Genomic DNA, 144,179 nt, shown 5'->3' on the forward strand with positions numbered 1-144,179 from the left:
CATGTAACTTAATAGTGTGTAAAGGAGAGAGCTGGTTTTGGGTACTCTGTGATAGAGGAGTTCAAATGATATTCCTCTGAACTAGTTTGTCTCTGTCTGTCTGTCTGGCTGGCTGGCTCCATCTTTCATTTCACTTCCATTGGAATTGGTACTGTTCTTTAGACAGTTTCCACTCTAGTCCTGAGTTGCTATAACAGTTCTGGATCTTACATCTTCTCAGGAAAAAGTGAGTGTGTGTCCCTGGATGTCTCAGCAAAAGTCTCTCTAAATCTGACCAAATCTGACTATCTGCCTAAATTGTGCTCACTCCAGAGCCATTACTGCAGCCTGGGAAATGCGAGGCTCTCAATGGCCAGGACTGAGTAATATGGTCACCCTTGGAAATGGAGTTGTAGACTTCTCCCTCAGATGTGCATACACTTAAAAAGGAGAGTAGTCTCCAACCCTCAGCAAAAGAAATCTGGGATAATTGCTAGAAGTTTAGTAGGTACTAAACAGCAAAAAACTTAGTCACCATATACCATTCCACTGTCTTTGTCCATTTTTGTGCTACTATCACAGAATATGTGAGACTGGGTAATTTATAAAGAAAAGTAATTTATTTCTTAGACTTCTAGAGGCTAGGAAATCCGAGATTGAAGGACTAGCATCTATCAAGGGCTTCTTGTTTCCTTATCCTGTGGCTGAAGGTGAAAGGGGGGAGGAAAGAGAAGAGGAGAAAGAAATGGAGGCCAACCTGCCATTTTATAAGGAATCTATTCCCACAATAACAGCATACCCGATCCATGAGAGTGTATCTCTCATGGCCTAATCAACTCTTATAGGCCCAACCTCTTGATTCTGTTGCAATAACAATTAAATTCCAACATGACTTTGGGAATGAACATTTACTTTTATTAGTGCATGTTTGCAGTATATAATGAACACATTCATCACGTGGGATTTGTACATGTACGTAACAAATCTCAATTCTTTTTTTATCGCTTTCCCCTCCCCTCCCTCCAAGCCTTTTCCCCCTTCCCATTTACATAAACTCTATTTCCATTTTTTTCTCTTCAATTCTCTTTTTCCTTAAAATTCCTTTTCCCTTTCTTCCCTCCCCCACCCCATCTCTTACTCTGGGAAGAGACATTTAAATCATAGCACCCACTGAGATGTGAGCCTTAGATTGGGTTCTCTGGAGACCGATTTTGAGATGAGTGAGTGCAGAGTTTACTGAGAAATTCCCTTAGGAAATACACCTGAAAGAAAGTGAGGAAGACAGGGTAGACAAAGGGAGTCTCTTACCTATATCACATGGAGCTCTGACACTGAGTAGTTCTTCAGCACTGTCCCAAGACAAGAAGAGGGTGCCTACCCTTTATATCTATGTATCACGCAGTAATTGGCTATGGGCCACCTACTGTGAGAGTGCCTAACCTCTGTGTGGAAATTCCTTGAAGGCAAAGGCGTTTCTTAGTGAGAGACATAGATGTAAACTGTCAGGAGCCAATGGTTTGTGATAGCTATATTGCCCCCAAGCAAAGATATTGGTGTCCACTCTGCATGCTCTCTACCATTGCTAAAATCTTAGTGAGGTCACTCCATGTGAACTCTTCTTAATTCATCTACCCACTCATTTGGTTCTTCCTACATAGCCAAAAATAGTGTTTCCCTCTCCTGTCTCCTCCTAGCACCCACTGGATCTATAGCAAGTCTGTCTTGCTGGCCCATTAGAAGATAACTTTTTCTTAAATATCTCCTCATGATTTCCTCAACTTGGGAATTGAGAAAAGTGAGGAACTCTCAGCAGGTGTAGGTGAATTCTTCTAGAGTACTGTTGAAATTATCTAGCATTAAGGAGAGGTAAATTAAAATAATCCTCAGCTGGAATGGCTGAAATTGGTGCCTTCTATGAATCCAGTTCAGGTGATACCCTAATCTTCTGGCTTGTTCTGAAAAGAGTCTTGTTGAGTGTAGGTGATTCATTTTTCAAGATGAGCATTAATCCATTATCTCATACCAGGTACATAACTCTTAAACCAGAGAATGATGTGAGACAATGAGTGTGTTCTGCTATGGCTCTGGGAGGTGGGCTGTAATAGAAAATCGGTGTCTCTTCCTTGTCATTTGTACCTAATTAATAATATTATATTCTCCTTCAGTGTCTTGGGATAAGCTCAATTCATTTGCTCCTTGGGGTTATGAGAGGGAAAATTTGTGGGTTTTTTTAGTACCGGGGATCAAACTCGGGACCTTGCGCTTGTGAGGCAGGCGGCCAAACCACTGGGCTAAATCCCGGCCCTGCCCTTAATTCCTATAGTAACCTCAGAAGGCTTTTCTGACTTCTCATAAATAGCCAGTACAGGAACAAATGCTAACTAAATGAAAGTAAAGTGGGAAGCAGAATAGTTAATAGAATATAAAGAATTAGATTATGAGAGACTCCTGTTCTATTGAGAATCACCAAGTCACAAGGCAAAAATCTAATGAGAACTGAGATCTGCCCTTCTCTCAAAGGGAACAGTACCACCCAAGCTCAACCTCCCATGGTATCCTCCTCAGGAGAGCTGCAACAGCCCAGTAACATCAAGGTCTATAAACAGCTGGCTCCCCAAATTCAGATTGCCTGGCATCAAGCAGCCTGAGAGTCTATCACTGACCAAGGTTCCTCTTACACTTACATCATAAGAGGAGAGAGTAAGGGCCCAAGGGATCCCTGCAATAGAACCCTGAGTCACTCTTCAGGTCCAGCAAGGGTTGCCTCTCCCCAGGATTCAAGTAGCTACTTACCAGCAGCAGCAACCAACAATGAGCCCACATTATGGCAACATTTCTCAAGACGACCAGCAAGCCATTTTGGCAGACTGGTTACTTTGGATCCTTCCACAGGGGATGTGTGACTCTGGGGCAGGAATTCATTCTTTCCAGAACTGATTCATACTCTTGATAAGAGTTTTCCTTGCCTAGCAGCAGTTCTCCCACCAGCACCATCATTCATTTACAGAATGGTCATCCATTGACATGGTATCTCATACAATGTTGCCTAAGACCAAGGTAGATGCACTTGACTATGAGATCCACAGCTCTCATCATATGCTTCAATAATTCAGAAGCAGGCAGCCTAATGAAATGGGCTATTAAAGCCTCAGCTAACATTTTAGCTTTTAGAACATACCCTGTGGAGTTGGGGTCACACTAGATGTGGGTTCCATGAACAGCATTCTTGTCACCATAAGTGAGCCCAAATGAGACCAGAAGGAGAACTGCCAGAGCCCACCCCAAGTTCCTGGTCCACTATATAATTAGCCAATAAAATGATTAAGACAATTATGTTTTGAAATGGTTTGTTACATGATGATAGGTTAATGATACAACAAATACATCTGAAGTGGTATATAAAATGTGTCTGATACAGGTAAAGAGAATACATACTAAATTCTATCACATTCTAGAGACAGCTTTTAGGCTTTTCTCCACAAGACACACCAAGAGGTGGCAAAACCAGTTCTATGACTCTCAAACACTTCCTTCGGACTAAATAAGACTACAAGGGAGATGCTTATTACTTATCATCTTTGAAGGAGTGTTACAGATTTTTTCCTAGTGGGTAAGGGGAAGCCAAGTTAGGGGGCCTTTGAGAGGTGACTTAGAATTGTTGTGAAGATGCATCACACCACCCCCAGCTGCTTGGTTATTGAACTGTAGCTTTCTGTAGCTCAAACCTGGAGAGAGAGTTTTAGGGAAAACCTGCCATGTTTCCTTGGAGGTTGAAGACCTGCTTCAATACAGACACTGCTTCTGGCCTCTTAGAATTCTGAAGGCAGGAAGCTTGCTGGAGTAGCAACAACAGGGCATCATGTTTGTTGTTCAGGATTGCAAGGGTATATGAGTTTCCCATGGATCCGATGAGTGTCACAGAAGGAAATAAACTTTGAACCCATTGCCTATGCCCTGCTTAAGGCCCTGCAAATGGATGAGGGGATCTTGGCAGTAAGAAGCTGTGGGTATTCCATAAGAGGCAGGGACCGAGAAGTTAGAGGAGATTGAGTGCATTTCTAAGAACTGTGCAATGAAGAGAGCAGAGAGCTATGAAGCATCATGCTCATCCATGAGAGAGCCAATATTTGGACACCAGTTACACACAAGACACCCAGAACTAAGAGAGGACTTATAACATCACTGGAAAGAAAGAGACCGGGGGTCGAGGAAAGAGCATCACTTGTGTTCTGGGATGGGCAACTGAATCTTCCCAGTGTGAGTGGAGAAGAAACCAAAAAATGAATGTAGAGAGAAAGACCGATTTTAGGCATCTGCCAGGTCCACTGGGGACAAAGCCATCTTATGAAAGTTTCGGTGACACCAGCTCCATTCCCGTCGTCTTCAACCTTGGAGAAAAAGCTACAGTTAGCAAGATGGAGATGAAGTAGATACTTGAAGGACAGAAAGAGAAGCCCCTCCACTTCCTTAATTCCAAGCTTCTCATTGGTTGCAGGACTCAACTTGGAGAGAGTACAAGACATAACTTTAAGTCGAACTCTTGAGTTTTGTGAGAGCAGAACTTTGTGTAGCAGAGCTGCTGTATTTGTCTGCCTTTGTTATGTAGTGAGCAAAAGTCTCAGCGCCATACTACAATAAACATTTATTTGTCACTCATAGATTTATAAATGGCTGGGGCTGTTCTACTTGGCATGAAACTGTGATCTTGAAGCAGGTTTTCTACAAATATTTCAGCATGGTGGTCTTTATTATACAAGGTGTGTGGCAGAAGCGAATGCTACCCCCAATCACATTCAACTTCCACAATTAGTGCCTCTTGATGCTGGAGCTGCTCTGTTTCAATATGTGGGTCAAATTCAGCTCTAATTCACATGTCTCATTGTCTTCCCCAGTCTGGAGAGAGACTGGAAGCTCTACAGGGAGAGGGGCACTTCCTTCCCATAGCATCAATTGGATCATTTGCAGTTTCCTCAAATTGCAAATCCAGTGTCCTGAGACCTCTTTAGATACCAGCACCAGTAGCTGCTCCTCTCCAAGCTCTGAGGTTTGCTTTCACAAGGCCTTCCTCTAATAGTCTAAAATTGTAATAATCCCAGCATTTTCTGTTCATCCCCCTTGCTCTAGACATCTTATTTGCTTCCTACAGTTGCCACCTCTGTGATACATTGTATTCTTCTCTGGCATTTTCAGTTGTCTAATAACTCTTTATATTAAATTCTTCCTGTTAAAATGATCAGGGTGGTTTGTTTGTTGACATATTGACCGATTCACTGGACTACATCAGATGCCTTTGAAACGCCTCCCAAGAATTTCCTCTTTAATTTGCAGAGATGTGAAACAGTTTTGTGTGTGTGTGTGTGTGTGTGTGTGTGTGTGTGTGTGTGTGTCAGGGATGGGGGGGCCTGTTTTTAAAATGGCTTTATGCGTTTTCGTTAACACAGTTTGATGTATAATAAAACTATGAAGAAATATAGTCGTTTTAAATTTAAAAAGAATTTCCTCTTTGCTGGGGATATAGCTCAGTGGTAGAGCACTTGCCTAGCATGCACGAGGTCTTGGGTTCAATCATTAGCACAATGAAATAAAATTTCCACTTTGAGGTATTTTCATGATATCCTCTCTTCTCTGTACTCATTTCTATCAGAACTTACTATGATACACTGTCAATGTTTTTTTTCTCATCCATTTCCAACCCAGAGTAATAGCTCTCTGAGGTCAGAGCATATCTGTTTCCTCAGTACCTGGCACATAAATTCTGTTTGAATAAATAAATGAGGAAAAATAAATCAGAAAACGGAATTATTAGCATGAGATTTAGCACCAAAATGAAAGAAAAAGTTAGATGGTGATGTGAGAAACAAGGAGGGCTGTTACTGCCAGCTGTGAGTCCATCTCTAAATGCACGGGAATCTTTGGATAAATGACGTGAACCAACTACAGGATGAAGAAAGGGCGTCAGAGACTGCAATAATACTGTCACAAGGCGGACTGGGAGGAGCCAAGGGTTGGAAGATTCCCAGCAATGCAAAAGTGAGTTGACTGTTCGAGCTTCTGAGGAATGACCAACTCTTAAGGGACGCCTCTCACTCTGGCACCTGGTCCTGCCAAGCCCTTTACCAGTTTCACTCCCGGTTCCTCCACGCGACTTTAGAGGAAACAGGTAAAACCCGGAGAACAGGGTCCCACCTTAAGGGCCGTTCTGAGCATGCGTATTCCTGGCACTCTTGCGCAGGCGCAGTAACTTTGTTCTCGTAGCTAGTACTGCCCATTTCCGATATGGGGGAGCGTTTGCTCGGGCTAATTTATCACCTTTCTTGTGGTCCCCCGCCCTCCGGTTCCTGTGAGAGAAGCCTCGCGAGATTGCCTAAGGCAGTCCCCAGTGACGCCATCTTTGTCCCTGGCGATCTACGGCGCCCGACGGAAGTCCTAAAGCCGGCGGCAGCCCTAAAACCGGCAGCTAGCTTGCCAAACTCCCCTAGACCGGATCCAGGAACTACGAGGCGGTCCTCGGTGGGAGGGACGCGCAGAGAGAAGAGGGAGGGAAGGGGGCGGCGGCGGCGGCTCTCACCGGATCTGGGCTCCGCGCGGCGCGAACCCGAGGGGGGTCGGGCGGGGAAGCTGCGCCGGCCCGGACCCCCCCGCGGGAGAAGACGACTGGCGTGAGGGCGAGACGAGGCGGCGGCAGCGGACTGGGAACAGCGTCTACCGGGTGTGTCTGCGAGTAGGGAGGCCTGGCACCTGCCCGAGCCTGGGCGTCGTGGGTATCCCAGGTTCGTTCTGGTGACCCCACGTCCGGGTCGGTGTTTGTGTGCGCTTCTGCTGGTGTCCTGGGGACTCGGCTCGGCCCGGAGCCGGGGTGACCACCGGGAAGTGCGGGGCTGCTTGGCGGAGGTTTGCGCAGGGCCTGGCGCGCCCGCGCCCGCCCGGGACGCCCTGAGAGGCGGAGGGGAGAGGGAGTGGCTGGGGTGCGGATTTGTTGCTTGCTTGGCCTTCGCCCCTCGAGTGGAGGGGATGGTGCCTTTCCTCGCCTCTTCCTGGACATTGCGTGGAGTGAACCTTTCTGGACCGGCTTCACGCCCCGGCAAGGTGTTTGGAAATGAGAACTGTCAGCACTAAGGTTGAGTCGGTGGAGGATCTTGAGACAGCGGGGAAGGTTAGTAGTGATAGTAATTGTTGTAGAAGTGGTTTGCAAATAATTGTTGGCAGGTGTTGAGTAAGGAGAAAATATTGTCTGTGTTCCTTTAAAGATCACAGAAACAGTCCTCCGAGGCCCGAGAACGGATTAGAGTTATTCTCATTTGGAGCTGTATGGTTCAGCACCTTGTGCCTTCCCCTAAAGTACATAAAAGCAGAATGGGGGTGGTGGTGATGAATTGGGAGCAAGGTGAGGTATAAAGTAAACTAGCTGCCTGTAAAAATCAGAAGTTCGTATTATTGCTATGTTAAAATATAAAGCATTTTCTGTCTTTACTGAAACATAGCTTACTGAAATTCTTTAAGAAAATTTGCTGATTTTGGTCCAGACTGGGCTTTCCAGTTCAGTGTGTTCCTCAGTGATGTTTATATATCAGACAGTAATTTTAGCATGTATTTGCTTATGGTTCCTAAAGAGCAGATTGACAAATTGACCTTGCTTTGCACACTTTTTCGTTTTGGAAGGATAGGAGACTTTACTTTCTTTGCTTTAGAAACGATTTACAGTAGTATACAAAAACATTGTGAGAAAAATATATTTTGATCAAGAAAGGGCTTTTGAGATGAGAGTTTAATTTTGCACAGTGTTAAATTATGAAAGGCCATCGTCATCCATGGCGTTTGTGATGATGTCTTTTTATGAACACTGGAATAATGCAAGCATATACATGTACATAGTTTTACGTTAGTCTATGATATGGTTTTTACAACTTTAGGCATCTCCTCTCTCCCTGGCCCTCCAACTGGCTTTTCAGTCAAGGGAAAGTTAGACTTCAGTGAAGGTAAATGCTAAGTACCCTATGTGATGTCCATCTTTACATGTGACAGTCTATAATATATGTTCAATCACCCTGAATTTTCTTCCTTCTGTTTATTTGACACATTCTTCTCCTTAATTACAGGGCACACTGTAGGGTTTGTGTTGGCGCTATCATTGGGTATATTTAGGCCCTGGACTTGGTGGGTAAGGTGCATTTGCATTTAATCCTTACAGCTACCATGTGCTAAAGATAATTGTTATCTCTGTTGCACAGATAAAGACATTGTTAACCTCCCGTATTATGCTGTAACTTACACAGCCTATTAAGTTGTAGATATAGACCTCAAACTCCTATGTCTGATCCTAGAGCATGTGTTCTTTCTACCGTACTTTGCATAAGTTTATGTGCTGACTGTTATAAATTTTATGAAAATGAAATTTTTGTTACAAAGAAACCTTTTAGTTCTGTTGGTAATCTTGAGAGCTTTCAGTGTCCTTGACTCAGGATAATCACAAATTTTTTTCTTTTTGTATGTGTCCATTTTCCAGCCAGGGATAACATTTGAGCAGAATTCTGCTGATTTGTAAAGATTCCTGAGAGCCAATAGTGACTTCTCTGAAATTCAGACGTTTTCAGTAACTTTGCCTCCTGTTTCAGCATGCCCAAGACACTTGAAAAACAAATATTTTGTTTATTCTGATCCTGAATACTAATTCAAATGACATTACTAAAATAAAGTAGCAACTATGTGTAGGAGTTTGAATTAGCTTTACGGGAGCTTGGAGGTATGCACACACAAACCTCTACCTTCTCTAGCAAATGGGGTACTTGACAGCTGATTCTATTTTTCTTCTTAATGTAGCGGTTTTGAATTCAAGACGTGGTTTGTAGAAAATATGGCAGCTATTATGAGAACCAGCATAATCCCTTATGGGGCTAATGATTAAAAAACCTTCGAAATGGAATCCCAAGCAGGATCTGAGATGTTAGTGGAACAGCAGGAACATTTTGCAGGTTGTCACTTTTGTCTCCCATTGGTCTCTGCTGTGCTGTCACAAGCTCTTAGGTACTGTTGAACCTGCCTTCTTGGCTCTTACCTCTCTGCTCAAGAGAGAGGGCCCCATCTGGGTAGAGAGAGAGAGTTCATCTGGAAGAACAGCTGTAGAAATCGGGGGAAAAAGATACTAGTGGCGTTCATCTGCTAGCCAGGTCATTTAGTTAGGTTTACTTGTGTGATTGTCTCTGGCTGGAAATTTTAGAAAAGCTGTTATGCACTTTGAGATTCGCTGCTCGATCTTTTAAGAAGTAAATTGTTTGGGGGCCTTTAGAGAAGTATCCCTGTCTCATGGAAATGGGAAAAGAAAAAAAAAGGCTTGCATTTCTCAGTATGTGGTCAGCATGCATGTGTGTTAAATGGAGTGTGGGACTGTGGTTTAAATAATGCCTTGGAGTCTTGACAGGTAATCTTTGGTCTGAATGAGCAAGTTTTTAATTATAGTTATACTCCCAATAAAGAGTTAAATGTACTTTTTTTACTTGTGAAAGTAATTACTCATGGTATTTGTGCTATTAGGGTTAGAAGAAAAACCTGACAAATGATAATGTTACTGAATCCTTAACGAGTAAATAAAAAACCTTTCTGAAATGATTTATATTGTCACTATATACAGAAAAGACATCAGGAAATTGCCTTGTATTTATTAAGATCGTTATTTTCATACCTTCTGCATAATAAATCTCAATTTATTGCCATGGCCACAAATATTTGTCTAAAAATGGAGTGGACCTGACGAAATATTTGAAACTCTCCAACTGAATCCTAAATATTAAAGAACTTTTATTAGCGTTTAATTCATTGACAGCTCTGTTAATTTTTTTTGTCCAGCTCTCCAGCATCCTACTTCCTTCCCTGCTTAAAATTTCTCACTTTATTTTCCTCCCTTTCTTTCTGACGCAGGTACCTGGATCCTCCCCTTAGTTCTCATTTGACACTGAAGTTTTTGACAGGGATAGATGCTGGCAGAGAGGGCACCAAAACTTCTCTAAGTCCATTCCCTTTCTCCAGATTTCTGTGCAGCAAGAGTTCAAGAGGGGTGTGAATATGATCACTTAACCCACCCCACCCTTTATTGAAAAAGAGAATGAGAATTACCAGAGTGAAGGAGGCACTGTCCAGACATCTGCTATGGTTTTTCTTCTTCCCTCTCCTTAAGCATTAATAAGAAAAGTTTGTAAAAGCCCTTGTGCTGTCAGAGCAGGCACTGTTCCCTCTTCTTCTTCCTCACCCCACTCCACTGACATACTTTTTCCTTTCAACTGCCATCCCACCCTTCTTTTCTTCCAAGTAGGTTTTGCCTTCCTCTTCCCCGTCGCCTCCCACCCCCATCTCTGCCTTTTTGACCTGGTTTTATGCTTTTCCTCCTGCTCTGCCTTGATGGGGGAGGTTGAAGCTGTGGTCCTAGGGAAGCTCACACCCCCAGATAGAGAAGAGAAGATTTTTTCCATTTCCAGGACTCAATGGGGTAGGGATGGATAGTTACTTCCTAAGATGGCATGCTAAATGGGTTTTCCCATAGAAACATTGCCTGCAAGGGTTTGTGTTTTGTTAATACTTCTGTAACCTTATGGATGTTCAGGCTTTTGTGGGCTGGATTGGAAATCTAGTACACTGATTATTGTTTCTGTGAAAGCCAGGACCTGAAGTTTATGGGTGATTTTAAAAACCAGCTTGTGTTCCAGAAGTTGTTAGAGGTCGCTTCCTTTTTTAAAAAAAATTAGTGAGATGGTAGGTAGCTCATCGTTAGCTGTTTGAAATTAAGTTGTTATGTGGATCAAATGGCTTGCCTGGGAAATAAACTGACAGGCTCTTTTTTTTTTGGTACTAGGGATCGAACTCTGGACCTTGTGCTTGCGAGGCAGGAGGCAGGTGGCGGAACTACTGAGCTGAATCCCCGGCCCAGGCTTTTTACATGATCAATGAAGAATTTCCATATTTAGGCATATGTTTTGAAGTGCAATTTAAGTTCAGCCCATTTCAGCTTAATGTTCGTTGTTAATGCAGATCTTAGTGTTGTTGAAAGAACAGAGTTTTAGCTTATAAAAAGAATATCTTGTTCCCACAATTTCTTGCTGATGTTTTGAAACTTTTCAAAGGTATTGGACCTTTTGCAGTTATTTTATCCTAATTTACTTAGTGGTAAATATGGACAGTATGTTTGTTTTACCTGAATATTTGAACATAAAGTTATGAATTTGTTGACTGTCACCCCTGTGGTGTTAATACAATTAAGTGAAAGATTTAAAAGTGACAAAAACAAAGCCAAATTTATTTTAAATTTGTTCTCCATAAATGTGCTTAATCTTAGCTTGGTTGAAGGAAATATTCCTAATAAAAGGCAAGGTGGATAGTTTTTTCTTCTAACCGCTGTTTGTTTGAAAAATGCATTTGAGTAAGCACCCTCTGTTCATTGTAAGAGTTTACCGAATTCTTTACATACAGTATGGTGATTAAAAATGAGACATCTAAGGATAAAATGCTCAAATGTTCCAATCTTCTGACATTAACTAGCTGTCTGTTCTTGGGCAAATTGCTTAATCTCTGACCTGCTTCCTCGTTTTTTGAAATAGGGATAATGTAGTATCTACCTCATGTGAGCATTGAGTGAGCTAGAGGATGGATTGTATTTAAAATATGCCTAGCAATGGTAAATGCCTCAAAAGAGTTGTTATTATTACATTGCCATTGTCATTACCACTGTTACTACTTTAGTTACCTTGTGAGATGATACCCTTCTTTCCTGGTGGTTGTTTCCAGCTTGGTAGTAATTTCTTTCCTTTTTTTATTTTGTTTTTTGAGACAGAGTCTCCCTATTTAGTTCAGGCTGGCTTTGAATTCGCTTGTAGCCCAGGCTGGCCTCTAACTTGTGATTCTCCTGCTTCAGTGTTGAATTACAGGCATGTGCCACCATGCCCAGTTCTTGCTAGTAATTTTTTAAAGCAAAGCTTATTGAGGTGGCCAAGGAGAATAGTATATTAACTGCTAGATATATCCGCAGTTGGCCATGGTGAAATAAGTCTGTAGAATATTAAGCTAATTTATTAAGGTAGCACTATTCCTATCATGTTAGGTATAAAGAACTATATCTCTTTGATGTGAGCAAAACTGAGTTGAGTAACTGTGCCTCTATTAAAATTTAATGGTCTTGGCATTAGGCTAGAGTCTGTGTAGAGGGAGCCTCAGTTTCTAAATACTAGTCTATAAAGATTTTAAATTCTCTTTTATAATCATTTTCCTGCAGTGAAAATTTTGCATATGGTTTTCCCAGGCCAACCCAACATATCTGAATTTGAATACTGATAGTACTATAAAAATGAACTTCTATGTATAACAGTGTCTCAGCAAGAATGCGCACTGAGTGCATCAAGTCCTAAAAGATGATTGCAGTCTTGCAGATGAATTTTCTGCATAGTCTTGGCAGGGATTCCCATATCTTAGGAAGGAAGAAAGTTTTCTTGTCTGGGGAGGCTGAGAATATTGGGGGCTAGTCTCTAAGAGGCAGGCATTTTTTTCCTGCCTTAGGTTCTCAAAGAGCTATCCTGTAGAGTACAGTGGTTAAGAGATGGACTGTGTGCCCAGAGTGCTTGCCTTCAAATCTCTGTTCCATTTCCAACAGAACTTCTCATCTGTAAAATGTAGGTAAAAGTCTTGCTTTCCCTACAGGTTTCCTAGGAGGATTAAAAGTGTGAATATGTATGAAGCACTTAAAACAGCCCCTGGCCCATAGGTGAGTGCATAAGAAATGTTATATATTTATTTTTATTAAGCTTCACAGTTTTAGAACCCCTGGAACACTCTTTTCTACTTGGTTGTCCACTGCCTACACCTGTTGTACTTAAATGGGATTCTTCTTTTCACTTTCCACTAAGGAATTGGTTCAGATTTTTTCTTACCATTCCTTCCTTTCTTTGCTTTTCTTTTCTGGTTTTTTTTTTTTTTGAGGCTCTTTTGGGGCTGATTTCGTTTTATAATATTGGAAAAAAAGGTAGCATTTCAAGAGTCTTTTCTGTGAACCTGCGTCACCTGCAATCTGGGCCTTGTGTGGACAGAGATAAATTACTTGAATATAGATACTGACTGGATATTTAATTGGGTCCAAATGTGTTTGGCAGTTTTTGCTAAGTCATTTCTTTTTAAGTAAGCTTTACTTTGAAATGATTTAGAATTAATGATTCTGGTATGTTATTGTTACCTGAACTGCACATTTTATTCAGTATTTTCACTGCCTTAGTTACTTTTCTCATTGCTGAGACAAAATACCTGACACCCAAAGTTAAAGGAGGAAAGGTATATTTAGCTCAAAGTTTGCAGAGGGTTCAGTTCATAGTTGGCTGGCTCCGAGATAGCATGGCCATCACAGAGGAGAAACAGTTCATGGCAGGCAGACGGCAGCACAGTGGTGAAAAAGCAAAGCAGCAAGTGATGACAGCACCCCTCTGTCCCTTATATTCTCTCCAGGCTACCCACCCTTAGGACAGGTAGCACTCACATTCAGGGAGGGCCTTCCCATTATCCACTCCCAGAACTATGTCAAACCAATCAGTGGACCAGTTTAGTAATCACACACCCTTGATCCCAGCATCACACACTTAATCCCAGCATTACACACTCTAGATCCAGCCACCTTTGAAAAGCCCCACCTATGACTGCATGAGGCTTTGGGAGGGCATCTAGATATAACCCATAACAATCACTATCCTGCTAATGTATTTTTTCTGTCCCAGGCTGTCATGTTACATTTAGTCACCAAGTATTTCTCTTTATTTCTGTTTATATTATTGTGATCTCCAGTTCTTTGGTGAATACATTTCTGTGGCTATATATTTGTTTTCTGATTTACTTTTCAGTTTTCTGTAGGTCCTTGAAAGCCAGATGTTTCCTTTGGGGGTGGCAAGGGCAGGCACTCATCTTGGCATTGAACTTTATAGTTTGAAATAAAAAGAGACTCCTAGGATAGTGGAAAAAATCTTATGGTTTTGAGGTTGAGACTAAAACATTTCTCTAATTTAAAATCTTTTCACAGGACTAAATGGGTTATTTTATGTACTATTCACTGTTGAGGGATTTAACTTCAAAATGAAAAGTCATTCTTTTGATATGTTAAACATAATTCTTTGGATATAGAAATGATTTAGTATTAATTGGAGAGAGGTTTTTAGGTCTCAAAATTGATTTACTAAGAAACTAGTATTAAGTTAGTATAATAATTGAATGTCAGTAATTTAGTACATTTGTTTATATGAGCTTCAAAATAAAACCTTGGTTCCATATTGTGGCTCTGATGGATTTTTAAAAGTCATTTTCTGGGATACCATATGGAGTGGGTGCATTGTTATTCTAAATTATCACACATCCCTTAAATTGGATGTCAAAGTCTTCATTTAGTGTAAACAGAATGTTATCTGTTAGGCTGCACATCATGAAATTTACTTTTAGAGAGTCTTATCTTTTCTGCCACAGAAATAACTTTTGGCTATTAGTCATGGATGGCAAAGATATTAATTTAGAGTTGTTTGGTTGAAAATATTTCGGTTGAACGTGGTGTGCATTGAGGGACACTGCCAATAAACAAACTCTCCTGGTGGTTGGAAATCCCCTGGAACTTAGAAAATTGGAAGGGGGTGAACCTAATTAAATAACTTTGTTTATACTTATTTAGAGCTTTTTATGACTTTGGACAAATCATCCAACTTCAAAGGAACTTGGTTTCTTTATTTGTAAAATTGGAGGGTTTGACTAGATGTGTCAATCTCTTCATTAGTTAATTTCTAAGATTTAAAAGCTGCCTCGTTTAACAAAAACTTGTAAGATCAAGTTGCTTGTCTTAGAGCTTTATGAATCAACACTTGTCACTAAATCTAGATGTGTCAATTTCTCCTATTGAATTCAAATAATTTCAGACCACTGTTACTTCAAGTTTGAGAGTCATTACTTGGTTTGGCATCTCCATGAATATTTTTTGGTAATTAGCCTATCGCTTTTTAAAATAGTTACTTGATTTTTGTGCATTGATCTGAAGCAATGCACTTCAGACATTTTGCTCTCATATTACCTAAACAATTTTGAAAAATGCACTCCTCCACACTTAAAAAAAACCAAAAAGCCTTTTACTGAGCTTTAACATAAAATACACATTATTAGTAGTGAACAATCTGGTGAATTTTCACCAACTGAGCATATGTGTGTACCAGCAACTATTTCAAGAAACTGAATATCATCAGCACCTGAGAAGTCCTGTTCACCACCCTGTCACACAGCCATTTTTCTTTAACACCGCAGATTAGTTATGCTTCCTTTTGTACTTTATGTAAATGGAATCCTACTCAGCTCTTTTATGTCTTTTGGGTCTGACTTCTGTGCAAAATAGTGAATGAGATCTATCTGTTAAGTGTGTAGTTGTAGATTATTCATTCTCATTACTGTACATCATTACATGAGTGTATCACTATTCACACACACACACACAGTTGATGGATATGGTTGAAGTAGCTCTCAGTTTTTGGAGAATGTCTTTGTGACCGTGGAATAAAGATTTCTTAAACAAGACTTACCAATGATAATTATTTGTCTTAGTGTTCAAATTGGAAGAGTGGGAGAACCGGTTTATTGAAATATGAGCATTCAGAAAGTTTTAAACTATATTAACATATAACTATTATATATATAGTTATATATTAATATATAACTATATATATTAATATGTAACTATATATTAGTATATATAGTTAAAAACTTTTACTCTGTAAATCTCAGGGAGAGTCAGTATTTGTAGTTAAATCTTCCAGGTAGATGTTTGTGCTCTCATAACTATTTTGGGTAGAATTCCTTCAAAAATGTGCCATGTACTTCCTTGCCTCTTTTGACTTGCTGATTTGTAAGAGTTCTTTATTATATGCTGGAAATGAGCCTTTACACGTTGCAAACACATTCTCTCCTTGTGTGGCATGCTGTTTAATTTTTAATGTGTCTTTTTATAAACTACAAAAATGTAGTCAGTATTTTCTTGTATGTTTTAACTAGATAATCAGGTTCAGTTTAAAATAGCCTTTCTTATCCCATGGTCTTGAGGATATTTTATCTCATCTTCCAGAAGCCTGAAATTGATTTTTTTTGTCTGTAACTAGCGAGGTAGGGGACAACATTACTTTGTTTTCCTTGTATTTTTTTTGTAAACGGATAATGTAATTGTCCCAGCATACTGTCCTTTTCTTACTATTGTGAAGAATCAAATGTCCCTATCTGTTTCTGTTCTCTCTGTTCTGTTCCAGTGGTCTGTCCTCGTTCTGATACCATGTTGTCTTGTTTATTAATAGCTTTATTATAAGGCTTGATAGTAGAACAAGTTCTTCCACCACCTCCTTTGAGAACACCGTGGCTATCCTTGGCCCTTTGCATATTTATATGAATTTTAGTATCATCTTTTCATTTTCCACACACAAACACATAAAAATCCGTTGTTTGAAATTGAGTGGGATCTATAGAGCAGTTTGGGGAGAATTAGCATGTGAATATGATACACTACTGCATTTATTTAGGCCCTCATTAATTTTTCTTACTGTTTATAAATTTCTTCAGAGAGCCACTTATAACTTTTGAGTTTTATTCCTAGATATTTGATGTTTTTTGACGTTAAAAAAAACTTACAGACTTTTTTGTTTACTTCTGTTTTTATGTTGACCTTGTATATAGCATTCATGCTAAACTTCTGTTACTTTTGCTAGTTATCTTTAGACTATATATTCCATCTTATCTGCAAATGAAGAAAATTTAGTTAGTTTTTTTTGAGACAGGGTCTCACTGTGTATTTCAGACTGGTCTTGAACTCACTATGTAGCCCAGACTGGCCTTGAATTCATGGTGATCCTCCTGCCTCAGCCTCCTGAGTGCTGGGATTACAGGCATGTGTCACCACACACCCAGCTTCAAGAAAATTTGTTTCTTCCCTCCAAATCATTAATACTTTGTGTGTGTGTGTCTGGGGGGTTATTGGGGATTTGGACCCAGGGCCTCACACTGAGCTACCTCCCCAGCCCTTTTTGATTTTTTATTTTTGAGACAGGGTTTCACAAAGTCTCTAAATTGCCAGGATAGGCTCAAACTTGGAATCCTCCTGCCTCAGCCTCCCAGAGTGCTTGGATTATGGTCACGTACCACACAACCAGCCCAAATGCTTATACTTTTATTTGATTCTTTTCTTACTGCACTGTCTAGTACTTTTATTATAACATTGAATAGAAGTAGTATTAGAGGGCATCATTCTTGTTCCCTTCCTGAGAGGAAAACTTCCAACATTTCTCCACAAAATAATATGTTTGTTTTAATGTTTTCCTAGATATTACAAGATTAAGGAAGTTTTATTCTGTTCTTACTTTGCTAAGAACATAGCATAAATGGATATTGAATTTTATAATATGCCTTTCCTAATGTTAAAATAATCATGTGATTTTGTTCCTCATCAAATTATATCGATTTCCTGTTGCTAAATCAATTTTACATTCTTTTATTTTACTTTGGAACTTTAGATCTCTTTCACTAGTGAGATTGGCCTCTTTTTTCGTCTGACTTTGTCAAGTTTTTTGTTTGTTTCTTTTTTGCTTTTTGTTTTTTTCCCTTCAAGATGGTCTCACTGTGTGGTTCAGGCTGGCCTTGAACTCACTGTGTAGCCCAGGCTGGCCTAGAACTCAGGGCAGTCCTCCTGCCTCAGCCTCCTGAGTGCTGGGATTACAGGTGTGCTCCCCATGCCAGGTCCTCATCAAGTTTTGGTAACCTTATATACTTGTCATTAATTCTCTGGAAAAATTTATGTTAAAATTGATTTTAAACCCAGTGTAGTGTTACAAGCCTGAAATCTCAGCATTCTGTGAGGCTGAGGCTGAAGGATCAAAAGTTCGTGGGCTGGGGATTTAGCTCAGTGGTTCTGCCGCCTGCCTCTCAAGCACAGGGTCCTGAGTTCGATCCCCAGTACCCAAAAACAAAACAAAACAAAAGTTCGTGCTCAGTTTGGGGAACATAGGAACTTAGCAAGACCTTGTCTCAAAACAAAACAAAAAAATTTATAGAAGGGCGCTGGGGATGTAGCTTAGTGCAAAGGCCCTGGTTTTGGTTCCCAATACTGTGTGGTGGCTGGAAGGGTTGTTTTTATTTCTTTAAATGCATGATAGAATTCAGCATTGAAGAGTTTTCTTTGTGGGAAAACTTTTAACTACAGGTTCAGTTTTTTAAAACAATATTCTTCAGTCTTTTCTCTTCTTAGACCAATTTTGGTAAATTACAGTGGTACCTCAGTGCAGGAACACTACTGTTTGCAAACCGTTTAATTCACAAACAGAAGCATTTGGCAAAATTTTGTTTTTGTTTGCAAGCTGCATTGGGTGACAAACACGACCACAACCATTTTTCCCACACAAACACAAATGTGGCCATCTTTTCCAAAATATTACAACAAACTAGGTTCGTGAACTGAGGGACCACTGTATATTGGTAAAAATATTTGTCTATTTCATTTTAATTTTTAAATGTATTGGTATTATATTTAGACCCTTATCACTTATCACTTAATGTCAGCAGAATCCTTATTTTTATTTTTATAATTCATCCTTCTTAAATGTCCAGTTCAGTAGTTTTTGCTATAACATTTGCATCACACCAAAAACAGTCACTGCATCAATTAGCCATCATTCTCATCTGTTCCCCTCCTGCTCAGCCTTAGGCAGCCACAGATCTTTTGGTATCTATAGATTTGCCTATTCTGAAAATTTCATATAAATGGTATCATACAATATGTAGTCTTTTGTGACTGGGCCTCTTTCACTTAGCAGAATGTTTTCAAGGTTCATCTTCATTGCAGCATGCATCAATACTCCCTGTATTTTTATTGACAAATCATATTCTGTTCACATATACCATGTTTTGTTTCTTCATCAGTTCATGGACATTTAGAGTTGTTTTCCTTTTTGATTATTATGAATAATGCTACCATGAACATTTGTGTACAAATTTTTGATCAAAAATTTGTTTTCATTTCTCTTGGGCCTCTAAATTTTTTTTTAATTTTGTTTTATTGGTACATTTTAGGTATACAATATAATGAAATTCATCTTTGGAAATTTGCACCTTTACGTAATCTCTCTTGGTTCTTATTTTTACCCCTTCCCCTGCCCTCCCTTCAACCCCTCAATCCCTCCCTATTTACAAAGACTTTGTTTCCATTTTTTTCATTTTCTCATATTAATTCCATTCCCTTCTTTCCTTTCCCCTACCCTCCCACTTCCCCCTCCCTTTTTGCCCCTTTTCTTCCTAGTTCACATTATCTGTTATACCTTTTAGTCCTTATTTACACTTTCAGTTTTTCACACTAGAGAAACTGTTTGGTACTTACACATGTGTGTCCTATTGATTTCACTTAAGAGTATCACCTCAATGTGCATCCATTTGGCTATAAATGTCTCTCATTTCTCATTTTTTATGGCTGAGTAGTACTCCATTTTATTTTAAAAAACACATTTTCTTTATCCAGTCTCCAGTTGATGGGCAATTGGGCTGCTTCCAAGTTTTAGCTATTACAAATTGTGCTGCTGTGAACATGGATGCACATATATCACTGTGGTATGACTCTTTTAATTCTTTGGGGAAGATACCCAGCAGGAGAATAGCTGGGTCAAATAGGACTTCCAGTCCTAGTTCTTTGAGGTATCTCCATACTGATTTCCACGGTGGTTGCCCCAGTCGACACTCCCACCAGCAGTGGAGCAGGGTTCCTCTTCCCGCACAACCCCACCAGCATTTGTTACTGGTTGATTTCATGATAGCAGCCATTCTTTCTGGGGTGAAGTGGAATCTCAGCATTGTTTTCATTTGCATCTCTCGAATGACCAGTGATGTTGAACATTTTTTCATATGTTTATCTGCTGCTTTTACTTCTTTGTGTGAGAAATGTCTGTTCATTTCAGATGCCCATTTTTGGACTGGGTTTTTTAATTTGGGAGGTCGGATTTTTTTAAGTTCTTTATAGATTCTAGATAGTTGACCTTTATCTGAGGAACAGCAGGTGAAGATTTTTTCCCACATTGTGGGTTGTCTCTTCACACTGCTGGTGGTTTCTCTTGCTGTGCAGAAGCCTTTTAATAAGAAGAGATCCCACTTGTTGATTGTTTGTGCTAGTTCACGGGCAACTGAGGTTTTGTTCATAAAATCTTTTTCTACACCGATGTCTTCATGAGTTCTACCTAACATCTGTTCCAGCCGGTTCAGGGTTTCTGTTTTAATATTTAGATCTTTAATGCATTTCGATTTTAGTTTAGTGCATGGTGAGAGATATAGGTCTAGTTTTAATCTTTGGCAAGTTGAAAGCCAGTTTCTCCAGCACCACTGATTAAAGAGGCTATCTTTCTTCCAGTGAGGGTTTTTGGCTCTTTTATCGAAGATGAGGTGGCTGAATGTGTCTGGAGTTGTTTCTGCATCTTCTAATCTGTTCCACTGGTCCTCAGGTCTGTTTCTTTGCCAGTACCATGCTGTTTTTATCACAGTAGCTTTGTAGTATAGTTTCAAGTTGGAGGTTGTTATACCCCTTTCCATGTCTTTGTTGCGTAGAATTGCTTTTGCTATTCTGGATGTCCTCTTATTCCAAATGAATTTTTGGATTGTTTTCTCAAGGTCCGTGAAGTATGCTGCTGAAATTTCAATTGGGATCTATATAGCAGTTTTGAAAGTATGGCCATTTTCACTATGTTGATTCTTCCTACCCAGGAGCAAGGGATGTCTTTCCATTTTCTGCTATCATTGTCATTCTCTCTTTTCAGAGTGCTATAGTTTTCAGAGAAGAAGTCTTTGATTTTTTTTGTTAGGTTGATTCCTAGGTATTTCAGTTTTTTGGATGCTATTGTGAAAGGAATTGTTTGACCTATTTCTGTCTCAGTAAGTCTGTTGTTTGTGTAGAGGAAAGCTACTGATTTTTGTGTGTTAATCTTGTATCCAGCTACTCTACTGAATTTGGTTATTAAGTCTCTAAGACTTTTGGTGGCATTCTTGGGGTCTTCAATATAGAGTATCATGTCATCTGCAAATAATGACAATTTGACTTCTTCATTTCCTATCTTTATTCCTTTTATTTCTTTCTCTTGTCTAATTGCCATGGCTAATGTTTCCCAAACTATATTGAACAGGAGTTGTGATAGTGGACATCCTTGTCTTGTTCCTGAATTTAGTGTGAAGGATTTCAGTTTTTGACCATTTAGTATGATATTGGCTGTTGGGTTTTCAGAGATGGTTTTTATCAGATTGAGGTAGAGACTGTCTATTCCACTTTTTTGTCGGGTTTTTATCATAAATGCATGTTGGATTTTGTCAAATGCTTTTTCTGCATCTATTGAGATGGTCATATGGTTTTTGTCCTTGGCTCTGTTGATATAGTGTATTACATTGATTGATTTGCATATGTTGAACCACCCCTGCATCCCTTGGATGAATCCCACTTGGTCAGGGTGTATGATCTTCTTGATGATCTAATGCATTCTGTTTGCCAGTGTCTTATTAAGGATTTTTGCATCTATGTTCATCAGTGAGATTGTAACTTGATATATGTATCTTTTTTTCCCCTCTCTTTTTAATGAATAATTTTACTAGAGACTTAGTAGTTGTAAGTGGTTTTTCCAAAAACTTTCACCTTTGTTGATTCTCCCTTTTATACAGATATTTTTCTAATTTGTTAATATCTGTTTTTATACATATTTTCTTTTCTTTAGGAATTATTTTGTTTTTCTTTCTCTAACTTCTTGAGATGGGTAGATGGATATTAATTTCCAACTTTATTTCCTTCCTAACCTGCATTTAAAAGTACACATTTGTTCCATTTTACTCATGTCCTGTAATTTTTGATATGTAATATTTTCATTATTAATTTCACAATATTTTCTCATTTCCATTGTGATTTCTTTTTTGATCCATGAGTTGTTTTAAAGTATATTTCTTAATTTCCAGCAATTATAATTTTCTATGTATTTTTTGTAATTGCTTTGTGGCTTTATCACTTTTTCTTAGAGAACATATTTTTAGTGATTGAAATCTTAGTTTCTTGAGACCTAATTTTTGGCTGAGCATGTGGTCAGTTTTTGTAAATATGTTAGCATTTGTAAGCATATATTCTACAACTTTTAGATACATCATTCTCTGTATGCCCATTGATCAAGTTTGTTTCTTGTGTCATATTTCTGTACCTACTGATTTTGGTATCCTGCTTGTATTTCAGCTGTTAAGAGAGAGATTGCAAAAATAAGCCAGTATGATACTGATTTGATATATGGTATATCTATTTCTCTTAGTAATTCTGTGAACTTTTGCTTTAAATATAATTTGAGGCCATGCTATCAGTTGCATGCAAATTTTTCTGATGAATTAAACCTTTTATTATTATGGAGTGAGTTTTAAACTTTAGTGATGTTTGTCTATTTTATCTGAAACTAATATAGCTATGCCATCTTCATTTTGGGTGTTTACATGATGTGTATCTTTTTATTTTAAACTTTATTCTTATGTTCTCATTGAGTCTCTTGAAAACAGCATACACTTGCCAGTCTTTTTGTTAATCTAGTCTGGTAATCATTTTCTTTTGGAATAATCTATTTACATTTAATTTTAATTTAATATAATTACTGTTATTTGCAGATTTATAGCATTGCATTTTTCCCTTAGCTGTTTCTTTTCCTTACTCCCTTTTTCTCATCATTTGATTTATTTTTATATCAAATCATTAACATATTATTAGTTCAGATATATTAGTATGTGTATTATTTGTTCAAATATCACATACTCATTTGTCATTCTTTTTATGATTACCTTAGTTTCCACAATGTATTTTTTACTTATTAAAGCAAGCACGTTGTTACAAGATGCTTTTACCTTCCTCCTAGTTGAAGCAAGTACATTAAAATACTTTACCTACCTCCTGGCACACATCCTGTTGTTGTCCTGTAATTTGATCTTCTCTATATGTTTTAATCTCCACAAGAAATTTTTAAAAACTAATTTTATAGGTACATTTTAGATATACATAATGATCACATTCATCATAGGGAATTTGTACCTGTACATGGTATATCTTGATTCCTCCCCCCCATTTTCCTCCCTTCAACCCTTCTTCCTCTCCTTATTTACGAAAGCTTTGTTCCCAAATTTTTCTTTTGTCCTTTTTTTCTTTTCCTTTCCTTTCTCCCTTCCTCTGGGTAGTTCCCCTTCCCATTTGAACATTTTCTTCTATTTCACGATATCTATTATACATTTTGAACCTTATTTACACTTTCAGTTTCTCACACCAGAGAAACCATGTAGTCTTTAAACATGTTTCTGATTTATTTCACTTAAGAGTATGGTCTCAAGGTACATCCATTTAGCTAGAAAGGTCTCAAGTTTATCCTTCTTTATGGCAGAATAGTACTCCATTTTATTTTTAAAAGACCACATCTCCTTTATCTATTCATTGGTTGTCAGTGTTCCTTTAGATTTTTTTCACATGCTTATTTACACTTTTATGGTTCTTCTCTATTTTATTCTGCATCTGAGATATTCTATCTTGTGTTTTCTTTTGCCTTAAGATTTCTTAATGAGTGTCCCTGGATATAAACTCTGTTTTTATTTGTTTGACAGTGTATTTAAGTTATATTCTTGAAGAATATTTTCTCTGCACTGCAATACTGAGTTGGCAGCATTTGCTCCTTCAAGAAACATAATCTTTGAGCTTTTATTTTTCTGGTTGAGAATTAAACTATCAGTCTACTTTTTTGATTCTTTTAAAGTATTACCCCCTGAGAATGCTTTAAAATTTCCCTTTGTTAATTTTCAGCTAGGAATTCATTGAGAATGGTAAGTCGGTTTGACATCTTTTATCATTTTTGGAAATTTTTCAGACATGCAAATATTGGGTCTGCCTCATTCTGGATTCTTTCAGGATTCCAATTTATGGTTGGATATTAGACCATTTCACTGGTTCGTTGTCTATTGCATTCATCAGCTGTTAAATCTGTTCTATGAATTAATTTTAATTTTTGCATTTTTAGTAACAGAATTAGTCTATTTCTTTTAAAAATCTGTAGTCGTGTGTTGTATAACAATCTGTCTGTAATCGACTGCATATATGACAGAGGTCCTATAGATTATATTACCTAGCAATGCCATAGCCATCTTACTTTGCACACTCTATGATGTTTGCACACTGATGTGTTTCCCAAAACATATCTTTATAGAGTGGACCCTTGACTTACAAACTCAGTTCAAGAGGGCTGGTTGTAACTCAAGTTGGTCAATTGAAGGCTCAGGCTCCTCTACACAGCCTTCAAAGTCTCTCTCCTGTATACAGGCAGATCCCGGTGTCCTTAGAGAGACATTGGCCCAAGATTTCTCAACCTCACACAGGAAAGGATGTTGCCATGTTCTTTCCAGAACTCTTTAAGGGTTAAATCTGTATCTGAGACCATCTGGAAGCACAAGCGGCTGACATTTGTGTCATAATTCAAGACTTTGTAAGTTGAAACTAAAATTCTCATCATAACCCAAGTTATTCGTATGTCAGAACAGTTATAACTCGAGAGTCCTCTCTAATTGAGTGATACATACCCATACTTTGTCACTTTTTATGGTTTGTAGTTTGTTGCTGAGATTTTAAAGTTTGGCTTTTCATTTCTTGAACATGGTAAGCATAATTTAAAACCTATGCCAGATAATTCCAATACTTGGAGTCCCTGTGAGCCTTTTTTTGTTGTTTCTGTGGCTTTTGTTCATTTTCTCTTTTCTCCTTGTGTGCCTAGTTTTCTTTAATTGTATGCTAGACACTGTATGTGAAAATTTATTTGAGAAAGTGTTTGAGACCCAAGACAATATATTTCAGAAAAGGGGAGAGAGGGGGAGGGGGAGGGGGAATATGAATGTGTGTGTGTTGTATGTGTCTGCTTGAGAAAATCCAAGACTACTTAAATCTCCACTTTTGAGATTTTCCTTGATCAACCAGATGTTTCAAGGCCACATTGCATTCAGTGTATGGACTAATTTCTGGTTTACCCCAGTTTCTAAGGTGTAGCCCTTCAGGGTCCCAGTCTGAAGGTGGAGAAAGAGGCTTTTTTTCCTTTTTGCCCCTTTTGGCTATTAGGCTGTCAGATATGGTTTAACCTCTAGTTGCTTCTTCTGAATTGCTGGACTCTCCTCTCTGAATTCCAGTTCCTTAGTGGATCTCAAAACACTATCCTGTTAGCTCTTTGACCCGTTCAAGACCGTCATTTCTTCTATTTTGTCTAACTCTGTTACTTGTCTGCAGTGAGAGTTGATGTAAATTACCTGATGTTCTGTAATCAAGTATGGATGGCTTCTTGTTGGGTCTTCACGCGCAAGATTTACTTACAAATGCCAGGGACTTAGTCACTTTTATCTAAACTTCAGACTTGTTCCCTAGTTCTACATAAACTTTGTTTTAAATTGCTGTACTCACTTATATAATTATGTCTTTTTTAATAAGGTTATTCTTTCCTTGCTTTTTCTCCCTCTCTCCCCTCCCTCCTTTCCTCACTCCCTCCCTTCCCCACTCCTTCTCTGTCTGTATAAATGTAAGTAAATGATTTCCTGACTACTAGCAACATTTTGATTCTCTTCAACATTGGCCATTTTCTACACTTGACAGTGGATAATTTTATTGTTTACATTTCAGCTAAGCATAGTGTTCATGACTCTCAGAATATGAAATTTCACTTAATTGCTATTTAAATTTGTATCCATATTATCAACTAAAATTTTTCCCTCTCATAGAAAGTGATACTTTCCTAGTTACTCTTTTACTATCATGACTTATGTCTCACTGTACCTGTCTCGGTATATGTGTATGTGGATATAATACACATCTGCTCTTGCGAAACAGAAAAAAAGAGGTAGGTCTGACATTTTGAAGTTTGCCACCATATGAGAGCTCTCAACCTAATGAATAAATGTGGTGCGTTGCCAATGACAAACTTTTTCTTCTATGTAAATTAATTCCCATGGTAGACTTTTTGGTAACTGTGGGATAATTAGGTCTGGTATTAAGCAGAGGATTAAGAAACAGGGCCTCGGAGAAGTTAAGCAACTTGCCAGTGATCCCACAGCTGGTGGATGATGTGTGTTGTCTGTTATTATAATACATTTTATTTCAACTGTTACAGCTTATATGTGTTCACTGACTTCCCAGTTTTATCATTTTATGTTTTCTCCTTTCTGTAAACCATATATCATGACTCGATGACTCATATGCTAAGGTTAGAAGCAATTGGGAGATTATTTTTCATATCCCATCCTCACTGTCTCACACCTCACCCATTTCTAGAATATGGTCCCACTGGCTCTGAAATCTGCAGCACTCTGCCCTGTTGGAAAGATTGACGTGTCACTAGTCCTTTTTCGTCCCTACGTGTGTAGTCCCTTTCCTCTTTAGACATGCCTCTATTTTTTCAGTTCTAAAAAAGTTGCTTTTCTTCGCTCTTTCTTGTCACTCTGTGGTTAAACTCAAACTTCCCTACCCTTCTGACTCCTTGGATATCTTCTGTAAGGCTTCTTTATTTTGCTTCTTGAAATGCTTCCAATGACATTCTAGCAAAAATCTTGTTTGCTCTATTCTTTGCAGTCTTAGGGAGGACAAAAGCTGAGCTGCCCCATCCCCTTTCCTAGCTGTAAAGTCAGCACTCCTGTACTTGCTCATATCTTATTCTCAGCATCCTTGCTACTCCTTTGTATCATAGCCTTGAACGGTTATCTTACATTAGGTCCGTGGAAATAAATGGCCCTATTTATTTGTAGCATTTTCAGTCATGTCGTGTTCAGTCACTGTGTGTTTTAGGGTGTGAAGATAATATCTCCTCAAATTTGGTATTACTCCATTTTTACCTGAGACCTGTTTTTTTTTTTTTATCTTCATCTAAAAAATCTTTTTTGGAAAGTTCATACATTAAGTTTTCCCTTGTCCCACCCATAAATCTGTTATGCTCTAACATGTTCATAGAACTGTTGACTTACAGGAAAATCTTTTGAATTTCCTCTTTGAAGACATTTGCATTTTCCTTTTTATTTTTATTTTATGGATGTATTTTGGTTTTTTGAGACAGGATCTTGCTCTGTAATTCAGGCTGGCCTTGAACTCACTGTGTAGCCCAACTCAAAGGAATCCTCCTGCCTCAGCCTCTAGAATGCTGGGATTACAGGCATTGCCACCATACCCAGCTATGTCTTTTTATTTTTTGATACTGCATTTTTTCTGTTGACTATTTTTATTCAATAGACTTATTTTACTGAACTCATCTTTCCTTTCTTAGAACTTCGTTCTCATCAGGATACAGAGTGTACTTTTCACCAGTTCAAGAGAAGCTTCTGGATTGAATGTGGGCTTCATACTTCTGTGCTTTATCACTTTTCTTTTCTTTCCTTTCCTTTCCTTTCCTTTCCCTTCCCCTTCCCCTTCCCCTTCCCTTTCCCTTTCCTATGGTACTGGAGATGGAACCCAGGGCCTTGTGCTGCTGGGTCAATACGCTACCACTGAACTACATCCCTAGCCTTTCTGTCTGCTTTTTTTTAAGTCTGCAAAATAATTAAAATAACCTTTGAAGTACAGTGGACCCTCAGGTTACAACCGGCTTGACAGAGGAACAACTTGGGTTAATTAGGTTAATGGAAGGTTCATCTGCCTCTTGTTATCTATAGTGTTTACCCAGGTAAACATCCAGATCTCAGCTGTATTGTCTTACAACCAACTTGAGTTACAACCCACCCTCGGGAACTGATCAAGTTCATAAGTCAAGGGTCCACTGTATTAGTTTGAACATATTACCTTTTGTCTTCAAGTCAACTCCTAGTTGATAAAATAATATTTTGTTTATTTATTTATTTGTTGGTACTTGGGATTGAACCCCCAGGGCCTTTGCACTGAGCAACATCCCAGTTCTTTTTTATTTTTTATTTTGAGACAGGGTCTTGTTCAGTCACTAAGTTGCCCAGATAGGGGTCAAACTTGTGATCTTCCTGCCTCATCCTCCCAGAGTGCTGGGATTATATAGGCTCGTATCACCATGGCTGGCAATTATTTTATTTTTAATTTTATTTGTTAGCATTTCCACCTGTATACAGATAAAAAATTCAGTGAACTTCTGATGCTATAGTATTAGCATTTTACCATACTTACTTCATCTTCTCCCTTCTCATTTTTTCCCAAGAATTTAAAGCATATACAAAACATAGTTGACCCCTAAATTAGCATGCCTCTAAAACAATACATTTTCTTACATAACTACCATGTCATTATAGACAACACACTTAATAATAATTCCTTAATAGCATAGATAATACTTAGTCCATGTTTACTTTTCCCCAGTTAAGTCTTTCTTAATTCACTTGTAATCTATAAGAGCCCCTTCTGCTTTTATTCATGCTCAGAATTGGCAGGGTATTAACTTGTTCTTTTTTCCTTTGTCTTTTTATTTTTGTTTTTTGAGACAGGGTCTTGCTATGTAGTTTAAGTTGGCCTTGAACTCACTGTCTAACCCAGGTTGGCCTCAAACTCACGGAGATCCTCCTGCCTCAGCCTCGTAGTGCTGGGATTATAGGTGTGCACCACCACCCCTGGCTACTTTGTATTTCATATGGGCTGGACATTAGATCTGTAGAGTTCATTAGGTTCAGAGTATATGCTTTTGGAGCGGTGGGCAAAAGTACTTGCTGTCGGTTCATATTACATTAGAAGCACATAATGTCTGGTCAGTTTAAGTACTGCTGTGATTCATCAGAGGGTTCTGGTGAACAGCTGGATATTTTCATGAAGGCTGACTTTTCACCTAGTGCTTTTTATCATTCATTGATTACTAGTATGTGAAATAGTTATTTAAAGGTTGCAAAATTACAGTTGTTCTAATTTGGTCACTTATCCCATCAGCTGAAATTTTTCTATATGGAAGAACTTTTTCCTCATTCACTAGGGCTGTTTGGTAAGGCTGTAATATCTAGCGAGTTCTTGAGTTTTAATATTCTTAATTGAGGAGCCAACAAGTATGCTTTTTTTTCTTTAACAAAAACTCTTTGTATTGTTTTATTAAGGTTTATGATAAATTAATTTTCTTTCTTCTTAATGAAGTTCAAGTCATTCCTGAATGGGGGATTAGTGATTTCATGGGCTAGAGTATTGGGAGGGTCTCCTAGTCCTGAGTGAGCTGTTCTCATTCTCTTGAGGCATAGGGTGGCAGAGAAACTAGGAAGACTGTATACCTCCTTCACTGCTGCAGGCTTGCTATGAAGGTGTGGTGCTTGCTTGAGGTGTGGGAATTTAAAAAGTCCTCTCCTTCACCAGAGACTTAATCATTCTCATTATGGAGTCATTTAAATTTTAAAGACCTATGGCCCTAAAAGGGCCCCAGCACAGTTTTGTAATCAAATTCATTACATTTTAATGACCAGTATATCTTGGGAAGCTGCAGGGACCCCTGATGGTTTGCCTGGGATCTGTAACTAAAGCTCTTCTTGCGAGCTTTTTCTGAAGCCAGAATCTCAGCAAAGCTTTTTGTGTCCTCTGCCTTTTGGAGCTCTGCCTTAGGCCAGAGGTGCCTGAGAGGGGAGCCTGGTGGCTCTGGGAGCAGAACTTTCTCTTAGCATTGATTCAACATAAAGTTCATTCACTGACATTTCATGTAGTAAAATGACTGCTTGCATTTTCATGACCTTTTATTTATATGCTGTATCACTTTCTCATACTGTCATCTTTAAAGTTTTCACAGTTTGAATCTTACTTTTTTGACCTTTGCTTTATTTTAGGACAGTGTCTTCAGCCTTCAAGTTGTCACCGTAAATTGTAGTGTGTCAAACTACACAAGGTGTCTTAGTTGAAATTTCAATTGAATAATTGGAGGTAAGAAGTGTATGTATATCTTTTTAAAAATGAGTCTATATCGCTCTTAACATGTTTCATGTTTATACCCCTTTCCATGTGTGAGTCCCTCCCCTTTGTGCACTCATGAGCAAGGGTTTTTAAAAAAAGATGTTCATGGATTTCATATGTTTAGATCCGTTCAGAAACGGCTACTGCTGGCTGTTAAGCAGTGAAAAGTACAATTTCTTTGGACAATTCATTTGCTCTGGAAACCTTATCAACACTGGAAGGCTAATTTGGCAGTTGATTTCGAGTAAAGGGGGGGCCAGTGTTGCCTAAGGCCCAGATCCCCACTGGTTGTAGCTGGTGGAGCTTAGAAGACCTGCCCCAGGAAATACCTAGGTGTGTGGATATGCAGAGCTTCCAGCTTCCTAGTTTGTATTGTAATTTTTAAGTTCTCAAATCTGTGTTCAACAGCTGACTTAAACATAAATTTAGTGTTATTATGAACAAATAAGGATATCATTTTTAAAAATGGTATCATAGGGCCAGGGATTTAGCTCAGTGCTTCTGCCGCCTGCCTCGCAAGCGCAAGGACCCGAGTTCGATCCCCGGTACCAAAAAAAAAAAAAAAAATGGTATCATAGGCATGATTCTTGCTTTGAGCCATTGGTTAGATCTGTGTCAAGGAAGATTATATAACAATATCAGCTTTGATTTCTAGATGATTACTATCTTGTGAAAATGTTCCTGCTCATTTTAACATCTGTTTCCTAGTATAATATACAGGATGTGTGTTATGAATTAAAATACAGGACAAAATATTAGGCTCATTTAATCAATTTTGTCTTTTTAAGCAAGTTTCCAGACCTCTCTAGCCTTCAGTTATCTTCTTGTGTAAAGTAAGTTTGTATTGGGGTTGGGCTTAGGGTTTCTCAGCGTCAGCACTAGTGACATCTTGGGCCAGGTGATTCTTTGTTGTGAGGGGCTGTCCTGTGCACTGTGCCTCTGCCCAGCAGATGTCAATAGCATGCCTCCCCAGTGTGACAACCCAAAATGGCTCCACATGTGGTCAGATGTCCTACACAGGGAAAAATTGCTCCAGATTGAGAACCACTGGGTTAGATGATGTGTTACACTTCCTTCCAGCTTTATAATTCTGTTTTTATTTCAAACAAAACAAAAGCTGTTCTTTGGAATCTGTCTTAAACGTTATCTCTTCCATGAAGCTTTCTTCACCTTTCCCTTTTTGTCCTACTGTAATTGTTTCTTTTTCTGACTATTTATTATAGAGCTTAACTCTATGCTATTATAACTGCCAGTGTATTTCTCACTTTAAGTGCATGGGCCTTCTGTATCTCTAACTTCAGATTTTATTAAATGAATGAACAGTGGATTTAGGAATATCATTAGCTTAAAAATTGGAGAATAAATCATACTAAGTAGCATTTTTGTTAATTTTTCAAATCCTACTGCTATGAAATATCCATAGAACATGAGTTTCTGAGTTAATGAAATCAGTTCCTCATTTAAAAAAATATTTTAGATATATTAGAAGACAGGAGGTTCCTATAAGTATGTGAAAGCTACATGAACATAGCAGGGGCTTTGGAGAAAAATTCACACAAAAATTCATATCACAAAGAAATAGACTTTGTCAGTATTTGAGACGTTTTTCAAATAATTCCGTTTTTATTAATCAGTTAAACTTTTTTTTTTACAATCAGAGAAAAATGAACAGGAAAGGTAATAAACGTTTTTCTTATGTAACCTAAAATGCCTCACAATATTCTAAGTCTGTATTTCTCAAACAACTCAGAGTAAGAAATACATTTTAATTATGGTCTAGTACATATGCACATACCTAAATAATTTTGGGGGGTTAGCATTTATTATTACTACATATGAAGAACTTTGATGTTTTTTCAAAACAGTATTAAGCAATAAAATGTGGAGATCTACCTCTAGCATATGTCGCTGTTAAGCTGTCCTAGCTTTGTTTTTAAATGACATAGGCATTGATGCAACAAAGATTTTAAAACACCCAACCAGAGCAAATTAGATTTCCAATTATTTTAAAGTCCTATATTTTGTCATTTATACTCATTTAGTATGCACAAGGCACTTGTTTGTTTCTTGTTCTTAAGATTTATATACATAAATCCTACAGGAGAATAAAAAGTTAACAAGTACTGTTAGTGGGAATAAACACACAGTAACTTATATAGGCAGAAAGGGAAAAAGCTGTACTGATAGGAGTTTGTGGTAGAAGGTTAATGTTTGGGGTAGATTTTGCGTTGTCCTATTAGACAGTGGAAAAAGCTTTTGCATACAGTAGAAATCACATTCAAGTAAGTGCACAGCATTTCCTGCTCATAATTGAAGTTCATTTCCTGGACAATATTCTAGAAGTAACTGAGAAATTAAAGAAGAAAAAGCATGGTAAAGTGCTGAAAATACATGATACAAATAAGGTATGTTATTTTAGCTCTACTGTGTTTGTAAAATGCAGTTTATTCAGGAGATTAATTAGAAACTTGTATGCATGATGGCTCTGATACATATTTGCCCTAAATTGTAATGTTAACATTGAATTACTAGGTTATTGAGAATGCTATTGCAGATAATCTGTAAATGATGCAGAGAGTGCTCATCTAGCAAAATAAGTGAGTAAGGTTACTATTCTCTATATAAATTGCTCTTCATGGAACACAAATGGTTTGTATAGTAGCATTTTTTTAATGTTATATACTATTTCAGCTATGCAGTTAGAAATTATGTGCCTGTATCATAGGCCGGGGCGTAATTGTTTCTTTTCTAAATAGAATGAGAGGTTCGAATGGTAAGTTACAACCAGGTATACCACACAAACCTTAAGAAAATAGTTAGTGGACTACATTTTTGTCTTTTTGAACTATGGCTTTCTTCTGTGGAATAATGTAGAATTTAGTTATTGTCTTAGTTACTTTCTCATCAGTGGTACACAATACCCAATACCCATTACTTAAAGGAGGGGGCATCTATTTTGGCTCATAGTTTAAAGGTCTCAGTCCATGTGTGATCTGCAAGTTCTAACAGTCAGCATGGTGGAAGAGCCTGACAGAGGAAGGCTGCGCATATCATTTCAGCCAGGAAGCAGAGAGAACAAAGGGGAGAGCCAGGGTGGGAGATGTGCCCTTCTATCCTCTTGCAGTCAGGCCCCATCTCCCAATAGCACACTCAGCCCACTGACCTCACCAGTGGATGAATCCATGGATGGGTATAGCACGCCCGTGATGCATTCACCTTCCAAAAGCCCTGCCTCTGAGCACAGGAGAATTTGGGAGGGCATTCTGTGTGCAAAGCCCAACAATTACATTAGAAGATATTTTTGATATAGAAGAAAAGATTCAGCTTAGAACTACCGGCTCTAAAATTGTGGGCTAGCATCCCATCTTCTGTTACTTTAGGGCACCAGAACTCAAATGGTTTATGTCACTTTCTGTACTGAGCTGGGAAGTTAGCAAAAGGATATCTATCTTTTAATTTTCTCTGATTTCTAAGACTACTGAAAAGAAAGTGCTTTCAGAGCTGGCGATGTGAATAAAAAACCTTTGTGCCAGGGTTCATAGACCGACCATATTGAGGTGTTTTTATTTTTCTAATTTTAAATAGACTTTATTTTTTTAGAACAGTTTTAATTTTACAGAAAAATTGAGACTATAGTACATAGTCTCCATATACCCTGCACTCAGCTTCACCTTTTATTAACAGTTTTTATTAGCATGCTATATTTGAATCATTAAAATTAACTGAAAGTCCATACTTTATTCAGATTTCCTTATTTTTTAACCTACTGTATTTTTTTCTGTTTCAGGATTTCATTCAGGAAACCATATCACATTTGGTTGTTGTATCTCCTTAGGCTTCTCCTGACTGTGACAATTTCTCAGATTTTCCTTGTTTTTGATGACTTTGACAGTTTTGAGGAGTACTTACCAGGTATTTTATAAAATATATCTCGATTGGAATTTGTCAGTTGCTTTTCTCATGGTTAGACTGGAGTTACTATGGATTTTTAAGGGGAAGACCACAAAGATAAAGTGCCATTTAACATTCTCATCGCATCATATCCAGAGTACATACATCAACATGACTTTCTGTTGATGTTGACCTTGATCACCTGGCTGGGAAAGTGTTTGCCCGGTTTTTCTTCGGTAAAGTTAATCTTTTAAAAAAATCCCTTTCTGTATTATGCTCTTTGGAAAAAAAGTCACAGTGTGTACTTTACACTTGAAAAGTGGGAAGATATGCTTTTTCTTGAGTGTAAATGATTTGCTTAAATTATTTGGAGTTCTTTGGCACAGGAGATTTGTCCTCCCCTCCCTCCATTTATTTAGCCATTACAGTGGTACCTTGATTCATGAACTTAATTCTTTCTATGATTCTAGTCACAAACAAAATTGGACGAGAACTGAATCAAATTTCCCCATAAGGTCAACATTGAACATAACTACTGAATTTGATTCAGTTCTCCTCCAGTTTGGTTTGTGACTAGAATCATTCGTGAACTAAGGTACCACTGTACTTTCTATCGTTTTAGGCTTGTGGATATTTATTTTATTCTTTGGGGGTTATAATCCAATACTATTTATTTTTGTGTTCCAATTTTTCCAGCTCTTGCCATTGGAAGTTCTTGCGGGGGGCTTCCATGTGGTTTTGATGTGTCCCTGTTGTCGTGGGATTTTTTTTTTTTTGAGTACTTCTGTACTCTCTGGCACCGCAAGATACTCCAGGCTCATTCTCTATTCTCTGACCTAGTTCTAGAATCAACCATTTCTCTATAGGGTCCTTGTTCCTTTTGTTAGAGAATGCTATTAGAAATCAAGATCTGAATGCTAGATGTGCGCATTGCTACTGAAGCGTTCCTTCTAGGCTCTCTTGGCTAGAGTTCTGTGTGCATACTGTTATATAATTGTGTGTATTATAAATATTTCTGTGTACAGGTTGCAGCTGAAAAACATTTGGGTGTGTTATATTTAAATTACATCTGAATCTGCTTATCTTTGTTTCTGGGGGTTGTATTTAACTTGAAAATGTTCTTGGTAATTATTTTAATGTAAATGTTACTTTGGTGTCATACATCTTTTGAGATTATAACAATATGAGATTGATACAGTGAATATGACAATTGCAAAATAGTTACCACAAGATCCCATAGGAAGATCGTTTTAGAAATTATTTGGAAGGCCCATTTAGGAGAAACAGCAATTATTGTTTTCTTATCTCTGCCTTGTTATTTGGCATCACCTTTATATGTATGCACAAAAAATTCTAAAATTGGAACTTTTACCTCTTCCAGTGAAAGGTCATTTTTATGCTCCAGTATCAGTCATTTCTTACTGCCATTTAACTTGAAAAATTCACAGCCTAGTTTAAATACTCTGTTTTAAAGGCAAGGTTTGCCTTAACCCGTCTTTAAGAGTTATACCATCATCAGAGCCCTACCAGATAGTACAGGAGAATAATGGTTAAGAGCATAGATATCTAGTTTGTATCCTAACCTTGCTATTTGTTAATTTAATATTGTGATGGCACACAATTTACCCACTCTGAGCCTCAAGTTTACTCATGTATAAAATGTAGATGACATTATTTTCTCTCTCTCATGGAATTATTATTTTGGGTACTTAGCACAGTGCCTAATACATACATATGGGTCTGTAAATATCTGAAATTAAAACCCCTAAAGCAGCAAGAAAATGGATGAAAGTTCCAAAATTTTATACTTGTATACATACTTGCTTTTGTTCAGCAGTTATTACTGGACCAGACTAATCAGAAAAGATTCTTTCATTTTTTAATCTTAAAAGTCCTCTCAAGACAAGGCAAATTTTTCTTCAAACCCTGGACATGCTCACCTCATGAATCTTAACATGGTAGTAGTGGTTCTCAGCTGAGATATTACTGCCCCTCTAGGGGGTGCTTGGTGCTACTTGGATTTCATGGTGGAAGGAGGGACAGGATGCTAAATAGCCTTCCTGTTTGGGGACAGTCTTACATAACCAAAAATTACTGTTCCCCAAATTACTGCAGTAGTAATATACCATTAGAGTAACCTGATACTTAGCACAGTTTGTTTATTTACTTATTTTTGTTTTTTTGAGACAGGGTCTGACTATGTAGTTCAGGCTGGCCTTGAACTCACGATGTAGCCCAGGCTGGCTTCAAACTTGTGATCCTCCTGCCTTAGCCTCCCAAGTGCTAGAATTACAGGCATGCATCGCCATGCCTAGCAACATAGAATCTTTCAGCCTCTCTGTAGAACACATTTCTGGTGTCACAAATCCATCAGGTATGTAAATGAGTGAGGCAAGGCCAGACCTCAGTATCTGGGATCCCAATGGAGTATAGGAAGTAGGCAGACTGAGGCAGATTTGGCCTTTCTGAAAGGGAAGTATAACCTCAGCTTCAGCCAGCTGTTACTTACAGTTGCTAGATGGTCTCTTTGTTCAAAGAAAAGCTAGATCTCTAAATTTTTATGTGAAGTCTTCCAATTTTATTTTTAAAAGCTCTGCCAAGGCTAAACTAGGGCTCTGTAGGCTAGATTTTGCCCACAGACCATTGGTTTGCAACCTCTGATATAATTATTTTAGGAAATGAGCTATAATTCTGGCAGAGGTAAAACACTATGAGCCATAATGCCACCAATCCTGTGTTTTTGCTGAGCTCAGAAAAGGTTGTGGGATACAAAGCACTTAAATGTCCACATCATTTTCTAGAGCGTTGAGGGTTGTGGCATCTGAGCCAAACTCTGGGGGAGCTTCCTCTCTGATTGGGAGGAGGAATTCTTTTGGGAGAAATCCTACCAGCTGCTTTTTTAAGAACAGACTCCACTGTTCCTGGTGGTGCAAGTACTCCTCAATTAGGAAGTAGATGCACAACTGAAGAAAACCCCAGGATGCCACTGCTAAGCATAGCATTTGGGCCCCCAGCTTTTGCCTTGCATTCACAAATTAGGAATCCCCACAAAGCTGACAGACAGTAAAAGCTCAACCCTGAAACTATCCCAGTTTATGTGGCCCCTGTGCTATGTGATGATCAGCAGGTTTATGTCTTCTTGAATGTAGGGTGACACATCTCCACAAGCCACAGCTGTGGCCATCTGGGCTTTAGTGGGAGTGTTTCATGGGTGTCCCAGGTGTCTGGTCATGTCTGGACATAGCCTGTACAGCTCAGATAGTGCTGAAGTTCTCTGCCTGGTTTAAAGGGTCAAATCATCGTTCGGTACTTTTAATGTTTTATAAAAAGCCAGCAGCCCTTGATTAAACAAAGTCAGTGTGTATCTTACATGTTAGTGCATACATTGCTGTCTATGGACAAGAATAGATTATGTGTTCAATCTACATTGTAACCAAAGCTGTGATATAAGACACTAAATAACAAAGTTTTCATTTTAGTTGCTTTCTCTGGGACTAAATACAGAAATAAAGTGGTATAAAATTTTTTAAAGGAAGCTGGCTTACTTTATTGGCTGGAATATTTTCTGTTTGTAAACAGTCTTACTGAACAAATGAGAAATCACTTTTTTAAAAAGTATTATAGCAGATAATCTTCAAGAAATTAAGTCTGAGTATTATATAGTGCTGTGAAATACTGTGAGTATCCATGTCAGTTAGTACTTATGTGAATGAGAAAGTTCCAACTAACATTAAGATTATGTATGTAATCCTTAAGATGAATATGCTTTTATCAGTTTAGATTCTTGTTGTGAAAAGTCAGTCTATTAATCATCTTTTCAAAAGGGAACTATCTTTGTGGGTATGTTCATTGTTGGCTTTGATTTGAAAGTTTCTTTAATGTATACTTTCAAAGGCAAGAAATTTTAACCATTAAAAAAAAGACAACTTCTTCCCTCTAGCACTACCTCTTGTGCGACCTAAAACAGCAAACTTATTTGTGCAAGGATTCTTTTCTCTCTTCTCAGCCCTCCAGCTCCTCACATACTTATAACTCCCTATTTGGATGCTAAACCTATGAGGGTTTACTGTCTTTTTTCCCCAGGCAGTGAAAGAAAGGTGCTTCTCATTGAGAATGTGTCCTTGATACCATTAGCATCAAGGTGACATAATGGAATGATCACACTTTGAAGGAGGCAGGCTTGGATTTGAGTCATGATTCTTCTTTTGAGTTCATTTTCTTACTTGTAAAACGGCGATTATTGCAGCTCCCTTTGAGGGTAGAGTTGTTTAGCGAATGGTAGCTAATAATAGTGATAAACAATAACGTTGTCCTGGAGGCTAACAAAAGCTAGCCAAGAGCTGGCAGTTCCAGAGAGCTCTGAAGTATATGGAGCCCATGCTCCTGACACCTGAAACTGTCAGTTCTTATTGGTTGTTGTCTTTTTTTCTAATAAAAACAGACAACTGTATTGTCCTTGTGTTTTAAACAGTTATAATTAAGGTTGGGAGATGAAAAAAAATTTTTTTGAAGCCACCAGGAAATCTCAAGTTAAGCCTTTAGGTGCTTCAGAAGCTCTTTAATTAAAGTTTTTGTGAAGTTGCCATGAGGTATTACAAATGTTGCCAGCCCCTCAGATATGGTGAGGTTGTTTCCTGGTAGGAAAGCTCTTATCATCTCTCTAAATACAGGCAGATTTGACTAAAGTCATTCTTAACCATTAAATTAGAATCCTTCTGGGCTGGGGATTTAGCTCAGTGGTTCTGCCGCCTGCCTCACAAGCAGAAGGACCTGAGTTCAATCCCCGGTACCAAAAAAAAAAAAAATTAGAATCCTTCTTTTTTTCATTTCACGTAATATTTGCTGAATATCTAGTCTGTGCTAGGTTCCGGGCTTAGTCATTTGGATACCCTCAAAGGAGATACAGGTTGAGTATCTTTTATCAGAATGGGTCCAGAAGTATTTCAGGGTTCAGAGTTTTACAGATCTTAGAATGTTTGCATAGACTTTACTGGTTTAGCATTCCTAAGTATAAAATCCTAAATACAAAATGTCCCAAAATATGAAAATTTTCAGTGTCAACATGACATTGAAAGAGTTTCAGGTTTTCAAATACTTTGGATTTTGGATTTCTGGATTGGAGATGCTCTACGTACTTTTAGTTAGAAATTTAACAGTTGTAATCTTAGCCAGTTACTTAAACAAAGATCCCAAAAGTTTAAAGCTGAACTGTCCAGTAAAGTAGTCATTCATGACAAGTGGCTACTGAGCACTGGAAATGTGGCCAGCCTGAATTGAGATGTGCTGTAAGTATAACATATATACTGAATTTCAAGGATATAGCTTTAAAAAATAATGTAAAATAGCAATGAGTTTTATTTATTTACTTATTTTGCAGTACTCAGGGTAGACCTCAGGACCTTCACACTGAGCTACATCCCCAGGTCCTTTATTTTAGACAGGGTTTTGGTAAGTCACCCATTTGTCCAGGCGGGGCCTGAAGTTGCAGTCCTTCTGCCTCAGTCTCTTAGAGGGGTAGTACTAAAAGAGTAGACTGCCACACCCAGCTACAGATTTTTATATTGATTACATTCTAAAACAATATTTTTATATACTGGGTTAAATATGTTCAAAATTAATTGTTTTTTACTCTTTTAATATGGTTATTAGAACATTTAAAACTATATATATATATATTATACATATTGCCTCGTATTTTTATTAGACAATACCGCCTTAGAGCTTCAGTATTTGGCAGGTTTATTTACCGAGCTAGGAGTCCTATAACTAGTGCAAATTTATAGATTGTCTCACTGAAAATGACAGGTAATATTTGTTTTAACAAAAAAGATGGATGGTTCAAATCTTGTTTCAGAAGAAAGTTAAATGAGCAGTAAAGGCTTTGAAATAATTTACATTTTAAATGAAAGCCAGAATCTAGCAGAATCTCTTAGCATGTCAGGTTTATTCCCCTTCATGGCAGAGTAGTATCCCATTATGTATAACTACATTTTATTTATCCATTCATCTGTTGATAGGCATATAGGCTGTTTCCAAGATTTAGCTATTATAAATTGTGTGGCTATAAACATGCGTATGCATGTGTCACTGTAATATGATGTCTTTAACTCTTTTGAGGACGTCATTCTTAAGTGAATGGGGCATCTTGAGATCATGATATTAAATGAAATAAGTTGGGCATATAAGCTTAAATATTGCATGGTTTCTCTTAGATGAGAAACTTGAAATGTAAATCAAGAGCAAAATAAAAGATAATAGGAAGTTAGGAGATATTTTTCAATTGAGAAGGGGAAGAAGATGGAAGGAAAGGAGATGGAAAAAAACAGAATTGAGAAAAGTGGAGATAGAGCATTTGCTAATGGGAAAGAGACCAAGAGATGGAAGGAGCATGCAGGGAGTGGAGGGATAATAAAAGAATTAAGATGTGTTAGTACACGTACCAGCTCCCCATGATAGCATACACTACAAATATGCACTAATAAAAATTTTAAGCACACAAATCTCTTAGCATATCAAATTTGGAATATTTTGAAAAGGGCAAACTGGGAAAATGTGTTCATTGACTTAGTAGCCTAAACGAGTTTTTTGCTGTAAGCATTTACAGATTGTCCTACATAGGTGAGCTTTGCTCCCCCAGTATTTGCAGAGGCAGGGAAGGTAGGGATAAGATTCATCTAAAATATTCATCCATAATTTTTCTTTGATTATGAGTAATGTTCTACCCCAGTGTGTCTTATTAGGGGAATTGGTTTAGCAGAGTAAAATTCATTAATCCTTTAACAGATATTTCACCAGACATTTGTCTTGAGTTCTGGAAATGCAGTAGTGAATGAGGCATAGATCTTTACCATGTTCAAGACAGGGCTGTAATTCGTACATCTTGCTGCCAAGCAGCTCTGAACCACTGGGAACGTTAATTTGGAAATAATTTCAAACTTACAAAAATGACATTATTACAAAGAATGTGGTATTCCCTTGAACTGGATTCTCCTCTTGCTAACATTTTTCCTTGTTTGCTTTGTGGTTTGTTCTTCCTCTCTATGCACATATGTATAGATATATAAGATGCATATCTATATTTTCTTAACCTATTTGAGAGTGAGTTGCATGCCCTTTACCCCTAAAAGCTTCATTGTCAAATATTCCTAAAACAAGGAATATTCTTGTATGCAACCACAGCACCATTATAGATCAGTAAACTTAGTAAGTGCGATACATTTAACAATGATAGAATACTTCTCATGTACCATCCACATTTCAGTTTTGTCAGGTGATCCATTAATTTTTTTTAAAATTAATTTTCTTAGTACATTTTAGATATACAATATAATGAAATTCATCATTAGAAATTTGCACCTTTACATAATCTCTCCTGGTTCTTATTTTTTCCCCATTTCCTGCCCTCCCTTCAACCCCTTCATCCCTCCCCATTTACAAAGATTTTGTTTCCATTTTTTCATTTTCTCATATTCCATTCATTTCTGTCCTTTCCCCTATCCGTCCCACTTCCCCTTCCCCTTTGCTCCTTTTCTTCCTATTTCACATTATCCTATTACACCTTTTAGTCCTTATTTACACTTTCAGTTTCTCACACTAGAGAAACTGTTACACATGTGTGTCCTAATTATTTCACTTAGGAGTATCGCCTTAATGTGCATCCATTTAGCTATAAATGTCTCTAATTTCTTATTTTTTATGGCTGAGTAGTACTACATTTTATTAAAAAAACACATTTTCTTTATCCAGTCTCCAGTTGATGGACAGTTGGGCTGCTTCCAAGTTTTAGCTATTACAAATTGTGCAGCTGTAAACATGGGTGCACATACAGCACTGTGGTATGATTCTTTTAATTCTTTGGGGAAGATACCCAGCAGGAGAATAGTGGGGTCAGATGAGACTTCCAGTCCTAGTTCTTTGAGGTATCTCCATACTGATTTCCACAGTGGTTGCCCCAGTCTACACTCCCACCAGCAGTGGAGCAGGGTTCCTCTTTCTGCACAGCCCCGCTAGCATTTATTATTGGTTGATTTCATGATACCAGCCTTTCTTTCTGGGGTGAAGTGGAATCTCAGCATTGTTTTCATTTGCATCGTTTTCATTTGCATCTCTAGAATGACCAGTGATGTTGAACATTTTTTCATATGTTTATCTGCTGCTTTTACTTCTTTGTGTGAGAAATGTCTGTTCATTTCAGATGCCCATTTTTGGATTGGGTCTTTAAATTTGGGAGGTCTGATTTTTTTAAGTTCTTTATAGATTCTAGATAGTAGACCTTTATCTGAGGAACAGCACGTGATTTTTTCCCACATTGTGGGTTGACTCTTCACACAGTTGGTGGTTTCTCTTGCTGTGCAGAAGCTTTTTAATAAGAAGAGATGCCACTTGTTGATTGTGCTAGTTCATGGGCAACTGAGGTTTTGTTCATAAAATCTTTTCCTACACCAATGTCTTCAAGAGTTCTACCTAACATCTGTTCCAGCCGGTTCAGGGTTTCTGTTTTAATATTTAGATCTTTAATGCATTTCGATTTTAGTTTAGTGCATGGTGAGAGATATAGGTCTAGTTTTAATCTTTGGCAAGTTGAAAGCCAGTTTCTCCAGCACCACTGATTAAAGAAGCTATCTTTCTTCCAGTGAGGGTTTTTGGCTCTTTTATTGAAGATGAGGTGGCTGAGTGTGTCTGGAGTTGTTTCTGCATCTTCTAATCTGTTCCACTGGTCCTCAGGTCTGTTTCTTTGCCAGTACCATGCTGTTTTTATCACAGTAGTTTTGCAGTATAGTTTCAAGTTGGGGGTTGTAGTACCCCCCTGCCATGTCTCTGTTGCCTGGAATTGCTTTTGCTATTCTGGGTCTCTTCTTATTCCAAATGAAGTTTTGGATTGTTTTCTCAAGGTCCGTGAAGTATGTTGCTGGAATTACAATTGGGATTGCATTGAATGTAGCAGTTTTGGAAGTATGGCCACTTTCACTATGTTGATTATTCCTACCCAGGAACAAGGGATGTCTTTCCATTTTCTGCTATCATCTTCAATCTCTCTTTTCAGAGTGCTATAATTTTCAGAGAAGAGGTCTTTGATTTTTTTCGTTAGGTTGATTCCTAGGTATTTCAGTTTTTTGGATGCTATTGTGAAAGGAATTGTTTGACCTATTTCTGTCTCAGTGAGTCTGTTGTTCGTTAGAGGAAAGCTATTGATTTTTGTGTGTTGACCTTGTATCTAGCTACTCTACTGAATTTGGTTATTAAGTCTCTAAGACTTTTGGTGGCATTCTTAGGGTCTTCTATATAGAGTATCATGTCATCTGCAAATAATGACAATTTGACTTCTTCATTTCCTATCTTTATTCCTTTTATTTCTTTCTCTTGTCTAATTGCCATGGCTAATGTTTCCCAAACTATATTGAACAGGAGTTGTGGTAGTGGACATCCTTGTCTTGTTCCTGAATTTAGTGTGAAGGATTTCAGTTTTTGACCATTTAGTATGATATTGGCTGTTGGGTTTTCAGAGATGGTTTTTATCAGATTGAGGTAGAGACTGTCTATTCCACTTTTTTGTCGGGTTTTTATCATAAATGCATGTTGGATTTTGTCAAATGCTTTTTCTGCATCTATTGAGATGATCATATGGTTTTTGTCCTTGGCTCTATTGATGTAGTGTATTACATTGATTTGTGTATGTTGAACCATCCTTGCATCCCTTGGATGAATCCCACTTGGTCAGGGTGTATGATCTTCTTGATGATCTGCATTCTGTTTGCCAGTATCTTATTAAGGATTTTTGCATCTATGTTCATTAGTGAGATTGGCATATAGTCCTTTTTTTTTTTGCTTGTGTCTTTCTTTGCTTTGGGGTCAAGGTGATGCTTGCTTCTAGGAATGAATTAGGGAGTATTGCTCCCCTTTAATTTCGTTGAAGAGTTTAAACAGTAGTGGCAGTAGTTCCTCTCTAAATGACTTGTAGAATTCAGTAGTGAACCCATCAGGGCCTGGGCTTTTCTTAGTTGGTTAGTTTTTAATTACATTTTCAATTTCATTGATTGATACTGGGTTGTGTAGAAATTTTAGGTCTTCTTAGTTCAACTTTGGTAATTCATACTTATCTAGGAGTCTGTCCATTTCTTCTGTTTTCCATGTTATTGGCATATAGATTCTCAAAGTAGGTATTGATGGTCCTCTGGATTTCTGCTGGGTTCATTGTAATTCCACCCTTTTCACATCTCATTGCATGGATTTGGGCCTTTTCTTTTCTTTTTCTGATAAGGTTGGCTAAGGGTTTGTTGATTTTGTTTATTCTTTTGAAGAACCAACTCTTGGCTTCATTGATTTTTTTTTTGGTATCATTCTCTTAGTCTCCATTACACTGATTTCTGCTCTGATCTTTATAATTTCCTCCCTTGTATGAACTTTGTGTCCGTCCTGCTCTTCTTTTTCTAGAAGCTTGAGGTTCACCATCAGGTTAATTGGGCTTGCTCTGTTTTCCTAATATGAGTATTCACTGCTATGAATTTCCCTCGTAAGACTGCTTTCATTGTGTCCCATAGATTCCGATATGTTGTATTGTCATTATCATTTAATTGTAGGTACTGTCTGATTTCTTCTTTAATTTCCGCTGAGACCCATTGGTTATTCAGAAGTGTGTTGTTCAATTTCCATGTGTTTATGAAATTCTTACGGTTTCTTTTGCTGTTGTTCTCTAATTTCATCCCACTGTGGTCTGATAATATACAGGGAATAACTTCAATTCCTTTGCACTTACTTAAACATGTTTTATGAGTGAGTATGTGGTCTGTTTTGAAGAACAACCCGTGTACAGCTGAAAAGAATGTGTATTCTGATTTTGGGTGAAACACTCTGTAAACATCTGTTAAGTTCATTTGTTTGAGTTTGCTTATTTTTTTGTCTAGTTGATCTATTTGTGACAGTGGGGTATTGAGTTCCCCCACTACTGTTGTATTAGTGATTATTTGATTTTTCATTTCTGTCAGTATTTGTTTCATATAGTTGGGCACACTAGTGCTTGGTGCATATATATATATATATATATATATATATATATTTATGATTGTCATCCCTTTCTCTTGGATTGTTCCCTTTACAACAATGTAGTGTCCTTCTTTGTGTCTCTTAATCAGTGTTGGTTTGAAATCCACTTGATCTGGAAAGAGGATAGTTACTCCTGCTTTTTTGGGGGTTCCCATCACATGGAGTACTGTTTTCCACCCTTCAACTTTCAATCTGAGTTTCTATTTTAATTAAGTGTATTTCTTGTATGCAGAATATTGTTGAATCTTTCTTCTTGACCCATTTTGCAAGTCTGTTTCTTTTGATTGATGAATTGAGACCATTAATATTGATGGTTATAACTGATATGTATTGACTTATCATTGTCATGACTTTTTCTTTTTGTTGGATTCTCCCCCTTTGAGTTTAATTTCTTGTCCCGCCTGTCAGATTCATTCTGCTGGGCTTCCTGGGGTTGTGATCCTTAATTGTCTTTTCCTAGGATATTGTCTGAAGTTTTTTGGAGTGCTGGTTTGGTATTCATGAAGTTCCTGAGGTGCTCTTTGTCATGAAAGTATCTTATTTCTCCATCAATTTTGAAAGATAGTTTTTCAGGGTACATCAGTCTGGGTTCGAGGCTGTTTTCCTTTAGGGCTTGAAATACATCACTCCAAGGTCTTCTTGCCTTGAGGGTTTGCATTGAGAAGTCTGCTGTGATTTTGATGGGCTTTCCTTTATATGTGATTTGTTTCTTTTCTCTAACTGCTTGTAGAACTTTGTTCTTCTGTTGGGTTTCTGGAATCATAACTATTATATGCCTATGTGTAGATTTTTTTTTGATCAAGGCTAGTTGGAGTCCTATGTGCTTCACTTATCTGTATGTCAAGTACTTTTCCCCTGCTTGTGAAGTTTTCTGCCATCACTTCTGTGAACAGTTTTTCTATGTCATCTGCACTCTCTCCTGTTTCTTCATTGACTCCAATCAGTCTTATGTTATTCTTCTTTGCATTTCCCAGCAGCTGCTGGATTGCTTTCTCATGGTCCCTTACAATTTTAAAGCAATTTTTCTTTTCCTGGTCACTAATTGCAATCTTTTCTTCTGTATCTGAAATTCTGTCCTCACATTGGCTCATTCTGCTGTATAGACTTTCAATGGAGTTTTTCATCTCCTGGAAATCTACTTGCATCTGTTTTATGGATTCCACTTGTTTCCTATGTTGGGATTCCATCATATTCCTCAGCTCCTCTACTTTTTTATCTTCTCTAGATTTATTAATCATGTCTTTCACTATGGGCACAATCTCTGCTGTTATCTGAGAGATTATTTCTGATTTCATTTTTTCCAGATCCTCTTTTGTTGCCAGTTCAGGGCATCTAAGTGATTGAGTATCAGATTGTTTCATCTGGTTTCCCTTTGGGGTTGCTTTAGGTGATCTGGGAATCTAGTTTTGAGACTTGTTTACATGTCTTCTCATTTCAGGGGTGGTTGTGTCCTGCTGGCGCCTGTGCAGCTCACATCCTCGGTGCTGGGGGCGGCTCTGCTCTTCGGCACTGGGGTCAGTGATATGACTGCCCGGAAGGCTCCTCCTAGGTGCTGGGGGCAGTGGTCCAGCTGCCTGGAAAGCTCATCTCCTCAGCGCTGGAGGCGGCTCTTCTCCAGTCAATTTCTTTTATAACATTCCCCCATTTGTATAGGATCTAATCTCGCATCGGGTGTTAAATGTAGTTATCATGGCACTTTTAATGTGAGAAGTTTTTCTAGCCTTTGTGTTTTATGACATTGACATTTTTTATATTTTCCTCCCCATCTTGTAAAAATAGAATTATTTCTCATTTTAGCTGTGTCTGTTTCTTTGAGTAGTTTTTTATATTTTCCTGACTGGAATACTATAAAGCAGTGTGTCCTCCTCTTGGTATCACACCTGAAGGTGAATGCTGTCCGTATAGCTTTCATTGATGTTCATTTTGATCACCCAGGCCAGATGTTGTTCAGTTAATCCACTAGACTATATAGTTTTTTCCCTTGCAACTAATAAGCTTGAGAGAGATACTTGTAAGACCATGCATATATCCTATACTCTTAATCTGAATTTCCCCTCAGTTTAGCATCCATTGATGAGACTTGCTTGAAGCGGTCTATACTGTGACAGCTACAAAATTATTTTTCCAGATGTAACACTCCCTGCCTGTTTACTGTTTGGATTTTTCTGTAGGCAAGGACCTGCCCTTCTCCATTTATGCAGGTGTGTATGATTGGTATGGACTTATGGATTCTTCTTTGCTATAAGCTTATAGTTCATTGTTGTCTTTATTATTTTAGTGTTCAAATGTCATAGGTTTGGCCATTGGGAGCCTCTTCAAGCTGACTTTTGGTCCTTATTACATGCTCCCATTACTTTTTGAGTACTTCTTCACTCTGACATAACACATTCTGCAGGAAGCTGGAGTTTTTTGTGAGAGATCTTTGAGTATGCAGGTTGTTTCAGTTTGGTATGTTCAGTGCTCTTGTGAGACTAAGCGTAGCCTGTGGAGGCAGCATAGTGCACAGGGGGATGTAAGTGGGAGCTTCCTCAGAGGTGTTGCCACCACTACTGACACATACAGGATCAGTAGGACTTGGTGGGGAGGAAGGAAAGAAAGTATCTCTGGCAGATGTACAATCATGGGCTAATGCCCTGAGAGAAAACAGCACAGGACAGCTATGCACAGGGCCATTCATGGTTCAGTTTGGTTGGATTATAGAGTGAAGGAGAATATGCTCAGATTTGCATCTTAAAAGCATTCAGGCCATGGTGTAGACAAAGGCTAAGACCAGACAAAGGTAGGAAGAATAGTAGGAAGTTGATGTTATGTTCTGAGAACACTATTCAGATGTGTCCCAAATAATAGTAATAAATGCTTCCTGATTTAGTTTGCCATTTAAATTTTGTTATAACCTTATGCTTCCATCTTTCAGCTGAAGCTTCTGGGGTATAAGGATTGGATATCTTTCTTCAGTACTAATAAATGGCTGAACCAGGGTGCACACTATGGTCTACTTGATTTCAGTTTAGTTGGTTTTATGAGACTTAAAAGTCGAGCATGACACCTTAGTTTCTAATTTTGTTAACTAAGTGAATAATCATAACACTCACAAACGGAACAGAAAACATTTGAGGAAGGATTGTAAGATGAATTCCTTTTGGGACATACTGACTTGTATCTTTGAACATATCCAGATGGTCCTGTGCATTAGACAATTGGCTCTGTGTGTCTGGAATCTGAGAACACAATGCTTAGATGTCAATTTTGGAATTATTAGTCTGTAAATGCTATTGTGATCCTGGGCAGAAGGATGTAGAATAGATGAAGAATAATTTTAGGACAAATACTAGGGCAAAGCCAACATTAAAATGACTAAAGAAGTGACTAAAAAGCTCATCACAGGCTAGTGTGATGTCAGAGGCTAAAAAAAAAAAGTGACATTGCCAAAAGGAAAGAGTGATCAGTAGTGTCAGATGTTAAGCAGTTAATTATCAACTAAAATATAAACCAGAAAATTCAATATTTTCCTTAAACAGATTTTACTTTTAGAATATTGTGTAGTTCTCCAAGTTGCAACAAGTAACGACATGAATTAAAGTTTTTTAACCTGTTTGCAAGAAATCGAAGATTTGGTATGGAGTGAGCCTGTCTTCTGTATGGTTTAGACATGTATCATATAGGTATGGTTTCCATGTGTCCTATGAAGGTGCAGATGCTTACTTTGAAGTTTTTTAAATATTTCACCATCTACTGAATGAACACAGGAATATTATGAGATTGCACGGTATATACTATATTTTTCTACTTTAAAAATAGAAATACAGATTAAGAAATGGATTGATTCATTGACCCTTGATGCTGGCACTTGATTTATGATGCATTTTTCTTTTAGGAGTTACCTATTTAAATAGGTGCTTTAGTAGTGCCAGGGAGACTGAGGGTCAGTATTATCTACTCAAATTGTACCCCCAATTCCTGTCATCTTAGTGCTTGTGCCACTGGCACCAGAATTAGGTGAAGGCTTAACTAGGCAAGTCTGGCTAATCATGCATCCGAGGAGCATTTTTAAAAACTAAAATCGTTACATTTTTGTTGGTTTCCTTAGACTTTAAATTCAAACCTTTTGGCTTTAAAGTACAGGGAGAATGTAAAGCCAACAGGACAAGTGTTCTTTGTGGTGTTACTGTCAAGTCCTTATTTCTTTGTTCCTTACATCAGAATGATTATTGTGCTTTGCAGGAGTGATGTGATCGCCCCAGGGCAGTGATGGCCAACCTTTTGGACACTTGAGTCCCCAAGCTGCAACCCCAAACCCACTTTTTTATTGCCAAGTGTCAACACTCCAATGAAACCTGAATACTGAGGTTTTAATTTAGAAAAGACAACTGTTTTCCAATGCTCGGCTGCTGCAGTGACTTGGCTTGGCTGCCGACAGAGGGCTCTGTGTGCCTGCTGCAGCACACATGCCATAGGTTTGCTACCACTGTCCTAGGCAAAACATGAGGGATTATGGATAAATAGGATTTCTCAAGGCTAGAAAAGTATGGTTGCTCAATAATACGCTATACTTTTAATCTGCTAATTTTTTTCTGGCATTGGAATGAAACTGAAAAGTTTTGGTTTTGTTTTGAGGGTTTTTTTGGGCTTTATTTTGAAGCCACTGATTGGTACATTATATCAGAAGAATCTTTGGCCAAGTTGAATTTGTCAATTTAACCTTGTAATTCGGTATACTTTTTTAAGTTTTGTGATTTTAATATATTGATAATTTCTGCTTGAATAAAGTAAAATATGTAATTAGGTTTAACCATAGTTTCTTTTTAGGTAGAAATGACTGTGGTATTGGAAGAGCATTACTTTTGGAAGTCCAGTTAACATCCATTTTCTAAGAGAAACTTGACCACCATTTGCTCTGGCATGGCGCAGAGCAGTCCACAGCTTGATATTCAGGTTCTCCATGATCTCCGACAACGTTTCCCTGAAATTCCAGAGGGCGTGGTGTCTCAGTGCATGTTACAGGTAAATTTCCTGTCATTCTTAGAGATATTATAGTTTTCCTTATTAGAGTTGGCTTTGTGTTGAGGTGACTAAAACTCAGTTACATTTTCAAATGTGTGGAGTACATTCAGAGCAGGATCTCTCACCCTTGGTACTGTTGACATTTAGGGCTGGATAATACATTGTGGTCGGGGTCTGCTTTGTGCCATGCTGGGATGTTTGGCAACTTTTCCGGCTTCTACCCATTACACACCAGGAGCATTAGTTGTTGTGACAAGGCCTCCCTCCAAAAAACCAGATGTTGCCAAATGTCCTGTATGAGGCAAAAATCTCTCCCTGTCAAGAACCACTGACATTTGGAAGAGAGTGAAGGCATGTAGCAAAAGGAAAATATTTTGTCTGTATATTACTTTGCGAAGTTTGGGGGGATTTTGGGGTTGTCATCAGTCTCCAAATCCTTAGAGTTGAAGTTGGTCTTGTTTTGATCTTTGGAGTTCTGAGACTTGAACCTAGGGTCTTCTGCATACTAGGCAAGAACTCTACCATCAGCTGTATTCCCAGCCTCTAGTGTTGAAATTTTGAATCTAAACATTATCATGTTAATGTCTTTAAGAGTTACACCTTTGAGCATATTTTTAAAGTCTGTAGATAATTTACTACCTTTTTTTTTTACTGTTTTCTAGTTGTTAATTCTTACTAATATCTGATTTTAAGTGTAAGCCCACTTTAGTTCAAAATATTCACTTTATCTTGTTTTACGCTGAAATAAATCTCCGACCTTTGAGATAGAATGTGTCTTCCCATCCAAGGAGCAACTAACAGAGACAGGTCCACTGCTCTCTGATATGTTTTGTGTCATCCTTCGCAAGATCAGTATTTGTGTTCACAGTAACTTACTGAACTGTGAGCTGCAGAAGATATACTCTAAACCTAGATGTTGGGAAAGTTAATGACAAAGACTCAGAGAATAATGATGGTAACAGAAGTGCTCCCTTTGTTTACAAACCCTTTGCAAGATCTAAGTGGTGTTTTCGTTACAGCTCGTCTGCACTTTCCTAGCCTGAATCTCCATTCTTTAGCCCATTCTGGTCTCTAGAGGAGCACAGGTGCTGCTCACTGGAGTGAAACCACTTCCTGGCAATCACTTTCCTCACTTATCCCAGGGCTCCGCCTAGCTCTGACCTTATTTTATTTGCCTTTTGATCACCAGCTTTTTTTATGGACACTTAATTAGACTGAAGGAGTGGAACTTTAAGTTCAGCACTGTGAACATTTGTTGATACAGGTGAACATTGTTTCACCTTTCCCTGTTTTCATCCTCTGAGATTAGTAGAGTATATTGGTATAGAGGTTTACTACCTGTTGACTCTGGATAGTTTCTCTGTTCCCATTAACATGTAGGAGATTCAGTATGGTGTATTTACAACAGGCCCTAAGGCCTTTCTGTGGGCTATCTTCCCTTAATTTAGGATTACTTTTTTAGGAGTATGACACTTTTGTCCCCAGTCCTTGTAAGAATGTTCATATATGTCATCTTAAAAATTCTGACCTCTTTGTACAATTAAACAGTTTTGGTTCCTTTAGCCATTTATTCTTTTCTTTTTTTTAAAATTTTATTTATTTTATTTTTTTATTAAAGTCTTTTATTGGTACATTGTAGGTATACAACACAATTACATTTCTCATTGGGAATTGTACCTTTACATAATGCATCCTGGTTCTTATTTTTTCCCCATTCCTAGCCCTCCCTTCACCCCCTCCACCCTTCCCTATTTACAAAGACTTTATTTCCATCTTTTCCATTTCTCATCATTTTTCCTTTCCCCAGCCCCTCCCACTACCCCTACCCCTTTGGACCTTTTCTTCCTATTTTACATTTTCGATTATTCATTCTAATCATTTAGCCATTTATTCTTGAGATTTAGCAAGTCAGATACCACATTTGATTCTATTCTATTTTTTATAATACTTCCATAAAGATAATACTTAGATATCTTGTATTTGTGATTTTAAAATTTTCTTCATAGAAAAATTTGACTTGTCACTGTAGACATGCATTTGATAGGTTGACAAATCAACTTTTTATCATTTTCAATTTGGATCCTTTTTGTGACCATACTAATTAAGCTTCCTTATTTTCATGTAGAAAATATGAAATGTCAAATCAGTAAAAATGTCAAATGGTAATGTGTCCTCTCCTATCCCATAGGTTTATAAACAACTTGAAGATACCTTAATTTTTCATATTTTCCCTCAAATATCTACCAGTAACACATTCTAGTTGGCAATCAATCTGAATCCTTTCAAATTTGCTTTTAATATCTTTCCCTTGTTCAGCATGATTTTTGGTCAGGATAAGAAAGTCAAACCTTTGAGTTCTAATTATTCTCTTCTTAAACTTCAACTGATACTTTTTATATTCATTTAAGATTTTAATATCAAAAGGTTTAAGGAAAATAATTACTTATGTGGTTTCAGTAAAGCCAATTCTTTAAATTCCCATGAATTCATTTTGCAAGGATTCACTTGACTGAATTTTTTTTTTACTTCCTAAAGCTCCAGTTTAGGAATGTCCTTTTGGTCAAACATCCTGTTCCTTGAAATTACTGTGTGGAAAGAGTATTGGGACTCAAGAGACCAGGAATCTAGAAGTAGCTCTCCAGTTAATTAGTTTAGTGCCTATTGTTGAGCCATGGAACTCTTCCCTTAGCTGTAGAAGCCAGTTGGAGCAGATGGACCCTAATAGTTATTCGGACTAAAATTAATACCATTGTATCTCCCGTTTTAGGTTTAACCTTATTTGATTCAGCAGAAGTGAAATGTTTCCTTTTATTTTTATATAAAATGTACTCTCTCTAAAGTAAATATATAATAATATATATGTGTGTGCATATCTGTATGTATATTTATGATCTACATAACAATAATTGAGAAACTTATGGATTGTTTCATAAAGCAGGAAGTAATTGTTTTACTCTAATATAAAATAGTTCAGAATTTTGTAATTTAATGGAAAATTGCCTTGTAATATCTTAAAGAGAACCATTTATTACTTTGATTACTATCAAGGAACTTCTAAAATGTCAGTTTGCTATTACTGTCTTTGTGTGTATAACTAAAAACATTCAAATCTTTCAGTGATTTTGAAAGTACACTAACTTACCTTTCAACAGGTAAGAACTTTTCAGACTGTTGGAGTCAGAATGAATTTCATTAAAACGGTCATGACCAGTTAATTACTGTTAACTCTGGCAAAATTATGGAGCCATAGTTCAAAATGTACAGTTGGTTTTTAATGATTTGTTTTGCTTAAATCTTTTGTAATAGTACAAGTTGAAGTTACTTAGAGAAAACTTGGGTAAATGAAAAGTGGAGGCTGCTTTATAATTTTTATTGTTTTAACCCTTCAGGAATTTTATTATAGTATTTTTCTCCTTTGGTAGTTTCAGTGCTTTTTGAAAACTAAAGCATGGTTATTTTCATGTTTATTAATATAACAATTAATGATGGATATTACTTATACTTATATATTGCAGCAATTGTGGTGAATCCAAGATTAGCCCAACATTTTAATTTGTTGAGATGCAACAAGTATAAAATGAGTCCTGGATTTGGAGTCAGAAAACTTGGGGTTGAGTCACAGTGTTCATTAGTAGGTACTTTATATTTCTGTAGCAGTAGCAGTAGTGGTAGTACTAGTAATGAGCTAAATGTTTGTAAAATAATGTGAATTGCTTGGGATCCCTTTTTCAGGATAAGATGACCATGAAGTTTTTTGTGGTTAAAAATACTGCTCTCTACTTACACTATGACAGTAGTCTTTGCATAACACTCTGGCAAAGTCTAACTTGCACTTTTAATATTTGTTAATTTTGCCACTTTTCTCCATTAGAATAACAACAATCTTGAAGCCTGTTGCCGAGCCCTCTCCCAGGAGAGCAGCAAATACTTATATATGGAATACCATAGCCCAGATGACAATAGGATGAATAGAAATCGCCTTTTGCATATTAACCTGGGTATCCATTCTCCTAGTAGCTACCACCCAGGAGATGGAGCTCAACTTAATGGTGGTCGAACACTGGTACATAGCTCAAGTGATGGACATATTGATCCACAGCATACAGCAGGTAAACAGCTGATATGTTTAGTTCAGGAACCACACTCAGCTCCAGCTGTTGTGGCTGCTACTCCCAACTACAATCCATTTTTTATGAATGAACAGAACCGAAGTGCAGCTACGCCACCTTCACAGCCACCTCAGCAGCCATCTTCCATGCAAACAGTAATGAATCCATCCGCTATGCAAGGGCCTTCACCACCACCGCCGCCACCTCCTTCATACATGCACATACCTCGGTATAATACAAATCCAATTACTGTTACAGTATCCCAAAACCTCCCTTCGGGACAGACTATACCAAGAGCTTTACAGATTCTTCCACAAATTCCAAGCAATCTCTATGGGTCTCCTGGTTCTATTTATATTAGACAGACATCTCAGAGTTCATCAGGAAGACAGACTCCTCAGAGCACGCCATGGCAGTCCTCACCACAGGGCCCAGTGCCTCATTATAGCCAACGTCCTTTACCTGTTTATCCACACCAACAGAACTATCAGCCTTCTCAGTATTCTCCAAAACAGCAGCAGATCCCTCAGTCTGCTTACCATTCACCACCTCCTTCACAGTGTCCTTCTCCCTTCAGCTCTCCGCAGCATCAAGTGCAGCCTTCCCAGTTGGGCCACCCAAGTTCCCACGTGTTTATGCCACCTAGTCCTTCAACTACTCCACCCCATCTATATCAGCAAGGACCTCCTAGCTATCAGAAACAGGGGAGTCACTCAGTAGCCTATCTCCCATACACAGCATCTAGCTTACCCAAAGGTTCCATGAAGAAGATAGAAATTACAGTTGAACCTTCTCAAAGACCTGGGACAGCAATTACTAGGAGTCCTTCACCCATCAGTAATCAACCATCTCCACGGAATCAGCACTCACTGTACACAGCCACCACACCACCTTCAAGTTCTCCTTCAAGAGGGATATCTAGTCAACCAAAACCTCCATTTAGTGTTAATCCCGTGTATATCACATATACACAGCCAACTGGACCTTCATGTGCTCCATCACCATCTCCTCGGGTGATACCAAACCCAACTACAGTTTTTAAAATTACTGTAGGCCGAGCAACGACTGAAAATCTTTTAAATTTAGTGGACCAAGAAGAGCGTTCTGCAGCACCAGAGCCCATTCAGCCCATTTCAGTGATACCAGGCTCTGGGGGAGAAAAAGGGAGCCATAAATACCAGAGGAGTTCTAGTTCTGGATCAGATGACTATGCCTATACACAAGGTAATTTTAACCCTTTTATGAAATTTAATCTTTGTGGTGAAGTGCAATCTCCTTTCAAAATGAAACACTTTATATTAGCTGTTTAGTATTTATTAAATGTTGGGTAAGTGCTTCAGAGCCATCTACAGACTTTAAAATGTGAAAGTGTAGGCATGATAACTATAACCTAGTAACGTTTTTTAGGGAGAACATGGGGAAAATATAGACTAGTAAATGGATATTGTCGAAAATACACACAGGTTGATACAGGGTGGATTAGAATTCATCAAATGAAAAGAATTTAAATCTTCTAATGAGGATGACCTGAAAGGCATAAATATCAGAAGTGGAATTAGTAGCTGGGTGTGTTAATGCATACCTGTAATCTCAACCACTTGGGAGGCTGAGGCAGGAGGATCACAAGTTTTCAAGGCTAGCCTGGGCAACTTAGCAAGGCCAACCCTGTCTCAAAATAAAAAGGACTGGGTATGTAGATCAACACTCCTTGGATTTAATCTCCAATACCACTTCCACCACAAAAAAAAAAGGAAGTAGTAATTAATACTGTTAGATTAGCTAATAGTAGACCTAAGAAAATATAAAGGTGAATGGAGATGTTTAAAAGTCTGTTCTGATTGTTGCAAGATATCTGAGAACTTAGTATTCTTTCAATATATAAGAAGGGAAGTGATTGTAATGATATTGAGCCTTTTAAGGCACAAAAGTGTAGTTAGAGAATTGTAGGCAAACTAAAGATGACAGGACAAGAGGGATGTATGCGTGATGTTACTTTTGGTAGCAGTTAAGAGCTGAATTAAAGCAAATATGGAGGCAGAGGAGCATTAGAAAGACAGTAAATGCCAGCCCTGAAATTTGATGGGTCTTTAATACATTAGCAATGCATATAAAAATTTTCCAGTCATTTGTTCATTGTTATTCAACTTTATCTGTAATGCTGTAGCCTTGCTGTTACATCAGCGAGCAAGGATGGAGAGGTTAGCAAAGCAGTTGAAACTTGAGAAAGACGAGCTAGAGCGGTTGAAGGCTGAAGTTAATGGTATGGAACATGACCTGATGCAGAGACGGCTCAGAAGAGTCAGCTGCACCACAGCGATCCCCACGGTAAGTTGCTGGGATGTGTTGATACGAAGATGGGGCCACTGGCTGTTGAGGCCATTTTGTTTTCTTTTACATTCTCTTCCTGCCAGAGTATTGTTTGTTTTCAAACAGTGAGTGCAAGACTTTTGTCAAAATTATTTGAGGTTTTATTTTTTCAGTGTACAAATTCCACAGGCTTACCAGTATTTTCAAAAAGTGACAATTATAATCGAAGTGTAGCATCATTTTTTATAAATTGCTTTCTGTCAAAATAGAAATGAAAATTTCACCTTAGCCAAAAGTTTTATAATTTTGCCATGTTTCATTTATTCTTGTATTTAAAATTATTTTCCTCAGTACTTTAATTCAAGTGAGATAAATATGAGTTTTGGAAAAGCGTTGACTATAGAATATTTTAAGGCAGAGCAGTTTCATTAAGTAATTGTAGAAACTGAGGTGAAGGTCTTAAAGGGGACTGCTACTGAAAATTTCAAAACATATCTTCTAAAATTTTGTGATTTCACAAGCTTATGATCCAACCTATCATTTCACCATTCATGTATTCAACAAGCATTTTCTGCATACACTTTTTGAATGTGGCACTGTGCTAAGTGCTTAGTGCATATGACAGCAACAAATAATTACAACACAGTGTGGTAAGTGCTGTATATGCTCGTGGGTAATGAGAGAACTCACACATTAACTGGTTTCTGAACCTAGTCAATGTACTTTTCTGCTCTTTCATATGATCCTCCTGAAATGCCCTTGTACAGCTCTGTGTGTATAAATCCTGTCATTCTTCAAGGCTCACCTAACCTCTACTTTCCCCATAGAGCCTACCCTCTCTAAATTCAGGCTAGTCTCTCTTCAGAAGTCACAGATTTAGAGAAGTGGATATATATATACGCGCCAGGCGTCTTGTGGTCAACATGAATGCAGCTCCTTTCTCAAAGAGCTGCTTTAATTGAAGTTTCTGGCTTCAGAGGGGATCTGTGAATTCCCTGAAATTATATTCAGTTTCATGTGTGTGATTATATGAAAGGTAGATCTATAGATTTCATCTGATTTTTATAGGGTTATTAGATTGAAGGAAAAAAAGGGTGAGAAACCACTGCCCTCCCTAAACAGTAGTACTGTATAGGCAGAGAGGAAAGGGGAAGGCATTTTTGAAGAGAGAAGAACATGAGGTAATAAAGGCTCAAAGTCACTTAATAAGCATGAGATTTCTTTTTTTGTTTTTTTTGTACTGGGGATCGAACCTCGGGACCTTGCACTTGCAAGGCAGGCACTGGAACCACTGAGCTAAATCCCCAGCCCAAGCATGAGATTTCTGATGAGCTTAGAGGTTAATGTACATACAGAATGGAGTTTAGACCTTGAACACTATGTCTAGATGTTTGAACTTTATTCTGCTGCTAACAGGGAACTTGTGAAATTTTTTGAGGAAGAGATTCTTGAGAATCAGGCATATTCTTTCCAACATTGACTACCTTGCTCAGTTTAGTCATTGTTGGGAGAGTTTTAGTTAAACACTTGGGAAACTGCAAAGCTATGTTTACCTAAAAATGATGTTAGTATAAATCAAATCTCAGCCTTATTTTTCCCACTTGAAATCTCAGTTGAATTCTGTGATTGAGGATAATATTGAATTATAGCCCAAATGGGAATCCACTTGTAGTGGTTGGGTACTTTATAGTCCTTTAGGTACCTGTAGAGCATGAAATTTTTGTTAAGCATAGAAGTCATTTTCTTTGAAGTAATTCTGTAAGCTTTGTGTAGTTACTACTTGTTGCATGATAATCCCTGATAAATAAAATCCTGTTTATTTTTAATTGGAAGTAGAAAACTCTCCCAATGTAGCATGGATTAGTGCTTGAAGAAAAGCACCCAGATTTTAGATTTTATTGATAGGTCAACGTTAGAAAGGAAAAAGGAAAAAATTGGTGAAACTGCTGTCTGGAACTATAATTTATTTTTAACTTTTTATTATAAAGAATTCCAAAGACACCAAGTAGGTAGACTAATATAATGAACCCTGTATAACTGTCTCCTAGCTTCAGAAATGGGTAGTTCATATGGGTGGTGAAAAGTTTAAGGGTGGTTGCTTTGTGTTTCTGCTGCCAGACTTAGAGAAAGAAAAGTAGAGGACAGTTGAGAGTATGTGGCTAAGGGACAACACATGGTGGTTAAGACAGTGAGTGTGCTTTTGAGTCAGGTGCAAATTTAAATGCTACTTCTGCTATTTGTGTCACTCATATCTCCTTATAAGTAATATTCACTATCTTATTTTCTTCTCTGTAAAATGTGTGTGGTAAAGTACTCGTCTTATGGGGTTTTCTTTAGAATTAGATATGTTAAGCAATTTACATGACATTTAACCAGTATTGTTCTCAATAAACACAAAATACTGGAAAATTTTTCTCGATATATACACAAATTTGAAGCATTTTGCAAAACTTTGATTTCTTTTTAACTTTAGGAAAAATGCATGACCTAAGAATATATATACATATTAATCAAGAAATAAATGATTTAGTCAGAGTCCACTTTTTGTTCATTGAGGCACATTTGAGGAACAATGACATAATGAAAAACAGGCTTGGAGTCTCAATAACTTTGGCACACACTGGTTATATATTTAACTTCTCTGCATTTGATTTTCCCTATGTATAAAAGGGAATTCTAACAAGTACATTATAATGATCCTGTCCACAAAATGTGACAGTGTATGTAATGTGCCTGGTGTGGAGGAGGTACTCAGAGACTGCTATCATTATCTTCATCTTATTAGGGATTAGGGATGTCCAGTCAAGAATTGACATTTTTGCTAATAAGCAAATACTGCTGCCTTCAAGTTTTCAAACAAATTAATTTCTTATCAAGCAGTATATAAATTGTTAAGTGCTTGTCTAATGAAATTGGAATGCGTATTAGTGACCAGCTATCTGTGCTGTTGCAGAAACTTTGAGTAGACAGAAGTGCCAAATGAATGATAGCATTTTTTTTAATCTGCTGTTTTCAAAGCATTGCACTAAGTACTGCAGAAGATGCCATCTTTTACAGAGTTATGTATATATCTGTGTAAGAGAAAAGGTAATATAAGACAGTAAATCTCAAGTGTTGACTAGGTAAATGGTAATGATGTAAGCACTTTCTGAGGTTGGAGATAGAAATTTTAGCCCTTTTGCTAATAGGGTCCAAAGATGAGACAGTTTCCTGGGGGAGAGGGAATTTTAAGTTTTACTTTGGAGGATAAATAAGATTTCAAGAAGCAGAGATCTTCCAATTGGCCTGTCCCCCATTCATCCTATTCTAATTGGCGTTTTGGACTACCCCACAGCTTTGAATTCCAAATGCATAATTGGTGCCAAGGAACCAAAGAGCATCAGTGGTCTTCAGTGTCTCTGTGAGACAACTAAAACAGTTGACTCAAGGTATTTCTGCCACCTTTTGAAGAGCTTAGAATTTTTCATTTTGAAATGTTAGATACAAATATCCTGTTATCTTACAAACAACTCATACATGGCAAATCTTTTCCTCCATGAAAACACAGTATACTTTTAACAAATGGCAGTAACTTTTCAAAAGTAGCTCCCCACCTCCATTTGAAAAAGGACATAGAAATCTTACAGATAAACCATGAGTTTCACTGGTTCTGCTGTCTTTGGAAACACGCCTGTTGAGAGGGGTTTTTGTTATATGCAAAGGTGTAGTACCTTATTGACTATTAAGTATAGTATGTATTTTTATACTTGTTACAAAGCTTCATTCTTCAGGGCCTCCATGGCTAAAACGTCTCTCTTCCCAAACCCCAAAATATGTAGAAATGATCAGCCTCTTCAGGTACTTGAATTTGCCACAAAGAATGGATTCTTTTCCATGTTTCTGGGATGATAGCATCACTTTTTGGGTACCTTAACTAATGCTTTATCTTTAATATAAATTAATACTCAAGTGCATGTTTTAAACTCTTTTAATACTGCCTGGTAAGCAAGGTGTATATATATATATATATATATATATATATTTATATATAACATGTATATATGAATTTAACATCAGTATAACAGTATATAACATTATATATTAATGTCACGCTTTGCCCATAGGAATGAGGAAAGAAAAGCAATTACTAATATATATTTCCAAGTGATTTTTGGTGTTGTTCCTCTAGCATTCCAAGGGACAGTGGCTCTTACTAATAAGCCTTTTATATCAATTATTTAAAACTTTTGATCCCAGTTAGTGGGCACTCCTACTTATTCTGATAATACCGCCTGACAGCATTTTTGTGAATTAAGATATCCATTCTGCTCATTTTTCTTCACTGTTAACACATTTAGCTTTTAGCCAAGTACATATTTTAAACAGAATAGGACTTTCTTTTGTCTTCCTATAGTAGCAGTTAGGATTTTTTATATAGGTGAAAACACCCTTTTAATATCTGGGCTGTGCTGAAAGCTTCAGTCCTCATAGCTCCAGAGTCTAATAAACGTTTTTAGTTTTTACTGTCCATATATGTAAATAGTAAGGAAATTAAGAATGGCGTGGGAAGTAAATGATTCCAGAAAACCTTACCTGAAGACAAGGACACTCCACATTTCAGTGGCTCCTGTGTGTTGCTGGAAAGGTTGAGGCAGGAGAAGGAAGTTCACTTGTTTCTGACATTTTCATTGACTAAATTAATTGCTTCCTTAAATGAAGAAATGAAAAAGATTATTATTTGCCTGAAAGAATTATTGATAGAGGAATAAGAGAATCCTCGTAAACTCAGTGCCTGATGTAAGCACTAATTAAAATTAGTACTATTGTAATTGTTACTAGGCAAGATTAAATCATGGGCATTGCTTAAAGGGTTGATTCTGAAAGTTTCCCTTACCGTGAAACCATAGAAATATTCAGTGTTCTGTGATTACGATGTCGCATGATAGAACACAGTCCAGTATTGTGGCCTGCCACTGCATGCAGCTTTTGTTTATATGTGGCCATTTTGATGTACCTACCCATTGTATGTGACTGTTCCTTTCAAAACATACACATAGAACTTCTTAAACATGCCCTCTTATGGACTAAGGCCTTATTCCTGGTAATAGCCAATCAGAACAATTAACATGATACGGAGTTCTTAAATGTTGGGCTTGATAATGACTTTCCCACAATTGCTATTTTGGGTCCTTTCTTAATAGCCTGAGGAAATGACAAGATTGAGAAGCATGAACAGACAACTCCAGATAAATGTTGACTGTACACTGAAAGAAGTTGACCTCCTTCAATCTAGAGGTATAGACTTGATTATTTGGTAAACCATAAGTAATAGTGTGGTATTTTAAGCTGCTTAAATAGCAATAATGGTGATTTTATAGATTTAAGAGACAGTTTTTATCTGTTACAAGATTACAATCCTGGTGATAAGCTTCCCTCTACCCTGTGGGTCATGGATCAGATTTGGGGGATCAAAAAATCGTTTTACTCTGGCAGTCTCATCATTAAGTTCCTATCACTTAGAATGTCCTATGTTACTTTGCATTTATCCTTTAGTCATTTACTGTGAATCTTTTATAAATCAATGGGTTTAATTCTAATGCAGTTTATATTATGTGATAGTAAACTAAAATATCTGTAAAAACAATAAGGATGCCAATTCAGAAAATTAGGCTTCTCAGTTTTAGGATTTTGGGTTTCCTACAGTAGTATACTACAGTAGAAGCTCTCTTATCTTTCATTTACCCAGCTCACCAAATTACAGATGGCCTTCATTTCCTCTGGAAAGAAGACTAATGTCTAAACCTATTGCACCCTCTTGACCAGTAGGCCCCATTCTGGAATGCCCATGTACTCTTGCCCCCATTGGTGGAACTGTCTGCTTACCAAGAGTGGGTTGTGTCCCTAGCACTTTTTATGTCAGTTACTTTATTTCTGCCATTAATGACTTGACATGAATTCAGGAGAAAGTTTCTCTTTATATGAAAAGCAAAGGCTTTTTTTTAAGATTCAAAGGCAAGGGCTGGGGATTTAGCTCAGTGGCACTGTGCCTGGCAAGCTCAAGGTCCTGAGTTCGATTCCCGGTACTAGAAAAAAAGATTCAAAGGCAAATCACTAAAAGGCACTGTGAATTTGATATGGGTGAAAACAACTGAAAAAGGTTGGGGGGATCATAAATATCTAAAAGGATTATGTACTTGGTGTCAAGATTACCAGGAAAGAAAAGCAATTCCTAATATATATTTCCAAGTGATTTTTTTGTTGATTTTATTCCTCTAGCATTCCAAGGGATTGTGGCTCTTATTAATAAGAGCAAACCAGGTCCTGTTACCTGATTTTGTAAATAAAAGTTTTAGTGAAATGATAGCCGGGCTCATTCATTTATGTGTTGTCTATAGCTGCTTTTGTGCTTGAAGGGCACAGTTGCATGCTTGCAGCAGAGATTATATTACAGGTCCACAAAGTCTGAAATATTTATTATCTAGCCCTTGACAGAGTTTGCTGACCCCTGGTTTAGGTCACCATGGGCATGGTTTATGTAAGACAATATGGAATTGCACTCAAAAGGTCTCTTACTGTTTTGTTTTACATTAACATTGGTGTGTAATTTTTCTTAATTCTGCATTTTAATCAGCCCCCCTTACTGTTCTTAGTTATGACAGCTAAGAGAGCTCCTACAGTATTTTAAGAGTATCTCAAGAGTATCTCAATAACACAATGTCTCATTGCCATTTTTAGGCAAGATTAAATAGATGAGGTGAACCCAAAAGATATGGAACTGTCTGAATAACAGGAAAATTAGAATGTGCATGTTGAGCTATCTAGGCAGGTACCTTTAAATTTATTTTCAGAAGCTTAGTCACTACATAGCCTAGTAGCTTTAAGCAGTGAAAGAATCACCCCACATAATGTGGGGGTTATATAAACTATTGCTACTATGTTACAGAAGATTGCAATTTTTTTACTTGTATGGTCTTTGAAGCAAAACAAGAAACACTAATCAAACATTTGGTTAAGATATTTATAGTAAGCCTTAAGGGATCTAGAAATTAGAACATCAGCTGTAACTTAAGTAATTGAAGAAATAGATGTGCAGCATCTTAAAACGAAAAAAACAGTATATCAAGTAGCATTATGGCTTATATGAGCTATCATAGGAATTGTTTTCAGAAAATTCTCTGAATAAAACATTTGTAATTGCAAAGAACTGTGTTTTGAGTCTGCACTGGGCAATGACCTTGCAGTGAGCTTTTTTTATACTAAATTCTACTTCTCTATGCTCCAGAAATCTTCTACACCAAGTTTCCAACCTAAACTTTATTTGGGGGGGGGGCAGCACTTAGACTTAGATGAAAAGCAGCTTAATTGTTGGTTTTCATAGGGAAAATATTTGTTGGGAAGAATAATCTAGAAATATAGTTAAACTGTTGGTATCATATAGCATCCTCTAAACAAGCACAGGCACAGATAGAAAGCTTAGCTAGAATTGTGTAGAACAAGCAGAACATAGAGCTAGGCTCACGGAAGTGAGGGTAGGACCCACAACTGGCACTGTATCAAAACAGACCTTGGAGGAGTTACAGTAGGAGAGATGGCAGAAATACAGACACTAGATCAGGGAGTGAACATTTTAAAAGAGGTGATAATTTTGTGACAAAACTACATTCTCAGGGACCATCCTATCTATTCTGGAATTAGAAACATGTCTTTTATCATTGGCAAGTCTGTAAACATCATTTAACATGGAATTTAAGATTCTCTTTTTTTCTTGAAAATAGGAATCCATGAACTGCTGTTACTTCACATTTATCCAGGTTGCTTAAATGTCTCAAAATATAACTTGATTAATCTTTATATATTGGGCTTCTTCCATGGATGAGTTTATAATGGATTAAATTTTAAGGTAAATTAGGAAAGGGAGCTTTCACTGTTTGTCTTCTTTCTTATAGTTTGTTCATTAAATCAGAATATGCAGAAAGAAACAGTTTAGCCATTCTTTTACTTCTTTTCATTTGCCTCATCAAATACTGCCTAAGGGGACAAGGCTACAATTAGAAATATTCCTTCAGGAAATGCATAGATAAACACCGGTGTAGTTTTCCTGGATCTTTTCTAATAATGATAAAGAAAACACTGTTTCATTTGGAGGAGGATTAGGATAATATGTTTGAAACCCTGAGAAACATTTCCTTTCATACATGTTTTATTTATATATTTTCTTTTTGAGAAAGAGTCCTAAATGCTGGTAATTTTTTTATAGGAAACTTTGATCCAAAAGCTATGAATAATTTTTATGACAACATAGAACCTGGCCCAATTGTACCACCAAAACCATCTAAAAAAGGTGAGTAGGGACATGCTACAAATATAGAATTAAATAACAAAATTCTCTAGGCCCTCACATAAATATTTGAAGAAATGTCATTTGAGATGTTCAGTAACTTATTAAACATAAAGTTACCATATTAATGTTATTGTGGTGATAAGGAGATGTCTCCAAACTTTTTTAGAAACCACTAAAATTAATAACTCATAAAATTACTGTCAGATATTTCTATGGGATATAATTTATTTTTTTAAAAAGTTGAAACTGTATTATAGTTAACATGAGTTTACTCAGCACTTTTAAAATTGGTTCTTATAAAACAATGAAAATTGAGAATTTTGAAGGTCTCAGATTGCAAATTAGATCTGTGGTAGATTGTTTTTAAGGCAACAAAAAGAGTCTGTATACTCAAAAGATGAACCTAGCAATTAGATAGGGACTTACGTGTTTTCTCGTCAAGGACAAAAATCTCTCATAACAGGTTTGGAGGGATTATTTTCAGATGCTTGTTACATAGAAATAATTTAAAGGCATCAAATCTGTTTCCCTGTTTTTATGGACCAAACTTTAATTGGCATTATTTTCAATTAAACTGAAATGTTGAGTCACTGAATATAGGTTAACATTTTCTGTCTAAAAGCCCATGTTGTTTTATAATTCTCAAAACTGAACTAAAGTAGAAACTCAAGATAGGGCCGGGGATTTAGCTCAGTGGTTTCACTGCCTGCTGCGCAAGTGCAAGGACCCAAGTTCGGTCCCCAGTACCAAAAAAAAGAAACTCAAGATAGTTTAATGATGAAGACATACTGCATAGTGGAAAATGCATTTCTTTTTTTTTTTTTTGGTACCAGGGATCAAACTCAGGACCTTGTGCTTGTGAGGCAGGCAGCGGAACCACTGAGCTAAATCCCAGGCCCCGAGAATGCATTTCTTGAAAAGTCACCCAAGGGTACAATATTTTAAAACCTGATCAGACTTATTTTTAGGTAGAGAATGTTTAAATTCTATCTAAATAATATAACTTGACCTACTTACATGAATTTTGGTTGAACAGTTTTCCATGTATACTTAGTAGTGTTTTTATGTTTCATTTGAGTTGTAACACAGAATCTGGTCTTTTTATTCTTTACTACTACCATGGATATTTCATCAAATCCACATCTGAAATAGCCAGTGATTTCTAAAAATGGTACAAAGAAGCATCTTAGTGGATGTGCCAAATTTGGCACCATACAAACATGGTATGTAGTTTCACCTAAAAGTCACTGGGCTGTACAGAAATAGGTATCACTTTAGCCTTTGGGTTTGTAAAGTATGAGTCTTTAAACTTGATTTTGCCTAAGTGTCTACTAAAGAAGTATCACTTACTAGAAATCCAGCAGATGAACTTCATTTAATTGATTCAAGGGCTGTCATGGAAGAATTGTTCTGTGTAAGGAAGTTGTTACCCTAAGGACAGAGGGCGGCACTGATGAGAAATGGTGGACAGTATGTCCTCCATGTGGCACCTCATTAGCATCAACTCTGAGGTATGGTCTAAGGGACCCATACAAAGACATGACTAATACTTTCAAAGTTTTAGATATAACTCCCAGGAGTTGGGGACAAAGTCAGACCTCTCTGGGCAAGACCAAATTCTTTAAGTGTTCATATAAGACAAGAAGATCTAAAATCAGTGATCTAAGATGAAAACTTTAAAAAAGCAAACATAATGAGATGGAAAAAAAGAGAAAATATAAGTTACCACAACTAGATACCTATTCTTCCAAGATTTACATGTAGATAAACAATTATAACCTCTGTGGGCTTTTTGAAATTAATTGATTCTAAAATGAAAATGCAAAACCACAAACCAGCTTCGGGACTTACTGTAAAGCTACAATAATCATACTGGCATAGGAATAAAGAAATAGATCATTGGAATAAAATAGAGTCCAGATGTAGATCCCCACTCACCTTGTTGGTTGACTTTTAATAGACGTACACAACCAATGGAGAAAGGAAAGTCTTCAAGTAGGGCTGGAAGAACTGCATATTCATGTGGGGGAAAAAACCAAATTTTTATCTGCCTCACATCATATATAAAAATTTGAGTTAAGTTATATACCTAAGTAAAAAACCATAAAGCTTCCAGTAAAAAACAATAGTTTTGCAGCTTAGATATGTTTTTAGACAGGACAGGGTAAACAATAAATTCAACATTTATGCTCAAAGAGACTAGGGGAAAATATTCACAAAATGTGTATCATAAAACACTGGTATCTAGAATATATATTAAAAAAAGAAAACACTTGAGCAGACACTTTACAAAGGAATATGCATATAATGAAAGACCATTCAAAAAGAAAGAAAATTTCTTGAGGTAATGGGATGGATAGTCAGAGCCCAGATGAAGTTGTGGTTTTCCCAGATGCAGCGGTGGTGTTAATATGCCATTCTGCTGTCTCTGGATCAACACCATGTATTTGAGGTGGGAGGTTACGGTTTGCTATCCTGCTTGGCTAGAATTTTGCAAGGCTTACATTAATATTCTATGAGGTAGTCTCATTAATATCAGGCTTTAGCTCTCTACAAGTAAGTCTCTTTTCCATGGTTCATTTAATTCAAATAAAATTTGCTAAAGCCATTATTATATGGTCCCTCAGAGTTAGTTGTAATGGGTCCATCTACTACCACTTTCTTAAAATGTTTAATATCTAGGTTGATTAGATAGATGCTTGATCCTACAGAGCAAAGATGACGCCTTATCCCAAGCAGTTTGTTCTCTGTGTGTATGCAATTTTAATAAAAGGTAAACTAGAAAGCCATCTAAAACAAATTCTATATAAACAGCAACATTTAGTTTAACTTTAATTGTGTATTTTGGTTAGAATATAAAATGGTACTGTTATTTTAAACCTTTACCTTTTTCTGTTAAAATTTTTAAATAACCTGATTAAATTGTATAATTTGGGGAGAAGCCATTTCATCACAGAATTATAAAAAGCTACTCAGTTTTATGAAGTCAAATTTACTTTGTTCAGTACTTGAATATTCTCACTTTGTTTTTTAAACTAATGTGGCCTTTTCTAAAAGTACACTAACATAAAAAAAAGAACAGTAAAATGCTAATAGCTGGTAGAACTGGTTTCTTTGAATGTCTTGTAGTACAGATACATACTAGAAATTCAAAAGTCTAGGTCTATGTGAGTAAGGGTAGCAATTAGAGAATGACAGAAAAAAACAGAAGGAAAGAGAAACCTTTTTGGATTGAGCTTTGCAGTTAAGCAGTACTGCGCACTCACGTGTGAGCATGTGCTCCTCGGATGACTCAGCACATCTCCCTGCTCCCTCCTTGGAAACTCACAGGGTGACAGTGGTCTTCTTGGCCACCCGACCCTGTTCAGATCTAATGTGATAATCTGCGAATCTGTAAGGTTTTTGTTGAGTCAGTGAGATGCAGCTATGTGATGCCACGCAAGTACTTTAACAAATGGGACAAGTAGAACTTTACCTTACTCTTTGGAGCCTGAGGAGATGTTTGCTCTGATAATGAGTGTTTAAGTGCCTAAGCTGCCATGCTTACACTTGTGGAGCAGTGATTTCTAATAGTGGGTTGTACTAGGGGATTTCATATGGGCTTAGAACTGATCAGCGAATACGAGATCTTTTGCTCTTAAGGCCAAATAACATGGAGTCTGCCACTGTTCACTTAATATAAAATGTTGCTTGCTAATAACCTATAAATTCATAGAAACAGTATTTTAGCATGATATTGGGGTACCTACAGTTTTTGTCCATGTTGCAAAGTGTCTGCCAGGCTTTGGCACACATAGATAATTGGAATTTATAAAATCATTTGGGAGCACTTGTTTGTCAGGAATAGTATTATTTTGAATTGGTCTGACATTCCAAGTACTATTATTTTTGCTTTTTAATTATAAAATTTGTAGTTGTATTTTTTCACTATTATTTGTAGTGGTTACCCTTTTTTCACCTTGTAATTTTTTAGCTGTTGGTTAATCAGAAAATCACTGAAGTATAATCTCCCAAATTTGGCTTTCACATTGACATTAATTACTATCGCTGAGTTTATACCCTTGTTCCACTGAAAAGTGGGAATCTGGGGAAAGACAGGGCATTTGTTCCAAGTAATTGAAGAGGATGGAAAAAGTTCAAAGAACCCCTGCTCTGCATAGGTTGTAAATGCAGCATTAAATGTAGCACTTGCCCTCACAAGGGGACCTAAAATAACATGAAGTAGTAAGAATAAATGCACTCAGCTGTGTAGGTTACATGAGCTGTCCTTGTAAACCTGTTCCATCTTGCTGAAGAATGACTTGATCCCTTCTTACTGGCTTTGCTTCTTCTTATGCAGACTCCTCAGACCCCTGCACAATTGAGAGAAAAGCCCGAAGAATTAGCGTGACCTCCAAAGTACAGGCAGATGTCCATGACACCCAGGCAGCAGCTGCAGATGGTTTGTACTTGTGTGTCCAGAGATCATGCAGAATGTCCAAAACACATTAACCTATGTGGACTTAGCAGACCTTGGATTTTTTTTTTTTTTTTTACTTTCAAAAATTATTCTCTATACTGAGTTTCTAAGACTATCCTGTCCAATGGAAATGTAAGCCACATATATAATTGAGAATATTTAGTAACCACATCAAAAAGGTAAAATTAATTTTATTGTATAGTGAGATATGTAACAATCCTTATTTTAAACTAAACTTTCAAAATGTGTTGCGTATTTTATACACGTGTAGTACATCTCAATTTGGACTGACATTCATTTCAAATGCTCAGTAGCCACCAAAATTGACAGATAAGCTCTAAGGAAACAGTATATTAAAAGTAAGACCAAATAAATAATTTTAAAATGACTTGGAAGCTCCGAATTTTACAAACTTCTCACTGAAGTTTTATACTGCTTCAGCTTTATCCTGACATTCAATTTAAATGAAGTTTCTAAAAATATATGTTTGAGCTTGTGCAAGTATTCTACTAATTTTTTAAAAATTTTTATTAGTACATGTTTGCAGTACATCATGATTACATTCATCATGGGGAGTTGGTGCATGTACATAACACATCTTCCTTCTTTTTCCTTCCATGCTCCTTTCAGCTTTTGGTCCCCTTCCCGTTTGCTAAAGCTCGATTTCCAGTTTTCTTCTTCAGTTCTTTTTTTTTTCATCCCCTTTCCCTTTCTCCTTCTCTTGTTCCTGTCCTCATTTCAAATCGGTCTTCCTGTGTTTATTTTGTTCTTCATTTTATATTTTGAGTTTCGCATATATGAGAAACCATGTGATATTTAAGCTTGTTGTGCATCCATTTACCTACAGATGTCTCAAGTTTATCCTTCTTTATGACAGAATAGTACTTATTGTGTATAAATACCACATTTCCTTTAAGAATGCATAAAGAATATTGTATAACTAGTTGAAAAGATCCCATCCTAAGAACAAACATATAAACAAGATATACTTTACACAGTTTAAAAAAAAATAACCCTCCTTTACCATTAGCATATTTGCCATTTGGGGCCAAAAATGCAGTTTTTCATTTATCTTGAAACTTCTGTACAAAATATTTAAATTTTAAAAATATTTAGTTGCATACTTGTGAGGCTTTTTCATTTTCATGGGAAATTTAGCCTATTACAATTAATCCATTTGAAAATAATATGAAATATTCTTTTTAAGTTTCATAAAAAAGAAAAGATTGCATACATATTAATCAGATGTGAACAGACATCTTAAAATACTTCTCTGATGAAATGAGCAGTTTCTTTAAAAATAATTCTAATCTTGGGCCAGGGATTTAGCTCAGTGCCACTGTGCTTGCTTCACAAGCACAAGGTCCCGAGTTCAATCCCCGGTACCAAAAAAAAAAAAAATTCTAAGATAATCTTTTTCAAAAAATGTTTTGTTGCCGGGGATTCAGCTCAGTGGTTTCGCCGCCTGCTGAGCAAGCGCAAGGACCCAAGTTCGATCCCCGGTACCAAAAAAAAGAAAATGTTTTGGTGAGTTACATCAGAATGATTATTCCAAATTAAATTGTCATGGTATTAAACAGGTAGGCGTCCCAAGATATCCTGAGTTAGTTATGTTTAAAAAGATTTCCAGTTTTATAGTTTAGAAAAAAAAATAGTGCTTTGAAAAACATTTTCACTGTAAACATACATATCACCATAGTCAAAAGTTGAAGGCTACATTTGGAACTAACATAGAAAAACAGGGTAATGGCTAAGAGTTTAATGTCTTTTCTTCCTCTGTAGTAAATATTGCTTCATGAAATAAAAAGGTTTTTTGTGTGTCTCTTTAAATTCTGGAAGGCAATATAAGCTTGCTAGCCAGCTATAGACATTTTTCAAAACTATCCTTCCCTATCTTGGGAAAAGAGAAAATTGAATTTTGAGAGCCTATTTTTTTCAAAACCAGCAGTAATAATGTGTAATTTTTAATTAGGTTTTCAGGCATATTGTTCTTTTAAAAGACAAAAGCTGCTATGCGAAAGAGGACCTTTTCTGGAAATGGCATAGTAAACATTTTTCCCATAACAGAACACTTCAACAATGTGCTTTTTCTTCTTCCATACAAGACAAAAAAGAAGACTGTACTAAATCTACATGTTTTGGAGTCATAAGGCAAAAGACAGAGATGGGTGAGCATGGCTGCCAAAAGCCCATCTCCTGTTTGGAGTGACAGGAATAGGCTAAAGAACCCAGTAATTTTCTATCATATTGTAAAACTAAGATCACCTTCCTGCTTATCAGGAGGTAAGGTTCAGGGTCTAAACCTCAGTTCTCTTTAGGGAATGTTTATACCAGCCATTTGTCACGAAAAACAAATTGACAAATCAGAAGTCAGCTAGTTAATTTTCAGTGGAAGGTATGCTTGGCCTCCAAACAGTATCTGACAGAGCTTCCCCACATCTGTTTCTTTTCTCTGTTTAGAAAGATTGCTTACCTTAGATCTTAATCTCATTTCCAACATAGTGAGAGTTTCCAGTGTTCTATAGGTGGATGCGTTTGGCCTCCTGACCCTGCCCGGATTCCAGGGTGAATTCCAACTGAAGATCTTTAGACCCCACTCATCAGAGACCATTCCTAAAAGGGAGGATTTACAGATTAACTGTAGGAACAGAGCATTTTTGTACACAAGGCGAGAGAAAATGAGGATTTAAAAGGAATACAAGTGGGGTGTGTGTGTGTGTGTGTGTTTTAAATCCTGGAAGTCAACATCAGATTGCTAGCCAGCTACAGACATTTTTCAAAACTAATATATGAAGAACAATTTTATCCCTATAAGGTAGGAAGGAATCAGAATGAATGGATTTCAGTTTTATGAAAACTTAAGTGTACAGGGTATCATTCTCGTTTCACTATTCTGGGGAAAACTGTCACGAACCATTCCTGCCATTTATAAACTATTAGTATAAAACATGCATATCGTTGGAGGTTAAGGAGCTTAAGGTCTCAAGGAAAAAGGTGCGCGGTTAATGAGTTCTTTACTGTGGTATGGATAGTACATAGAGACAGAGTTAAGGTAGGCTGAAGTTGTCTGGGACAACTTGTGGAGATAGAATTGACATGCTATAATACTTTTTTTCATTTGACTGGAATGAAGCCTAACTAGCCACTGTTGGGAATGAACTAGGAAGGCAGTCTATTCTGGACTTTCCTCCATCTTCTTATAGCCAAGAAAAAAAAGCAAACCCTCACAAGCCTTTTGTTCAATTACACTTTTCCAACAGGTATGTTTACTAATTGGCTTACACATTAGATAAGCCAGGAAATTACCCCGCTCGCTTTTGGGAGTAGTTTTTCGTTTGGATTATCCTAGGAAAAATTTTCATCTATTTTCCCCTCTTCTTTCCTTTAATGCTCATTTCCCTCAGACCATCTGTGTGGCTCCAAACCTAGTCCTCGGACACAGTCCCGAGATGAAGACTATGAAGGGGCTCCGTGGAATTGTGACAGCTGCACCTTTCTCAACCACCCAGCACTGAATCGCTGTGAGCAGTGTGAGATGCCACGGTACACTTGAATTCAGAAGAGCTGGCCCCGGGTCGAAAGGGAAACTTGAAGCACCCGCCAGAAGAAAAGGAAACCTCGGGAATCTCTTCATCTGCCCAGCCTTGTCATTTCTGACTCCGTAGGGGAGGAGGAGGAGGAATGGCACCTCAGCCACTGTGCTCACAAAGGAAAGATGGGGAGGTCTTTCTGTTTCCTTAACTCATTGCAGAGTAAGAGGTGGAAAGGGTTACTTGAAACCAGGAAAGGACTCGCTCCTGAAAGAATGTACACAGAGAAGTCAAGAGTTCTTCTGTGGAATCCCAGTCGTTAAAGTTACTGCTGGGTGGCCCTTATTTTTTAAAGTTGAACTTTGAATCGTGGTATGAAATGTTACAGTTTATGCAGGCAAACTGTGAATTCCAGAGCGGACTTTTCTGATCACATCTCTCTGGGAAACCAGGGCTCCCTGTGCTTCTTCCTGCTGCTTCCTGTAAAGAGAAGGATGGGGAAAAGCACCCCAAATACATTTTTTGGCAAAATAATAAGGGTATTGGTAATTGCTGCTTTTTTCAGGGGTAGTTTCAAACACACATACACACAGATATTTTAAAATGTGATTTGCAGCAGTCAGGAATGAGGCAGATCATGCCCTTTGTTGGAAAGTACAATCAGAGGCAGTAAGATCCCTTTGGTTTGTACAGTGATTCATCAACCCTATATTAGCACTGGTAACTAAGACCTAATTATGCCACATAAGAAATACATCTTAAGTTACTATATGTTTTATTAGGCCAATGGTTTTAAAAGTAACCCTTACAAACTATGATTTTATAAATGACATTCTCATAAAACTGCACTTTGCCAATAGCATAGTGAATGTGTACCAAATATGAGTCCATTCCAGAAGTCATTTGGAAATCTTGAGCTCCGCTGTGGTTAAGAAATGTTTGTAGTCCATCAGGCCGTTGTTCCCCCCTTCTAATTAAGTGATGAATTCATGATGTTTACAGCATAGATAATGCTTTGTGCCATAATCCTAATTTAGCTGAAAAAAATATTAACTGTTCAATAAAGATTTATTTGCACATGTTTATGAAAACATGAGGGAAAATATAGTTGGCCAATATCATAAAGTTGTACACTGCATTATTTGGGGAGCAGGAGAGGGCTAGTAAAGAATTACTGGGCTGGGCCTGTACCTCAGCAGTAGAGTGCTTGCAGAGCATGCACAAAGCTAGGTTTGATCTTCCAGTCCCCCTCCCGGCATACACAACAAAGATGAGTATGGAGAATTTGAAACATTTTAAATTGAATGTAACTGTTCTCAGAAAACATACTGAATTTGTTCAGGCAATTCAGGTAATAGTAAAGCACTATGAAACAGAACTTAGTGTGACTCACTAGGGTGCATCACTGAAAAATTAGTAACATTCAGATAAGCGCAGTTCAGAATTGGATTTTGGACCCTCCCTCTGCTGTTTTGGTGAAGATGAACAGCAACAAAGGTGGTAGGTTTTCCCATCCTGAAGGGTTTTACCAGAGGTTATGACCTTAGGAATACAGGTGCCCCTTCCCCCCCATTCACACACACACACACTCTGTGCTGTCATTATATTCTAATTTAGCGGTAAAATCTGGCAGACCTGGAAAAACAAGCTGTACTTAATAGCGTAATGAAACCAAAGGCATAACTCATCATAGTTTTCCATTGAAATCATAATTTCACACACTGCCTACAGCTTTGAAAACATTTTTTCATATATGGAATAACTCCCCAAAATAATTCCTCTTGTTTCCCAAGGTAAGCATGGTTATATAATTATACTGCTAAAACATCTTTTAATACAATAACTGTGGCAAAACTGTGAAAATAATGCTGAGAAAGCAGATGGGCTTAAAAGCACGAGCAGTGATCTTTAAAGGATTTTTGTAACACTGGTCTCTGTCACTCTAATAACACAGTCTAGTAGTCCTACTGTTCTGTAAGATGCCTTTGCCTTTGTGTGGTTTCATATCTTGTTAGTGGTGGTCAGCCCCACTTGGTGTTAAACAGTTTTGGGGAAAATATATACATACATATATATACTGCTTGGTGTTCTAGCTAAAAAGGTTTACCAGTGTTCATAGTGATATGCTGCAGTGGTGGCAATTAACTTGGCAGTTGTCAGTTGAAAATGAAAGTAGCATGTCTGAAAACAGTCTGATACAGTACTTTATTAAAACCATGTAGATGACTTTAAAACTTGCATGAAAATACACCAAGGTTAATAAACTGTTATCATACAGTAGATGCATGGTTTCAGTCCTTTGATGATATGTCCAGTCAATCATTGCTTTCACCTGCCAGGGGAGATGAGGAAACAGTCTGTTTGCTAGGTGTGGAGGGTGGGATATGAAACATCAAAGATAGATTTTAAGGAAGTTTTGTACACATTAATTTTCAGTTGTGCACAAGTTTCATATTCCAACATAGGCTATATTCAGTTTTGAAAAGTGAGCAAAAAATAATTTGACATTGATAAATTTGACACATTGAACTGTTTCCCATACAGACTGCTTCTTGCCTATGACCAGTTTTAATAAAATTCACCCAACTTTCAAGGTGCCTTTTTAAAAGGATCTTCTAGTCAGTTTGGTGGGCATAAACACTGGCATATGTGGTAGGGTATAATGGGGTGATGCTTGGCTGCTGGGGTGCCTGTATTTTGGATCAGCTGGTGCACTCCTTGATTGTTGTAAGAGGTTTACTTTTCCTAAAATACATCTGGTTTGATGTATCTGGTAACATACAGACCTGCCTGTACGTTTTACATTACGTTATTTCACTGTTTATTGTAAACTGGGTTTTTAGAAAGCATGTTTGGCATTTTGTGTAAGTACATTGCCCCTTAAATTTTGGAGTTCCTTAAAAAGTTTAAAGTGGTAACAAGGAGCCAGCAGCTTTCTAGGCATTGTAAAATGTATTGAATTAATATTGATCTAGTTTGGGAGAGAGTAGAGGCAGGGGGTTTTAAAGAAACAAATGTGTTGTAAAAATGTAGTTTTAGAACAGATTAATGATGGTGGGGAAAGTGTTGCTAATTTGTCTATTTCCCTGGAAGAAATGGGAAGTGTGATAAGCAGTTTAATTTTTAAAGAGCTGGTCTCAATTTTAGTACTTTTTAATTCTAAAAGAAATCAATGTTTCCTTAAATTTTGTCATTGCTTTGTCACAATTATTTAGGGTTCATATCCTTTCTGTGGCAATTCAATTTTATATAGTCTTTTAAAAGGTAACTGTAATGTCTTTCTGACAGTATAAACAAAAAGCAAGAATATAAAGCATAGGATTGTCCTTTAAAAATATCCACCATGGGGCCGGGCATTTAGCTCAGTGGTTCTGCCGCCTGCCTCGCAAGCGCAAGGTCCCGAGTTCAATCCCCGGTACCAAAACAAAAAACAAAACAAAACAAAAAAACCATGATGTATCCTGGAATGTGAAGATGTCCCTTTATTGTTAAAAATTGAATTATTTTAATATTGTACCATTGTTAGACCTTGAATAAGTATGTTACAGTGTGTGTTTGTATATCTGTAGAGAAAGGAAAACAATTGAAATGTTACTTTAAAAAATCAGAATAAATTGGGCACTGTCTGTTGCACCACTACTGTATCTTTTTGAAAGAATTAACAGTATTTTCCTATTGTGAAAGTTAATTCTGATGATGTTTTCATATTCACCAGACATTTTTTCTGTATTATTTGCATCCCCAAATATTTAATACAAGTAGAGTTTGCATGGCTTGGGCATTCAGAGATTAATAGAATGACAACTCAGTTTTAATTTCTAAAGCCATGAAAGGTTGCTTTGAGACTGAACAATTCTGAATTCTTATTTATGACAACCAATGTCCATTTTTCTCTCCCTACTGTAAAAGAATTATTCAGTTTCTTCATTAAAGCGGTAAGAACGTATCAAATCATGTAAATATCATGTTTTAGATTTCTGTGTATGCTGTGAATGAAATTATTTTGAGATGAAATTGTACAAAGGCATTTTGAAAGGCTATGCATGCATCATACCTCCAAACAATACATATTCAAAAAGTCAGATTCCTGCAAAATAAATTAATAAACTAAAAGCAAACACTACATCTTGCATCTTTTCTGTGTAGTTAGAAATAATTTACAATATCAAACTAGTTGTAGCCCCAAATATATTTCTGGATTCACAAACGTAATCACATCTTGGTTTATTAGAACATGTAGTAATGTTAGCTTTCTTTTTAAGTGTACCTTACTCTGACTTGGAAATTAGATAAAAGTGGAAGTTCTGTATCAAAGTTGGAATACGTACATTTTTCATTCCACTTAACATTTATAAATGAATAACTTTTAGAAAATCTTTGCCATCTGTTAATTTTTCAAAGGCAAAGGCCTTGAGGCCCTGACGCTCATCTCGCCTAGTGTCTACAGAAACCTTCCAAACTTGTACAGAAATCACCATAGATGAATTATACTAGGTAACCTTTTCTGTGACTAAATACATTTAAATCATTTTTACTCATTTTAACAGAAAAAAATTCTAAACGTATGGAAGTACAGAAAAATGGTATAATTATGTTCCATGCACCTACTACCCAGCCTTCAAAATTATGTGTAAGCATTACCAGTACTCCATCTGTGTTAGCACCCCTCTGCTTTCTCGATTATTTTGAAATAAATCCCAGACATAATTCATTTGTAAATAACATTTTAACACAAACACACCTTACAAAATTCTTCATTACACCTTTAAAAATTTCTCCTTTTTAAATATTGACTATCCAGTGTTAAATTTCCCCAATAAGTCTCACAGATTTTTTGAAATAAGCTTCTTAAAATTAGGCTCTAGGGCCGGGGATTTAGCTCAGTGGTTTTGCTGCCTGCTGTGCAAGCGCAAGGACCCGAGTTCAATCCCCGGTACCAAAAAGACCCCCAAAACAATAAAATAAGGCTCTAACCAGAACCCATGAAATACATTGTATCTCAAGTCCCTGTATATATTCATTCTCCCTCCCAGTGAGAAACCCAGTCATTTATTAACTGAAATATCTTCGTAAGGAATCATCAACTATCTAGTTACCCACCACCACTGTTTACAGTTAAGTATAGAAAGAACATGAAAGATAATGTTAAAAGTAGCATGTGAAATATTTTCCTTACTCCCCTCGGCTTCTACCACTGAGCTACAACACCCAGCCTGTGGATAAGATGATTTTCTTTTTTTTTTTTTTTTTTTTTAGTACCGAGGATCAAATTTAGGACCTTGTTGCTTGTGAGACAGGCACGGTGCTACTGCACTAAATCACCAGCCCGAGATTATTTTCAAGTTTCAGATTCTCAGCAATCAAAATACCTCAGCTGTCCTTCTGAACATTGGTAGGTGTGCTTTTGACCATGTTTTCATAATAGGGCAGCAATGAATATATAGTGCAGAAACAAGTAATGAAGCCTAGTTTCCCAGTCTTTTGCATTGTGGTTTGGGTACAAAACCAAAGTTAGTACATTCGATAATATTTTGTTTTTCTTTTGGCTTTTGCAGTTATTGTTGCAATTACTAGGCAGTTTTCGGATCATTTTGTTACCCTGAACAAGAATTGCCAAATACAGCCATTTCTAAATCCCAGTCCCTAAATTTGCTTTCCTTTAAATCACTAGGAATACAGAACAGTAAGTCCCCGACTTACAAACACTGGATTTGCAAACTTTCCAGATAATAACAGACTTAGCATTATGAACATTCATAGATGCCAGCAAATCCCAGAAGTAGCTCACGTGTCTGCTGGACATTGTCACAGTTGTGCTGTGTGCTTACTGTACAGTGCGAAGTGTACAGTAGTACAGTGCTCAATCAGAGCCCAGGATGTCCAGAAACGAGGAAAAGCAGTGATGATATAGAGGGGACTGCTAGGAAGCGCAAAGCAATAACCATGGAAACAAAAGTGAAAATAATTGAGAGACTGGACTGAAGCAAAAAAAGGTAGATGTCACTTGTTCTTGTAATAATTCTGAAGAACATGGGGTACAATTCTAAAGAACATGGACAAGATCATGGAGCATGTGAAGTTTTTTTATGCTTTACACTGTATATTTGTGTCAAAGGTGTGTCAGACTTAGAAATGAATCTGACTTACAAACGTTCTCCCAGAACAGAACTCGTTTGTAAGTCAGGGACTTAGTGTAGTTTGATTTTGTTGTGCGTGATCCAAAAAAGATCTTTATTTGAAAGGTATTTGTAGTACGAAAGGAGTAGAAAACAGTGTATTGAAATGGCTTGCATTCTCTGTCCACTATTTGACAATGAATTTAATGGTGACGTGGTAGAAGGACTCTTAATTTCAAGATTGTAATTTTAGTTTCTCTTCCCAAGTTCAACTGACGTAAGCAACATTTTTAAGAGTTGGAAAACATCGAAGGATGTTCTCAATGGGGTTAGAAAGGACAGGAAGCAGATGTGGACATCCTGAGGGCAGTAGCAACCAGTCCCAGCCAGGTCACAACTAGCTGTAGTTCAACCTGCAAAGCAAGTCTGGCATTCCCCAAACTGAGCAGTGGGCAAATTGAAGGAAATGTGTACTAGACAGGAAGCATGTGTATTGCAGCATTTGCTTTGGGCTCACTTTGGCACCACAGTTCACTAAGGAAAGAAAGCATTTATGGAAAGTTGTTTGACCACTACTTAAGAGGCATAATGTGTAACTTCAGGCTGCCACAGTAAACAGAGAGGGAATATTTGTTTGGCTCCCTGAGGATTCTAGTGAGTGAGCTTTCAAATCCACTATAAAGACCTGAAATACTACCCACTTCTCCCTGCTCATTTGGGTGGCCCAAAACAAATGCTTAGCAAAGTGTTGAACTTACCAATTCTAATACTTTGTAATCAAGTAATTTGGGGCCAAGAAAAATAAACCTACAAAATGAGAAAAGTGTTTATTTTCATTTTGATCAGATACTAAGATTTGAGTAGTATGATCCATGGTGTTTTGTTTTGTTTTTGGTTTTGGTTCTTTGAGATAGGGTCTTGCTATGTAGTTCAGGCTGACCTTGAACTCAATATGTAATCCAGGCTGGCCTCTAACTTGCAGTGATCCTCCTGCCTCAGCCGCCCAAGTGCTGGGAATACAAGCATGCACCACTAGGCCCAGCTCCATGAGGCATTTTTTTTAATTCTTTAAAAATCTGCTAACATTGGGCCGGGGATTTAGCGCAGTGGTTCTGCCACCTGCCTTGCAAGCGCAAGGACCCAAGTTCGATCCCTGGTACCAAAAAAAAAAAAAATCTGCTAACATGGAAAGATGTAGCATTTTGAAAATAGGATCTCATTCTACAGAATCAGAGCAGAAGAGAAAACTTTAACATCTAAATTTAATACTAAACAATTTGCAACAATGTTGTAGTTCTCAAAAAGGATCAGATCGAGAAAGGTTTCATTGAATAAAAATTTTGACAAAGTTCTAAAATACAAATATAGGTAGTAAACTCAGAAATTACCAATAGAGAAATCTTAGAATTCAGAGTAAAAGGATAAAGAGATGAAGAGCTGACACATAAGAAATGTGAATTCTACATCCAGGAAATCCAATGAGAAATACTAGAAGGAACACATGCAGTAGATAATAGAGAAGCAACAAATAAAACAGTCATGCACTAAATAACAAGGCCTCAAGTCAACAACAGATTGCCCATATCTACAACAGTGGTCACTTAGGATTAGAACAGAACTGAAAAATTCCTATCACCTAGTAAAGTTGATACCTGATCCAACAATGAGGCACAATACATTTCAGGTTTGTGCTGATGCTGATGTAAACAACCTGCATGTTCCTGTTTTTTGCACATACAGATAGGCATGGTGACACATACCTATAATTAATCCCAGGTCTCTGGGTGGCTAAGACAGGAAGATCGCAAGTTTGACCCCAGCCTGGTAAATTTAGTGACTGATCCTCTGTTTCCAAGATAAATAAAAACAGAGGCTGGGAATGTAGCTCAGTTTGAAGGCCCTGGGTTCAATCTCTACTACTACCAAAAAAGTATAGCAATATAATTATGTACATCATACTTGATAATAAATGATACTGATATACTATTGTTTTTAGAATGTTCTACTTCCAGAAAAGATTACTGTAAAACTACACCATGTTATATTGGTAGCAGCCTTATACATCTCATGTTAACCACTTCTGTTGAATATATCAATAGGCCATCTAAGGGTATGAGCACACTGTAGGATGTTTGCACAATAATGTAATCACCTAACACATTTCTCAGAACAGACATGACTATGTAAGAAACATGGAGGTGAGGTGGGAGGATTGAAAATGTATTGCCTACAAAGAAACAATAAAGGTGACATCAGAATTCTCCTACCTCTGCATAATACTCAAACAGACCTCTTTGGTTTTGATGTGTAAAATAGAGAAAGTGACTATTATGATCACCTTAGCTAAATCTCCATATAATGAAACTTCATTCACAAGAGCTAAAGTTTTGTCCAAATGTCCACCAGACATTTACAAAAACAATCGAGAAAACCTCAATTTCTAAAACAATTATACAGGCCATATTTTTTGGACTGTAAGCTATCAAATCTAAAAATTATTAGATCAAACCACCTGAAAACTTTAAAAGCTCCTCTAAATAATTCAAAAGGCAAAATATAACTCAGATTTAGCTCAGGCATATGCTCAAAATGAGATTTTAGCAAAGACATTATCCCAAATTAAAAAGACTTTATTCCCAGAAAACATGGCAGAATCAGAATGTTATATCCTAGTGACATTTAAGAGACTGAAAACATTGGATTATTTCTAGATGCAAATAAATTGTCCACACCTATAACAGCACAAGTTGCACAAAGAAATAATTTGGAACTCAAGGTGACATCACTTGTGGAAAATATGTTTCCAGAGCAAGATGTCTCTGTATAAACTCTATCAGTAAAATGGACATGCGGAAATTCACACCAAAGAGAACACTGTGTCTAACATGGCCAGTGTCAAGAATCCTTACAAGATGCAGAACTCCAGGGGAAACCTGAATCAGAAGTATTCCAAGACCACATTGATAGGTAACGTGGCAGAAAGGCTTTTAGAAGACAGCAGCTGCAGAAGGCACATGAGCATTCATAAAGGAGTCAAACTAAATCTGCCATGTGTGGAAAGATATTTATCCTGCCACTGGCCCCTGGTAAACACCGTTCTGCTCTTTTTTTTATGAGCTTGCCTTTTTAGCTTTTACATATGAGTGAGATCATATGGTATTTGTTTTTCTGTTCCCGGCTTATTTCACTTAACATAGTGCTCTCCAGTTCCATCCAGTTTGTCACAAGTGACAAGACTGCATCTTTTTAATGCCTGAATAGTATTCCACTGTGCATACATACCACATTTTCTTTATGCATTCATCTGTTGATGGAAACATAGGTTAATTCCATTCTTGGCTATTGTGAATAATGCTACAGTGAACCTGAGGGTCCAGATGTCCCATTGATGTACTGCTTTCATTTCCTTTGGATACATCCCTAGTAGTGAGACTGAAGGATCACATGGTGAATATGTTTTTAATTTTTGAGGAAATTCCTTACAGTTTTCTCTAATGATGGTACTTATTTACATCCCACCAACAGTGCGCAAGAATTCTCTTTCCTCGTGTCCTCGCTAGCGCTTGTTCTCTTTAGTCTTTTTGATAATCATCATCCTAATAGGTATGAAGCTATCTCATTATGGTTCTTATTTTGCATTTCCCTGCCTATTAGTGCTGTTGAACACTTTCTCATACATGTTTGCCTTCATATGTGTTAAGTTGAAACCTACTGAACTTTTGTCCATTTTTAGATTGAATTATTTTTATCTTCTATACCTTGGATATTAATCCTTTAGCAGATGTACAATTTGCAAAGATTTCTCCCATTCTGTAGGTTGTCTCTGTTCACTCTGTGGTTTCCTTGGCTGTGCAGAAGCTTTTTAGTTTGATGTAATCCAACTGCCCTATTTACACTTTTGTGGCCTATGCTTTTAGGGTCCCATCCGAATAATTATTTCCCAGGCCAAAGTCATAGAGATTTCCCCCCATGTTTTCTGCTGATAACTTTATAATTTCAGGTCTTATGAGAGATCCTTAATCTCTTTTAAGTTGATTTATGTATATGATGTGAAATAAGGGTCTAATTTCACTCTCCCATGTGCAGATATCCGGTTTTCCCAACATCATTTGTTGAAAAGATTATCCTTTCCCCATTTTGTGCATTTGGCAAATTTGGTGAAAATGAATTGACATTAAATATGTAGATTTAATTCTGGGTTCTCCATTCTGTCCAACTGGTCTATGTATCTGTTTTTATGCCAGTATCATGCTGTTATTATAGCTTTATCATATAAGCCAGGCAGTTTAATGCCTTCAGATTTTTGTTGTTCTGGTGGTGGGTTTTTTTCTTTTTCTTTTCCCCAAGCTTGCTTTGTCTATTTATGGATCAGTATGAGCTTCAGGATTTTTTTCCTATTTCTGTGAAAATGTCATTGGAGTTTTGATAAGAATTGTATTGAAACTATAGATTATTTTGGGTAGTAGGAACATCCAGCTCATGAATATAGGATATCAGTTAATGACTACTTTTTTTTTTCAGACAGGGTCTTGCTATGTAGTTCACGCTGGCCTTGAACTCACTATGTAGCCTAGGCTGGCCTCAAACTCATGGCGATCCTCCTGCCTCAGCCTCTCAAGTGCTGGGATTACTGATATGGACCACCATGCCCAGCTCTAATTTCTTTTGTCAATGTTTTATAGTTTCCAGTGTAGAAATCTTTCACCTCCTTGGTTAAATTCATTGTTTTTATAGCATTTATGACTGGGATGATTTTCTTTTTCAGAGTTTGTTGGTAGTGTATGGAAACAGTACTGATTTGGGAGTGCTAATTCTGTACCCGGCAAATTTGTTGAATTTATTTATACTTTTAACAGTTTTGTGTTGTGGACTCTAGGATTTTCTACATATGTCTTCTGGAGAAAAATTTAACTTCTTCCTTTCCAACTTGAAAGCCTTTTCTTTGTTTAATTGCTCTCTAACTAGGACTTCTGATAATATATTGAATAAAAATGTTGACTGTGGGCATCCTTGTCTTGTTACTGATCTTAGGGGAAAAGTTTTTAACTCTTTTACTGATGAGTATGATATGAGCATTGAATTTTTCACATACAAATTTTGTTGTTGTTGTTTGTTTATGGTACCAGGGATGGAACCCAAGACCTCATGCCTGGTAGACAAGGGGTCTACCACTGAGCTATACTTCCAGCTGCATATATGGTTGTTCTTTTGTTGAGATAAGTTCCTTCTACACCTCATTTGTTGAATTTGGTTTTTAAACACAAAAGAATGTTGAATTTTGTCATATGAGTTTTCTGCTTATATTGAGATAATCACATGGTTATCCTTTAGTTTGTTAATATGATTTTATTGCATTTGTAGATTTGCTTATGCTAAATCATTCTTGCATCCCAGGGATAAATCCGTCTTATACATGGTATATAATTCTTTTAATTAAGCCAGTTCAGTAGCATTTTGATGAGGATTTATATGTCTGTGCTCATCAAGGGTATTGGTTATATTTTTCTTTTCTAATGTCCTTATCTGGCTTTGGTTTCATGGTAATGCTGGCCTCATAAAATGAGTTTAGAAGTGTCTCCTCCTCCTCAGGTTTTTAGAAAATTTGACAAGGTTGGGTATTAGTCCTTCTGTAAATGTTGGATAAAACTCAGCAATAAAACTCAGATCCTGGATTTTCTTTGATGGAAGACTTATTACTGATTTAAGTTCCGTATTTGTCTGTTTGGATTTCCTATTGTATTTATCTAAGAATTTGTTTCTTCTAGGTGATCCAACTTGTTGATGTATAATTGTTCACAGTAGTTTTTAATGATCCTTGGTATTTCTATGGTTGTAAGTTGGACAGTTCCCAAAGCCTTGTACAGGGACTTCTCGCGAGACCTCAAGCAAGTTTTTGATAGGACAGCCCCAAACCTGAAGCCAGCATGGGAAATATAAAAAAAGGACAGCTATCATTAAGCTCTCACTATTGTGATCCTTTGTGGTAGCCCATTCTTGCCTGTAGAGCATATTTTTTCCCTACTTTTACTTGGCCCAAGCTAGCTTTGCAGAGACTGTTTTTTGCTACCTATAATAAACATAAAAATCTTATTTGAGCTTATCTTGACCAATTCTTTGCCCAGGAAAGAAAGAACCTCGAAATCACCTCTAGAAGGACCACCAAGCCCAGAAACACTATCTTATTGCCTGAGGCCAGCTACATTATACCAAGCCAGATAAAGCTGTTGTAAGAAAATTATAAGTTAATCTCCCTTATGAATATAGATGCAAAAATCCTCAAAAAAGAATTAGCCAACCAACTCCAACAACATTCTAAAATGATTATGTACCATGACTGAGTGGGATTTATCCAAGGAATGTTAAAAGTGGGTGTTTCAACATAAGAAAATCAGTGCAATAAATCATATTAATAGAACAAATGGGGAAAGCCCCACAGATCAGCTCAATTGATGCAGAAAAGAGATGTGACAAAACCCAATACTCTTCCATGGTAGAAAACCTCAGACAAATATGCATAGAAGGGAACTTCTGCAACATGATAAAGAACATTTATTTAAAAAAATCTATCACTACCAACATACTTGGTTGCAAAAAATTAACATCTATACCCCTGGTATTCAACACTACTATGAAATGTTGTACTGGAAAGTTCCAGCCAAATCAGTTAGAAAAATAAAAGGTAGCCATATTCAAAAGGAAGAAGTAAAATTACCTTGGATTGAGAACAAGATGGCTGAGAAAGATTCTCTAGCAATGATCTTCCCACAAAGAAACAGATTTGAACCACTATTCACATACTGAATTACCATGTCAAGAGGTAGGGAAACCAGGAGAGAGAATGTATTGTCTGACATTAGCATAATAATAGGATGCAATCCAGAAAGCAAGAAGAGTGGCCCACATCATCCCTCCTCCCACTTAGCCCAGTGGCCAAGGGACTGCCACCACCCCGCCTACACACACACTTCTGGCAGAATGGGGAGTAAGACTCCACCTGCTGGCAAGTAAGGCAGAAAAGTATACACAGGACTTTGCCTTAAAGCTGTATTGAGACCCAACAGCAGAGCCCGAAGACCCCTCTTCCCAGGCCAGTGGTCACAGATGGAGCATCTAGACCTGCCTCTGAACCAGGCAGAGACTTGCATCCCAGTGGAATGGACTCAGGTTCCAACCTGCATCACTGCTGGTCATGACACAGCCATGACCTGAGACTGTGGGTGTCCTTGCAGCTATGACACTCAGGTGTGACCCAGCTTAGTGTAAGCCTAGGTGGCCAGCCACCAGCCCAGAGGACACTTCCAGGTCGGCGTGCCATGGCTCCCAGCCAGGAAGAAGATTCTGGGTAGGCGTCCTGTGGATCCCAGCATAGAGGAGGCTTCCGGGTGGGTGCACTGCAGCTCCCTGCACAGAGGAGGTGAGCCGCACGGGCGCCAGGAATCCCCCCGCCCAGGAACCGCCCCCCCCCCCCCCCGGCAAAATGAGAAGACAGGTAAACAAACCTCAGAACCAGACTGCCAGATTACCTACAGCAACCCCAAAGGGAAACGAGATGGAACACTCTGGTAACTCAACTGCCTGGACTCCGTGAACTAGCAATGAAAGAGGATCTGGAAAAAATGAAATCAGAAATAATTTCTCACATAACAGCAAGGATTTTTCCCATAGTGCAAGACATGATTAATAAATCTAGAGAGGATACAGACAAAAAAAAAATAGAGGAGCTGAGAAACATGATGGAATCCCAACATAGGAGACAAATGGAATACTTAAAACAGAGGCAAATAGATTTCCTGGAGATTAAAAACTCCATTAAAAGTCTATGCAGCAGAATGAGCCAATGTGAAGACAGAATTTCAGATATAGAAGATAAGATTGCAATTAGTGAACAGGAAAAGAAAAAAATTCTTTAAAATTGTAAGGGACCACGAGAAAGCAATCCAGCAGCTGCTAGATGATGCAAAGAAAAATAACATAAGACTGATTGGAGTTAATGAAGAAACAGGAGAGAGTGCAGATGATATTAAAAAACTGTTCACAGAAGTGATGGCAGAAAACTTCACAAGCAAGGGAAAAGAATTTGACATACAGATAAGCAAGGCATATAGGACTCCAACTAGCCTTGATCAAAAAAAAATCTACACATAGGCATATAATTATTAAGATTCCAGAAACCCAACAGAAGAACAAAGTTCTACAGACAGTTAGAGAAAAGAAACAAATCACATACAAAGGAAAGCCCATCAGAATCAAGCCGACTTCTCAGTGCAAACCCTCAAGGCAAGAAGAGCTTGGAGTGATGTGTTTCAAGCCCTAAAGGAAAACAATCTCCAACCCAGACTGATGTACCCTGCAAAACTATCTTTCAAAATTGACTGTGAAATAAGATACTTTAATGACAAAGAGCACCTTAGAAACGTCATGAATACCAAACCAGCACTTCAAAAAACTTTAGACAAAATCCTAGGAAAAGACAATGAGGATCACAACCCCAGGAAGCCCAGCAGAATGAATCCATTGGGCACGACAAGAAATTAAAAGCAAAGGGGGAGGATCAAACAAAAAGAAAAGGTCATGACAATGATAACTCAATATTTATCAGTTATAACCATCAATGTTAATGGTCTCAACTCACCAATCAAAAGAAATAGACTGGCAGAATGGGTCAAGAAGCAAGATCCAACAATATGCTGCATACAAGAAACACACTTAATTCAAAAAGAAACTCATAGACTGAAAGTTAAAGGGTGGAAAACAATACTCCATGTGACGAGAACCTGAAAAACAGCAGAAGTAGCTATCCTCTTTGCAGATCAAGTGGATTTCAAACCCACACTGATTAAGAGAGACAAAGTAGGACACTATATCCTTGTAAAAGGAACAATCCAAGAAAAAGAGATGACAATCATAAATATCTATGCACCAAACACTAGTGCACCCAACTATATAAAACAAATACTAATGGACATGAAAAACCATATAAGTACTAATACAATAGTAGTGGGGGACCTCAATACCCCATTGTCACAAATAGATCAACGAAACAAAAAACAATGAATGAAATACTAGAACTCAAACTCTTGAACATATGAACTTAACAGATGTTTACAGAGTGTTTCACCCCACAAAATCAAAATACACATTCTTTTCAGCTGCACACGAGTCATTCTCCAAAACAGACCACATACTAGCTCATAGAACATATTTAGGTAAGTGCAAAGGAATTGAAGTTATCCCCTGTATATTACCAGACTATAGTGTGATGAAATTGGAGATCAACAGGAAAGAAATTGCAAAAACTTCATAAACACATGGGAATTGAACAACACACTTTTGAATAACCAATGGGTCACAGAGGAAATTAAAGAAGAAATCAGACAGTTCCTTCAAATAAATGACAATGGCAATACAACATATCGGAATCTATGGGACACAATGAGAGCAGTCTTACGAGGGAAATTCATAGCAGTGAATACTCATATTAGGAAAACAGAGCAAGCCCAATTAAACAACGTGATGCTGAACCTCAAGCTTCTAGAAAGAGAAGAACAGGACAAACCCAAAGCTCATACAAGGGAGGAAATTGTAAAGATCAGGGCAGAAATCAATGCAATGGAGACTAAGAAAACAATACAAAAAATCAATGAGGCCAAGAGTTGGTTCTTCAAAAGAATAAACAAAATTGACAAACCCTTAGCCAGGCCCAAATCCATGCAGTTAGGAATGAAAAGGGTAAAATTACAACAGACCCAGCAGAAATCCAGAGAATCATCAATACCTACTTCAAGAACCTATATGCCAATAAGATGGAAAATACAGAAGAAATGGACAGATTCCTAGACACGTATGAATTACCAACACTGAATGAAGAAGACCTAAAAATTCTAAACAACCCAATATCAATCAATGAAATTGAAAATGTAATTAAAAACTTACCAACCAAGAAAATCCCGGGTCCTAATGGCTTCACTGCTGAATTCTACAAGATATTTAGAGAGGAACTGCTGCCACTACTGTTTAAACTCTTCAACAAAATTGAAAGGGAAGCAATACTCCTGAAATCATTCCTGGAAGCAAGCATCACCTTGATCCCCAAAGCAGAGAAAGACTCAACCGAAAAAGAGAACTATAGGCCAATCTCACTAATGAACACAGATGCAAAAATCCTTAATAAGATACTGGCAAGTAGAATTAGAAGATCAAGAAGATCATACACCCTGACCAAGTGGGATTCATCCCAGGGATGCAGGGATGGTTCAACATATACAAATCAATCAATGTAATACACTATATCAATAAAGCCAAGGACAAAAACCATATGATCATCTCAATAGATGCAGAAAAAGCATTTGACAAAATGCAACATGCATTTATGATAAAAAAACTCTACAAAAAATTGGAAAAGATGGTCTCTACCTCAATCTGATAAATGCTATCTATGAAAAACCAAGAGCCAATACCATACTAAATGGTCAAAAACTGAAATCCTTCACACTAAAATCAGGAACGAGACAAGGATGTCCACTATCACCACTCCTGTTCAATATAGTTTTAGAAACATTAGCCACAACAATTAGACAAGCGAAAGAAATAAAAGGAATAAAGATAGGAAATGAAGAAGTCAAATTGTCATTATTTGCAGATGACATGATACTCCACATAGAAGACCCCAAGAACTCCACCAAAAGTCTTCTAGACTTAATAACCAAATTCAGTAAAGTAGCTGGATACAAGGTCAACACACAAAAATCAATAGCTTTCCTCTACATGAACAACAGACTCACTGAGAGAGAAATAGGGCAAACAATTCCTTTCACAATAGCATCCAAAAAACTGAAATACCTAGGAATCAACCTATCAAAAGAAATCAAAGCCTCTTCTCCGAAAACTATAGCACTTTGAAAAAAGATATTGAAGGGGATATCAGAAAATGGAAAGACATCCCTTGCTCCTGGGTAGGAAGGATCAACCTAGTGAAAATAGCTATACTTCCAAAATTGCTATATAAATTCAATGCAATCTCAATTGAAATCCCAGCAGCATACTTCATATATCTTGAGAAAACAATCCAAAAATTCATTTGGAAGAAGAAAAGACCCAGAATAGCAAAAGCAATTCTAGGTAACAGAGACATGGCAGGGGGTATTACAACTCCCAACTTGAAACTATACTACAAAGCTACTGTGACAAAAACAGCATGGTGCTGGCAAAGAAACAGACCTGAGGACCAGTGGAACAGATTAGAAGATGCAGAAACAACTCCAGACACACTCAGCCACCTCATCTTTGACAAAGGAACCAAATACCCTCACTGGAGGAAAGATAGCCTCTTTAATAAATGGCGCTGGAGAAATTGGGTTTCAACTTGCCAAAGACTAAAACTAGACCTATATCTCTCACCATGGATTCAACTAAAATCGAAATGGATTAAAGATCTAAGTATTAAAACAGAAGTGCTGTACCTGCTGGAACAGAGGTTAGATAGAACTCTTGAAGACATTGGTGTAGGAAAAGATTTTATGAACAAAACCTCAGTTGCCCGTGAACTAGCACAAACAATCAACAAGTGGGATCTCTTTTTACTAAAAAGCTTCTCCACAGCACGAGAACCCACCAACAGTGTGAAGAAACAATCCACAATGTGGGAAAAAATTTTCACCAGTGGTCCCTCAGACAAAGGTCTACTATCGCAAATCTATAAAGAACTTTAAAAAAATCAGACTTCCCAAATTTAAAAACCCAGTCCAAAAATGGGCATCTGAAATGAACAGACATTTCTCACACAAAGAAGTAGACATGGCAAATAAACATGAAAAAATGTTCAACATCACCAGTCATTCAAGAGATGCAAATGAAAACAAGCTGAGATTCCACCTCACTCCAGAAAGAATGGCTGCTATGAAATCAACCAACAACAAATGCTGGCGGGGCTGTGGGGAAAGAGGAACCCTGCTCCACTGCTGGTGGGAGTGTCGACTGGGGCAACCACTGTGGAAATCAGTATGGAGATACCTCAAAGAACTAGGATTGGAAGTCCCACTTGACCCAGCTCTTCCCCTGCTGGGTATCTTCCCCAAAGAATTAAAAGAATCATACCACAGTGATATATGTGCACCCATTTTCATAGCAGCACAATTTATAATAGCTAAAACTTGGAAGGAGCCCAAATGCCCATCAACTGGAGACTGGTTCAAGAAAATGTGGGGTTTTTTATAAAATGGAGTACTACTCAGCCATCAAAAAAGAGAAATCAGAGACATTTATTGCTAAATGGATGCACATTGAGGCAATACTCTTAAGTGAAATAAACAGGACACACATGTATAAATACCGAATAGTTTCTCTAGTATGAGAAACTGAAAGTGTAAATAAGGACTAAAAGGTATAATAGATAATGAGAAATAGGAAGAAAAGGGGCAAAGGGGAAGGGGAAGTGGGAGGGGTCGGGGAAAGGAAAGAAGGGAATGGAATTAATATGAGAAAATGAAAAAATGGAAACAAAGTCTTTGTAAATAGGGAGGGATGGAGGGGTTGAAGGGAGGGCAGGGGAAGGGGGGAAAATAATAAGAACCAAGAGAGTATGTAAAGGGGCATATCTCCAATGATGAATGTCATTATATTATACACCTAAAATGTACCAATAAAAGGATATACAAAAAACCAAAAACCTAGGTGGCCAAAGGACTGCTTTCATCGCTCTTCCTATAACCTTCGGCGGCAAAGCAAGGACTAAGCCACCACACACACACACACACACACACTGAAGGCTGAGGCGAGAAAGTGAGTTGCAAGATTCAGGCTAGTAAAACCTCACAATAGACACATCTTACCAGTCTCTACCCTTAGACCAGTGACTGCAGATAGAGCCTGTGGACCAGCCCCAGTGCTGCTAGTTGGAAACTTGTGGCCCCAGTCAACTGGACTTCTATTCCAGCCAGCATCACTTGTGTCTAGTTGCAGTGGTCCTGGGCCATGGGTGTACTTCAGCAGAAGGCAGCCCATAGCAGTGGGATCCTTGGTCTTGCCCCAGCACTGTGCTGGTCTTGCAGGCCATGTGCTCTAGATGGGACCCAGTATTGCAGTGTTGGTGACAATGTTACTGCCCACTCTATTCCTTCCACAACCTTTGACAGCACAACATGGAGAGAGAAACTCTCCGATGGGAGAAAGAAAAGGCAAAGTAGGCACCTAGTCGCTGTACAGAAGCTTGGGGTTACTCCTGCCAAGGTGAGGGCCAGAGCTAGGCACAATCTTGTGGTGCTTGAACATAGGCCAGTAACAATTGACAAGGTATTTGGGACTATCCTGGCCCCAAGTGGAGGATTGCAGTATGGACTATCCTCTTCATTCAGTCTTCCAGTTCATTTTGAATGACATAGCAACTGTACATTTGAGGCAAACCTAGACTTAGAACCACTTTTAGTGCTAAAACCACAAAACCCACACTAAAAGCAGAATTGAGGCAAAACTGGACCTAGCATGCCATCTAGTGCTAAAAAGCAGAAATGTCCTCAGACTCTGAAAATGAGCCAATCAGAACTTGTGGAAGCCAGATTACCAGGAGAGGAATAAATACCTAATCTTTTAGTATGCAAATTATGATGTATACCAACAAGCATTAAGCACTTTCAAGGTAAATCGGGCATGGTGGTGCCTGCCAAAAACCTTTCAATGTAGGAAGGAGTGGCATGAGATCGTCATAGTACTGAAAGAAAACCTGCTAACCAGGAATATTGTGCTTAGCAAAGCTACCCTTTAGAAATGGAAAGACAAGAACATTCCCCTGAGAGACTTTATTGCCACCAAACCTGACCTACAAGAAATGTTAAATGGAGTTCTTCAAACTAAGAGAGATACTAGCAAGTAAGAAGAAAGTAGCAGCAAGTATAAAACTCATTGATAATGGCAATTATGTGGACAAATTTGGAAACGTTTCATATTGTAAAAATGGTCCATAAACCATTTATATTTTCAGTATGCAGATTGAAAAAAACAAAAATACTGAAATTAACATGCTAACAGATAAGAAATGTAGAAAGATGTGAAATGGGACTTCAAAAATTCAAACTGTGAGAAGGAATAGAATGCAAGTTTGTATTAGTATTTCTAATATTTTTTATTATCAATGTTAACTTGGTATCATTTAAAAATAGCATGATATAGTCAAATGTATTTTTTTGTAAGCCTCATGGTAACTATAAAACAAACATCTATAATAAGATCTGGGGATGTAGATTGAGTGTTTGCCTAGCATGTACAAGGCCCTGGGTTTGATCTATAATGGTTATGCTATTATAGACAGGTAGAAATATTATAGGTAGTCAGATAGGGCTGGGCCCTTGAGAGAGTCAGTGCAAAAGATGAAATCACATTAAAACCATGGCCAGAGGGGCATCTGTTGGAAGCCAGGCCTGAAGATAAAGATAAAATGACCAGGCCTATAGACTTCCCCAAAGGATAAGTGGTAATATTTGGCCTAATAAAGTCTACACAGATAATGTGAAATAGGAAGAAAAGGTCCAAAGAGGAAGGGGAAGTGAGAGGGGTAGGGGAAAGAAAAGAAGGGAAAGGAATAAATATGAGAAAAGGAAAAAAAAGGAAATAAATTCTCTGTAAATAGGGAGGGGTGAAGGGGTTGAGGGAGGGCAGGAGAATGGGGAAAAAATAAGAATAAAGATATATCATGTATGGGCTCAGTGTTTCTGCCACCTACCTTGCAAGTGCAAGGATCCGAGTTCGATCCCAGGTACCAGAAAAAAAAAAAAAAAGACATATCATGTAGGCTCCCAGTGCAGAGGAAGAGGCTTCTGGGCCACCTTAACACTGCTCCCAGTGCAGAGGAGGTGAGCCACGTGGGTGTCAGCAGCACTGCCACCCATTGAAATGAGAAGACACATAAACAAGCCTCAAAACTAGACTTCTGGATCACCTACAACAACCCCAAAGGGAAAAGAGATGGAATACTCTGATACTCAACCAGCTGGACTCCCTGAACTGGCAACAAAAGAGGATCTGGAAAAAATGAAATCAGAAATAATCTCTCAGATAACAGCAGAGATTGTGCCTATAGAGCAAGACATGATTAATAAATCTAGAGAGGACACAGATAAAAAAATAGAGGAGCTGAGGAACATGATGTAATCCCAACATAGGAGACAAATGGAATCCATAAAACAGATGCAAACAGATTTCCAGGACATGAAAAACTCCCTTGAAAGTCTACACAGCAGAATGAGCCAATGTGAGGACAGAATTTCAGATATAGAAGATAAGATTGCAATTAGTGGGAAAAGAAAAATTTCTTTAAAATAGTAAGGGATCACAAGAAATCAATCCAGCAGCTGCTAGACAATGCAAAGAAGAATAACAAGACTAATCAGAGTCAATGAAGAAACAGGAGAGAATGCAGACAACGTTTAAAAAAAAAACTGTTCACAGGAGTGATGATAGAAAACTTCCCAAGCAGGGGAAAAGAACTTGACATACAGATAAGTGAGGCATATAGGACTCCAGCTAGCCTTAATCAAAAAAATCTACACATAGGCATATAATAGGATTCCAGAAACCCAACAGAAGAACAAAGTTCTACGAGCAGTTAGAGAAAAGAAACAAATCACATACAAAGGAAAGCACATCAGAATCACAGCCGACTTCTCAGTGCAAACCCTCAAAGCAAGAAGAGCTTGGAGTGATGTATTTCAAGCCCTAAAGGAAAACAGCCTCCAACCCAGATTGATGTACCCTGCAAAACTATCTTTCAAAATTGATGGAGACATAAGATACTTTCATGATAAAGAGCACCTTAGGAACTTAATACCAAACCAGCACTCCAAAAACTTTTAGACAATATCCTAGGAAAAGACAATGAGGATTGCAACCCCAGGAAGCCCAGCAGAATGAATCCGACAGGCAGGACAAGAAATTAAACTCAAAGGGGGAGAATCCAACAAAAAGAAAAAGTCATGACAATGATGAGTCAATATGTATCAGTTATAACCATCAATGTTAATGGTCTCAATTCACCAATCAAAAGAAATAGACTGGCAGAATGGTTCAAGAAGCAAGATCCAACAATATGCTGCATACAAGAAACACAATTCAAAAAGAAACTCAGATTGAAAGTTAAAGGGTGGAAAACAATACTCCATGCAACGGGAACCTGAAAAAAAGCAGGAGTAGCTATCCTCTTTGCAGATCAAGTGAATTTCAAACCAACATTGATTAAGAGAGACAAAGAAAGACACTACATCCTTGTAAAGGGAACAATCCAAGAGGAAGAGATGACAATCAATAAATATCTATGCACCAAATACTAGTGCGCCCAACTATATAAAACAAATACTAACGAGGGCCAGGGATTTAGCTCAGTGGCTCGGGCGCCTGCCTTGCTAGTGCAAGGTCCTGAGTTCGATCCCCGGTACCAAACAAAACCCAAAAAACCAAATACCAACGGACATGAAAAATCAAATAGGCACTAATACAATAGTAGTGGGGGATCTCAATACCCCACTGTCACAAATAGATCAACTAGACAAAAAATAACCAATGAAATACTAGAACTCAATTAAACTTTTGAACAAATAAACTTAACAGATGTGTACAGAGTGTTCCACCTCACAAAATCAGAATACACATTCTTTTCAGCTGCACATGGGTCGTTCTCCAAAATAGACCACATACTTGCTCACAGAACATGTTTAAGTAAGTGGAAAGGAACTGAAGTTATTCCCTGTATATTATCAGACCATAATGCAATGAAATTGGAGACCAATAGCAAGAGAAACAGCAAGAATTGAATAAACACCGGAAATTGAACAACACACTTCTAAATAACCAATGGGTCACAGAGGAAATTAAAGAAGAAATAAAACAGTTTCTACAATTAAATGACAATACAACATACCAGAATCTATGGGACACAATAACATATCATTTCACATCTGTTAGCATGGCTATTATTAAAACAAAAGATAATAAGCCTTTGAAGTATGTGAAGGAAAGGGCATTCTTGTACACTGTTGGTAGGAATGCAAATTGCTACAGTCATTATGAAATACAGTATGGAGTTTCTTCAAAATGTTAACAATAGACCTTCTTCATGGATCCAGTAAGCCCAGTTGTAAGACTATCCAAATGAACTAAAATCAGAACACTTTCATGTTCATTGCAATATTATTCCCACTAGGGAATATAGGAATCAACCCACTGATGGGTGAATAAAGAAATTGTGGGGCCGGAGATTTAGCTCAGTGGTTCTGGCTCCTGCCTTGCAAGAGCAAGGTCCTGAGTTTAATCCTGGTACTGGAAAAAAAAAAGAAATTGTGATACACTGATACACACACACACACACACACACACAGGAACATTATTCAGCCTCAATATAGAAGGAAACCCCACCTTTTGCAACATAGATGGATCTCTCGAGGTCATTGAATGAAGTCATATAAGCCAAGGAAAGAAAGCCAAGTATTGCACGATTTGTCTTATACATGGAGTCCAAAATAGTCAGACTCAGGGCTAGGGATATAGCTCAGTGACAGAGGGTTTGAACAAATAAAAAATAGTCAAATTCACAGAAATAGAGATTAGAATGATAGTTGCCAGGGACTGGAGGAATGAGAAAATAGGGAGGGCTGAAGAGTACAAAATTTCAGTTATGCAAGTTGTTTTCTAGAGATCTACTATACCGCATAGTACCCAGAGCTAACAGTACTTTATTGTATAATTAAAATTTTCTGAGAGGATGTTAAGTATTCTTACTACACACACACATACACATGAAAGCAAGCAGTAGGAAACTTGGAGATGATGCCGTGTTTCCCCAACAATAAGACCTAGCTGGAAAATAATCACCATGGAAAACTAGAGGTCAAAATTGCCATCCCTGACCAGGCTATCCTTGCCTTACCTGCCTTCCAGAGTAGCCACCAAATAAGAGAATAGTGATGGCAGGTAAGGCAAGGATCGGCTGAGCGGGGCTGGCAGTTTTGATCTCTGGTTTTCAAGGCTGATTATTTTCCAGCTAGGTCTTACTGTCGAGGAAAGGGGATGGATATGTTGATGATCTTGATAGTGAGGATAGTTTCAAGATTAAATATATATAGCTTTTTATGCCTCAATGACATGATGTTAAAATAAAGGTATCAGAAATTTTAGCTTACTTACTCTACCCATGAGGGTGAGCTGCTTTGCCAAAATATTTATATATACTTCAATTGAGCAGATATCAAATAGTGAACACAATGGTTATTTACATTTAATATGTTTTTCCAGTACCGGGGATCAAATTCAGAACCTTGTGCTTGCCAGGCAGGCACGGCACCACTAAGCTACATCCCAGGACCACTATTTAATGTGTAAAGAGTATTATTAGATTTTAAATTGTCATGTCACCCTTACACAGAGTACTATATGTTCTACAGAATTAAATATATTATGATGTGACTTGGGTATTGTCACACTAATTATAGGCAACTGAATATAGAAGACTTTCAACTAAATTTTTGAAGATATATGAATTTGTAGGGAATCAAGGTTGATCAGCTAACCATAATGCACTGTTAAATTTAAAGCAGATAAACCTTAAACCATACTCTAACTAGTTAATACTTCTCTCATATTTATGAATTCTACCTGTTGCATGATTAAGTGGGGTTTTTTTCACCCTAGAAGACCACACCCATGCTTCTTTTCCTATGCAATATTCTGAGAGATGACACAGGGACTGAAATTATGTGGTCAATCAGTTTGCTTCCTCTGCTGCGAACCTTGAGAAAACTTAAAACCACTACTAGTATTAAGTGAAATCTTGGTATTATACTATGGTTATATAAAATTTCACCATTGGGGAAATCTGGGTGAAGAGTTCTTCAGACGCTGTTCTGATTTTGCTGCTTCCTGTGAATCTACAATTATTTCAAAATCCAAGCTTTTAAAATGATATTAAAGGTTTGTAAACACTTCAAATTGTCTTAGGCAACACCAACCATATGTCTGCTCTCAAAAGTGATTTGTTGAATGCTGAATCCAGACTAGGCCTTTTAATTTTCCACTCACCATCATTTTTGAGAGTGTTCTGTAATATTTTCAATTATCTAAATTAGGCCTAAGTGAATCTCATGCTAATACAATGGAATCATAATCTAATTTCCACTTTGATTTTTAAACACAATTATAGTGATGTCCTCAACATCACACCAAAAGCAACTATTTTATTACTCCCTTCTGATTCATAGCTATTTTTAAAAACCAAGAGGTTAAAATTTGCCTGTATTGTGCTACTGGGGATGTGAATCTCTGCCCATTCATAGAGAAAAAGAGAATATGAAGAATCAACCCTGTCTGCTGAGATCTCCCCTTTTTCACGGAATCATTATGAGTACTCTGATTTAAAAAACCTTATAGACAATGCTTCACTTCCCCAATTGGAAATTAATTCTTCAATAAATCCTCTCCAAGGGAGCCAAAATGGAATAAATGAAGCAATTTATATTGTAGATGTAAAATACTGCAAATACCATCAATTAAAGTGTCAATTTTTAGACACTTTGAATTATTTCACCAAAAAATAGATTTAGAATTCTAAAGTCCATGCTTTTAAAACCAAGGTAAAAATGAATGATTGTTTACAAAAGGAAGACTGAATAGGCTTTGGCAGCAGATGGATTTCACAACTGTATGAAGTCAGACTCTGCAACAGATTTCTCTTTTACAGTACTGAGGTTAATGCAAATCTTACAAATGGGTACAGTGTTTTGACAAAATCATCTATTGGTCTCATTTTTGGTCCATGGGTCTCCTCTGAGGGCATCCCATGCATCTCTGCTAGCAGTGGAACAGAACTTGACTTTGCCACAGTAACTTGGTGAGATTAAGTTTTATAACCCAGTGTTGAGCTGCCGAATTTTGTTCTTGGTTTGGTTTTCAAGGATGTTTTCCTGGAACATTACACCTGATGTCTGTGTCCCCTCAGATTGTTGGAATTATGGAATTTCAGCTAACAGATGGATTTTTATTTTCGTTATTATTTTTTTACAACAGCGTGGACTACAAGTATTTATTCCCCAGTCTTCTGAGGCACAGTCCTGAGATCATGCTCAGTCCTCAAATTGGTCCACCTGAATTGAAATTTATAAATGATGGGATCCAGGAATCAATATTTTTAAAATGCTTCCTAGATAACTAATCTGTGGCCAGAGATTAGAAGCACTAGACTAGTCTTTTTACTTTAAAACGTGTGAGCACTAGGATTTTTTTTTCTTTTTTTGTACCAGGGATCAAACTCAGGACCTTGCACTTGCAAGGCAGGAGCAGTGCCTCTGAGCTAAATCCCCAGCCCAAGCACTAGCATTTTCACCTGACATACCACATACTTCAGTGAAATACCTGAGATCCTGTAGGCATGAAACAATTGTCTTGATTTACTATTGCCAGTTGCATGGAGCGGAGTTCTTCACCCCACTGAGATATTTAACTATCTGTTTGGAAGTGAACCATCAATTTGGTTGATTCACATGCTCATCAAAATATATGTATATTGGCTTGAATTACCCTTACATTGTTAATGCTTTTTCAGTTATGACAAATTTTGTGGTAACATTTCTATGTTTTTGCCACAAGAAAAGGTCAATTGAAAACAATCTTAATCTTCGTATACCCACATCGGTGCACACCTGGGCTTTCTTTTCCATTTTAACTTTAAAACTCTCATTTATTTTCTGTCATTGAAACAAGCATAAACACATTATATTTGGGTAATGGACAGGACTTCCACTTGGAACATTCTAGGTTTTGTCTCATAAGAAAAAGTAGGTGAGCATTTCTGCTGACATCGGGTTGGAGCTTAAATCATGTAGGTAGATTTAAGCAGCATCTTTCTACCACTTAATCCTAACCCTTGATATTTGCACTGCTGAGGACTGATTTAAAAGAAAAAGCTCATTCCATATGCCCAGTGAGGTTTTCCATACACTCATGTCTGTGCACATTGCTTGACAAATAGTAGGTGCTAATACTTAGTTGAATAAATGTCTGTTATATTTGAATCAATAAGTAGAGGGAATTGCTGAGGCTGGGGTGCTGACAAGAGTGATAGTTCATGAGTGAACAGTGGCTTTGAGAGATATTTTGTCATCAAGGAAAGAGAAGCTCAGTGCAGCGAGCAAATCTCAGTTGAGGATTGAAAGGAGGTGATGGCTTTGGCCCCAAAGTAAGAGTAACAGACTTATCTGCCAATGTCAGAGCAGCCTTGGCCAAGCTGCCAAAGATGTGTCCCCCGAGAACAAAAGGAATGTACTCTATGGTGTTTCCATGCCCAAGCACACTTCTCTAGAATCTGTCTCCTACTGAGGAAAACATACCTTCTGGGTGTGGTGAGCAGCACAAGTATCTGAATTCTTAACACTAGTACTAGCTGTATTTTCATCCTAAGTTTTAAGTAAAAGTGACTTTAAAACTAAAAACATATACTTAACATATACTGAAATATCTCTAAGTATAGAAAAAGCTGTGGTTGATCTTTGTTGCTTTGCTACCTTCTGCCTACCATGAACTGTTTCTTCTATTCAATGCCCGATTGCTATGCTACCCTGCCTTAGAGCCAGTTGACTGTGGACTGAAACCTCTACAAATTATGGGCTAAATAAACCTTTCCTCCCTTAACTTGTGGGTGTTGGGTATTTTGTCTCAGCAATGAGAAAAGTAACTAAGACACTATTGAAAAGCTATCATCTTCTACATAGAGGTAAGCAATGAGAAAGACTCACTCCCTTGCTCTAACTATAATCTCCTCTAAACTCTCTCACTGATTTTTGGACTTTTAATTTAATCTAGGTTTAGCAAGAACCCTACTAGGTCAGTTTAGTGAAACTCCCCAACCCTTTATAGCTGGCCAAATTAATCACTCCTACGCTCAATATTTTCTCTCCTTGGCCTGTCTTAAGCAATAGGTTTAGCCAGGAACCCCTTTCCCTGATGTTACCTTTAAGCCATTTTCTATCCACTGACTTCACCCAGAAGCTTAGCTATAAATTTCCACTTTTCTTTGTCATATTTGGAATTAATCCTAATTTCTCTCCTCTACTGTAAAACCTCCTTGCAGTCATCCCTATACCTACCATTGTCCTGAATAAAGTCTGCCTCACCATCTTTAACAAGGGTTGTCAATGTTTTTTTTCTTAACACTGTTTCTCCACCCAGGGTTGTATCTAAATATATTCATACAAATTCTTGACTTTTCAATTTCAGAGGATTCTTTATAATAGCAACTTTATAATTTCATAGATGAGAATTTGGCTCATATGCATCTACATTCCATCTTCCCCTTCTCCCAATGTAGACATGTCATTTATTTTTGTTCCTTTCTTGCTGACCTTTGAAACTTTGAATAATATAATTAAGGTTCTGCTTCTTATCTCATCAACTATAGCTGACATCCTTTGTTCCCACTTTGTAAGATTATGACAGCAACCCCTGGAACCCTCTGTTCATTGCTCTGGTTACCATTCTCAACTCCATGTGAACTATCATACTAACCAGGTTAATAACATTTATTACTCCATCCTCTAAACAAATTCAGTCATTCTTTTGTCTCCAGATTGGTTCTAAAAGCTGAAAATCAATAGTGTTCCTATTTCTGTGACCTTGTTAACTGCAGAACCACATTGAGAATTCATGTGTCATTTCCTGGCATTTCCAAGGTGATAGAATACTTCTTCATAGCCACATGTCCACTGGATATAACCTAAATTGATTGCTTCTGCACAGATGTCACTCAGAAATTTCTTTTCATTGCTCTCCTAGTGATCATTGTTCTTCCTTCTCGTTTCCCTCATTTCACCAGAGCATAGCCTCCAGAAATTTCTCTAAAAGTGTGTAGAAAAGGTAAACTGCTGAGTCTTTGCTTTGTCTGTGTGTCTTGATTCCATACTCACATTTGACTGAAATAATTCTAAGTAGAGAAAAGTCCAAGTCCAAAGTCCCTTCTGAGATTTAAGACAAACTCTTAGCTGCAATCCCCTGTACAAATGAAAAGAAAGTTAAACATTTCCAACATTCAATGGCACAAGATAGATACTTCCATTCCAAAAGTTACAAACAGAGGGATAGCAAGGAATGGGAAAAACATTAAATCTCCCTATTCCTCTCCCAGCAATCTGTGGCAAGTTGTGAACTCCAAAGAACTTGGGTGTCTCTGCCCCTGTGGCACTTCTGACAGTTGTAGCTCCTATGGCTTCTCTCTAGAGCCAGCTCTGCTCCCTCCTTGCAGTTTCCCTCAGATGATCCACATTTCTTGCTTCTCCAAACTTGTGGGGTGTCCATTGCACCTTTGACTTCACACAGTTTCACACACTGGCCTCCCAGGCCTTCTTCTGAAATTTGGGTGGAAGACTTCCTGACCCCACAACTCTTTCATTCTGTATGCACCTAAAATCAGCACCACATGGATGATTCCAAGGTCTCCTGATAGCTGGTGCAGTAGACAGGCTTCCTTTGCTCTTGGTTGCAAGGGTTGAGTGCCTATGAACCAAATCCTGAGGAACAACTTCCCCAGGCCACTGCCATTATGGAACATGGTGCACTGGGGCTCTCTTTTCAAAGAAAAGTCGTTCACCTTTGTAACTCTGAGGCTGCAGAGGCTGGAGTCCTGTTGGTTCTTGTGGTGTCCTAAGGCCATGTTTCCTGTTGTCTTCTGAAATACTTGGCTTTTTCTTACTAGTCTTTTCAGTGACCAATTTCTCTTCTGTTCCATTTTGGCAGGCTGCAAGTTTATAGGAGCTTCCTTTCTAGCCTTATTCACAATGTTTTGAATCATTCTGCTGGGCTCTTTGCTCTTGATTCTCAACATAAACCTGTCTAAAAGCCCCCAACAGTAGCCATGCCTCCACCTCAACATTAGACTGCCTTGAATTTTTTTTTGCAAGATTAGTCTGCCACCCTTAATCTCAGTCTCAGGCAAAGTCTCTGAACATGAGCAAAATGCCGACAAACTATCTGCCAAGCCATAACACACATCATCCAGAGTTTACCAACCAATACAGTCCCTCTTCCCAGCAGAAACCTCCCAAGTCTGGTCTATACTGACATCATTTCTATCAGCATTCTGGTCTTCTGAGCTCTGACCAGAATCTCCTATCAAGCATAGTCTAAGGTGTTCCAGCTCTACTTTTGCAGCCAGCATCACCAAACCTTTCCTAACTCTTCCCCTTCCCACAAGCCAGTTCCAAAGGCTCCTGAACCACATGGTCAGGTAGTCTAGTGATGAATCCACTTCTCTGGTACTAAATTCTGTCTTACTTTTCTCTAATTGCTGAGACAAAATACTCAAAACCCAAAGTTTAAAGGAAGAAGGTTTATTTAGCTCACAGTTTGTAGAGGTTTCAGTCCATAATCAGCTGGCTCCAAGGCAGAGTGGCAAGGCAGACCAACATTGCAGAGGAGAAACAGTTCATGGTGGGCAGAAGGTAGCAAAGCAAGCAAACAAGGGACTGTAACACCTTCTTTCTGCCCCTTTTATACTCTATTTAGGTTACTGTGATTAGGACAGTGCCAAACAAATCAATGGACTGATTTAGTAATCACAATCCTTAATCGCAGCATCACACTCTAGATTCAGCCACCCCTGAAAAAGCCCCACCTATGACCACATGAGGCTTTGGGGGAAACATCTAGTTCCTCTTTTTTTTTTTGGTACCAGGGATTGAACTCGGGTTCTTGTGCTTGCAGGGCAGATGGCGGAACCACTGAGCTAAATCCCTGGCCCATAGTTCCTCTTTTTTTTTGGTAGTGGAGATCGAACCTGGGACCTTGCACTCGCGAGGCAGGCGGCGGCACCACTGAACTAAATCCCCGGCCCAATAAATCTTTTTTTGTGTGTGTGTGGTATTGAGGATCGAACTCAGGACCTTGTGCTTGTGAGGCAGGCAACACAACCACTGAGCTAAATCCCCGGCCCTGGGGGAAACATCTAAACACAAGCCATAACAAATTGTAAGCCATCTGTATTATCTGAACTATGTATATGAATGACTTTGATTGTTAAAAATATATATATACTTTTCAAGTTCCCAAACACTAATACACCTTCTCTATCTTCCTGGTCCTTTTGATATATATATATATTGCTTTATACTAGCTTTCTGCTTTTTCTTGACTACTGCTGATTCCTCTAGCATAAACCAGCCTGTGTCAAACTGTCTACTGATAGTTTTTACATTTGAGAATGTCATCCTTTCAAGTCTTATCTCACTTGACTTTGTGATATTAACTGCTTCTTGCTCTCTTTTCTTGTCTTGGCCTCTAATATCTTAGGATCTTCCAAGTTTCTGCTACCTTTGCTGACTTTTCAGCCTTTTTAGATTTCTTTCTTTCCTCAAAATATTCACACAATTGACACATGGCATGTCATCTTTGACCCTGTTTCTTTTTACTCTGTGTCCCATTCTTGGATAAACTCATCCACTAGAATGCTAATGACTCCTATCTTCATTTCTCTCTCATGTTGAGCTTTCAAATTTTAGGCTTCTTTTGAACTTCCTAGTTAGACTGCTCTATGTAAACATTCCATAGATACCTCTAATTCAACACCCTTAAAAGAAAATATATGAGAACTTAAGAGTCTATAGTTAATGTAGGACTTAAAGGTAAATTTGTAGCTATAAATGCCTACAGTATAAAAAGAAAGATTTCAAATTAATAATAATCTTCTACCTTAAGATAGTGCAAAATAACAACAAATTAAATCCAGAGTAATGAGGGAAGGAAATAATTAGGTAACAGCGAATAAATAGACGCAATTAAATGATAGAGAATAGAAAAACAGTGAAAAAATTTATTACTTAAAAAGAATAATCCAATAGCTCATGAATGAAAAAGAACAACACTACTGACATTAGAGAAATAAAATTGATTTTAAAGTAACATGGACAACTATATGCTAAATTAGGTAATAGGTGAAATAGGAAAATTCCTACAGAAACACAAGCTACTGGAATTGATATAGAAATATAAAATCTTAATAAACCTGGAACACATAAATAGAGTAATAATTTAAAAACTGCCCCCAAAGAGTGAGTTCACTCTTCTTTCACTTTTTGATCAATTAATGCCCTGAAGAGATTGAATGCTGCTCACCTACACTGGCATAAATAGATCTTCTTTACTCAGTCTACCAATTCAAATGCTAATCTTTTCTAGAAACACTCTCAGACACACCCAGAGCATTACATTAACCACCTGGCATCCTTTATCCAGTCAAGTTGACATAAAACTCACCAACATATTTTTTTTACAGATATTGATGCAAAAAAAATTACCAAAATGTATTCAATAACATATAAATGATTATATACTAAGATCAAAAGATATTTACCCTAGGAATGCAAAGTTGATTTAATATCTGAAAATCAATGTAATACACTGTATTTATAGAACAGAGGACAAAAACCACATGATTTCTTTTTTTTTTTTTTTTTGGTACCAGGGATTGAACTTGGGTCCTTGCACTTGCACAGCAGGCGGCAGAACCACTGAGCTAAATCCCCAGCCCAAAAACCACATGATTTCAATAGTTGCAGAAGAAGATTTGACAAAATTCAGCATCTATTTGTGATCAAAGCCCCAAAAACAGGAATACAGGGGAACTTCTTTAACATAATTAAGGGCTTTTGTGAAAGCAAAACAAAACAACTTGATGGTGAAGAATGGATACTTTCCCCCTAAGATGAAGAATAAGGAAAGAATACTCGCTGTTATCATTTTTACACAATATTGTACTAGAGGTTGTAATCAAGGTAATTTATCAAAAAAAGAAAACCTTCCATCTTGGAAAGAAAAAGTAAAGCAATCTTTATTCACAGACCCCATGATCTTCTATATACATATAATTCTAAGCAATACACTAAATACATAGAATCAAACTAGTTCAGCAAGTCTGCAGGAGATAAGATCAATTGCATCTCTATACATTAGCAATGCAAATTTCTGAAAATTAAAATAAAAATCTTTTACAAGAGCATGAAAAAGATTACAATTCTTAAGAATAAAATTAACAAAAGCAGCACAGAACTTGCAAACTGCAAACTAAAAAAAAAATAATAGGAAAATTTAAATATGTGGAAAGACAATCCATGTGGATAGATCAAAAGACTTAACATTGTTAAGATGGTAAATACTACCTAAATCATCTACAGATTAAATTCAGTACCATCAGAACCCCAGCTGATTTCTTTGGAAAATTTGACAACCTGATTCTCAGTTTCATGAGGAAATGCAGAACAACAGAAAATCAACACAATCTTGAAAGAGAAGAACAAAATTTAAGGACTTTTAAATTTAAAAACTTACTACAATAGTCAAACTATAGTATGGTACTGGCATAAAAATACATATGTAGGTCAATGGAATAGAAGTGAAAGTCCAGAAAGAAGTTCCTACATTTATGCTCAATTGATTTTTTGCTAGGTTGTTAAGATAATCCAATGGGGGAAGGGATGCATCTTTGAACAAGTGATCATAGGCAACTGGATAACCACATACAAAAGAATGAAGTTGGACCCCTTACTTACATTTAGGTCTATTTTTGTGTATGTTGTAAGAGCCACAACCACAAAACTTAGAACACTTACAAATAAATCTTCATGACTTTAGATGGACCATGGTTTTTAGATATGATGTCAAAAGCATAAGCTACAAAAGAATAAATTAAACTACATAAAAATTAAAAATGTTTTGTTACAAACAATGCCATTAAGAAAGTGAAAAAACAACCCTCCCAAACAGAGAAAATAATTGTATATCATTTATCAGACATAGTACTGCTGTCTAAAATATATAAAGAACATTTAAACTCTAATAAAAAGACAATTCAACTTAAAAATGGGAACAGGGACTTGCTCTGCTCTGTGCCTTCCTGGCTCTCATATGGAAGTTATTTTTCTTTCTTCATTTTCTTCCACTATGATATTTCTCCATAGGAGACAGATAACAGATTTCAATATCTAAAACCATGAGCCAAAATAAAATTTTTATTCTTAAATTCTGCATGTCAGGTATTTTGTACCTGCAACAAAAAATAATACAATTAAGGTGATCCAACAAGGCTGAATAGAGGAGGAGTCATGTCTGAGATTCTGAGAAAATCAACTAAAAACACAGGTAAATGGAAGAAGGAGGGGGACATACACTCTGATGCAAAAAATAAATTTGAAAGAAGAGACTTGTAGATCAAGTAAAACATGTGCATGGGAGTTTTTGTCAGAGATAAGGTGACTGAGTGTTTTTGGAGTTGTTTTAGTATCTTCTACTCTGTTCCACTGAACCTTGGGTCTGTTTTTGTTTTTACCAATATCATGCTGGTTTGAATCACTGTCGCGTTGTATAATTTCAAGTTAGGGATTGTGATGCCCCCTGCCTTGCCTTTGTTTCCCAGAATTACTTTTGCTATTCTAAATCTCTTCTGATCCCAAATGAATTTTAGGATTGTTTTCTCTAATTCTGTGAGATATGCTATTGGTATTTTGATAGGGATTTTATTACATCTCTATAGTTATTTTGGAAGTATGGCCATTTTCACTATATTGGGTTTTTTTGTACCCAAGAACAAAGAATCATTTTCCATTTTCTGTTATCTTCTTTGATCTCTTTTTTCAGAGTGCTGCAGTTTTCAATGTAATGGTCTTTCACTTCTTTCATTAGATTGATTCCTAAGTATTTCACTTTTTTCCAACACTATTATGAAAGATGTGGTTTCCTTAATTTCTTATGAGTGATGTGTACAGGAATGCTGTTGATTTTTGACTGTTGACTTTGTATCCAGCTATGCTGCTGAATTTGATTATTAAATCGAGAAGTATTTTGGTGGAGTTTGGGAGGTTTTCTATGTAGAGTATCATGTCATCTGCAAATAATGATAGTTTAACTTCTTCCTTTCCTATCCACATTCCTTTTGTTTTCTCTTGTCTGATTGTTCTGGCTAATGTTTGCAAAACTATATTGAACAGGAGTGGTGACAGTGGACCATCCTTGTCTTGTTCCTGCTTTCAGAGTGAAAGTTTTCAGTTTTTGATCATTTAGCATGATGTTGGCTGTTGGTTTTTCATAGATGGCTGTTATCAGATTGAGATAAAGACCTTCTATTCCACTTTTCAATAGGGTTTTTATCATTAGCGGGTGTTGGACTTTGTCAAATGCTTTTTCTGCATCTATTGAGATGATCATATCGTTTTTATCCTTGGCTCTGTTAATATGATTTGCATATGTCGAACCATCCCTGCATCCCTGGGATGAATCCCACTTGGTCAGGGTGTACTATCTTTCTGATGATTTGCTGCAGTCTGTTTGCCAGTATCTTTCTGTCTGACACCTAGCATCAGTCCCATGCAACCTGAATTTACACGGGGTATTTCAATCCCTTGTGAATCTCCGCCTGGTCCACCTGGACTGAGGCAGCACCCATGCAGCACCAGGTGCACTGACTCCACTCTGAGTGCATCAGAGTCTCCAGCTTGAATTCTACCAGAGTCCTGGGCACAGTCCCTGCCTAACACAATTGGCTAGTCCTCTGCCTGGTTAAGCAGCAAAGGTTAAGGGTCTGCCTGTTTTGCCTAGTACTCAGATACCCTCGAGATACTACCCAGTGCTCTGTAACCCACTGGTCCTGCTGGAATCTGCCCATGTTAGTCTTGGGCAGATCTGAATTTCCTCTGGGTGTCCCGAGTTGATAGAAGCCTGCAACTGGTGCCCGTTCCACAGACACTGGAATATACAATGGGTAACTAGTGTTGGTCCACCACCAGCCCGAGTCTAAAACAAGAGCCTCAGAACCAAGGCCCCACACCTTCCCTGGTGTGATAGCCCAGCTTGAAAAGGTGCAAGAAACAGGAAATTATGGAGAGAGGTCACCTTGAATTGAGTGAACTCCATACAAACTCACAGACTGTAAAGAGAGGCAAAGAGGAATGTGACTTGTAAGATTAAAGACTACTGGCCCTGGAAGAAAACACTTCTGGAAATACATATGAACTTCTTTCTCTGACTTTTTTTTCTTCCTCATTCATTTAACCCATGTTTTTTGGTTTTGGTTTTTGTTCCTCTATTAGAATGTTTTTAATTTTTTACTATTTTTTCTTTCGGAAGTCGGAGTTTTACCACCCATTTTCTCATCCTCCCCATTTATAATATTACTTTGTTTTATTTGTTTGAACAGGCTCACATTTTATTCTCTCTCTCCCTTCTTTTCTCACTTTTTCTCTTTCAACCTGTTCCCTTAGTATTTTCTTTAAATTTTCTTTTCCTCTAGCTTAATCTCTACTCCCTATTATTTCTTCTCTTTTTTTGGTACCGGGGATCGAACTCGGGACCTTGTGTTTGTGAGGCAGGCGGTGGAACCACTGAGCTAAATCCCCGGCTCTATCTACTCCCTATTATTTATCAATTTCTTATTTGGTCATCTCTGTTAGCTAATACCACTAATTTCCCTTTACTCTTTAAGAGGACCTTTTACATTAATCTTACCACATTCTTCACATCTTCCATTGCTTTATTTTTCATAATCTATTTTCCCTTTTCTACATGATTCCATGCCCATACCACTTACTCTTATGAATCTGTTGGTAGTTAATTATATCTTACCATGGCTGGATACTGCTCTACACTGAAAGGGGGTAAAATTGCTCTATTGAGTGGATATTTACTGTACAGAATTTTCTGATTTGTCTTAGATTTTGTTATATAACTATAACACTTATACCTATTTTTAAAGGTGGCAAAGTATTAGTTATTATAGATTTCATTTTCTAGTTGTGTTTGATGCCATTGTTATTACTGATTTTACATTAGCCAAAGTGGCATAGTTGTTGTGATCAGTTGATCATCCTTGTATGCCAATACCTAGATTGGCATAAACAATACTACAGTCCAGTACCAAAAAACTGGGTGCTAGACCAAACAGGCTGCAACCTTTCATCCCTAATCAACAGAAGAGGTAGGATCCTGGGACAAACTCAAAGGCCAAAAGCCTGTTACACCTAGAAGACATCTTTGAAAAGCACTCATTACCTAAAGAGATCTTGATACTAGTAATAAATCTACCTACCATAAGCAATTTACAAGCCTCAGTGCAGAAAACAAAATTAAAAAATAGAAAATGAGAAAACAGAAGCAAGGTGCATCCCAAAATTCCTAACTTTCCCGAAACAAACCCAGGGGACATTGAAGTGGAAGAAATCAAAAGCCACCTAGATGAATTTTCTGAAATGGTAGCAGTAGAAGCAGCAAAGCAGATGAATAAGACTTTTGACAAATTCAAAGCAGAAATAATCACACACGTAAAGAGATGGTTATCATAATGAAGGAAATGGTTAGTAAATCTAGAATAGATACAAATTTAGAAAATAGAGTTTAGGAAAGACATGAAAATCATGAATGCCCAGCATAGAAAACTGGATTCCATAAAACAGAAACAAAAATCCAGGAGATTAAAAATTCTATTGAAAGTATTCACAGCATAGTTAACTAATGGAAAGATAGCATATCAGATCTAGAAGGGTTATGGTTAGTGATAATCAAATGAAAGACTTCCTAAAATTAGCAAGGGACCATGAAAAAATCAATTTAAAAGCTACTGGATGATGCAAAGGCTAATATAAGATAAATTGGAATCAATGCAAAATCAGAAGATAGCACAAAGGGCATAAAAACCTGTTCACAGAAGCAATAGCAGAAAATTTTCCAAGCATGGAAAAAGAATTTGACATACAGCTAAGTGAGGCATATAAAACTCCAAGTAGCCATCTGTCAAAGTCCAACACCCATTTATGATAAAAACCCTACAGAAAATTGGAATAAGTATTTATATCTCAATCTGATGAAAGTCATCTATGACAAACCAACAGCCAACATCATACCAAATGGACAAAAACTGAAAACTTTCACTCTAAAATCAGGAACAAGACAGGGATGTCCATTATCATTCCTGCTCAGTATAGTTCTACAAACATTAGCCAGAGAACTTAGACAAGGGAAAGAAATAAAAGGAACATGGCTAGGAAAGGAAGAAGTTAAATTATCATTATTTGCAGATGACATGATACTCTGCATAGAAGACCCCAAAAACCCCACCAAAAGACTCCTAGAATAACCAAGTTCAGTATTGTACCAGGTTACAAAGTCAACAATCAAGATCAATAGCATTCTTGTACACAAACAACAAACTTGTGGGCTGGGGATGTAGCTCAGTGGCACTGTGCATGCCTGGCAAGCGCAAGGTCTCGAGTTTGATCCCCAGTACCAAAAAGAAAAAGCAAAACAAACAAACAACAAATTTGGTGAGAGACAAATTAAGAAAACAACATCTTGCACAATAGTAACAAGAAAGATGAAATACTCGGCCAGGTATTTAGCTCAGTTGTGCCACCATCTGCCTCGTAAGTGCAAGGTCCCGAGTTCGATCCCCAGAAAAGAAAACAAAAAAAAAAAGAAAGAAAGAAAGATGAAATACTTAGGAATCAGTCTAATGAAGGAAGTGAAAGATCTTTACAAAGAAAAGTACAGTACTCTCAAAAAAGAGTTCGAAGAGGATATCAGAAAATGGAAAGCTATCCCTTGTTCTTGGGTAGGAAGAACAAATATAGTGAAAATGGCCAACCTTCCAAAACTCTTATACATAGGGTTATTATCAAGAAAATCAACCAAGAAAAAATGCTGGTGAGGCTATGTGGAAAAAGGGATTCTCCTGTGTTGGGAGTGTGAATTGGTGTAACCACTATGAAAATCAATATGCAGATTCCTCAAAAACTAGAACTAGAGGGCGGGTAATTTAGCTCAGTGGTGCTGCCAGCTGCCTTACAAGTGCAAGGTCCTGAGTTCGATCCCTGGTACAAAACAAAACAAAACCAAACCACCAAAAACCTAAACTAAAACTAGAGGTTCCAATTGACCTAGCTAGTCCCCTTCTAGGTATTTTCCTGAAAGACTTAAAAGCATCATACCAAACTCATAAATACATACCTATGTTTATACCAGTATAAATTATAATAGCTATCTTGGAAACCCATATGCTTGTCAACAGATGAATAAAGAAAATGTGGTATTTTTATACACTGGAGTACTACTGTCATTAAGAAGGATAAACGTGAGAACTTTTTAAGTAAATGGATGCATCTCCAGACCATACTTTTAAGTGAAATAAGACATACAAGTTTAAAGATTGCATTATTTCTCTTGTGTGAGAAACCAAAGGGTAAATAAGGAGCAAAATGGAGTATAGCTATTGAGAGGTAGGAAGAACTTGTTAAAATGGGAAGAGGAACGGGGAGGGGGGAGAGAAGGAAGGGTAAAGGGATTTTTAGAAAAGAATTGAAGGAAAAAATAGAAACAATGCTTTTGTAAATGGGGAAGGGAAGAAGGGTTGAATGGAGGGGAGGTGAATGGAAAGAAAGGAAGAATTAAGATATATTACGTACAGATACAAATTCCTCATGATGAATATGATCATTATGTATGACAAACATATACTAATAAAAAATTTTTTTAAATGGGCAAGGGTTTGGACAGTTCTCTAAAAATATACAAATGGCTAAAAGAGGCTTAATGGCTAATTAAGAGGCTTAGCATCACTACCCATTAGAGAAATACAACTCAAAACCTACATGAAAAACTATTCACACCTACTAGGATAGCTATAATCAGAGAGATAGAGAAGTATTGTCAAGGATGTGGACAAATTGGAAACCTCATACATTTCTGAGGCATTTTAGAAAACAGTTTGGGTTTTCCTCAAAATTTGAAACAGAGCTTTAATATGTCTCAGCAATTCTAATAATATACCCGAGAGAAACAAAAATATATGTCCACATAAAAACTCATATCAAGGGTTCATAGAAGCATTATTTCAAAGTAGAAGCAACACATATATTTGTTGATTGATAAATGGCTCATCAAATGTGGTATATCCATATAATGGAATATTATTCAACCATAAAAATGAATAAAAAATTGGTACACACTAACATGGACGAATTTTTAAAACATGTCCTGTGAAAAAAGTCAAAGGCCACATATTGTATGATTTCACTTACATAAAATTCCAGAATATATAAATTTATAAAAACAGAAAATAGATTAGTGGTTGCCTATGGAAGAGTTTTGGGGAGTGACTGCTTACAAGTAGTTTCTTTTTGGGGGGTACCAGGGATCGAACTCAGAACCTTGCACTTGCAAGGCAGGCATGGTGCAGCTGAGCTAAATCCCTGGCCCTATAGTTTCTTTTGAGGTAAAAAAAAAAAATGCTTGCACACTGTGGTGACAGTTGTGTAACTTTATGAATGTACTAAAACCACTGAAATGTGTATTTCTAATAGGTTAATTTATAATATGTGAATTCAAACTCAATTGTATTAGTCAGCTTTAGTCTGTGGGACACAATACCTGTCACACACAATTTAAAGGAGGAGAGGTTTAATCTGCCTCAGTTTCAAGAGATTCAGTCTATGGTCAGCTGGCTCCAAGGGAGAAGTATCATGGCAGAAAGTGACGGCAGAACAAAGATACCTAGTTCATGGCAGCTGAGAAGCAGAGAAGGGAACAGTGTCAGAGAGGAAGAGGCCAGGGGCCACATATAGATTATAAGGTCATGCCTCCATGGTCCACACAGACACACCCAGAAATGTGCTTTACTAATCCCTTGGGTGGCTTCCAAGCCACTCTAGTTGACAATCCACCATAACCATTTATGGAGTATAATGTAATGTTTTGACTGAGCTGCTGGAATTGCATTAGACCAGGTGGTATAGAGACTGCCTCTGTTACCTCTTCTCTAGCCTTGGGCGGCAGAGTGGGAACAAGATGCTACCAACTATGGGGCAGGCTATGAAAGCTCACACAGAACTTTGTATTGTAGTTCAAGTATCAGGTCTGCCACAGTGAAGCCCTCCTGAGTAGAAACTGAAGGCCTCATATGAACAGAGCCTCTGGTCCTTCCCTAGCATCAGAAAGAGATATATGTGCAAGTAAGGTAGACTTGAGTCTTAGTTTGCATTGTTTCTTGCCTTGGAGTGGGCCTGTGACAAACCTGCCCTTCTCCTAAGACTATGCAGGTCCCCATGGCTGTGAGACTGAGGTTAGTATCACTATTTCCACTGCCCATCCCTCAACCTTGGGTAGCACAGCTATTTCAAGGCCATTGCTCATAGGTGGGGCTCGTGAAGAGACCTGCATCCAGTGGAACAGACTTGTATCTTTTTTTGTTTGTTTTTGTTTTTGTTGGAACAGACTTGTATCTTGGTCTGCATTACTGCCAGCTGTGGCATGGGCTTGGATACACCCCTGAGACTAAGTTCTGAGATTCAGGTGCAACCTGGCCTAATGGCCAAGGATCTGCCTTAACCAACCCAATATCCCAAAACACAGGCAGCATAACATGGAGCAAGAATCTGCTCATCGAGGGTAGCACAGAGTAATAAGCACATGACTTTTCCCTGGAACTTGGTGCTAAGCTGGTGAGTCTTAACCTTGGGCAGATGCTAGCAGCCTCCATCTCCAAACCTGCCTGTAGACAAAGCATTAGTCCTGGTGCTAGGAGAAGACATGCAGCCCCAGTCTATTGGATTTCTATTCCAGCCAGTATCACCTGTGGCTGATTGAGCAGTCTTGGACCATGAGTCGACCACAGCAATAGACAGCCCATCGCTATATGTGTCTTGGTCCTACCCAAAGGTTATGCAGGTTTTGGTGGACTGTGGTTCAGGGAGTGACACAGCTCAGTGGTATTAATGGTTACAGGCATGGTATAGTATATTGGGGCTGGTTCATCCATGGTAACTGCCCAGAATTCTGCAGGGTCTGAACACAAGCTAGTGACTATACATAAAGCATCTGGACCTATCTTGGCCCCATGGATAGGCTAGGGGGAACAAATTACTATTTATATGGCTCCCTTAGTTCATTCTGAACAGTACACCAACTGTGGATGTAAGACAAACCTGGACTTGAGTGGTCCTTGAGTACTAAACAGTGACAACACACCAATACCAGACTCTCAGCAAATCTAACCTGGGAATCATTCAGTGTGGAAATAGTGGAAGTGACTACAGGCTCAGAGAAAATAGTCTGCTTGGAATGCCTGGAAAGACAGGCACAAACAAAGCCAGGCTACAAAGACTGGAACACATAATCCTTCAAGGGCCAGATGACGTTGCATATTAACAAGCATCATGAGCTTCCAGGAGAGATTCAAAATGGCTGAACAGAAGTGCCCAGTATTCACCACCTCCTCTGCAAAGATGAATCAAAGTAACAATGGTTCTTGGGGTAATCGTGGGAGAACACTGAAAATCAGCAAGAGAGATTAGAACTATGTGCAATTCAGAGATTGAGACAGCAGCATAGACGGACAAACCCCAGCTTCACAGATGGAGGAGGTAGAATCTCCCCTTTCCCAGAAAACTCTCAGTATTATCCTCAGGGTTACCAGGTAAGGACACAACAAAAAGAAAACTACAGGCTAATATCCTTAGTAAGTATAGATACAAAAATCATCATAATACTAGCCAACTGAATCCAAAAAAGTACATTAAAAATATTATTCAGACGTCCTACCGAGGTCCTGAGTTGCGCGGAAGATGCCGAATCAGCCCGCTGCAGACAGGCAGCCACCTGGTTCCACACTACAAAGACGCAGAGGACAACAGACCACCAGACCAAGGTGCTGAGTCCCGCTGCTACCGGCCCAGAGGGAGGGGCTTCTGAGCCACCATCCCACTGCTCCTGGTCCAGAGGAAGGGGTTTCCCGGCCACCATCCCTACCGCTGCTCCCAGCCCACAGGAAAGGGCTTTTGGGTCACCATCCCTACCACTGCTCCCGGCCCCTGTCCCATCTCTCCCAGCTCAGAGGAGGTAATCCGTGCAGGCACTAACAGCCCCCCACCCCAGTCAAAATGAGAAAACAAGTAAATAAGTCTCAAAACCAGACTTTCAAATCACCTACAGCAACCCCAAAGGGAAATGAAATGGAACACTCTGATACTCAACCACCTGGACCCAATGAACTGGCAACAAAAGGGGATCTGGAAAAAATGAAATCAGAAATAATTTCTCAGATAACAGGAGAAATTGTGCCCCTAGTGCAAGACATGATTAATAAATCTAGAGAGGAGCTCAGGAATATGATGGAATCCCAACATAAGAAACACATGGAATTCATAGAACAGATGCAAATAGATTTCCAGGACATGAAAAACTCCATTGAAAGTCTACACAGCAGAATGAGCCAATGTGAGGACAGAATTTCAGATGTAGAAGATAAGATTGCAATTAGTGACCAGGAAAAGAAAAATTGCTTCAAAATTATAAGGGAACATGAGAAATCAATCCAGCAGCTGCTAGATGATGCAAAGAAGAATAACATAAGACTGATTGGGCTCAATGAAGAAACAGGAGAGAGTGGAGATGACATAAAAAAATCTCTTCACAGAAATAATGGCAGAAAACTTCCCAAGCAGGGGAAAAGAGCTTGACATACAGATAAGTGAGGCATATAGGACTCCAAATAGCCTTGATCAAAAAAAATCTACACATAGACATATAATTGTTAAGATTCCAGAAACATATCAGAAGAACAAAATTCTCCAAGCAGTCAGAGAAAAGAAACAAATCACAAAGGAAAGCCCATCAGAATCACAGCAGACTTCTCAACACAAACCATCAAGGCAAGAAGAGCTTGGAGTGACATATTCCAAGCCCTAAAAGAAAACAGCCTCCAACCCAGACTGATGTACCCTGAAAAACTATCTTTCAAAACTGATGGAGAAATAAGATACTTTCATGACAAAGAGCACCTTAGGAACTTGGTGAATACCAAACCAGCACTCCAAAGAATTTTACACAATATCCTAGGAACAGACATTGAGGATCACAACCCCAGGAAGCAAAGCAGAATGAACCCATCTGGCATGACAAGAAATTATATGTAAAGGGGGAGAACCCAACAAAAAGAAAAAGTCATGGCAATGACAAGTCAATACGTTTCAGTTATAACCATCAATGTTAATGGTCTCAATTCACCAATCAAAAGAAATAGACTGGCAGAATGGGTCAAGAAGCAAAACCCAACAATATGCTGCATACAAGAAACACACTTAATTCAAAAGGAAACTCATAGACCGAAAGTTAAAGGGTGGAAAACAATACTCCATGTGACGGGAACCCCCCCAAAAGCAGGAGTAGCTATCCTCTTTGCAGATCAAGTAGATTTCAAACCATCCCTGATTAATGGAGATGAAGAAGGACACTACATCCTTGTAAAGGGAGGAATCCAAGAGGAAGAGATGACAATCATAAATATCTATGCACCAAACACTAGTGCACCCAACTATATAAAACAAATACTAACAGACATGAAAAGTCATATAGGCACTAATACAATTGTAGTAGGGGACCTCAACACCCCACTGTCACAAATAGATAGATCAACTAGACTAAAAATAAGTAATGAAATACTAGAACTCAATCGAACTCTTGAACAAATGAACTTAACATGTTTACAGAGTCTTCCACCCCACAAAATCAGAATACACATTCTTCTCAGCTGGACATGGGTCATTCTCCAAAATAGACCACATACTCACACATGGAACATGTTTAAGTAAGTGCAAAGGAATTGAAGTTATCCCCTGTATATTAATCACACCATAGTGCGATGAAATTGGAGATCCATAGCAAAAGAAACTCAAAAAATTTCATAAACATGTGGAAATTGAACAACACACTTCTGAATAACCAATGGGTCACAGAGGAAATTAAAGAAGAAATCAGACAGTTCCTTCAATTAAATGACAATGACAATACAACATATCGAAATCTGTGGGACACAATGAAAGCAGTCTTACCAGGGAAATTCATAACAGTGAATACGCATATTAGGAAAACAGAACGAGCCCAATTAAACAACTTGATGCTGAACCTCAAGCTTCTAGAAGAAGAGCAGGACAACCCCAAAGTTCATACAAGGGAGGAAATTATAAAGATCAGAGGAGAAATCAATGCAATGGAGACTAAGAGAACGATACAAAAAAATCAATGAAGCCAAGAGTTGGTTCTTCGAAAGAATCAACAAAATTGACAAACCTTTAGCCAACCTTGTCAGAAAAAGGAAAGAAAAGGCCCAAATCCATGCAATTAGGAATGAAAAGGGTGAAATTACAACAGACCCAGCAGAAATCCAGAGGATCATCAATACCTACTTCCAGAACCTATATGCCAATAAGATGGACAACACAGAAGAAATGGACAGATTCCTAGATACATATGAATTACCAAAGTTGAACGAATTAGACCTAAAAATTCTGAACAACCCAATATCAACCAATGAAATTGAAAAGGTAATTAAAAACTTATCAACTAAGAAAAGCCCGGGCCCTGATGGCTTCACTGCTGAATTCTACAAGACATTTAGAGAAGAACTGCTGCCACTGCTGTTTAAACTCTTCAGTGAAATTGAAAGGGAAGCAATATTCCCAAATTCATTCCTGGAAGCAAGCATCACCTTGATCCCCAAAGCAGAGAAAGACCCAACCGAAAAAGAGAACTATAGGCCAATCTCACTAATGAACATAGATGCAAAAATCCTTAATAAGATAATGGCAAACAGAATGCAGAAGATCATCAAGAAGATCATACACCCTGATCAAGTGGGATTCATCCCAGGGATGCAGGGATGGTTCAATATATGAAAATCAATCAATGTAATACACTATTATGAATAGAGCCAAGGACAAAACCATATGATTATCTCCATAGATGCAGAAAAAACATTTGACAAAATCCAACATGCATTTATGATAAGAACCCTACAAAAATTGGAATAGATGGTCCCTACCTCAAACTGATAGAAGCCATCTATGAAAAACCAATGGCCAATATCATACTAAATGTTCAAAAACTGAAATCCTTCACACTAAAATCAGGAACAAGACAAGGATGTCCACTATCACCACTCTTGTTCAATATACTTCTGGAAACATTAGCCATGGCAATTAGACAAGAGAAAGAAATAAATGGAATAAAGACAGGTAATGAAGAAGTCAAATTGTCATTATTTGCAGATGACATGATACTCTATATAGAAGACCCCAAGAACTCCACCAAAAGCCTTCTAGACTTAATAACCAAATTCAGTCAAATAGCTGGTTACAAGGTCAACACATTAAAATCAATAGCTTTCCTCTACACCAATGGCAGACTCACTGAGAGGGAAATAGGGCAAATAATTCCTTTCACAATAGCATCCAAAAAACTGAAATACCTAGGAATCATCCTAATGAAAGAAATCAAAGACCTCTTCTCTGAAAACTATGGCACTCTGAAAAGAGAGATTGAAGATGATATCAGAAAATGGACAGACATCCCCTGCTCCTGGGTAGGAAGGATTAATATAGTGAAAATGGCTATACTTCCAAAACTGCTATACAGATTTAATGCAATTCCAATTGAGATCCCAGCAGCATACTTCATAGACCTAGAGAAAACAATCCAAAAATTCATTTGGAGCAAGAAGAGACCCAGAATAGCAAAAGCAATTCTAGGTAACAGAGACATGGCAGGGGGTATCACAATCCCCAACCTGCAACTATACTACAAAGCTACTGTGATAAAAAAAAACAGCATGGTACTGGCAAAGAAACAGACTTGAGGACCAGTGGAACAGATTAGAAGATGCAGAAATAAGGTCAGACACACTCAGCCATCTCATCTTCGACAAAGGAGCCAAAAACCCTCACTGGAGGAAAGATAGCTTCTTTAATCAGTGGTGCTGGAGAAATTGGGCTTCAACTTGCCAAAGATTAAAACTAGACCTGTATCTCTCACCATGCACTCAACTAAAATCAAAATGGATTAAAGATCTAAATATTAAAATAGAAACTCTGAACCAGTTGGAACAGAGGTTAGGTAGAACCCTTGAAGACATTGGTGTAGGAAAAGATTTTATGAACAAAAGCTCTGTTGCCTGTGAACTAGCACAAACAATCAACAAGTGGGATGTCTTCTTATTGAAAGGCTTCTGCACAGCAAGAGAAACCACCAGCAGTGTGAAGAGACAACCCACAATGTGGGAAAAAATCTTCACCTGCTCTTCCTCAGACAAAGGTCTACTATCTTGAATGTATAAAGAACTTCAAAAGATCAGACCTCCCAAATTTAAAGACCCAATCCAAAAATGGGCATCTGAAATGAACAGACATTTCTCAGACAAAGAACTAGAAATAGCAAATAAATACATGAAAAAATGTTCAACATCACTGGTCATTTGAGAGATGCAAATGAAAACAATGCTGAGATTCCACTTCACTCCAGAAAGAATGGCTGCTATCATGAAATCAACCAATAACAAATGCTGGCAGGGCTGTGGGGAAAGAGGAACCCTGCTCCACTGCTGGTGGGAGTGTAGACTGGTGCAACCACTGTGAAAATCAGTATGGAGATACCTCAAAGAACTAGGACTGGAAGTCCCATTTGACCCCGCTATTCCCCTGCTGGGTATCTTCCCCAAAGAATTAAAAGAATCATACCACAGTGATATATGTGCACCCATGTTCATAGCAGCACAGTTTGTAATAGCTAAAACTTGGAAACAGCCCAAATGCCCATCAACTGGAGACTGGATAAAGAAATGTGGTTTTTCAATAAAATGGAGTACTACTCAGCCATAAAAAATGAGAAATTAGAGACATATATAGCTAATTGGATGCATATTGAGGCAATACTCTTAAGTGAAATAAATAGGACACACATATGTAAATACCGAATAGTTTCTCTGGTGTGAGAAACTGAAAGTGTAAGTAAGGACTAAATGTATAATAGGTAATGTGAAATAGGAAGAAAAGGGGCAAAGGGGAAAGGATAGAAGGGAATGGGATTAATATGAGAAAATGGAAAAATAGGAACAAAATCTTTGTAAATAGGGAGGAATGGAGGGGTGGAAGGGAGGGCTGGGCAAGGGTAATAAGACCCAAGAAAGATTATTTAAAGGTGCAAATTTCCAATGATGAATGTCATTATATTGTATACTTAAAATGTACCAATGATTAGAATGAATAATTGGTAATGTAAAATAGGAAGAAAAGGTCCAAAGGGGTAGGGGTAGTGGGAGGGGCAGGGGAAAGGAAAGAAGGGAAAGGAAAAATGATGAGAAATGGAAAAAATGGAAATAAAGTCTTTGTAAATAGGGAAGGGTGGAGGGGGTGAAGGGAGGGCTAGGAATGGGGAAAAAGTAAGAACCAAGATGCATTATGTAAAGGTACAATTCCCAATGAGAAATGTAATTGTGTTGTATACCTACAATGTACCAATAAAAGAATTTAATACAAAAAAAATTATTCACGAAGGATGGATATGATAAAAATATATCACATGTATGTGTGAAAATAACACAATGAAACTTGATATTTTGTAAAATTAATAGGCACTAATAATAATGTATTTTAAAAAGATTATTCAGCATGATCAAGTGAGATTCATCCTAGGGGTGCAAGGATAGTTCAACATACACAAATCAACAAACTTGATATATCATATAAACAGAAGCACAAAAATGATATTTCAAAAGATGCAAAAAAGGCATTTGATGAAGTTCAACATTGCTTCATGGTTAAAAACATGGAACAAATTAGGCATGGAAAACTTGACATGATAAAGGCCATATACAATAAGCAAACAGCCAACATTATACTGAATGGGGGAAAATGAAGGCTTTTGCTCTAAGATCTGGGACAAGAATATCCACTTTCATCACTTTTTTAACATAGTGCTGGAAGTCCTAGCCAGAGAAATTAGGCCAGAGAGTGTAATAAATGGCAACCAAATCTGAAAAGAAGTCAAATTGTCACTGTTGGCAGGTAACACAGTCTTATATATATAGAACTCCAAAGACTTCACCAAAACACTGTTATAAATAATAAAAGAATTCAGTGAATTTTCAGGATACAAAATATACACAAATCAGTAGCCTTGCTATATGATAATAGTGAATTATCTCAAAAGGAAATCAAGCAAGCAATAAATCCCATTTATAATAGCTCCAAAAAATGAAGTACCTGGGAATAAATTTAATCTAAGAGATTAAAGTTTTCTACAATGAAAATTTTGAAATATCGACAAAAGAAACTGAAGAGAGCACAGAAATTGTAAGGCATCCTCTGTCTATGGACTGAAAGGATATTAAGATATCCATACTATTCAAAGCAATCTATACATCTAAAGCAATGCCTTCAAAATACTAATATTTTTGATCTAGAAGTAACAACCCTTATATTTATATGGCACCACAAAAATCCCCCAACAGCCAAAGCCGTCTTGGGCAAGAAGAACAAAGCAGGAGGCAATATAGTACCTGACTTCAAAAGGTACTGCAAATCTGTAGTATTAAAAACAACACAGTATTAGCATAAAAGCAGACATAGATCAAAGGAAAAGGACAACCTAAAAGAAAACTCAGGAATCTACAGCCAGTTGGTTTCCAACAAAGGTCCTAAGAACATGCATTGCAGAAAGAACAGTCTTTTTAATAAATGATTTGGAGAATTAGATATCCATATGCAGAAAAATCTAACTAAACCCCTATCTCTCACCAGATACAAAAATCAACTCAATCAATACCTAAATGTAAGACCTGAAACTATGAAATTACCTGAAGAAAACACAGAAGAAATGTTTCAGAACACTACAATGCACAAGAATGTTTTGGACAATCCCCTCTCCAAAGTACAAGAAACAAAAGCCAAAATAGACAAATGGGATTACCTCAAATTAAAAAGCGTCCACACAATAAAGAAAATCAAAAGAGGAGACAACCTACAGAATAGGAGAAAACAGGGCAGGGGATTTAGCTCAGTGGTACCGTACCTGCCTTGTAAGTGCAGGTTCCTGAGTTCGATCCCTGGTACTGGGGAGAAAAAAAAAGAATAGAAGAAAATATTAGCAAACAATACATTTGACAAGACATTGATATCCAGAATATAGATAGAACTCCAAAAACTCAATGGCCAAAAAAAGATTAAAATATGAGCATTAGATTCAAATAGCCATTTTTCAAAAGAAGATATACAAATGGCCAATGGACACATGAAAAACATTGAACATTACTAGTCATCAAGGAAATGCAAATCAAAATCACAATGAGATGTCATCTCACCCCAGTGACAATGAGTATTAGCAAAAACAGTAAAGATAACAAACAAGTACTGGTGAGGATGTAGAGAAAAGGAATCCCTTGCACACTGTGAGAATGCAAATCAGTACAGCCATTGTGGAAAACAGTGTGTAAGTTCCTAACAAAATAAAAATTGAACTACCTTATGATTCAGCAATCCAACTACTGGGTATATAGCCAAAGGAAATGCAATCAGTATATATATATAAAAAAGATCTATAATCCCATGTTCACCACAGCGCTATTCATAATGGCCAAGGAATGGAAACAATGAGGAAAATACGGTACTATACATAATGGTATATCACTCAACCATAATCAAGAAGGAAATTCTGTCATTTGTGCAACATGGAAGGAACTGAAGAACATTATGTTACACGAAATAAGCCAGGCACAGAAAGACAAACACTGCATAATCTCACTCATGCAGAATCTAAAATGTTGGCATCATAGGGGTATAGAGTAGAATGGTGCCTACCAGAGGCTAGGAAGAGAAGAAAGAGGAAGGGATAGGGAAAGGCTAATTGATAGGAACTACATTAGAGTTAAACTGGAACAATTTCTGGTATGCTATTGCACAGTATGGTGAATACACATAATGGTACTGTATATTGTATTTCAAAAAACTAGATTTTCAAAGTTTTCACCACAAAGAAATAATAAATCTTTGAGGAGATAGATATATTTAACCTGGAAACATTACATATTGTATATGTGTACCAAAATATCAGATGACACCCATTATATGTATAATTTCATTTTTATAGATCAGTGTAATCTAATTTAAAATTTTAAATAACTTATTTTTCAAGTACAACAAACACCACTTAATTAGTCATACTTACATCATTTACTTATTAACTTCCTCTTAGTTTTTACTTATTTTTGGTCTCCATTTCAGAAACTTTACAATAAAAATTACAAAATTATTCTAAAATGCCATATTGTCATTAATTCAATAGTAAGCAACAGCTTGATACTATTTTTGAATCTTTCTTTTTTTTTTTGGTACCAGGGATCGAACTCGAGTCCTTGCGCTTGCGAGGCAGGCGCCGGAACCACTGAGCTAAATCCCCAGCCCTAACTATTTTTGAATCTTGATTTTCTGACAGTACCATCTGTCCCATTAATGGCCCATATTGTCAGATTTCAATTAATTTCCTTCAAGCTTTCAGATTTATCCCTGATTTCTAAAATCCTCTCTGATTTATTGCTTGCATAAAATGAATTTTCTCTAAATGTTTGTCCTCAAATATTTTGCTATTATACACAAGTATTTTTTAGTTCATAGCACAAAGAAATAATATAAGAAAATACCTAAAAAAAAAAAAGAAAATACCTAATGAAAGAGTTACTTGAAATTAGTGACAATAAAATTAACTTTTATTAGTGTATAGCTTCTAAATATTTCTGGTATGGGTTGAGTATTTAGAGGTTGTCATAACAACTTCTTTCTAGCCAAACAAGTGTTCTGCTTGGACTACTTTGAATTGAACAGTTTGTTTTGCATCAAATATGAAATAACATTTCTCAGTGTTTTCCAACTTTAAGTTTTAAAAATCATTTTTGTTGGCACACATATTTGAAAAAAAAATAACTTATCATTTATTAAGACATATCTCAGTTGACTGTCCTTTTGGGGGACATCTCTGAAAAATATCATCTATGGAAAATGGGTTATCAATATCTGCTTAAGACAAATGTAGCCTAGTCTCAAATTTTTTAGTTACATCAGTCAATAGATCCGTCCAATATGAAGAGCATCAGATTGGTTAAAATGAATTTGGCAGCAAACTAATAGCACCAAGCTAAAGGAGCTATATAATGTCCTGAAAGCTTTAGTCATATGGTTGTGATATGGCTGCCATGGCTACAGGAAGTCTATTCTCCAATGGTAGTGTGTCCAAAGTAGAAAAGGAAAAGGAACTCTCCTTATAGGACTTGCTCCATTTATAAAGTAATAGTAATCTCCCCCAGAGCCTCCTATAATTCTCTTTCTTGCTTGCTAAATCTGGGCCATATACAGTAGTAGTCAATTCTGTCTGCAAATGAGAATGGACAAGTGAGAATTTGGCATTTTCTGCCTCTATAGGGAGACAGGCAAGGTAGAAAATTAGGAAAGGTGGTCACCTAGGCAATCAACAGAATGCACCAGAATTCAACTCTCTGGCCATCACATGATTAAAAATATGTCTAGAGAAGGGAAGTGACTTGTAGCAATTTAATGCTACAGCCAGAATCAGAGCTAGAATCTATTTCTAAACATCCCCCAGTAGCTACAGTGTGTTTCTAATGGTACCATACCTCACTTCTGAGATGAAGGGTTGGTTGGCTAGGTGCAATTAATTCATGAATTTATGAGTGCTCATTAGCCAAGCACTGAATATACATCATGTACTAAGATGTAGGTTTATTCTCTGGAAATCCAAATAATCTCTAATGTTTCAGACTCAAAGACAGTTTTAAAATAATTTTTAAAATGAAATCGCACCTATCCAAGAAAATATTTAGAATGTACATAAAAATTAAAAATATCTTTATAACCATAAATATCTTTATAACTATGTAAATTGCTATCTTTTCAGAAAAGCTTGTTATAATCCAAAGATGTTTTTTGTAAGCCTCATGGTAACCACAAAGAAAACATCTACAATAGGCAAACCAAAAACAATTAGCAAAGAAACAAAACACTGTAGTAATTTACTTAACAAAGGAAGACAAAGAGGGAAAAAGAAAAGAACTGCAACAAAACTAGAAAACATAACATTTTTATTAAGACTATACCTGTCAAGAGATACCTTGAATATAAAAGGATTAAATTAATTCTCCAATTAAAAACATTGAGTGACTGCATGGATTAAAAAAACCCTACTATATATTGTCTATAAGAAATTCTCTTCACCTCTAAAGACACACAAACTGAAAGTGAAGGAATGGAGTAAGCTATTCAATGCATATGAAAGCCAAAGGTAAGCAAGAGTAGCCATCCTAATATATAAAATAGGCTTCAAATCAAAAGCAATAAAAATAGACAAGGAAAGTTATACAATATCAATTGTATCAATTCAGCAAGAGGAAACAACAATTCTAAATATATATGGATTCTAATATTGGAGCACTCAAATATATAAAACAAATATTAATAGACCTAAAGGGAGAGAGAGACTCCAACAGAGGAACAGTTTAGGACTTTAAACATCCCACTTTCAGGAATGAACAGATCATCCAGACAGAAAAATTAACCAACAGCAGAGTTAAATTATATCCTAGAACAAATGGACCTAATGGACATTCATAGAATGTTCCTTATAATAGCTGCTGAATACAAATTCTTCTCAACAACACGTGAATACTCTCTGGGATAGATCATATGTTAGGCCACAAAATAAGTCTCAACAAAATTTTTAAGATTAAAATTATATTTAGTATCTTTTCTGACTGCAAGACAATAAGCTAGAAATCAGGAACAAGAAAAACTTTGGAAATTATACAAATCTATGGAAGTTAAATAATTTACTTTTAAACAACCAGTGGATCAAGGAAGAAATTAAGAACGAAAATTAAAAATTGCTTGAAGCAAATGAAAATGGAAATACAACATACCAAAACCTATGGGAGACAGCAAAAGCACCGTTAAGAGGGAAGTTTACAGCAATTGACACCCTACATTAAAAAAGCAGAATGAACCCAGCCTATGTCTGTATCTCAGGGAATTAGAAAAACAAGAACAAACCAAACCCAAATTAGAAGAAGGAAATAAAAATCAGAGCAGAAACAAATGAAATTGAGATTCAAAGAAACAATTCATAAGATCAAGATATATCCACTCTCCTGTTTACAGCATTCACAATAGCTAAATCTTGAATATGTCCATCAACTGAAGAATGGATAAAGAAAATGTATTTATACACAATGGAGTACTATTCTGCCATAAAGAAATATAAAGAGTCATTTGTAGGAAAATGGATGCAGCTTGAGGCTGTAATGTTAAATGAAATAAATCAGGCACACAAGCTTAAATATCACATGGTTTCTCTTACATAAGAAACCCAAAGTATAAAGAGAAAAATAAAAGATAATAGCAAGTAGGGGATCAAGAGATGGAAAAAAGAGGGAGGAAGGGAAAGTAAAGGAGATGAAGAAAGGAATGAAGATGTGTTATGTACATGTACCAATTTCACACAAGGATTGTAAACATACACTGCAAATATGTATGAATTAAAATAAATTTTAAAATAGTTAGTTCTTCAAAAAGATAAACAAAATAGTTTATCTAGCTAAGGGCTTGTCTAAGGAGAGAGAAGATTCAAATAAAACTAGACTTGAAAAGGGTCTCATTACACCTGACACACTTGAAAACTTTAAAAGAATGCCTGACTTTTTTTCAGAGAGAATTAACACAACCTGTCCTAGACAATTTAACCCAGTTAACTTAGGTGAAATTTTTGGTAACTTCCCTAGAATACAAATTGATATGCATATAGTTTTACTTGGGACTAAAATTTCAGTGTATACATGAAGCAAGTCAAATGTAGTTTGCCATGATTGTTCACGGTGCCACTACCCCCACCCAACTAGATATCTCACAGACTTGGGTTCAGTTCTGACCTCACTGTTGCTTGACAGTCTCAAGTCAAGTTTTCTCTTTTGTACAATGTGAAGAACAATTACCTCCTTTAGGGTTGGTATAAACATTAAAGGAGACACAGTGTAAAATACCTGGTACCCAGTAGGCATCAAAAGTTACTTGTCTTCCATATACTTTTCAAAATATTTCCACCCATACTGCTTCCTTGGCTTTCACTCTCCACATCTACATTGTCACTAAATGCGGACAACTCAGCTTCTGCTGCAGACTTTGATTCTTGTGCATCTTTTCTATTTGATGTGGCCATAACCTTGCTTCTTCCCTAAATGACTGCCATCTCTTCCCTTTTGTCCTTCCTCTACTGGCTTACTTTTTGAGCCCTCTTACTATACTTTTGTTTAGAAACCTCCCTCTGGGTTTTCCCCCCTATAGAATAAAAATCTCACTCCCAGTTTGTCTTTGTTGATGAAGACTATTCAGTCATGGTCTGCAAGGCCCCTCCTACCTCTCCAACCCCATCCACCTTCCTCAGGACCTTTGCACTTGGTGTTCAGACTGCCAGGACCTAATCTAATGTGTTTTCAAGAGTAAATTTGATTATATGCAACTTAGCTACATGGGCTGACTTTTTGCCAAGGGTATTTAGTTGAATATAAATTACACATGTGTATAACATTTGTTACGTTATATTGAGTCATAAATATCTCTTTCATCTGTTTGAAAGCTAGCAGGAGTTGGTAGCCAGTGGTGTATAATAAGAAAGGTCAGAGTTTCAGAGGGAGAAAAATTAAACTCATGTTTGATCTGTGTATACATTTTTCCTGCATAACAAACCACTTGTAATGGCTTAAAATAATAAATACGTTGTCTCTCACAGTTCTGAAGGTCTGCTGGGCATTTCTGGCCTGGGCTAGCTGACCTGATTACTGAAATCATTTGGATGCTCCACTGAAACTGAATGGCCTAGCATGGCCTCACTCACATGTGTCTCAGCTGTGAAGGTTCAATTGTACTCTGCTTGGAGTCTTATCTTCCAATAGGCTAGTCTAGCCTTCTTCAGAGAGCAACAAGAGAGGATGCCAGCAAGCTGTTTCCAAGCCTCTGCTTGTGTTGTTTGCTAATATCCCATTGGACCCAGCAAGTCATATGGTCTATGTATATAAGATGTGCTTTGGGGATCATCACAGTCTATCCCAGCCACTTACTGATGTGACACTGGCAAATCACTTGCCTCACAGATCTTTTTGAGATTCATTTTATTTGTTAAATATAGATTCCCTTTATAAGAACAATTTTAAGTTCTTTACATGTTAATTATATTTCTTCCTTTTGTTTCCTTACTAGGAACTACAGAAGGTTCGAAGGTAAACAAAATGCATTGGTAAGTATTTGCTATTTATGAATTGAAATGACTGCCCTGAGAAATGGACTGGTTTTAATGTGGTTTTTCCCATAGATGTTTTGCATTTCAATCTTTTTTCTCTTTGCCTGATTTTGAAGAACATCTTCATGGTAGAAAAAAAATTAAGCAAAAATAAGAAAGTAAAATGAACTAAAAACTCATTGTTAAAAGATAATCCATTTTTAACATCTCAGCAGTTTACTCTTCCACTTCTTTGATGGAATCTAACCTTGATAGTAACTTCCAAGCAAAGTTAAAACTTCTGAAAAGAGTAAATGGATTTAACTATTTCCCACTTTGAAAACTCATTAAAATATTTATGTGTTGAAATGAAAAATCAAAGGACATGCCATGTTATGCTTTTTAAAAAATTCATTAAATTTATTGGAACATTTTAGGTATACAATATGATGACATTCATCATTGGGAATTTGTACCTTTACATGTCTTGGTTCTTATTGTTTTACCCCCTTCCCCTGCCCTCCCTTCAACCCCTCCACCCTCCCTATTTACAAAGACTTTGTTTCCATTTTTCATTTTTCTCATATTAATTCCATTCCCTTCTTTCCTTCCCCCCAACCCCTCCCACTCCCCCTTCCCCTTTGGACCTTTTCTTCCTATTTCACATTATCTATTATATATTTTGATACCTATTTATACTTTCAGTTTCTCATGCCAGAGAAACTATTCAGTATTTATACGTGTGTCCTATTTATTTCATTTAAGAGTATGGCCTCAATGTGCATTCATTTAGCTACAAATGTTTCTAGTTTCTCATTCTTTATGGCTGAGTAGTGACCTGTATCTGTCACTATGCACTAAACTAAAATCAAAATGGATCAAAGATCTAAATATTAAAACAAACACTAGGGCTGGGGATTTCGCTCAGTGGCATAGCACTTGCCTCGCAAGCACAAGGTCCGGAGTTCAATCCCCACTACAAAAAAAAAAAGAAAGAAATACTAAATGGGCTAGAAGAGAGGTTAGGCAGAACTCTTGAAGACATTGGCACAGGAAAAGACTTTATGAACTAATTTCAGTTGCATGTGAACTAACAAAGAATCAACTGGGATCTCATCTTATTAAAAAGCTTCTGCACAATATGGGGAAAAAATTTACTAGCTGTTCTTCAGACAAAGGTCTACTATCTAGAATATATAAAGAACTTTTAAAAAATCAGACCCCCCACATTTAAAGACTCAATCCAAAAATGTGCATCTGAAATGAACAGACATTTTTCAGACAAAGAAGTAGAAACAGCTGTTGGGAACAATGCTACATAATTCTAGGTATAAATCATTTGGTTAGCCTAGTTCTCTTGCCTATAGCCCAGCTACAGAATAACTCCAGTTTGGCCTCCGGTCACAACTGAGACTTCAGTGATCCAGTGATGCTGTGATTCTCCAGGACAAGAAACATCCTGGGAGAACAAACATCTGCTCAGTTCCTCATTGTTCTTGGACTGATTAACATCTTGTTTGCCGGAGATGTACTGAACTCTCTGCAAGCCTTCCGTTACACCTTGTTTATCCCAATGTGAACTATTGAACTCTCTGCAAGTCATCTGTTACATTTGTTTCTCCCGATGTACTGAATAAAAGGTGTGGTAAGCTGGGGGCTTTTGTCTTTGCTGCCCAGAGCAGCACTGATCAGACCCAAAGCTCAGCTTCTTCTCGGTCTCATTTTTCTACCTTTCCTGTAATTCGCCGTGTGCTGCCGTGGCTCGCAGGAGACCAGGACTAACTGCAGAGGTTCTGGTAACGTCCCCTTCCCCTGCCCCCTACAAACAGCAAATAAATGTATGAAAAAATGTTCAACATCACTGGTCATTCGAGAGATGCAAATGAAAACAACACTGAGATTCCATTTCAACTCCAGAAAGAATGGCTGCTATCAAGAAATCAACCAATACCAAATTGTGGCGGGGCTGTGGGGAGAAAGGAACTGTTCTCCCCTGTTGGTGGAGGTGCAGACTGGTGCAACCACTGTGGAAATCAGTATGGAGATCCCTCAAAGAACTAGGACTAGAGGTTCCGTTTGACCCAGCTATTCTGCTGGGTATCTTCCCAAAAGAATTAAAAGAATCATACCACAGCGATATATGCTCACCCATGTTCATAATGGCACAGTTTGTAATAGCTAAAACTTGGAAACAGCCCAATTGCCCATCAACTGGAGACTGGATAAAGAAAATGTGGGGTTTTTCCATGTAATGTGTTTAAGAGTACCAGGGCTGGCCATGGTGGCTGGTGTATGCCTGTAATCCCAGCACTCAGGAGACTGAGGCAGAAGGATTGCCGTGAGTTCAAGGCCAGCTTGGACTACCTAGTGAGTTCAAGGCCAGTCTGAACTATATAGTGAGACCCTGTCTCAAAAAAGAAAACAAAAAAAGTACCAGGAATGGTGGCTGAGGGATTGCCAGGAGCTAGAAAAGCATGCACTTGCTTGTTTGGCAGCAAACAAGAAGTCATAAAACTCACAATTACTGACAAGTTATAAATAAATACGTTCCATTTTATTTCTTTGAAAAAAAGTCTTTAATCAAAAACATTTCCTTTACTTGACTCATTACAAGGCCTTTTGCCAAAAATATTCCAATACAAGAGTGAAAAGTAGATGCCCAAGGGCCCCTGCTATGTTGAAAGGTCTTATTCTTTGCAGGCTATGTTCTTTCAGCAACTTCTAGGGGTTTTTTTCCTAGCTCTTGGCTGTATCAATTTCCAAATGACTTTCTAGTAGGACTTTTAGCAAGTCTGTGAGCTTGTCTTTGGGTTCTTTCCCACTCAAAATTGCTACAAATATATGGGCCACTTAAACACAATTTAAGTTGTCTCAATTTACCAGCCTATTACTTCATTACTGAGAATGTGTATGTACACAAGTAATATGAGCAAATGGAAAGAACTTCACCTTAATTACAAACCTATTATTAACTTAGAGACCTGCTACTAAACCAATAGGAAGATTTCAGAGGCACTGAATTTCTCTGATTGCAAGGAAAGAAGGAATGGAGGGATGAGAGGAGGAGGAAGGGTAGTAATCAAATTCTAACTTCCCTGTAACAAAGGTTTAAGTCATTGTTTATAATGTTAATATAGATTTGTCTTCCTGGAATGAAGCTAGAACTACTTAGCTTCATAATCATTTATGAAGGAATGGGTTTAGGGAATCCAACTAGCCTAAGGGCTAGGATAATAGACCAGGATTGATTTGAGGAGAGATGGAAAAATTCTTTTTAGCCAACCATATGGATTGTTCAGCTAGAGTGGAGATTGGCATATGCATTCATACTAAAACTCTGTCTATGGAGCTGGGCATAATGGTACACAATTATACAAACAGCACTTGGAAGGCTGAGGCAGAAGGATCACAAGTTTGATCCCACTCTGGGCTACATATCAAGTTTGAGGTCAACCAGGACTATGTAGTGAGACCCTGTCTCAAAAACAAAACAAAAACAACCAACCACACACCCCCAAAGAAAATAAAAAGGTTATCTATAGGGTAGTTACCAATGTTAATCAACCTCTTCCTCCAATCAAGTGATTTATGAAAAAGTTAAGGAGCATTGCTGAAAGTCATTGTGCATCGTTTTTTGTTCTGGTTTAGTTTTGGTTTTGACAGTGCTGGGGATTCAACACAGGGCCTTCTCCATCCTGGGTAAGTGCACTACCGCTGAGCTTCACCTCCAGCCTAAGATTTAAAAAAAATATATAAAAGACCATAACAGATGATTAAGTCACTCTGGGCTAATCTCTTCCTCCATATTTTACTGTTCTGATTCACTCTCTGAAACCTTTAGATAGTTGCTTTTGTATTTTGTCCCATTTTTAGTTGACTGTTGGGTAGAGTCCACTTGAGCACTGTGGGAGGACTTCTGTTAAACTGCACTGTGTGATACTCATTCTTTGGAAGGTGTTGTTTTATGGACCAATTTTGTAAATTGTGTTTGAAAAAAATATGTATTTTGCCACTCTTGGATATAGCATTTCTATCTAATCAAATATCATTAATTGTGTGGTTGAAACTGTGCATCCTCAATAACTTTTATGTGTTTGATATATTAAGCTAAGAATATCTAATTATCTCCATTGTGATTATGGATTGCTCCTTTATCCTCATTTCTGTCAAGTTTTGCTCTATATACTGTATTTGGAGTTTTATTAAGTCTATAAATGTTTTTAATTGTCCTAACTTCTTGAAATATTGGAACTTTTATCACAGAGTGACCACTTTTTAAAAAATCTTTGGTAAGGCTTTTTCCATTCTATTCTGCTCTCAGGGTTTAGATATCTTGGCTTACAACTGGATTCCAGGCTTTATTTGGAGAACATTTGTTACCTATTTTGACAGAATAGTTATATTTAGGGAGCTTCTCGCTCCCTCTTTCTCTGTGCTTCTGGAACCTGTCTGCAGTCCTTCTACCCCTTTGTCCACAGTAAGTATTCTTAGGGATAGCTCTACTTGGGCCAGGTTTCTTCCTTATCCTTTTCTGGATTGTGGCTGGAGGTGAAGTTTTCTTTGTTGTCTGGAGCAGTGTAGAGTTGGGTGCCTAGAGCTTCCATGTCAGATACCATCTCTGTGGAGAATTCTGTTGTGAGAGAAATCACCAAGGGCTTTGTGTCCATGGATCTAGCTCTCCCGCTGGTTGTTTACATGACACAGTACATTTATGCCCTACCCCCCCCAATGGTAGGCAGATATATTGGCTGCAATAAATACTCTATGAAGGTGTTAATTGGGGTATTTTAAATTTTTATTAGTGGATGTTTGTAGTACATAATGATTACACTCATTGTGTGAAGTTGTATATAGCATAATTTAAATCTTGTTATCATGAAATACTTTAAAGGATGCTCTGAAATTCTAGTAGTACACTAGCCAATAACTACCTTTGCCATTATAGTTTTGTAATGTTTTTCTAAAACATTTGGAAAGAAAAAGTGCTTTTCTGTTTAATAAAAAAGTATTCTTGATTATAGAAATATACAGATATTTTAAATATTTAATATACTTTAATGTTTGAATAAAAGTGGTTTGAAGTTTTTGGACTATACTAGGCAATTACTTGAGAATATTGATTTATATTAATAAAAATATTGATTTAATCAGACAATTATAAACTAATATTTCTTTGGTGTTAAGGATTGAACCTCACGTATACAAAGCACATGCTCAACCACTAAGCTAACTATACACCTGCCCAATAAACTAATTTTAAAAATAATATTTAGTGGGCTGGGGATTTAGATAAGTAGTTCCACCACTTGCCTCGCAAGTGCAAGGTCCCAAGTTCGATCCCCAGTACCAAAAAAAAAAAAAAAAATAATAATAATAATATTTAGTAGGTATGGTGGTACACACCCATAATCCTAGCTCTGGGAGCCTGAGGCAGAAGGATTTCAAGTGGAGTCCAGCTTGGGCAATTTAGCAACTTAGTGAGATCAGTTTTGTTTTAAAAAAAAAGAAAGGAGGCTGGGGATGTAGCTCAGTGTAAAGGCCTTGGGTTCAAAGCCAAGTACTGAAGAAAAATGATATGCCTATGTAGAGGGTAAAGTACTAAGGTTATTTATAAACACAAGTACCATAACAGAAAAGTCTTGAAGCAAAAATATCCTAGATGATATGAAACGAATTTCTCATAAACTATAGTCAGCATAACAAACAGACTTAATTTACAAGCTACTAAACATAATATGCAAAACTTTTGTGGTAGCCATAATTTGTACCTTGTGAATTAGAAATATAGATTCTTGCCACCAGCCACCAGGACAGAGTGAGGAGGACCCCCCCCCCCCCGCCAGGCAGGCCCACCAGCTGATGGCTGGGCTGCACGGGCACCTCCAACAATATCCCCCACCCCGCCCTCTGGCCTTTTGGCTGTGCAGCTACTTGGTTACACACTGCAGAGGCACAGGGGGACAAAAGCCATTATCCTGACCTCCAGAAGTGAACAACAGAGAGAGCGCCTATCTCAGGCTCCCTGATGAAAACAAGCCCACTGGATAAGTGAAGGGAATCTCTGCAATAAAGGTACACCAGACCACCATGATTAGTAAATTGGAGGGATTATCAGCTCCCATCGGAAACTGGTCTTTCTTCAGGGGAAAAGCAGCTGAAACCTGCAGTAGAAACTTGCAGAGTGCAACCCTGCAGGAGGACAGGGAGCTCAAATTGGGACTTGCAACCAGAAATCTGCCTGAATCTCACGGGTCTGGGACTAGCTTACTGAGACTCACTGACTTATAACTACACACTGCTGCCCACGTTGTCTATTGTGACAGCAGAGACACACCTTGAAGGAGGCCTTTTATTTTTTAAAGGTGATAGATTAATAACTACCACAAATTGTCATTCTTTAAGAGGGATTTGATGCTATGGTGTTGCTGATTGTATGACTTGGGCTAAGATGTCGTGATTGATCTAAACAGTTTTCCTTTCTGGTATAATGAAAATGAGATAGCCTCTGAGTCATTAGAGACTCAAAACCTAAAGACCAGCTGTATCTGGTAGATACCTCTGAGAAGCAATCATTCCATAAGGGTTTTAAATAGACCAACAAAGATACTTACAATAAACAACTACATAATATCAACCCAGGAACTAAACCAGGGACAGTAACAAAAACAAAAAGGAGAAGACATTTAAGCAAGTCACAAACCCAGACTTCCACCCCACAAAAGGCAAATTCTGGGGGAAATGAGGTGCAAAAGTCTGATAATCAACCACCTGGACACCCTGAACTGATAGCACAGGAAGTAACAAAACAGATGAATAAGGCTCTAGAAAAAATCAAAGCAGAAATAATCTTCCAGATAACTACAGAGATGGTAAGCAGAATGAAAGACAGGATAAGAGGCTCTAGAACAGAAACTGATTAAAAAGAAAATAGATGAGCTCAGAAACATGCTGGAAGCCAGGAATGCCCAGCATAAGAAAGAGATGGAATCCATGAAACAGATTCAAACAGATATTCAGGAGATTAAAAACTCCACTGAAAGCATGCACAGCAGATTAAGAGAATCCAAAGATAGAACATCAGATATAGAAGACAGGATTGTGGTGAAGGACCATGAAAACAGTGATTTCTTAAAAATAGCAAGGGACCATGAGAAATCAATACAACAGCTGCTAGATGATGCAAAGAAGCATAACATAAGACTCATAGGAGTCCACAAAAAACAGGAGAAAGTACAATTGACATAAAAAAACTGTTCACAGAAGTAATAGTAGAAAACTTCCCAGACAGAGGAGGAGAATTGGACATACAGATAAGAGAGGCATATAGAACTCCACCCAGTCATGATCAAAAAAAAATCTACATCTAGACATATAATAGTCAATATAACAGAAACCCAACAGAAGAACAAAATCATCCAGGCAGTTAGAGAAAAGAAACAAATCACCCATAAAGGAAAGCCCATCAGAATCACGGCAGACTTCTCAACACAAACCCTCAAATCAAGGAGAGCCTGGAGTGAAGTATTTCAAGCCCTAAAAGAAAATAACTTCCAACCTAGACTGTTGTATCCTGCAAAATTATCTTTCAAAATTAATGGGGAAGTTAGATACTTCCATGACAAAGAACACCTGAGAAATTTCATGAACACCAAACCAGCACTCCAAACAATTCTAAGCAATATCCTAGAAAAAGACAACGAAGGTCACAACTCCATGAGGCTCAACAGAGGGAAGCCACCAGGCAAGGAAAGAAACTAAAGGGAAAGGGGGAAAAAGAAATAAGAGCCAACAACAGTAAAACATCATGACAAGGATGAGTCAATAACTCTCAATTATAACTATCAATGTTAATGGCCTCAATTCACCAATCAAAAGAAATAGAATGGATTAAGAAGCAAAATCCAGGAATATGCCGTACACAAGAAACACACCTAACTCCAAAAGAAATTCACAGACTGAAAGTAAAAGGATGGAAAACGGCTCTCCACACGACAGAAACCCAGAAAAAAGCAGGGGTAGCAATCTTATTTGCGGACAAAGTAGATTTCAAACCAAAAGTAATTAACAGAGACAAAGATGGTCACTACATCCTTGTGAAGGGAACGATCTAAGAAGAGATGACAATCCTAAATATATATGTACCAAATATGAATGCCCCCAACTATACAAAACAAATATTAATGGACATGAAAACCAAATAAGCACTAATACAGTTGTAGTGGGGGACCTCAATACCCCACTATCACAAATAGACAGATCATCTAGACAAAAAATTAACAAAAAAATTCTAGAACTGAACCAAGCTATTGAACAAATGGACTTAATAGATGTTTACAGAATGTTCCACCCGACAAAACTGGAATACACATTCTTTTCAGCTGCACACGGGTCATTCTCCAAAATAGACCACATGCTAGCTCACAGGACATGTCTAAGTCAGTGTAAAAGAATTGAAATTACCCCCTGTATATTATCAGACCACAGTGCAATAAAATTGGAGATCAATAACATGAGAAACTGCAAAACTCCCACAAACACCTGGAAATTGAATAACACCTCCTGAACAAACAATGGGTCACAGAGGAAAGTAAAGAAGAAATTACACAGTTTCTACAAGTAAATGATGATGCCAGTACAACATTTAGGAATCTATGGGACAGAATGAAAGCAGTTCTATGTGGGAAAATCATAGCAGGGAATGCCCATATTAGGAAAACAGAGAACTCAGATAAATAATCTAATGCAGAACCTCAAATTCCTAGAAAAAGAAGAGCATAACACACCCAAAGCTCCTACAAGAGAGGAAATTATAAAGATCAGAGCAGAAATCAATGCAATGGAGACTAAGAGAACAATACAAAAAAAATCAATGAATCAAAGAGTTGGTTTTTTGAAAGAATAAATAAAATCTATAAACCTTTAGCCAACCTTATCAAAAAAAAAGAAAGACTCAAATCCATGCAATTAAGAAAGAAAAAGGGGAAGTCACAACAGAACCAGCAGAAATCCAGAGGATCATCAATACCTACTTCCAGAACCTATACACCAATAAGATGGACAACACAGAAGAAATGGACAGATTCCTAGATACATATGAATTGCCAAAGTTAAATGAAGAAGATAGACATTCTAAACACCCCAATTACAATGAGTGAAATTGAAAATGTAACAAAAAAATGTGCCAACAAAGAAAAGCCCAGGTGCTGATGGCTTCACTGCTGAATTCTACAAGACATTTAAAGAAGAACTAATGCCGTTACTCTTTAAACTCATCAAGGAAATTGAAAGGGAAGCAAGGCTTCCAAATTCCTTCCTGGAACCAAGTGTTAGTTTGATTCCAAAACCAGGGAAAGACCCAACACAAAAAGAGAACTACAGGCCAATCTCCCTAATGAACATACATGTGAAAATTCTCAACAAGATACTGGCAAACAGAATACAGAGGGTCATCAAGAAGATCATACACCCTGACCAAGTCGGATTTATCCCAGGGATGCAAGGATGGTTTAACATATGTAAATCAATAAATGTGATACACTATATTAACAGAGTCAAGGACAAAAACCATATGATCATCTCAATAGATGCAGAAAAGGCATTCGACAAAACCCAACATCCATTCATGATAAAAACCCTGTAGAAAATTGGAATAGAAGGTCTTTACCTCAACCTGATTAAGGCTATCTATGAAAATCCAACAGCCAACATCATACTAAAGGGTCAAAAACTGAAAACTTTCACGCTAAAAGCAACAAGACAAGGATGCCCACTATCACCACTTCTGTTCAATAGAGTTCTGGAAACATTAGCCACAGCAATTAGAAAAGAGAAAGACATAAAAGGAATAAAGATAGGAAAGGAAGAAGTCAAACTGTCATTATTTGCTGATGATATGATACTTTACATAGAAGACCCAAAAAACACCGATGTGGTGGGTGAGCGCTCTCCCGGGCCGGGCCTAAACTGCGCCAGGCGAGGGACGGACATTCCTGGCGAATGGGACCGCTCTTCTCGTCCTGTCCGTGGGCCCCTTGCCTCTCCGCCACGCCCTTTGGTGATGTGTGGAAGGCAGGGGTTCGGAATCCGGCCCTACCTCGCTCTCCCTTCCCCTCGGCCTCGTGGCCTCCGGGGTTCGGGGTGTCAGGGTCCTCCGACGCGGCCTACGCCCCTCGCTCATCATCCTCGTGGCGGCTGTGCCGCGAGCGGGTGTGCCCTCTCTGCGGCGGGGAGAGCCGCCCCGCCACCGTGCCGCGCGTCCTCCAGGTGGCGCGCGAGCGTGCCTTAAAAAAAAATAAAATAAAAAATAAAAAAAAATAAAAAAAAGAAGACCCAAAAAACTCTACCAAAAGACTTCTGGACTTAATTGACAGATTCAGTAGAAGAGCTGCATATAAGGTCAACACTCAAAAAACAATAGCCTTCTTATACACAAATAGCAGACTCATTGAGAGAGAAATTAGAGAAACAATTCCTTTTACAATAGCATCCAAAAAATGAAATATCTAGGAATCAATCTAACAAAGGAAGCAAAGAAAACTACAGCACCCTGAAAAAGGAGATCGAGGAGGATATAAGAAAATGGAAAGACATCCCTTGTTCCTGGGTAGGAAGAATCAATATAGTGAAAATGGCCATACTTCCAAAACTGCTGTATAGATTTAATGCAATGCCGACTGAAATTCCAACAATATACTTCACAGAACTAGAGAAAACAATCCAAAAATTCATTTGGAACCAGAAGAGACCTAGAATAACAAAAGCAATTCTGGGCAACAGAGACATGGCTGGGGGTATCACAATACCCAACTTGAAGCTATACTACAAAGCTACTGTGATAAAAACAGCATGGTACTGGCAAAGAAACAGACCCAAGGATCAGTGGAATAGATTAGAAGATACAAAAACAACTTCAGACATACTCAGCCACCTCATCTTTGACAAAGTAGCCAACCACCTTCATTGGAAGAAAGATAGCCTATTTAATAAATGGTGTTGGAAAAACTGGATTTCAACCTGTCAGAGATTAAAACTAGACCCATATCTATCAACCATGCACTAAACTAAGATTGAAGTAGATTAAAGACCTAAATATTAAAACAGAAACACTAATATTTATCAAATAAGTAAAATCTCTAGTAAATCTAAGTCAAAAATAAGGCACAAACATGGTACTGGCACAAAAACAAATGTGACCAATGGAATAAAAGAAACAGAAACAAGCACCTACAACCATCTGATTTTGACAAAGGAGCCTAAAACATATGTTGGAGAAAAGATAAACTTTTTAATAAATGGTGCCAAGAAAACTGGATATCCACCTGCAGATTTAAACTAGATTCCTATGTCTCATCCTGTACTCAAATCAAAATGGATCAAAGACCTAGATATAAAAACAATGAAACTGCTGGAAGACAACATAGGGGAAGCACTTAAGTCACAAGCAAAGGCAAAGACTTCCTGAATAGGATTCCAAAAGCACAGGAAATAATGTCAAGAATCAACAATCAGGGCTACATCAAATTAAAAATCTGCACAGCAAAGCAAACCACAGAATGGAGAGACAATCCATGGAATGGCAGAAAATCTTTGCTAGCTATGCTTCTCATAAAGCATTAATATCTAGAATATATAAAGAAATCAAAAAATTAGCCTCCCTTAAAACAAAGAACCAATAAAAAACTGGGTAAATGAACTGAATAGAGACTCCTGCATAGTACAAATGGATAAAAAGAACATGAAAAATGTTCAACATCTGTAGCCATCAGAGAAGTGCAAATCAAAACTACCTTCATGTTCCATCTTGCCTTAGTTAGAATGGCTCTCATCAAGAATACAAAAATAGGGCCGGGGATTTAGCCCAGTGATTCTGCCGCCTGCCTCACAAGTGCAAGGTCCCAAGTTCGATCCCCGGTATCAAAAAAAAAAAAAGAATACAAAAACGATGACTGTTAGCTAGCAAGACACTGGGAAAAAGGAAGCTCCCTACATTGTTGGTGGGGAGGTAAACTAGTACAACCACTGTAAATCCGTATGGAGGTTGCTCAAAAAACCCCCTCAATTTAGAAATATCATTTCATCCACCTATACCACTCCTGGGCATATTCCTGAAAAAATTAAAGACATCATACTATAGTTATACATGTATTCCCATGTTTATAGCAGGGCGAGTCACTGTAGCTAAGCTGTGGAAACTGCCTAGATGCCTGTCAACAAATAAATGGATAAAGAAAATGTAGTATATGGTCACAATGAAATATTACTCAGCCATAAATAATGAAATCATGTCATTTGCAAGAAAATGAACTAGACACTATGATGTTAAGTGAAATTAGCCACTCAGAAAGTTAAATGTTTCATGTTTTCTCTTGTATAGGAAACCCCACAATTTTAAAAATTACTAAAGGCGAGATGATGAAACCAGGAGGTTGATTTGTGGGGATGGGGAAAAGAATGAGGGAAGGAAAGAGGGGATTAATAGGACTGAAAAAGATCATGTTAGATGCATGCTCCAACTCCCCCAAATAACTTCACTGTTCTGTAACACTAACATACACTAATTAAAAAAATATATAACTGCCTGGATTCTAAATTTTTCTCAATAAATCTTAAATAGAACCATTTTATTTTGTTATTCTTACCATGAAGCCTAGGTCAATTCTGTTACTTTTTCTTAAACAATAGTGTTTTCTTAAAAACATCTGGGTCTAGGGCTAGGGATGTAGCTCAGTGGCGCTGCGCCTGCCTGGCAAGTGCAAGGTCCTGAGTTCGATCCCCAGTACCAGAAAAAAAAAACAAAAAAAAACAAACCTGGGTCTGTACTGAACATGTATAGACTTTTTTGGTCATTATTCACTAAACAATATAACAACTACTTACATAGCACTTGCATTTCAGTAGGTATTATATGCAACCCACAGTATTTTATATAAGGGAACTGGGGTCCTAGAACAAAGTCTCTGCCAAAACCGAGGGATAACGATACCCAAAGAAAATGAAATCACCACCTTGCAAAGACATCTGCTTACCTATGTTCACTGCAGCACTATTCACACCAGCCAAGATACAGAAATAACTCAAGTGCTCATCAATGGATGATTAGAGAATTATTGTGTACAATGGATTATTTAGGCCTTAGAAAGGAAGGAAATTCTGCCATTTGTAACAACATGAGTAAACCTCGCAGACATCATGCTAAATGAAATAAGCCAGAAAACAACTGGTCTATTGGTTAATGATCAGTACTCTGTACTGTAAGCCAGATAGAAAAATACTGCACAATCTCACTTACCTATGCAATCTTTAAAAATACATAAAATAGGATATATAGAAACACAGTAATTTGGTGAGGGTACTGGGGAAACAGGAAGATTGAAGTCAAAAAGTTAAAGCAAATTTGGAAATCTGTCTTGTCAATATTTGCATTTTCATTGCTTATGAGGTATATGAGCCTTGAAAATATTTTTACCTCAGATGATGATGTTTTATTTTGTGCTGATACTCAAATCCTTGGTTCTGGTTATTCCTGAAGCCCATGTAGATTCTCTCCTTTCTTTCACTTGGTTCAGTCTCAAAATGCATAAGAATCTTCCAAGGATTCTTTTCTAGCTTAAGTTGTGTAGCAGGCGGCTTTTACCATGTAACTACCTTCCCAACTTCCTGGTTTGAAGCCAGTATATATTTAGCCCCTGATAAGGTGGCTCAGCTGGATGATTCCGGCCAGGCTACCTTGATTGATCCCACCTGGGGGTGCATATGCATCTTCAGTCAGCTGGCTGCTGGATGATCTAGAAAACAGCTTCCTTCCTTGGGCTGTCAGGCTGTTGTCCGGGGTGCTGTGGAGGCGATTGGGTGGTGCGTGCCTGTAGTTTCTTTTTCTCCATAGGCCAGCTCTGCGGCTCCACGTGTAAGCACTTTTCAAGCCTCTGCCAGTTGTTTGTTTGTTTGTTTTTAGGTACTGGGGATTGAACCCAGGATTTTCATATTGAACTACATCCCCAGCTCATTTATTTTTATTTTGCGATAGGGTTTTGCTAAATTTCTGAATTTCTCAGACTGGGCTCAAACTTGTGATTCTCTTGCCTCAACTTCCCAGAGTGCTGGGATTACAAGCGCACACCATGATGCCTGCCTGATTGCCTCCCGTTTTTTAGCATATAATCAATCAGATTCCTCAAGTGGAGAAATAGGCTACACCTTGTAAAGGGAGGAAAAGAATTCTGGTCACATTTGCAATCTACCACAGCTAGTTTAAACTGAGTTTCTGTTATTTAGATCAACTGCTGATAAAAAGTTAGTTTTAAAAAAGTGCTCCTGAAAGGCTCAGTATGGTAGTGTGCTTGTGAAATCTCAGCTAGTCAGAAGACTGAAGCAAAAGAATTGGGAGTTCCAGGCCAGCCAGGACCCTGAGTCAAAACAAAAAGGGCTGGGGATGTAACTCAGTGTAGAGTGCCCTTGGGTTGATCTCGAGTATCGCCAAGAAAAAAAAGTGTTCTTGTTAAATAATGTTTACAAGTGTATCTCATCTGTGCAGCAATAGCTTAGAAGTAAACAGGCAAACTTTATTCATTTATTTACTTTTTTTTGGTACTGGGGATTGAACTCGGGACCTTGTGCTTGCAAGGCAAGCACTGGAACCACTGAATTCAATCCCCGTCCCTAAACAGGCAACCTTTACAAGAAGTATATTTCAAGATTTTAGCTGAGCATGGTGGCACAAGCCTGTACTACCAGTACTTGGGAGGCTGAGGCTACATAGTGAGTTCATGGCCAGCCTGAACCACATACACCCTATTTTAAAAAAAAGAAGAGAAAAATATATTGCACATTTTAAAACCAAAAGTGACTTTAAACCAGTCTCTAACTGGCATTTTAACAGGCTAATCTCATTGTCAAAGATTTCAGATAGGGACAGTGGTGGCAAACCTATGGCACGTGTGCCGCAGTGGGCTACCTGTGTCATTGAACGCTTTGAAAGGTTTGCCATCATTGGGATAGGCTATTTAATAAACTCAGAGATGCACACTGCATGCATTCTTTGTCCTGAAACTAGTGCCTTTGCAAATCTGGTAATAGCGTACTTCAACATGCTTTTCTGCTGGCAGGCAGAGGGACAGTTTATAACTTATTTGTTGTGGGAAAGGAAAACAGCTAACTCATCCTGTTGCAACAGAGAGTAGTTTTGATTACTTTGTCACACTTCATGTGAGTTTTACCAGAAATGCTCTAGGCTTAAACTTAAAATCCCTCCTATAATGGCAGAAGTGGCTCAGCACGTATTTAATCTTCCAGCTCAATAAAACATTCCCATTTCCTCAAGCACTGATGAAGCCATCTGGAGCCCAGAATGACCA

The 144,179-nt window shown here is 37.6% G+C and overlaps 1 protein-coding gene and 1 long non-coding RNA gene across 21 annotated transcripts; one reads left to right on the top strand and one right to left on the bottom strand.

Moving 5' to 3' along the window:
* The first annotated feature begins 6,550 nt into the window (after nucleotides 1–6,550).
* Tab3 (TGF-beta activated kinase 1 (MAP3K7) binding protein 3) lies at nucleotides 6,551–76,691 on the top strand. 20 transcript variants are annotated; one of them, XM_087189888.1, is made up of 12 exons: nucleotides 6,623–6,749; nucleotides 12,655–12,718; nucleotides 29,788–29,881; nucleotides 32,252–32,316; nucleotides 33,747–33,823; nucleotides 49,649–49,843; nucleotides 53,715–55,176; nucleotides 56,117–56,277; nucleotides 61,440–61,533; nucleotides 64,496–64,579; nucleotides 68,919–69,020; nucleotides 72,443–76,691. In XM_087189888.1, the coding sequence occupies exons 6-12, from the start codon at nucleotides 49,742–49,744 to the stop codon at nucleotides 72,589–72,591; spliced, it is 2,154 nt and encodes a 717-aa protein (XP_087046014.1). In that variant the 5' UTR covers nucleotides 6,623–6,749; nucleotides 12,655–12,718; nucleotides 29,788–29,881; nucleotides 32,252–32,316; nucleotides 33,747–33,823; nucleotides 49,649–49,741; the 3' UTR covers nucleotides 72,592–76,691. The 20 variants fall into 20 exon arrangements, with proteins under 20 accessions (XP_012929523.1, XP_021118257.1, XP_087046019.1 ...); XM_087189896.1 differs by lacking the exon at nucleotides 32,252–32,316 and having other exon boundaries at nucleotides 33,699–33,823; nucleotides 53,715–53,952; nucleotides 55,006–55,176; XM_021262592.2 differs by lacking the exon at nucleotides 32,252–32,316 and having other exon boundaries at nucleotides 6,560–6,688; nucleotides 33,699–33,823.
* Nucleotides 56,276–72,443, bottom strand: LOC110350293 (uncharacterized). The gene is made up of 5 exons (XR_015442445.1): nucleotides 71,512–72,443; nucleotides 66,518–68,931; nucleotides 65,597–66,010; nucleotides 60,832–60,946; nucleotides 56,276–56,516 (listed from the first exon to the last, which is right to left on the bottom strand). It is a non-coding gene; the product is annotated as an uncharacterized LOC110350293 (long non-coding RNA).
* Nucleotides 76,692–144,179: the final 67,488 nt, after the last annotated feature.

The sequence above is a fragment of the Heterocephalus glaber genome, unplaced genomic scaffold, assembly GCF_053883595.1.
Source record: "Heterocephalus glaber isolate CG9 unplaced genomic scaffold, H.glaber_assembly_v1.0 deba00001547, whole genome shotgun sequence".
NCBI lineage: Eukaryota > Metazoa > Chordata > Mammalia > Rodentia > Bathyergidae > Heterocephalus > Heterocephalus glaber.

What these genes read in the sequence shown, in the direction of transcription:
- Tab3 (XM_013074069.3), top strand. Translation starts at nt 49,742, where the DNA reads ATGGCGCAGAGCAGTCCACAGCTTGATATTCAGGTTCTCCATGATCTC. An exon ending in TGTCTCAGTGCATGTTACAG is followed by an intron (nt 49,844 to 53,714) that starts GTAAATTTCCTG and finishes TTTCTCCATTAG; the next exon opens with AATAACAACAATCTTGAAGC. An exon ending in TGACTATGCCTATACACAAG is followed by an intron (nt 55,177 to 56,116) that starts GTAATTTTAACC and finishes GTAATGCTGTAG; the next exon opens with CCTTGCTGTTACATCAGCGA.